The following is a 115,136-nucleotide window of genomic DNA, read 5'->3' as shown; positions in this document are numbered from 1 at the left end:
GCTTCGTGTCCTCAGGGAAAAGGAGATTGAGAAAGGCTGGGAGAGAACAAAGGAAAAGCGGAATTTTCCATTTCAAGGAAATAATTCCCGGATCATTCCCTGGAAATCTGAGCGCGGATCCCTCTTCCCTTCGCTTCCCTCTTTTCCCCCTGATTTTTGTCCTAAAATGAGGGAAAAGCCTCAAAACTCCTCGATCCAACCTTTCCCTGAGGGGAAAATTTTCCAGCCAGTCGCAGCTCCCTGCCTGAGGAATCCAAGCCGAGTTTTCCCAGATTTTGTCCCAAATATGTGGATAAATAAAATCCCCAATTTCTCCTTTTTCCCCCCAAATTTTCCGGGCTGGTTTTGGTCTTTTTTAGGGATAAAAAAGCGACTCCGCCTCGTCCGAGCTGAATTAATTCCTCTGGCCAAGCCTGAGCCTCAGTTTTGCCTCAGCCATTCCAGGAAAATCTTGGGAAAAGAAGATTAAATCCTATTTTGTTCCCCTGGACGCGCCTCATCCCAAAAAAAACCCACTAAAAATCCAATTTTCCCCTCAATTCCTTTTCCTGATGTTTTTCCCCTCCCGACGTGTCCCATTCCCAGAACCTTTCCCCAGCTCCCCCTCCAGTCCCTTTTTCCCAGATTTTTTCCTGCTTTTTGGATTTGAATTCCCAGCCCGGCTCGGGGAGGGGTTGATCCCTAAATTTGGAGAATTCGGGGTTTTTTTCCTCCTTGGATTTCCCTTCATTTTTTTCTGGAGAATCCATGGAATTCCATCCAGGGACCCATCCACGGGGAAGGTCATTCCCGGATTTTCTGGGGATAAATCCATGGGAACTTCCCGGGGTGGGATCAGCCCCGGGGAATTCCCGAACCTCCCCAATTCCAGTTCCCGATTTCTCCCGATTGATCCGGGATCAATTTCCGTCAATCCAAACCTGCTCTGGGAGCTTTCCCGGCTCTTCCCAAATCCCGCAGCCTCTTCTCCCTCTTCTTCTTCCTCTTCCTCCTCTTCTCCCACCGGCGCCGCTTTTTGGAGGCAAAAAATTGCTTGGATTCCCTTTTTTCCCTTTTAATTCCTTTTTCCCCCTTTAATTTTCCCTTTTCATTCCTTTATTTTCCCCTTTTCTCCCTTTCCATTCCCTTTTTCTCCCCTTTTTTTCCCCTCTCCATTCCCTTTTTATTCCCTTTTTTCCCCCCTTCCCACTCCCTTTTTTCCCTTTTTTCCCTTTTATTCCCTTTTTTCCCCCGTTCCCCGTTCCCAGCCCCAGCTCGGGGCCGCTCCCGCGTTAATTATTGTTATTATTGTTATTCGTTAATTATTGTTATTATTGTCCTGATTGCCAGAATTCCCCGGGATTCTCCCCGGCTCAGCCGAATTCCAGACAAAGAAAATTCCAGCGGCGATCCCGGGGCCCGCCGGGAAGTCCAAGTTCAATTCCAAGTTAAAACAGGAACAAGCCGGGGCCGTTTGGTCACTTCGGCACCGGGAATTCGGCCTTGGAATTCTCCTTTTCCCTGGAAATTCCAGCGGGGGAGGCTCGGGCTGGGCTGGAGTTTTTATTCCCCTTGAAATGGGATTTATTCCTTATTTCATTGGGGTTTATTCCTTATTTCAATGGGATTTATTCCTTATTTCATTGGGGTTTATTCCTTATTTCAATGGGATTTATTCCTTATTTCAATTGGGGTTTATTCCTTATTTTAGCTGGGATTTATTCCTTATTTAAATTTGGTTTATTCCTTATTTAAATTTGGGATTTATTCCCTGTTTCAATGGGATTTATTCCTTATTTAAATTTGGTTTATTCCTTATTTAAATTTGGGATTTATTCCCTGTTTCAATGGGATTTATTTCTTATTTCATTGGGGTTTATTCCTTATTTCAATTTGGGATTTATTATCAGTTCCTGAAGGGGAATTCGTTCCCTCCTGGGGATTTTTGGGATGGATCCACCCCGGGAATGTTTTCTCCTCCTCCTCCTCCTCCTCCTCCCGTTTTGGGCAGGGATTGATTCCAGACCAGCGGCCGAAAATTCCATTTTTTCCCCCCAAAAAAATCGGATCCGAGAGACCGGAATATTCCAGGAGGTTTCTCCCTAAAAAATTCCCATTTTCCTCCCCTCGATGCCCGAAGGTTTCAGCCCTTGGGGGGAATTTTCCCAATTCCTTCCCGTTTTTTGGGGAAAAACGCCGAAAATTCGAATTTCCAGGGCGGAGGGTGAAGGGAAATGATCCCGAATTTCCCGATTTGTTCGGTGTTTTTTAAATATGAAATAAATAAAAAATGAAGAAGGGGCAGCACACCCTCGATTTCCAGGGATTCCTTCCCCGGAGAGTCGGAATTTTCCATGGAAAACCTGGGAAGTTTTAGGCATTAGCAAGAAAATAAAGAATTTAAAATAACCCCAAAACCTCGACGTTTATCCCCCCCCCCAAAAAAAAAACCCACTTTAAATCCAAGGAAAACATTCCCAAATTCTCTGGGCTGGAATTTTTATGGAATAAAATCCCTGGGAATGATCCCGGCTCGGCAGAGAGGCTGAAATCGGAGTTTTCTCCCAAACTGGAGCCGTCCGGGGGGATTTTTTGAGGAATAAATTGGATTTTTTGGGGCTCTGCCTCCACCTCTGGCGTGGGATTTTATCATTAATTAATCACCGATGATAAATCAATAATTAGAGCTTGTCCGAAATGCCGAAATTCCCGATAAAATTCCCTTTTTCTCCGGGCTGAGACGGAATTTTTTTATGGAAAAAATGGGATTGGAATTTTTCCAGCATTCCCTGAATCTCCGGGAGCGTCACCGGGAATTTCCAGCTCCTCCTTCGGGGGGAAAAGGCTGGAAAAAAGCGAATTTTGCTCCATTTTTGTCCAAATAAAAGGGATTTTGTCCAGGTCCGGTGTCCCGCGCGTGAGCGGGGAGCTTTTCCCGCCCCAAAAAAAGTGGGAAAAGGAAAGTTCCCGGCGTTTTTTACGGGATTTTCCTCCCTGAGGATGTGGCGGGAAAGGGGAAAAAAGGGGGAAAAGCGGGATCCGAGTGGGGATTTTGGGATCCGGGCGGGGATTTTGGGATCCGGGCGGGGATTTTTGGGATTTTTGGGATTTTTGGGATTTTTGGTGTTAAGGGACGAGTTTGGGAAGAGGAGCCACCCTTGGGGACAGGAACATCCCAGGAACATCCCAAGGTTTTCCCGCTAAAATCCCTTTTTCCCCCATTAAAAATTTTCCCTTTTTTAAGCGATTCCTCCCCAGATCCCACCCCGAGAATTCCCGGGAATTTCCAGCCCCTCTCGGGGCTCTCCGGGAATTCCAAAGGGATTTTTCCTCAAGGAAAAGCTCCCGGCATGGGAAGGTTTGGGGGATTTTTCTTTAAGGAGAAATTGCCCAGAAATGAAGATTTTGGACCCAAATTCCCCCCGCGGTCCCGCCGGGAATGATTCCCGTGCTGGGAATGCGGAATTCCATGGAGAATTTCCCCTCTTTTCCTGCTCTGGGAATTTTTGGGGTAGCAGGAACTTTTCCCGTCTGGATTTTCCTGGATTTGGGAATTCTGGGGAGGATTTTGAGCTCAGGGAAGGGGGGAAAAAAAACCCCAAAATTCCCATTTTTTCCCTGACCCAAAACCCTGGAAAAGCGTGGGGAGCAGGGGGAAAAAAAGCCTCCAAAATGAGGAATTCCCGCTTAAAAATCCCTGGAAAAGCCCGGAAATTGTGGAATTCCGACTTTAACTCCGAATTCCTCCTCGCTTTTCTTTCCCAGGGCGGATTTTCCAGCGGGAATTCCAGTTTGGGATCCCGAGCGAGCTCCGCCAATTCCCAATGAAAATCCCAATTAACTGCAGGAATTCCTCTCCTTCCCCGCTTGGAGCAGGGATCATTTATTTAGGGATAATCCAATTTATTTCGGGCTAATTGAATTTTTCCGGGATATTTTCTTTAGGGATAATTGGTTTTAGGGATAATTTAATTTCTTTGGGGATAATTTATTTTGGGATTATTTATTTTGGGGTTATTTATTTAGGGATGATTTATTTTGGGATAATTTATTTAGGGAAGGGAATTTTCCCCTCCAGGCTTCATTCTGATTTTCCATTCCCATTCCCAGCTTTTCCCTTCCCCAGGCTTTTTAAATCCAGGTTTTTTTTCTCTTTTTTTTCGGGAAGAGCCGATCCCGGATCCTCCCGGGGCTTTCCAAGGAGGGAAAAGCGGGATCAGAATCCAAAAACAACGGGAAAAAATCGGGATAAAGGGGCAGGAGAAGAGCGCGGGGCGGCTGGGAATGGGAAGAGTTTCCCAGGATAATTCCGGCGCCTGAACTCGGAGCATTCCCGGGAAAGCCGAAATTCCTCCTTTTCCCTGGAAAAAAAAGCCGCGTTTTGGTTGTTGGGACACCCCGGGATCCTTCGCTCCCTCCCTCCCCAATTCCCGGTTTTTTTCTTCCCGGTTTTCCCTCTCCCCGCTTTTGACGGGAAAATTTAGGAGGGACCGAAGCCTTTTTTCCTTAAAAAAACCGGGAATAATCCCAAAATCCCCTCCGAGATTCCCGCTCGGGGCCGTTCGCCTTTCCCGGCTTTTGGAATTTCTTTAACTCCAAAATTTGGGTTGATCCGGGTGCGGCTTTTCCCTGGATTCCCAAAAATTCCGTCCCCGCTTCGCAGGGAGCTGGAATTGCCGCGGCCTCCATCCCCGAGCTCTGCGGGAATTCCCGGGGGATCTTCCCGGGATAAACCCTCGGGATCTGCTGGAATTTCTCCTCACGGGGCTTTTGGAATCTCGGGCGCTCTTCCCAAGATCCGGAGCCTGCAGTGGAAAACTGGGAATACGGAGGGGAAGGACGGGAAGATCCCTCGGGATGGAGGGAGCAGCTCCATCCTGCTCCTGCTCTCCCAATCCCTGGAATATTTCCCGCTCTCTTTCCCAGGTTTTCCATCGTTTTCCCAGGATTTTTATCCCCGTCTCGGGATCTCCCCGGGATTTTCCAGGAATCCCGACCCATTCCAGGATCTCCAGGGACTCCTCCGGCCTCGCTCCCCTGGAATTCCGCTGCCTCCAGGGATTCCATCCCTTTCCCTGCTCCCTTTTCCCTCCCCAGGACCCTCCAGGCCAATCCCGGGAATTCCTGCAGGAATTCCGGACTCGGGAATTCCAGCCCCATCCCAGCGGGGCGAGGAGAAGGACACTCGGATCAATCCCTCATTCCCGAATTTTCCCCTCCGGGAGGTCCCGATCCCATCCTGGAATCCCAGAGCGCTTCCTCCGGGAGAATTCCCGAATTCCCATTTCCCAGGGCCGGCTCTGGACTGAGGCCTGGATTCGGGATCCGGCCTGGGATCATTCCCAGCTCCCGGAGAGGCTCCGGAACCGGTCCGGCCGCTCCCGGGATTTGGGCCACGCTTGGCTTCGGGATTCCTGGAGCCACCCAGGAGCGTCGGGAGCGCTGGAATTCCGGGGTGACGAATCCATGGATTCCTTCTCCTCACCCCCCTTTGCCCACACTCGGCTCCAGGAAAAGGGACGGGAAAAAATGGAATTCCTGGGTGGGAAAAATGGGAATCCTGGGTGGGAAAAAATGGGAATCCTGGGTGGGAAAAAATGGGAATCCTGGGTGGGAAATAATGGGAATCCTGGGTGGGAAATAATGGGATTCCTGGGAACTCAGCGCCGTTGGGGAGGCAAAGCTGGAATTCTGGGGTGATGAATCCATGGAAAAGGATGGACAATAGGATTCCTGGGAGCTCCAGCAGCTCTGGGAAGACAAACCCGGCTCCCTCATCCCGAATTTTCCGCCCGGGCGCCGCCCTGGTTCCATGACTCAGCTCCCGGGATGAGCCATTCCCTGTTTTCCTGCTGCCAAATCCCCGGGATCGTCCCGAGGGCGTCCCACAAACCCCGAGCCCGGGAAGGGCCTCGGGAACCTTCGCTTCTTCCCAAAAAATTCCCGAGATTCCCAAGAATTCGGGAATTCCTGAACCCCCCCGGATCCGGCCTCTCCCGGGGCAGCCCCGGCTGGGGGAGCAAAGCGGCTTCCAGAGGGATCCCAAAAATCATCCCAGAGCGATCCCAAAGTGATCCCAAAAATCATCCCAGAGCGATCCCAAAAATCATCCCAGGGCGATCCCAGAGTGATCCCAACAATTATCCCAGAGTGATCCCAAAAAATATCCCAAAGTGATCCCAAAAATCATCCCAGAGCGATCCCAGAGCAATCCCAAAAATCATCCCAGGGCGATCCCAAAAATCATCCCAGAGGGATCCCAAAAATCATCCCAGGGCGATCCCAGAGTGATCCCAACAATTATCCCAAAGTGATCCCAAAAATCATCCCAGAGCGATCCCAGAGTGATCCCAAAAAATATCCCAAAGTGATCCCAAAAATCATCCCAGAGGGATCCCAAAAATCATCCCAGAGGGATCCCAAAAATCATCCCAGGGCGATCCCAGAGTGATCCCAACAATTATCCCAAAGTGATCCCAAAAATCATCCCAGAGCGATCCCAGAGTGATCCCAAAAAATATCCCAAAGTGATCCCAAAAATCATCCCAGAGGGATCCCAAAAATCATCCCAGGGCGATCCCAAAGTGATCCCAGCGGAAAATTTGGAATTTCCGCCTCGCGGACACCTCGGGACGATTCCTTTGGCAAATCCCGGCTCATCCCTGGGCTCGGGAGGGATTTTGGGGATTTCGGGGGCGAATCCCGGCCTGGAGAGCGCGAGGAGAATCCCAGGACTGGGAAGAGCGGCCGCGCATTCCCAAATCCAGCCGGGATTCCCCCCCCTTTTCCCAAATCCCGGGGAGCAGAGGGTGACGTGCCCGGGTTTTCCTTATAAAACAGCTTTTCCCTGGCTCTGCAGGATTGCTGGAAAATTCTGCTGGATGCGAATTCCCTTGATTATGGGCTGGGTAATTACAGCCGCTGCGCCCGGGGGGGAAAATCCCTTTTTCTGTTCGGATTTTTTTTTGTTTTTCCCTGATTTTTGGAGCCTGTCTGGGAGCGAATCTTAAACCTTTCAACAGGCGAGGGGCGGGGGGACTTTGCCGGGAGTAAATCATTCCCAGGGAATCGTAAATCCATCTTTTCCAGCCCCGCAGCTCCCGCTCGGCCGCGCAGGGAAAATTATCCCGAAAAAAAAAAAAAAAATTAAAAAAAATTAGGGAAGGAGTTTGGAGAGCGCTCGGAGCGGGACGGGGAACAGCGGGAATGTGGGGATGGAAATTCGGGAAGGGATTTGGGAGCTGGGATTTGGGAGCTGGGATTTGGGAGCTGGGATTCGGGGGGATCCAGCTGGGAGCGCCGTCCCCTCCGGACCCCAAATCCCTGGAGCGGCGAAACCCGGAGGATTTGGGATTCCGGGGGGATCCGGGGTGGAGGAGGATCGGGGGGGTCGGGAATTCCGCATGGATTCCCCATTCCCGCCGGGATCAGCCGCAGCTCCCGGGGGGGCTTGGAAAGGAAAACCGGGACAGGCCAGGGCCTAAATCCGCCTGGAAAATGGGAAAAATGGGATCGGGAGGTCCCGGAGCTCGGCTGGGCCGTGTGACGTCATCGGGGGGTGATGGGAATGGATCCCGATTTCCTGCCGTGCCTCAGTTTCCCCGCACCATCCCGGCTCAAGGAATGTTCTGGGAATCCTGGGATTTGGGGTTACTCGCGTGCCAGGATCCCGGCAGGGCTTTTTTCCCTTTCCCGAGCGACATTTCCCGTGGAATTTCCTTGGCTTTTCACCTCCCGGGACAGAACTTTTCGGGAAAGGCCCCGCGCCGCTCCAGGCTCCCTCCCCTGGGAACGGCAGCGCCGCTCCCGCCGCTCCCCGGTGGCGTTCGGGGGCAGCCACGCGGCCCCAGACGCCTTTAATTCCTTAATATCCCCTTTTTTCGGGAGCATCCCGGCCGGGCTGCGCCCCGGAGCCGCATCAAAGGCCCCGCGCAGCCTCAGGAATCCCGGGAGAAGTTTGGATGCTCGTAAAACCGGGATTAACCCGGCTGGGCTCGGCCAACGCCCCCGGGGGACCCCCGGGGTCTCTCCAAGGGCTTTTCCCCCGTCCCAGCCCCTCCGCGCCGGGATCGGGGAGCGCCGATCCCCCCGCAGCCGCCGGGATTTGGGGATTATCCCGGGATTTGCCGGGCCCAGGGTGGCACCGGGACGTGTCGGGATGAGCAGGGCCCGGGGCTGACTCAGCCGCGCCGGGAGCTGATCCAGGCCTCTCCCGGACCTTCTCCCAAACTTTGGCAAACTCCGGGATGCCCCGGGGGGAGCCGGAGCCACATCTCTCCCTTCCCTTCCCGAATTCCTCATGCGGGAATTTCCTTCCCCCTTTCCTTCCCTTTTATTTCCTCTCCCTTCCCCCTTTTTCCCCATTTCCCTCATTTTTAATAAAGTTTTTTTCGCTATTTTTTGTTGTTGGATTCGAGCCCATTCCCCAGAGTCCCTCCAGGACCTCCTGGAACGCCCTGGATCCATCCCGGGATCCCCGGGATCCATCCCCGCTCCGGGAGCAGATCCCGGGAATTTGGGGTGACTCAGCCGGAGCTGCCGGGCCGGGACCTGCCCGAGCACGCAGGGGAGGGTCCGGGGGATGAGGATTCCCGGGAATGGCCTCTGGAAGCGGCCGGGATGAGCAGGATGCTCCCGAGGCCGGGATTGTCACCTCGGGTGTCACCGAGCGCCGCCTCAGCCGCTGGCCCGGGGACGGACACGAAATTCCAGCCCCTCCCTGCGTGTCCCAACCCTCGGAGATCCCAGAAAACCCGGGATCCCTCAAATATCCCAGAAAATCCCGGCCCCGGGATCCCGGGAGCGGCGTCCTGGAGCAGAGGGAGCTTTGGGGACTTTGGAGGGTTTGGGGGTGCCCTGGGCTGGGAGGGAGATCCCGGGATTCCTGGGAAAGCTCTCCCGGGATTCCTGGGAAAGCTCTCCCGGGATTCCCGGCAGGGGCTCCGGCGGGGCCATTCCCGGCTGGAAATCTCTGGAAAAATGAGGGGCACAAACCCGGAGCGCGGCCCTGCCCTCGCTGGGAGCGGGGCATCAGCGAGGAAGGAAAAGGGGAAGGAAAGGAGCCAAGAAAAGCTCGGGAATTGCCAGCGGGAGCCTCTGGAGCTGCAATCGGGCGGTGCCGGGGCGTGGGGCGGGCACCGGGCAGCGCTCGCACGCCACCAGCGCCCGAAAACCTCCCGAGAGCTCCCAAAAACCTCCCGAGAGCTCCCCAAAACCCTCCCGAGATCTCCCCAAAAAACCTCCCGAGAGCTCCCCAAAAAACCTCCCGAGAGCTCCCCAAAAAACCTCCCGAGAGCTCCCCAAAAAACCTCCCGAGAGCTCCCCAAAAACACTCCCGAGAGCTCCCCAAAAAAACTCCCGAGAGCTCCCCAAAAACCCTCCCCAAAAGCTGTGGAAAGCTCTGGAAAAGCTCCCGAAGGGGCTCGGGGGCGCCGGGGCCGCTCCGTTCCCCCCTCGAGGGCATCGGGAGGAGGAGGAGGGAGGAAAAAAGAGGGAAAAGCGCCTGGCTCGGCCCCGGCGCCTCTCCCAAGAAATCGCAGGGTGGAAAGCGTCGCGCGGAAAGGCGGGGCCGGCGCGGCCGCGGCGCTAATTAACCCTAATTAAAGTCCCCGCATGAACGCGGAGCGCGCCGCTCGGCGCTGGGCCGGAGCCGCCGCTCCACAAAGGGAAGCTTGTCTGGGATTTGGGATGATGAAAGCTCCGGGCGAGCCCCGGCGCGCCCGGCTCGGGGGAGGCGCTGGGATCACCCCGGTGGGGATGGAAAAGGGAAAATTGCAGGAGAGGAGGCTGGGGAGAAACGGGGAGAGGCCACGGCCTGGGGGGGCGCGGGGGACAGGCCCCCAAACCCGGCTGGGACATCTGGGAATGGCCCCGGATCCAGAGGGGAGATCCAGGAGCGATCCCAGATCCAGAGGGGAGACTTGGGAATGCTGCGAGCTCCCCCAGGCCGGGCCCGGCTCAATCCCCCGGGAAGGACGGGAATGGGAGCGGGAAGCGGTGGGGTCCCACACTGGGGTCACTCCTGCATCCCCATCCCCGCCCCGCAGCCAATCCCCCTCTGCCAGCTCCTCTCCCGAGCAATCCCGCGCTGCCACCTCACGGCTCTTCCCAGCGATCCCGCCAATCCCTGCATCCCATAAATCCCCCCGATCCCACCAATCCCAGCGATCCCTGCATCCCATAAATCCCCCCCGCATCCCACCCATCCCGCACTCCCACCCCAAACCCATCCCGAGCCCTCCCCCGCAGCCGCTGCTGCTCCCTGGGGATTTGGGGGGGCCGGGAGTGGGATTTTTGGGGGGACCGGGAGTGGGATTTTTGGGGGGACCGGGAGTGGGATTTTTGGGGGGCCGGGAGTGGGATTTTTGGGGGGCCGGGAGTGGGATTTTTGGGGGGCCGGGAGTGGGATTTTTGGGGGGCCGGGAGTGGGATTTTTGGGGGGCCGGGAGTGGGATTTTTGGGGGGCCGGGAATGGGATTTTTGGTCGGCGCCCCCCGCGCTGCCCTCCCCGCCCCACACCAATCCCAGTTCCTCATCCACGTCCGAGCTCATTAGGGCCCGGCACTAATGAACCTTTCTGGGCCCGGGGGCTCATTAACGCCCAGCCGGTGCCAGGGCCGTGCCCCCCAATTAAAACTGCAATTAAACCGCAGCTCATTTGCATACGGGCCCTTCCCCATCCCTCCCCATCCCGGATTTCTCCCCCCTTGATTCCTTCCCGCGGGAATGCGACATTCCCGTTGCCATGGCAACGGCCGGGATGCCCCCAGGTGCGGCTGGAGCTGCGCAGGAACAAAGAGGAAGCGGCGGAAAATTCCCAAATTTCTGCGGCCTCGCAGAGTTCACAAATTAACACATTAATTAATTAATGAGGAAGCGCCGGGTTTGGGGCGTCGCTGCCGCTGGAGGTGCCCCAAAAGTGCCCAAATTCCCTTAAAAAGGGGCTGGGGGGGATGGGGAGGGGGCTCGGTGCCCGCACCCCAAAACACCCCGGGCTTCCCAAGAGCCCCGCGGGTTCTTCCAGCCGGGAAAATCCTTGGAATCTCCCGGGGGGGCCGCGCCGCTTCCAGCCGGGAAATCCTGGGAATCGCTAATCCCGGGAAAGCCGCCGGGGTCGCTCCATAAACCCCGAGCAGCCTGGGAGAGGCTCCGGGGCTTCTCCTGAATCCGGCCCGGCCAAAAATCCTTCCCCGAAGTCCCCGGGAAGAGGGAGAGGAAGGGAGCAGGGGAGGGGGAAACTGAGGCAGGGGAGGTAAAGCCAGGAGGCTCCCAGAGAGGAGGAGGAGGAAGAGTTCGGCTCCATTTGTATCTCTCCAGGGGCTGAGGGGGTCCCTGGCAGCTCCAAGGCTTCCATTCCCCAGGATTTGGGAATTTTCCCATTCCGGAACCACAAAAATCCCGCCTGGAATGGGCAAAGCTCGGCATTCCCCGGCAGAGCTCCAGGCCTGGCGCTGCCCCCTCCCGGGGAGGTTTTTGGGGATATTTGGGTCGATTTCTCCGTTCTCACCGCGGGTTTGTCCCTGGCTCCCATTTTCCACGCTCGGAGGCCGCGCCGGGAATTATCATTCAGCACCTCGGTTTGCATGGAGCGACCACGGGTCAATTTATTCCCGAATCCCGGTTTTTTTATGGCTCTATTGAACTATTTGCCACATTATTTATACGTTAATGCGCCGAGTCCCCGCGGAGATCGCTCTGGCTAATAAATAACGGGACAAATCATTAAGCAGGGCGATAAAATCAAGCCATTTAAAAATACATCAACCTGTGTTGCTTTCGTGTAAAAGGAAGCTCCAGGGGCCCATCAGGAGGAGAGAGAAACACATGGAAAAAAAAAAAAAACCAGGGAAAAACACCTGCTTTCCCTGGAAAATGAGGGGTGCGGGCTGAGGGTGGGAAAAGGGGATTTGTCCCAAATGCCAGCGGGTCCGAGGCTGGCACTGCCCTGGGAGAAGGTTCTGGTCCCGCGGATTCTCCAGAGGAGCCGAATCCCAAATCCTGGGCGCGCCCCGAACGGGAGCCGGGCTGGATGGGATGGGAATTTTCTGGGATTTTCTCTGGAATTGCAGCCAAAATCCATCCCGGGGTGAGGGAGGCGATGGAGAATCGGGGATCCCCCTCAGCCCCACGGGATCCCCAAATCCCCGTCCCGGGGGGCGAATCCAGCGCCCGGCCCTGGGCAGCGGCTCGGCCCGGTTCATTTGTGCGGCAGTCATCAGCCTAATTAGCAGCAGCCAATTACCGCAATGACAGCGGCCCGGCTCCGGGGGACTCGGGGAACACCAGCTTTGTTTATTTGGGACTTTAAAAGCTTGGGGTTAAGAACGCGCCCCAGCCGTGGGGAAGGACGAGCGGCGGTCCCGGGGGCCGGAGGTCATCGGGAGCTCCGGGAATTCCTCATCCCAAAAATCCCGGCGGGGCAGGGACGGGGAAAACGTGCGGGATGGCCGGGAAATCCACTCCAGCGGCATTTCCCGAGGGATGCGCGGCGGAGGGAGGGAAGCGTTCCCCAGCTCCTGGAGCCGTTCCCGAGGGATCGGGGCTGAGCAGGAGCTCCGGCAGCAGCAGCCGGGATTTATGGCAGGATAATGACAGCGCTTAGAAATCTGCTTTGTTTCGCTCTCCACCCACGCCCTTGGCGCGCAGGGAAATTCTCCGGAGGCTCCTCGGGACTGGGAAGGGCTCAGCTCCTCCTGCAGGGCGCTTAGGCCGGGTTTAAAGCCAGGGCTGGGCCGGGCAGAGCTTTGGAGCTGCCGCTCCTCGTCCCCGAGGGCCCCGCTCGGGATGGAAAACTTCAGGAACGGCCTCGGCCCCGTCCCCGACCCCAAAACTCCCCCTCGGCCCCGTCCCCGACCCCACAACTCCCCCTCGGCCCCGTCCCCGACCCCACAACTCCCCCTCGGCCCCGTCCCCGACCCCAAAACTCCCCCTCGGCCCCGTCCCCGACCCCAAAACTCCCCCTCGGCCCTGCCTCGATCCCAGCCCGGCTCTGTGGGGTGTCCCCTCACGTTCCCTGAAATCCCAAACCCCTCCAGGCCCTGCCCTGATCCGGAGCCTTTTCCGCTCCTGGAAACGTCCCCGGGGCCGGGCCTTGGGGTTTTGAGAAGGATCCTTGGAAAATCCCGCCTTGGGAGCGTTTTCCCCTGGCTGGGAAGGGAAATGGGAATGACTCGGGCTGGGAGCGGCCTCGGGCCGGGATCCCCGCGATCCTCCCGGCCCGGGAAGCGCCGGGAATGATCCAGAAACGATCCCGGGCTCCCCGGGATTCAGTCCGGGAAAACAGCCCGGGAGAGGATCCGAGCCGCAACTCTGAGCTCCCGGATCCAAAACAATTCCTGGGATGGTCCCGGATCCAAAACAATTCCTGAGATGGTCCCGGATCCAAAACAATTCCTGGGATGGTCCCGGCCTGGCTCCGGGTGAAATTCCGGCCGCTCGTCCCAAAATCCCGTGGGATGCAGCAGGGAGGAGAAAGGGGAACCTCGGGAAGGGGCGGCCCGGATGGACCAAAACTCGGGAATTTCTGAGCCTCCAGCCCCGATTCCGGCCTGGGATGAGCCTGAGGAGGCCCCGGGCTCCTCCTCCCATCCCCAATTCCCGAATGACCCAGGGACGGCGCGGGGGGAGCGAAGCCGGCCCCAAATCCGTGACGGGATGAGGATCCCGCTGCCCCCAGGGGCCGGGCTGGACCCCGAGGGGTCGGGATTCCCTTCCAGGGAGGGGAATTTTCCCTGCGGAAAAGCGGGAGGAGCGGCTGGAAGGGGCTGTGGGTGCAGGCCGAGCTCTGCTGATTTTTCCACAATTTGCTCCTCGCTCGCTTTCGCCTCATGGGAATTTTTTCCTCCTCTTCCCTCCCCCTCTCTCCCCTTCCCAGGGATAACTCCAGGGAAAACCCGCCCCCAGCCCCACCCCAGGACCCAAACCCGCCTTCAAATGTGGAGGGGAGGGAAAAACCCGCGACCCCCAAAGCCACGGCCCCACAGAATCCCCCAAAGGCGCCTCCTGCCCATCCCAGTCCCCCCAGTTCGGCTGGGCTGCTCGGGCCGGGGGCGGCAGCGCCAAGATTTGGGTTTTTAAGGGAAAAAAAAACCCCGGATTTTTCCCTCTCCGGGGCTGCTTTTGTGATGTAAAGAGGAGGAATTCGCAGGAAGGGGCTGAAGGGTGGGAAAGCTCCGTCCGCGGGGTGCCCGGGACAGGGAAGGGATGTGGGGCTGGAAATGGGGCTGGGGGGGTTTGGGGACACCTGGAGGGTCCCCGGAGCCGCAGAGGGGGGAAGGGGCCCGGCAGTTTTTCTCCCAAAACAAACACCGGGACCCAGCCCCTGGGCAGGGGGGGAGTTAAAAAAACCTCATTTTCTGTCCGGACATAATTCCTCCTTGTCAGCCCCGCCAGGAGCCGCATTCCAGCGCCGCAAAGCTTCCCAAAATATCCCTTTCCCGAGGAGTTACGGCCTCGGGGCTTCCTCCCCTCGCCCCCTCCCGGGCCAGCGGGGAACCCAAAGCGGCGGATTTTGCCCCAGATTTCTGCGCTTCCAGCCAAGAGCAGCCGGGCCTGGCCCCGCTCCAGCTCCCATCAATGCGAGCTTTGGAAACCAGGCCCGGGTTTGTTTTGTTTTTTTTTTATTTTGAGGGATTCTGGCAGAGCAGCGGGAGGGATGAGGAATTGGGGATTTTTGGTTTTACTATTTTTTTTAAATTTTTTGTGCTTTTTAAGGGGCGTCTCTGCTTGTTTTAGAAGGAAGAAAAGGGGGAAACAAGGGGTGGAAAATGGGGTTTTCACACCCTTTTTGCTTTTTCTTTGTGGCGTCTCTCAAAATGCTCCAAGCTGGAGGCCAGGAATGATCCCGAACCTCCGGAGTTGCAGGGATTCAGCAGAGGAAAAGGCCGAGCAGCCGCAGGAGCCCGGAGCCCATCGCAGCCTCCTCCTCCTCCTCAGCCGGGACTTTTCCCTTTTTTCCCGGGATCTGCCCTGGCCCGATTCCCCCGGGACTGAGCCCAAATCGGTTCCGTGCGGGTCCGCCCGGGCCGGGGCCGCCAGCGCCGCAATTTGCGCTCACGCGCTCCCAATTAAAGCCTCCCGCGTCAGCCCTTGCGAAAGGAGGTGAAATGGGAGCCCAAATATCAAATTATCCGCGCTAATTGCCGGGCGCGAGGGCGGCCGGACGGGGCCGCTTTGATCCGCGCAAACTCCCAGGTTTTTCCCTTTTTTTGGGATTTGCGGCTCCGGGCGAGAACCGCGGACAAAAAACTGCGAGAAAAAGCCCCGGGGTCTCTGCCGGGCCTCCGTCCTTATCAGCGACCGTTATCGGTGATCGATTCTTGTTATTGATCCTTATCAGCGACCGTTATCAGCGACTGATCCTTATCAGAGATCGTTGTCAGTGATTGATCCTTGTCATTGATCCTTATCAGCGATCCCTATCATTATCGTTATCAGTGATCCTGATCACTGATCCTTGTTATTGATCCTGATCATTGATCCTCGTCATTGATCCTGATCAGCGACGTCTCCCTGCCCCCTCTCCCCATGGGACATCCCCGGATCTCTCCCGGTGGGACATCCCCGGATCTCTCCCCGTGGGACATCCCCGGATCTCTCCCGGTGGGACATCCCTGGATCTCTCCCCATGGGACATCCCCGGATCTCTCCCCGTGGGACATCCCTGGATCTCTCCCTGTCCGCGTTTCCCTCCCGCCCCCCGGGCCGCTCTCCCGCGGGCTCCGGAGCGTTTCCAGCCGGAATTCCCTCTCCAGGGATCCGGGAGCGGCCCCGCTCCCTTTTATTGCCCTTTTATTGCGGCTCCCGGAGCCGCCGCCGGCGGCCGCTCCTTCCCCGCCGGCCGCGGCTCCCGGGGGCTTCTCGGGCCGCGTTCCCGGCTGGAATTGCGGCTGGAACGGGGCTGGAATTGAGCCTGGAATTGAGCCTGGGATGGGGCTGGAATTGCGGCTGGAATTGAGCCTGGAACTGCGGCTGGAATTGCGGCTCCGCCGTTGCCATTTCCCCATCTAGCGCCCGCTCCGCGCGTAGCAGCTGCGGCTCCTCGGGATCCTCCCGAACCCTTCCCGGCCCAATTCCCGCTCCTGGTTCCGTTCCGGTCTCTCAGCGCTGCCCCCGAACCGGGCCAGCTCCGGTTGGGTTTTACCGGGTTCGGTTTGGCCCCGGTCGGGTTCTCCCGGGTTTGGTTTGGCCCCGGTTCGGTTCCGGTTCGGTTCTCCCCGGTTCCCGGTGGTTCGGAGCCCCCGCGGTCCCGTCGGGAGACACAAAAGGGAATTTTTTGGGATTATTTTGGGGGTGGTTTTGTTTTTCCTCTTTTTTTGTTTTTTCTTCTTTAATTTATTGCTGCTTTTCTTGGCTCGAAAGAGCGAGAAAGGAGAGAAAAAATAAACAAAACCCCAAACAAAACAAGAATTATTTATTTTTTTGTGGGGATTGTTTGGGATTCCTCAGGGTCATTTGGGGTTTGGCTCGGGGCTGCTCTGGGGCTGCCGCTGGATCCCGGGGGGGCAGCAGGGCCTGGGGCTGACCCTGAGCACCCCAAAAACCGGGAGGGCCCCGATTTGAGGCTCTTTCACCCCAAATTTTCCCCGTTCAGGACGATCTGGGGGAAGCGCGACCTTTTCTGTTTGGGCTCGGTCGGTCCTGACCCAGCCCCGGGGCCCGAACCCCAAAACCCCTTTGTGCCCCCCAAACCCCTTTGTGCCCCCCAAACCCCCTTTGTGCCCCCAAACCCCCTTTGTGCCCCCCAAACCCCTTTGTGCCCCCCAAACCCACCCCGGCCTCTCTTCCCAGACCAATCCCAAGCTCCCCGGGCTGTGGGAATGCCCGGGGGCGCAGAACAAAGCCAAGGGTCCCCCTGGGAGTTGGGAATGCGCGGTTTGGGAATGTGGGATTCCAGCCCGTCCTGGGATGTTCCCCCACGCCAAAACCCGGGAGCGCTCCCGCGCTGCCAGAGGAATTCCCGGGAATTTCCTGCGCTTCAAACCCGGGAGGGAAATCCGGGAATCCCAGGAGAGGACCCCAAATCCCCCGGGAGTTTCCCCCGGTGCCATTCCCGGGTTCCCAACCCCGGGAAGGAGCTCCAGGGCCCCGGGAATGGCCCGGGACCCGCAGGGAGCCCAAAATCGCCCCGGGAGAGGCCGAACCCGCCCGGGTGGAACCAAACACCCCCAAAATCCCTCCTGGGGACCCCAAACCCTCCCAGACGGACCCAACCCCTCCCCAAATCCCTCCGGGGGACCCCAAACCCCCCCGACAATCCCAATCCCACCCCAAATCCCTCCTGGGGACCCCAAACCCTCCCAGACGGACCCAACCCCACCCCAAATCCCTCCGGGGGACCCCAAACAGACCCAACCCCACCCCAAATCCCTCCTGGGGACCCCAAACCCCCCCGACAAACCCAACTCCACCCCAAATCCCTCCTGGGGACCCCAAACCCCCCCGACAATCCCAACCCCGCTCTCCCTGCTCCCCCCGGCCGCCGCCGCTCGTTTTCCTCCGGATCAGCAAATAAAACATAATTAGTTGGGATTTTTTTCCCTGCTCCCTTTCCTTTTTATTTTTGATTTCCACGCTGTCAGCACCGAGCCCGGCTGGGTGATTTCCATCTTTTTAATTTCTCTTCCTCCCTCCCCCGCTCCCGTTCTCGCCCTTTCTCCACCCAAAACGGGCGGCGCTGCGAGCCGAGCGCGATTTGGGGCAGTTTTGCCTCAAAACCACCCCACATTTTCATTTTTTTTGTATTTTTCCCCCGTTTTGGGGAGAGGCCGGACCCGGGGAATGGGAATCAAATCCCGAGCTGGGAAAGGGAATCAAATCCATTTAATTGGATGAAAACGGCGCCTTTTGGGGCCGTTTCCCCTCCAGTACGGGATCCTCACATCCGCATTTCACCTTTCATTGCTTTTTTGGCCCCAAAACCTCGGCTGCCAGTCCCCTTTTCCCAGCCCCGGCGGGATAACGACGCTTCCCGCCGCGTTATTCCCGAATTTCCCCAATTTCCCGCAGGATCCGCCGGGATTGATCCACCTGAGGCCCTGAGATTCACAGGGAAAGGGCGAAAACCCCAGAAAACCCCAGAAAACCCCAGAAAACCCCAGAAAACCCCAGAAAACCCCAGAAAACCCCAGAAAACCCCAGAAAACCCGGGAGATCTGTGGGCTGCTCCTGGGCAAAGGTGAATTTGCCCCAAAAAGGGTGAATTTGCCCCAAAAAGGGTGAATTTGCCCCAAAAGGGCACCCAGTGAGCAGCGGCCGAGCCCGCGTTGAGAATGACCCCAAAAGGGGCTCAAAAAGGGGCAATTCCCGGGGATTTTGGGAATATCCCAGGGATCCAGGGGCCGGAAGCGCTGGGATGCGTTTGTGCTTTAATTACCCCTCCCCCAATTTACTGAGGGGCAGAAAACCCCACAAAATGGGGCAAAACCCGGGGGTTTGGGGCAAAAGGAGACGGAGCAGCGCGGGAGCCGCTGGGGGTGCCAGAGCGGGAGGAAAAAGGGAGAAAATGGGATTTTTCCCCATCATTTATTCTGAATTTTATGGATTTTTTCCCCCCAAGGCAGCGGATTTCCAGCAGCCAGCGCCGGCTCCTCCCGGGAGGGATAAATAAAGCGGGATGAAACCTGAGGGAAGGAACATTTCCTGACCTTTTCAAAGACAATTAAAATCCCGCTGGAAAAGGGGTTTTTGAGGAGAAGAATCCAGGCTTTGCATGGAAAAAACGGAGGGAAAAAAAAAATCAGATTTTTATTTTAATTTTTTTATTTGTTTTTCCTTTCTCCAGCCCCAGTTTACGGTGGAATAAACGGGATTTTGGGGGTGTCTGCACCTGCCGCTGGGGGCTGGGGGAGGCAGAATTTCCCCCTGGCGGTTTTGAGGCAATAAAGGGGTTTTTGGGGTGGTTTTTTCCTCGCCGTCCCCGCAGCCCTGCTCGGGTTTATGGAGCCTCTCTGCGGTGCTCATTACCGGCGCTGCTTTTGGGTTGGTTCAGCTCCGATTTTTTATTTTATTGTTGCGTTTTATGACTTTTTTTTTTTCTCCTTCTCCTTTTTTTTTTTTTCCTTTCCGAGGTTATACCGAAAAGAAAAAAAAATATAAAAAGGGGAAAAAAAAAAAGGGGAAAAAACGAGGAAGAAATCGCATCCCGCAGCCCCCTTCGCCTGGAGGGATCCGATATAAAATAGGGAACAATTTGTCAGTTACAACAGGAAATAAAAATGATGGATTGGAGGGCCAGGGCCAAGCTCGGCGGCGGCTTCACCTCCTCCGCTCGGGAATGGGGAAAGGATGGGAGAAATCGCAGTGTCGGGGGTGGCTGGGGGTTTGGGGGGGATTGTTGGGGTTTTGGGGGGGATTGTTGGGGTTTTGGGGGTGGATTTTTCGGGCTTGGGGTGGGGGTTTTTTGGGAAGGAAGGAAAAGAGGAAAAAGGGGGGGAAAGGGGAAAAAAGGGGGAAGAAGAGAGGAAAAAAAAGGGGGAAAAAAAAGGTGTTTCTGCCTCCTTGGGAAATGCCCTTCCTCCCTGGGCCGCTTCCTCTCCCCCTTGGCCTCTCAGTGCCCCCATCCCCACCCTAAATAACCCCGCTCCTCCTCCTCCTCTTCCTCCTCCTCCTGTCCCCCACTTTGGGGTTTCTGCTCGCTCACAAAGGCTCCCCGAGCCCCGCTCCAGCCCCGCCGCCGCTTTGCTTTTTGCTGGGGTTTTTTTTTAAATATTTTTAAATTTTTTTCCCCCTCCCGTTGCCATGGAAACCTTCCCGGGGCTGCGGCTCCAGCTCCGGGGGCTGCCGGGGACAGCGGCGACACTTGGGGACAGCCCCGAGCCCGCGGGGGGCACTGGGGGGGTTTCGGGGCACTGGGGGGGGGTTTGGGGGGCACTGGGGGTGTCCCTCCAGTGTCCCCCCAGTGTCCCCCAGTCCCTCCCAGAGGCCCCAGGTCCCTCCCAGTCCCCTGGGAGAGAGTGGGACACACTGGGATCGGCTGGGGGGGCACTGGGAGAGAGAGGAGAGGAGCGGGGGGGCACTGGGGGGCACTGGGGGGCACTGGGGGGCACTGGGGGGCACTGGGGAGCACTGGGGGGCACTGGGGGGCACTGGGGGAGCACTGGGAATGGACTGGGGGGCACTGGGGAGCACTGGGGGGCACTGGGGGGGCACTGGGAATGGACTGGGGGGCACTGGGGAGCACTGGGGGGCACTGGGGGGGCACTGGGAATGGACTGGGGGGCACTGGAAGAGACGGGAGTGGATTTGGGGGTCGGGAATTGTCCCCGCAGGAGCGGGTGACCTTTCCCGCTGTCCCCCCCCCGTTCCCGCCTCGCTCCCGGGTTTTATTCCCATTTTCTTCGTGTTTCCCTGCTCGCCGCTGCGGGATTTGAATTTCCCGTCGCAGTGCGGGGAGGGGGGAGCGCCGAGTCCTGTCCCTGTCCCTGTCCCTGTCCCTGTCCCTGTCCCTGTCCCTGTCCCTGTCCCTGTCCCTGTCCCTGTCCCTGTCCTGTCCCCTGTCCCTGTCCTGTCCCTGTCCCTGTCCCTGTCCTGTCCCCTGTCCCTGTCCCTGTCCCTGTCCCCTGTCCCTGTCCCTGTCCCTGTCCCCTGTCCTGTCCCCATCCCTGTCCCCAGGGTGAGGAGCTGTCCCCAAGGACTGTCCCCAGGGTGAGGAGCTGTCCCCAAGGACTGTCCCCAAGGACTGTCCCCATCTGCAGGACGGTCCCTCCCCCGCCCCCAGACCCCGCCCCAGCCCTGGCGCTGTCCCCGGGTCCCACCCCCGTGTCCGAGTCGCTGTCCCTTGTCCCAGGACCTGTCCCCAGCTCCGGGTCACCAGCCCGGCTCTGTCTTTGTCCCCAAAGCCCCGAGATTGTCACAGCTGCGAGCCCCGAGCGCTGCTGTGTCCCCAAACCCCAGCGAGGAGCTGCAGGGTGACCCAAAACCCCGAAAATCTCATTTCCAGCCCCAAAACTCCCGCAGAGGGCGGCGGGGGCGGCTCAGCCTCGCCCCTGCCGCTGGAAAATCCTGGTGGGATCAGCCCGGCTTTTGTCCCTCCTGGGGGGACCAGAACAGGCCCAGAATTCCCAAAAATCGCTGTCCAGGAGGAGCCGCAATCCCGCGGCGCTGTCGGAGTAAATCTCCCGGCTCCTCCAGCGCCGCCAGACCCCAATAAATATCTCCATTTCCCCTGTCCTGGAGGGAAGATCTGATCAGCTTTTAAATGTCAAACGTAAAGTAAAGTTTGTCATAAAAGAGCGTGTAAAAAAAAAAAAAAAAAAAAAAAAATAAAGGGAAAAATAACCCCAAAAAACCAACGGGAAGGGAAAATCCCGCGCCGAGGGTGCCGGAGCTGAGCCGAAAACCGGCGGCACAGAACCCGATCCTGGGGGGAGAAATCCCCAAATCCTGGGGGGAGAGACCCCGAATCCCAGGGATCGGAACCCCCATCCCAGGGATCGCTGCCGCCTTTTTGGGGCCGTTTCTCTCCATTTTCACAGCTCGGTGCTGCTGCCCCTTCCCTTTCCCCGCGGACAAAGCCCCCCGAGCCCCCCCGAGCCCCCCCGAGCCCCCCCGAGCCCCCCGAGCCGCCCGAGCCCCCTCCCCTCCCGGCTCTCCAGCCGCGGCTCCCGGCGCTCCCGGCTCCCGTGACGCCATCCCCGGTTGAATCATGTCGCCTGGCGCTCCGTGTCCCCTCCGGCCGCGATTTACGGCCCGTCCCGGGGGGCCGCGACACCCGCGGGGCGCCCCGAGCTCCCGGGGGTCCCCTCGGGCCCGCGGTGGCCACGCGGGGCCAGCGCGGGGGGGGAGCGGCCCCTCCGAACTGGAGACGGGGGTTGGGGGGACTCGGGGGCTGCTGGGGGTCCCTCTTGTCCCCATCCCTGTCCCCATCCCTGTCCCCTCCTGTCCTGGGCCGGGACTGGAATCGGGATTGGGATCCAGACCGGGATTGGGACCTGGATCTGGACCGGGATGGATGGGGCAGCCCCCCCGCCCCCAAAACCCCATCCCGGGCCCCCCCATCCCCTCAGGAGCCCCCCAAGCCCCCCGGGCCCCCCAAAGGCGGGGCTGGATTTTCATCCCAACGTTCAGGGCAGCGAGCGGAGCCGCGGCCGGAGCGGGGAATGAAACAATAAAATGGGAAAAAGGGAAAAAAGATGGGAAAGGGGGAGGGGAAAGGGGGGGAGCGGGAGGGGGGGCTGCGGGGGCTTGGGGGGATTTGGGGCTGAGGTTCGGGGGGATGGAAGGTTCGGGGGGACGGGAGGGGGCGGGGGAGGGGCGCGGCTCCCCCGTGGTTTGGGGGCTCCCCCCCTCTGCCGGAGCCCCCCAGTCCCGGCTCCTCGTTATTGATTTCCCGTTAATGGCAATTAATTATCGCTATGATTTAATTAACGGCCGAGACGGCTCCCGCAGCAGCAGCGCTGCCCAGAAAGCCGCGGCCGGGGGGGGACACGGGACCCGGGGGGTGACAGTGTACCGGGGGGTGACAATGTACCCGGGGGTGACAGTGTACCGGGGGGGTGACAGTGTACCGGGGCGTGACAATGTACCGGGGGGTGACAGTGTACCGGGGCGTGACAGTGTACCAGGGGGTGGCAATGGCCCCACGGGGACACAGTGGGGACACACTGGGGACACAGTGGGGACACACATGCGCACACTCACACTGGCGCGCGCTGCCGCTCGCGTGCGCGCTCACGTGCTCGCCCCAGGCGCGCGGAGCTGCGGCCCCGCTTTTTCCCGCCAGAGGGCGCGCGGGGCTTCGCCCCGCCTAATGCCCCGCCCAATGCCCCGCCCAAAGCTCCGCCTAATGCCCCGCCCAATGCCCCGCCTAAATCCCCGCCCCAAGCCCCGCCCCCCGGTCGCTCCCGCTCCTCCCGCTCGGTAGGGGGCGCCGCGAGCGGCCTCGCTGCTTCCCCGGACGCGCTTCCGGACGCGCCTGCGCACAAGGAGCGGCCGCGACCTGCCCGGCGGAGCCCGGTGAGAGGGGGACAGAGCCCGGGGGGACCGGACAGAGCCCGGGGGGACAGAGCCCGGGGGAGGAGAGAGACCCAGGGGACACTGAGAGCCCCGGGGCGGACAGAGCCCTTCGGGACCGGAGGCGAGCGGAGCCCCCGCGCTGTGGCTGGGGACACGGCCGGTGCCGCCCCCTCAGGACCCGGTTTGGGGGGGACGTTCCCTCACGCGGCCTCTTGGGGTTCCCGGCCCAGTCCCCACGTCCTCTGCCAGGGCTGGGGATCCCCAGGCCGTGCCCGAGACCCCCAGGGCCCGTCTCGGCCCTGCCTGTGACACCCTCAGCGGCTCCTCCATCCCTGACCCCAAAGTGCCACCACGGTGCCCTGCCGGGAGCGACACGTCCTGCCCCTCCCGTGTGTCCCCATGTCCCCGTGTGCCCCCCCGGAGCCGGGGCCAGCCGTGGGGCCGGACACCCCGCGCCTCAGCCCTTCCTGCCCCTGTCCCCTCCAGCCGTGTCCCGCGTGTGTCCCTCGGCCGTGTCCTGCACGTGTCCCTCCGTCCTCGCCATGTTCACCTGTGCAAAGTTCGTCTCCACTCCTGTGCTTGTGAGTAGTGACAGCGTGTCCCTGCAGTGGGACAGGGCTGGGGTGATCTGTGACCTGTGAGGACACAGGGCTGGGGTGACATGTGTCCCCTAGATCTTGGGGCTGGGGTGACATGTGTCCCTGCAGTGGGACAGAGCTGGGGTGACATGTGTCCCCTAGATCTCGGGGCTGGGGTGACGTGTGTCCCCCAGGTGAGCTCCCTGTGTTCCCTGCAGGTGTGGAGGAGCTCGAGGGTGCTGGGCCAGCCCCTGTCGGCCGCAGCGCTGAGCAGCCCCGAGGCCCGGCCAGAGCAGGTAACGCACCTGGGTGGGGGTCAGCGTGCTGGGCAGTGCCCCCCGCGGGGGAAACTGATGCCCAGGAGGGGCCGGGGTGAGCTCAACCCCACCTGCCCCCCAAACTGTCCTCCAGGTGTGGCCGGGAGCCGCCCGGGCCCTGCGGACGAGCGCTGCCCAGCGGGACATCGACACGGCCGCCAAGTTCATCGGTGCCGGCGCTGCCACCGTGGGGGTGGCCGGCTCCGGGGCCGGCATCGGCACCGTGTTTGGGAGCCTCATCATCGGCTATGCCAGGTCAGGGCAGGGGGGACGGGGGGGCTCTGGGGGGGACAGGGGTGGCCGTGCCCCCTGACCCAGCCCCGCTCCCCACAGGAACCCCTCGCTCAAGCAGCAGCTCTTCTCCTACGCCATCCTGGGCTTCGCACTCTCCGAGGCCATGGGGCTCTTCTGCCTCATGGTGGCCTTCCTCATCCTCTTCGCCATGTGAGGAGCAGGCAGCGGTGACAGCGGCGGTGACAGTGACGGAGCTGTGCCCGGGGCCGGTGGCCCCGTGCCCAGCCGGGAATGCCGGGGGCAGGGAATAAAGACGGTTTGGTGACAGTCTGAGCTTCTTGTGTCTCCTTGGTGGCCCTGGCCAGTGTCACCTCTCTGCAGATGGATCTGTCCCCACAGGGTCACCCCAGGGAGGTGGCAGTGTCCCCTCTGGGCTGAGCCTGGCTGCCACTCTCGGCCATGTCCCTGAGGGGACACTGATGCCCGAGAGCACCTGGGCTGTCACCTGCATCCATCCCTGCGGGACACCTCAGCCGGGAGGGGCTGCGGGGCTGGCATGTCCGTGTCTCGGGGTGCCCTGGGGGTCCCGGGGTGTCCCAGGTGTGTCCCAGGATGTCCCAGGTGTGTCCCAGGGTGTCCCAGGTGTATCCCGGGGTGTCCCAGGTGTATCCCGGGGTGTCCCAGGTGTGTCCCGGGGGTGTCCCAGGTGTATCCCGGGGTGTCCCAGGTGTATCCCGGGGTGTCCCAGGTGTATCCCGGGGTGTCCCAGGTGTGTCCCGGGGGTGTCCCAGGTGTGTCCCCACTCCGCACATGTCGCGGTTGCCGCAGCGCGCGGGACCTCGTGGGCGGGGTCTGTATATGACCACGCCCACTGGGCGTAACGCACACGCCCCTTCGGAGCCGAGGCCCCGCCCCCGGTGCATCTCATTGGCCTCCGCGCCGTTCCCTCCCCGCGGGTCTCGCGAGAGCCTCGCGCGCGGGGCGGGGGGGGGCGGCGGGAGCCCCAGCGCGAGCGGCGCCAGCGTGAGGACCCGGCCCGGCTCCCTCAGGTAACGGCGGCTCGGGCACGGCGGGGGCGCGGCCGCCCCGAGAGGTTCCGCGGTGGCCGCGGGGCAGCTCCGGCGGAGCCGGGAGCCCCGGCCGGCCCCTCCCCCCACAACTCTCCCTGAGTTTTCGTGAGGCAGCGGCTCCGCCCGCCTCGGCCCCGTGCTGAGTGACAGCGCGCCCTGACCAATCGCATCGCGCGCAGCCCCTGAGCGGCGGGCGCGGCAGCCAATGGCGGGCGAGGGGGCGCCGCTCTGTGGCCAAGCCCCACCCCGGGGGCGGGGCCGAGGGGCTGTGAGGGGCCCGGGCGGTGCCTGGGGGAGCGCGGGGGGCCCGGGGGGGGGGCCCGGAATGGGGCTGGGGGCGCTCAGGGCTGAGGGGAACCCCGGAATGGGGCTGGGGAGACACGGGGGGAGCCCCGGAATGGGGCTGGGAGCGCCCGGGGGGAGCCCCGGAATTTTGGGGACAGTCAGCGGGACTGGGGGGTCTGCAGGGACCTTAAGGGTGGGGGCTCTTGGGGGATATGAGGGGTGCGGACAGGGGGCAGTGACCGTGGGGGTTTGCAGATGTGCGGGGATTTAAAGGGAGAAGGATTCTGGGGTGAACCCTGGAGAGGCAGGAGGAGCCCTGGGGGGCTCGGGTGAGGCTTAGGATGATGAGGGGGAATTTGGGGGTGGGGGACACCCCTCAGTGCCCTAAGGAGATGTGGGGTGGCAGGTACGGGACCTCAGAGCTGGGGGTCCCGGGGCTGCAGGAGCCCCTGGGCTGCGTTTGGGGAGCTGGGGGTGGGTTACTGCCCTGGCCCTGGCTGAAGGGAGCAGCAGGAAGGTGCACACATCAGGAACTGGAGTGGAAGGAGTTTGTTCTCAAGTCAGGGGTTAATTCCCACCGGGAATTGAGGGCTGACTGAGCTGGTGGAAGTGGGGAGGGCTCACCTGCACCTGCTCACCTTTCCTGGCACTGGCGATCCCACTGATCCGCCTCGGAGCTGTTCCGGCTCCAGGAGCCCCCAGCCCTGCTGAGGGAAGGGATTACCTAGCTCAGGTGTGAGCACACAAGCTCCTTGTTCATGCTCAGGTCTCCCTGTTTCATTCCTCCTGCCCCTTTCTTTGCCACTCTTCCCATATTCTGCTGCTTTTCGCAGTCCCACTGTTGTCCCTGTGGAGGTGCCGCCTCCTTCCCCATCCAGGTCCCTCTAAGGACTCCCTTCCAGGTTATTCATGTCAAAGTGTCACCGACTGCAGCGAGTTCCCTTCTTTATTCTGCCTCTTGGGACTTTGTTCCCCTGGGGATGATCTGGAGGGGTTCTTCAGTTCTTGGCTCCACGAGTAACTGTCCTCAAGCAGCTCTGGATCAGAATCCAGCAGCAATTCCTGCTTGGCTGGGGGCTTTTCTCAGCAGGGACGGAGAACAACTGCAGTGTTTGGAGATGGGGGAGACAGGTGGAGCCAAGAACTGTCAGATGGACATCCCCTGTCAGAGGATGGACATCCCCTGTCAGAGGATGGACATCCCCTGTCAGAGGATGGACATCCCCTCTCGGGGAGGGTCGGCTCACACCCAGCTCCTGCGGCAGGACTGGGGTGAGCCCTGCGCCGGCTCCGATCCTGCCTGGTCTGGGGAGGGTGTGGAACAGCTCTCAGGAAAGGGTTTTGATCCTGGTCCTGAGAGCTGGTTGGGATTTGAGCTGGGAGTTGGTTTCCCATAGGCCTGTCTGCTTTGGGAACCTGAAACCAGCCCTTTTCTGAGGGGAAAGTTCCTGGTTTTGTGTGCCAGCCCTTGGTGGTCCTGAGCTGTGGGACACTGGACACTTCCCCGGTGAGCCCCCAGGGGTTGTGTCCACCCTCCTCACCGCTCCACGTGCAGGAATTTCAGTCTTTTCCCGGGATCCCGTGTCCCGTGTCCCTTCCGAGCTGCTGGCATCCCTGTGGCACTGAGCAGCTCGGGCTGGACGGGGTTTGCAGCAGAGCCCTGAGATCCGGGTTCCTTCCCGGATCCTTCCCTCTGCTCGGAGCAGGAAAAGGCTTCACACAAACTTTGGGAATGTGTTAAACCTCCCTCTGGAGATTCCTCTTTCACTCTGACTCAGCCCTGCTGTGCCCAGGGCTCGTCTCTGCCGTGGATTTCTGTTTTATTTCTGCTTTCTCGATGTTCCTTATTCCCCAGTGTTGTCCAGCGCTTCCCAGCAGGTCCCAGTGGTGCCAGGGGTTGTTGGGGTTGAGCTGCAGGTGCACACGGAGGTGCTGCCCCACCTGGGCAGGTGCAGGAGCCCTCCCTGCTCGGGGCAGCTCTGGAAGGACCCTGGGACAGCTGGGAAGCGTGGAAGGACATGGCAAAACCAATTCCAGCTTCTCATCCTTGTCTCTATTCCCATTTCTTCTGAAATCCCTCTGAGCCCAGCCGGAGCATGGATTAAAGGGGGATTTGGGATGGGAATCCCCCTGGTTTTGGAAAATGAGGAAGTTGTAGAGAGGACGCAGCAGCGGGGCTGGGGGACAGGCAGGGCTGTGGGGTGGGGTCCGGCTGACCTTTACTGTCCATCCCGTGAAGGGAATCCTCCCTCCCCGCTCCTTGGAGCTGCTCTCAGCATCCCAGGGACGAGGCAGGGAGGGCTGGGAGCTGCTCCGTGCTGGAGCCGTGCTTGGAAGGGCTCCCTGGAGCAGGCTCCGTGCCCACGGGCTGGTTTTGTGTGGCGGGGAAGGAGCTCTGGTTTGGATTTGGCTTTGGACTCCTTTTCTGCTGCATCCCACGTGATGCTGCCCTGCCTCTGTTTGGATTTATTTATCCTTCGGACTTTCTTGGGGCCTTCTTTTTCTTTGCCGTCTTTATTTTATTATTTTATCTTTTTTCCTCCTTCTCTTTTTCCTCCTTTTTTTTTCTATTCCTGTTCCTGGCACTGGGAATCGAGGCCAGGTTTCCCAAACTGCTCTTCCCCCCTCGTTCAGCACCGAGCTGTGCTGCAGCCAGGGATGGAACGCTGCCAGAAAAGAACCTTTTGGTGAGAGGCCTTCAGCACCGGGGACCTGTTGCTTCCTGGAATTCATCAATTATTTTCTCCCCATTCCAGTCGACCTTGGAATTCACAGTTTTGGCTTTAAGGGGTTTGTGGGATCGGGGTGAGAAGGGTGGGGTCACCCAGCGGCTTCCCTGAGGAACCAGAGGTGGTTTCTCTTTGGGCTGGAGGTGTGTGAGAAGTGGAGAGACTAAAACTGGGTTCAGTCAGCTCTCCCAGCACAGCATTCCCAGCTTTTGTCTGGGTTCCTGCTTGGAATCCTCAGTGGATCTCCGGGTCCTGCTCTCCACTCTCCGCTTCTTCAAATCCGCTTGGCCCAGACCCGGAAAGTTCTGGCCTCACCCAGGTCCTGGCCAAGTTTAACCCAAATTCTGTCCACTTAAACCACACTGCAGCACCTGGGGTTTCTCTGCAAACCTTCTCCTGGAATATTCCTGGCTGCTCTTGGGTTTTTATGCTCATGCATCAAACAACGGCGCCGCCAAAGAGCGCGAACCTCCGAGAGCTGAGTAAAGGGAGGTGCCTGGGCGGGATGGAATGGTAACAGGTGGGACAGAGTATTTTTATTTTATGGGGAGAGCAGTGCGGGGCCTCCCTGTCCTGCCCTGGCTCCGCTGCTTGGATTCTCGGGCAGGGTTTTATCCGTAGGTGCTCCTTTGCCTCCCAGGCTCTCCCGCTCCTCGCTCCGGGCAGCCCTGACTTTGCTCTTCCCTTCAAAGCATCCACGCGCATTGGCAGGGGAAATATGTTCCAGCTCAGCTCAGGGCTCTCATGCCTCGTTTGCAGCAGCTTTCATTGAAACAAGGGCTCTGAAGTGGTGAAATAATTTCAGGAAATGGGACTCCAGCTTCTGGGTCACTCAGGCATTTCCGAGGTAAAATACTGCGCTCTCCGAGGCCGCCGTGGCTTCCTTGTAATTACCCGGGCTGGGTGAGGAGCGGTGGCTCTCCGAGGCCTTTCCTTCCTCCCGTAAAGCTGAATTATTTCCCTGTGCCGCCGTAGATCTCCGGCACAGCCCGAGATGGATCGCCCTGATGCCGGCACAGAGGCCACCCCGGATCCTGCGGAGCCTGGCGGCCTCTGCCTCTGGAATTGCTGCTGGGGGAGGCTGGGAGGAGGAGGGAGAGCCTTTTCCTGCAGCTCCTGGGGGCAGTTTGGGTTTGCTTTTTCCTGGGGGCAGGCTCAGGTCGTGCCCTTGGGGCAGCTGGAGCTCCTGGAGGCTGCTCCGACCTTTCCTGGAGCCGCCGAGTGCCACGGAGCGATGTCCAAACTCGCTGCTGTGTTTTGTGGGAGCTCCCAAATTCCCTGTCCAGGTGCTGCGGCCGAGGTCAGGGTGCTGCAGTGACCCTGTGAGGTCCCTGTGTCCCTTCCCAACAGGTTTGACCCTTTTCCCAAACCCTTTTTGGAATTTCTCTGCGGTCCGTCTGCTCCTGGGAGGGCTTTGGGAGTCACCCCGAGTCACTTTTGGGCCAGGTGTGAGGTTCTGACAGGAATGGTGCCGCTCCAAGGCTGTTTTAAGGCACTTCCAAGCGAGAAATGAGGGTTTTGCACATCTCCGACACCCCCGAGGCGATGAGGTCCTGGCTTGGTGAGGATCCTCTCCCTGAACGCCCAGAAAGGCCCAGCCCCGAGGGAAATGCTTGGACTTGGCTGAGGTTTCTCTGCAAACGACTCGTTAAACACTCTGTGGCTGGGGGGGATTTGTTTCCAGCGAATTCCCTGCCAATATTCCAGTTTATACAGTTGGGTTTGCTTTGCTTAACCAAGCCCACGAAGCGTGAGGCCGTTGTGCCTCCAAAGCAGCTTTTACAGCCCAGGCTCTTGGCCTCCTTTCCCACAGGACAATTTTCAGCTCTCGCAGCTTTTTGGTTACAAAGCAAACACCCTCCCTCCTTCCCTCACACCCCAAAATAACTTGAAAGTCGGAGTTTGGGCCCAAGGGGGCCTCTCCCTGCAAAACTGAAAGTCTTTCGCAATTTCCATGGGTGGATCCCAGCTGGGAGAGGCAGGGAGAGCTCCGGGCACCCCGAGGGGCAGGAGCAGCTCCGTGCCCGGTGTCTCCAGCTTCGCCGGTGGGAGCGCGGGGCCAGGCTGGCTCTTGGAGGGCTTGAGCTGCTGTTCTTGCCTCCTCTGAGGATGGCTCACGGTGCTGCCAGCCGTGCCCGGCTGGCACAGGGAGGGCACAGCCAGCCTGGCCAGGACAGGGCTCTGTCCCTGCGCTCTTTGGGTGACCCCGCTGCCCCCAGCCCGTCCCGAGTGCCGAACGTTCATCCCGAGGCTCAGGAAGCTCGGGGCTGGCCAGGACTGCCCTCAGCAAAACAAGGAGCCTTTCCTGGCCCAGCCTCAGCACTCTGCTTCCTTCCTCGCATTTTCAGTGGGAAATCTCGGGCTGTTCAGCAGAGCCTGGGGGCAGAGCCTGCTGCTTCCTCCTGGGCTGGAGATGGCAGTGGGGGCTGCCTCCCCTCTCCTGGAGCGCGCTGGGGTTGGCACTGCCACCGGCTGCCAGGGGTTTGTGTATTCTCCTGGGAGCCAGAGGCTTCTCCAGCCCAGATCTGCAGCCATCCATAATAATCTCGTTTATTGTGGCTTTCTCTGCTCTCCCCCTGCCCGCGCTCGGGGCTGGGCCGGTGCCTGGAGCAGCGCCTGTGTTTGAATGGGTTTGTTTGTGCTGGGCTGGGGTTGCTGGAGCCGCTCCTGGCGCGGCTCCCGGGGCTCGGCAGAGTCACCCAGACGGAGCTGGGGTGGCCTGGCCACTCCTTGGGCTCTGAGAATTAATCCCACAGAGCTCAGGCTCATCCCGAGTTTAACTCCTGCCTCGCTTGTGCCTTTTCCTGGTACAGGCACCTCACCTTCAGCTGCACCTTCGCTTGGGCTTGTTCCTGCAGGCCTGGGGGCAGCGGGGATTGTGTCTGAGCACTCATCCCATCTGGGGTGTGTGTGACCATTCCCGGTGCCATTCCTGGTGCATTCCCACCTGCCCTGCAGTGCCCAGATGCAGTGGGGCACCAGCATTCCTGCCACACGAGTCACGTGCCAGGACAACAATAGAACCTTATTTTTAGAGTGTTTTCCAGCCCAACCCTATCCCCAGCATCCAGAGCTGAGGTCCAGGGAGTTGCTTCCAGAAGAGACTCAGATTCCCAAATCCTGTCTTGAGATACTTCCAGCCTCAGCTCTCCTCTATCCCATCTGGGACAGCCCCGTGGGAGCTTCCCCAGCACAAAGCCCGATCCCAAAACGTGTGAGGGCAGGCGGGGCTGGGGGGGCAGCCCAGAGTGTCCCACACATCACCCGTGTCCCACACGGCACCTCCTGCGGCTGGGGCCAGGCACGCGTGGAGCACCTTGGAGGAAAAGCTCCAGAAGTGCCAAGGGGGCTTTGGAAACGTCACCCTTGTGCTGCCCCTTCCTGCCAGGGTGTTTGCAGGCAGAGCTCTGGGCCGGCTGCCAGGAGGTGCCAGCGGGGAACAGCCCGTTCGGGAAGGCTGCGCTGTGATCGCTGGCCTCGAGCGTGGAACGGGGCTGATTCCTTCCCAGGGTCTGCAGCATTCCCCCCTGGAATGTCTGGCCCGGGATAACGGGCTCTGCTGCTGTTGATGGCTTCGGGAACACGGCTTGGGACCACTCGGGGTTTATGGGCCGAGGCAGCATGGGGACAGCAGCAGCTGGGCTGGCAGCATTCCGCGGGAAAGGAGCGGGAATTTGGGAGATGGGGGGGAGAAGCCGGCTCAGCCCAGCGTGAACAGGGGCTCTGGGGGGCGGCAGGGGAAGGGAATGTTCTGGTTTTCCTTGGATCCTGGGCAGCCCTTGTGGGTCTGTAAAACTCAGACTTTGATTTCAGAGAAGCTGCTGCTTTGGGGAGGAGTTAAAGCTGCTGCAGCTGAAGGTGGGAAGGGGATCCAGAGGGATCAGGAGATCCTGTGGGAGTCTGGAACCACAGCAAGTGCTCAGCTCTGGCTCTGGAGCAGGGCCCGCAGGGAGGGGGCTCTGAGGGGGCTGGACACGCTCTGGGTGTCACTTCCAGCCAGCCCAGGTGGTTTGTGTGGGTCAGGAGGGGAGGAACCAGTGGGATCAGGTGCCTCGGGATGGAGGGGATCCCCATGCCCTCAGCAGCACTGGGGCAGCGTTTGGGATCCCCGAGTTCCCAGTTTGGGGTGTCCTGGCTGTGTCCCCATCCAGAGTTTTGTTGTCACCTCAAGGCTTGGGCAGGATTTGCCCTTCCCGCTGTCCCGAGCTGCTGCTGTGCCCTGCTCCGCCGCCTCCTGTGTCACTTCTGGGAATTTCTGGGGCCATCCCTGATGTCTGGGTGCCTTTGTTCCCCCATTCCTGTCGGTGCCAGGTTCGTTTATCCCCGTTCCTGCGTGCACAGTCCCCGGAGTTCGGCTCCATAAATCCAGACCCAGCCCAGCGCCGGGCATCTCTGCCTCCTGTTTTTGTGGGATCACAGCTCCCCTCTCGTCAGCCTTCCGGTCTTGCTGCCATGGCTGAGGGCAGGGAATTCACCTCCTGAAGCAGAAGAATCACCAGATTTGCTCATTTTAAGCAGCTCATTGATTCCTTTCCTGGGGAGCAGAAGGGGCCGCTCCTGCCCAGCTGCATTCTTGGAGCTCCTTCTCACACAGTTCCTAAAAATACCAACCCTCAGGGCTGCAAGTGCAAAACCCTTCTCCCCCCAGTTCTGGCTCCCTTCCTGGCATTCCAGCATCTCCCAGCTCGGAGCAGGAGGTGCTGGAAGCCCCCTGGAGCAGCCCCGAGCGTGTTCCCACAGCAGCTTCCCGAGGAGAGAGCATTTGCTTTATTCCAGCTTTTTAAAATCCTGCTGTAAAAATATCACTGGGTGGAGGGAACCGTTATTTCTCGAGTTTGAGACTGGGGGGGAGGGTTTTTCTTTATTTACTCTTATTTTTTATTAATGAGAACAGCTTCACTTGTAGCATAATAGGAGTGAGTGTTTTGTTATCCTTGGCTGTAATCCGTGATAAACTGCCCCTGCCATCAGCCTTGTAGTTTACCCACTGGGGAGCCCGATTATTGCCTTGTAAAACGGAGCACCACTCCTATAATCCCTTAATTAATTAAATGACAAATTTTAGTTCTCTCCCATTGAAAATATAACCGGTGCAGAGAGAGGCCTTGGATTTATTTGATGGCTGCTCGCTCGCACTTTGTTTTCCTGTGGATTGCCACTGTCCCTGCTGGTTTGTTTGCATGGGGGCGGTTCTTGGGTTCGTCCAGGGCTGCCTTTGATGATCCCTGTGGATCCCAGGATATTCCCTGATCCCATAAATGCCGAGGGAGGGCGGATCGGGCCGCGCTGGGGGGGTTTTGCTGCTGCCCCTCCGCAGGGCTGAGCGTGGTCCCCACCTTACAGGAGGTGACACCGAGCCTCAGGAGCTCCTCTGGGGGATGGTGAAACCCTGGGAAGCTCCCACACCTTTCCAGGTTCCCTTCCAGCTGTAAAACCCCACCCAGCCCCTCCCAAATCCCAAACCCCGGCTGCAATAACTCCCATCCCCTGGTGAACAATGTCCCAGCAGAGGGGCAGCTCCTGCTGGTGCTTGGGGGATTTTTGGGGCCATTTAAGGATTTCTGTCCCTTCTCTGCTCTGCAGGCTGCTGAAGGATGGGTGACGACCGGCCCTTCGTGTGCAGCGCCCCGGGCTGCGGACAGGTACGAGCTGCTTTGGGGTTTAACGGGGTTTAACGGGGTTGGGGCTGGTTTATGCCGGAGCCAGAGCGCTCCAGGGGAATCCAGGAGGAAAGCAGAGCTGGGATCTGCAGGGCTCCAGTCCAGCTGTGAGCTCTCAGCTCACAGCAGAGCCCCCCGGGCTGGGGTTGTGCTGCCCCGGCCTCCCCTCGTTCCGCTCCCAGAGATGAACCCTCAACCCTCCAGGGCCAGGAGGCTCCCGAGTTCCTCCTCTGGAGCAGCTGGGAATGTGACAGGTGATGGGCTGTGGTAAATGGTCCCCAAAATGCTATTTTGGGATGGGCTTTTTTCCGTGCCCATGGGGAATTTCTGCTCCCTGGAGCTGCCGCGGAGTTTCCCAGGATGAGTGCGGTGGAGGAGGCCCATCCTCCTCCAGTCACACCTTCCCATCCCGTTTTCCTTCCATTTCCAGGGTAAATGGGGCTCCAGTCTGGCACTCGGTACTGGGAGGAACAGAGGGATGATGGAATTCATTAGTGGGATCTGCTGGAAGCTGGGGGATGATGGAATTGCTGCTGATTCAGTGGGATCTGCTGGAAGCTGGGGCTGCCCTGGAAGTGCAGCCTGGGCCCAGCCCAGCAGGGTTTGGGGTTGTCTGTTCTGGAGCACTGGGAACTCCGAGTTTCTTGTTTTGGGAGTTGTGGCTCTGAGTCAGCTGTCAGGGGACGTGCTCACCGAGTCTCCCTGGCTGTGCTTGGCTTCCCCCGCTGGGATTGGGAAGGGTTTGGGAATGATAACCCATCCCAAGGACCCTGTGTGTGTGTCCAGTTCCTCAGTTTGTTCAACACCTTCCTGCCTCCCGTGGGGCTTTAAATCAAATTGAGCTGAGCTCTGCCTGCCCAGAGAGCCTCCTCTGCGGGATCTGCGCTGTTGTTTCTTTTTGGAGCACACAAATGGGTCCAACCCCTCACCTGGCAACTCCTGGGGACTTTAAAAACGCATATTTGGGGTTTCCCATCTTTCTGGGCATCGTGGCACGAGCCTCACCCAGATCCTTCCTCCTTCCCTTGCAGGTGAACTTCCTCCTTTTGCCTTTTCTTCTTTTTTCTTTCTTTCTTTCTTTCTTTCTTTCTTTCTTTTTTTTTTTTTTTGGGAGGCTGCTTTTTATCTGAAACTTCTCTGCCTGTGAAATTGTGCAGGCCATTTATAAAATGTATTAGCTGTGTTTGAGCACTTAATGGTGTGAGCCCTTCAATCACACGGCCTTAAAATCGGCTTCAAACAAGCAATTAAGGCAAACAACAATGTATTTAAATTTAATCTCCCACAATCTCCCACAAATGACATATAAAGGTGGCTGCTTCCTCCTCTCGCTGTTCCAGCCTGCTGCTTATGGGTAATTCCGACAATTCTTCATGTTAATATGGAAATGCTGGAATCCTGGTAATTCCGAGCGGGATGATTCATGGGGATCCAGCCTGACCTCGTGCGCGCTTTTCCCAGAACGTCCTTCAGGGCTGGGGCGTGAGGATCCAGCCCCGCTCCACGGGAAGCGCTTCCAGGCACGGGCAGCCCCAGCAGCGGGGGAAGCGGGGCTGAATTCCAGGCCAGCCGGGTTTGTAGGGCAGAGGATCCTCCCTGTGGAATTCCGGGCATCCCATCAAACCCCACTCCAGAGCTCCCGCTGTAAATCCCGGTGCTCTCCCTGGGCTTTTGCACCTGAGCCTGGCACGGAGCCTTGCCAAGCCCTGCTCGGCCTTCAGCCCCTGTCCTGAGCCAGTCCTGGCTGGGCTGAGCTTTGCTGGGCCAGGGAGCACAGTGGGATCCTTGGGATGAGCATGGAGGATCCTTGGGATGAGCACGGAGGATCCAGGAGAAGCTGCTGAGGGCAGCGAGGAGGGCACCCAGAACAGCCGAGCAGCGCGGCCGGGGCGTGCAGAGGGCTGTAAACATGTTTGGGGTTGCCAGGGCTGCAGGGGGGGTTATTTTGGGATTCTCCCAGCTCCCAGCAGCCGGCCGGGGTGGCACAGCTGACCCGGAATGTGCCGCGGATGCTGCCGGTAGAAGAGCCCGGCCAAGGTCGAGCGTCCGGAGCCTGCCCGCAGGGACAGGTGCTGAATGTCCCCTTGGCGGCTCCGAGCGAGGGAATGGGGCTGTTCCTGCCCCTGGAAGGGCAGCAGGGAGCTGGAGCAGGCCCCTGCCTCCGGAATGCCCCTGGAAAGCGGAGAGGGATGCCTGGAGCCTGGGTTTCCTGCTGAAAAGGATCGGGGTGGTGTGTGCTGCTAATCACCCTCCCAAGCTCCGAATTCCAGCCGCTCCAGGGCTGGGACAGGCAGTGGGACAGCTCCACCTCGTTAATTAGGGAATTAAACCTTCCGTTGGCTCATTAAGGTACCTGTAGCACAGCTCCAGAGCCGGGGGGGCTTCGGCTTCTGCTTCAGGAGCCGCAGGGAAGTTTCTCCGTGTCTGGATCCACCTTCCCCCTTGGAAAACAGCCCCAAACCCCCTCAAGGCCCCAGCAGATGCCAGCCCTGGGCTGCTCCAGGCTCTCCAGAGCATCCTTGTGGAGGAATATCCTCGTTAATGAAACGGTTTGGCTGCTCCTGCTGCCCAAGCCAGCGGCAGGACCGTGGTACTGAATATGTTTAACGGGGAGCACGACTTCCCCAGCCCTGCCCTCCCTCCCTGCGCAGCGTTTCCCTTTTACAAGGCACACAAATCATCCCTCCGGCCCTAATTCCAGAGCTCCAGTTATCCAGGCCATTTCCTCAGACAATCGTTTGCTTTTTAAACCCCCCCTTAATTTACCAATTTATTCCCCCTAAACCCTTGCTCGGAGGTGCTGCTTTGTGCAGCGTCCAGGAAACGCCGAGCCCAGAACTTTTCACGAGGCCAGAAAATGATTTTTTTTTTTTCCCCCCCCCTCTTCTCACTGGTTTATTGTATCCTCTTATCTTGTCATATAATAGAAATAATGTTTATGGCGTCGAGGCCTCAGCATCACTTGGCATTTAACCAACCTCAAAAGCAGTTTATTGCTTTGTATACTCTGCTGCCATGGCCATTATCCCTTAAATCTCTATTGCCCAGTAATGGATGAGCTCCTGCCATTGGCTGAGCTGGGCTTTGGGGCTGGTATAATCCAAACCAATGTGGATTATTCCCTTTACAGGGTGTGCAGAGGGGGAAAATGGGCCTTTTCCCCTTGGCTGTCACCGCTCCAGCTGTGGGGTGGCACCGTGTCCCCCTGGCGTTTCCAGCTGTGGCACCTGAGCCGTGCCTGCTCCTGGCACAGCTTCACCCCACGGCCAGCAAGGGAGGGGCTCCCCAGCGCCGTCCTGGCCCTGGGAGCAGCTCCTGGGCAGGAAAAAGGCAGGAACAGAGGGAAGCGGGAGTGGGCAGGGAGGAGGGGACACAGTGACCAGGTGAGCAGGACACCACAGTGACCAGGACACCACGGTGACCAGGACACCACAGTGACCAGGACACCACGGTGACCAGGACGCCGCGGGGCTGGGTGCTCGGTGTCACCAGGGCTGGGTGTCCCGGGGAGCGGCTCCCATGCCACCTTCAGCCCTGCAGGTGCCCCGGCCGTGCCAGCCCTCCCCCCACAGCCCCTCCCGGGCGCTGCTGCTGCCCCTCCCTGCACAGAAATGACGGAATTTAGCTGGGAGCAGGGGTGGAATGCCCCTGTGCTGGCCTGGCTGCCCCTCAGCCGCCCTTGGCACGTGGGGACGGTCGGAGCCGTGTCCCTGCAGCCCCAGCTGGCTCTGAAACCTCAGGGAACTCCGGATTCCTGCGCTCAGGAATTGCAGCCGCCCGCCTGCAGCCCCTTCCCAGCGGCAGCTTTTAGTGGGGAGCCTCAGCGGGGAGCCCTGACGAGGAGCATCTCCCAGAGCTGCATCCCTGCTTTCCCAGCCATGCAGCTTTCCAACAATGCAGGTTTCCCAGCAATGCAGCTTTCCCAGCCATGCAGCTTTCCCAGCAATGCAGCTTTCCCAGCCATGCAGCTTTCCCAGCCATGCAGCTTTCCCAGCCGTGCAGCTTTCCCAGCCGTGCAGCTTTCCCAGCAATGCAGCTTTCCCAGCAATGCAGCTTTCCCAGCCGTGCAGCTTTCCCAGCCATGCAGCTTTCCCAGCCATGCAGCTTTCCCAGCCACGCAGCTTTCCCAGCCGTGCAGCTTTCCCAGCCATGCAGCTTTCCCAGCCGTGCAGCTTTCCCAGCCGTGCAGCTTTCCAGCGAGTTGTGCTGGCAGCCAGGGCCGCTGCAGCCCCTGCACGAGCCGCAGCCTCGCAGGGCTGGGATCAGGGCGGCCTCCAGGAGCTCCTGGGCTCTTGGCAGGAAAAGGAGGGAATTAATTTGAGCCGTAACTCCTGGATTGTCAGCAGAGCCCGATGCTCTCCCCCACCTCTCGCCGAAGGTATTTTTGGAGGTGGGGAGGGGGAAGGCTAATTTTGAATAATAATAAGCTCGAGAAGGCATCTGAAACCAGTAAACGTTTATTTTTTACACTCCTATAACTTAAAAACGGCCAAACCAATTTAAACCAAATTGGATAATAAAAAATATTGCTCCTAGGCTGAGCCCCTGTTTGCCAAGTTCCAGCCTAGAATGAATTTTTATGGCCAAATTATAAACCCCCTAGAAATGAAGGTTTAAAATGGAAATGTTGACAGACCTTTAACTACAAAAGCACCGTAATAGAACTTCTTTTTTTCTAAAATGGCCGGTTTAAAATATAATTAAGACTTAAATATTATTTAATAGCAGCATTTCCTGTAAGTTAAAATCTTTATCATTCCTCTGGCTGGGATTCCTTGGCAGTCGTTGGAACCGCTCTGCAGCGGGAGCGTGTCTGTGGCTGGAACCAGGGCTGGAACCGGGGCTGGAACCGGGGCTGGAACCAGGGCAGGAACCGGGGCAGGAACCGGGGCTGGAACCGGGGCTGGAACCGGGGCTGGAACCGGGGCTGGAACCGGGGCTGGAGCCGGGGCTGGAACCGGGGCTGGAGCCGGGGCTGGAACCGGGGCTGGAGCCGGGGCTGGAGCCGGGGCAGGAACCGGGGCAGGAACCGGGGCAGGAACCGGGGCTGGAACCGGGGCAGGACTGCGCTCCCGGTTCCAGCCCGGAGCCGTTCCCTGCAGGAGGGGATGGGGATGGGGAGCCTGGGCTGGCTGCCCTGGTGTTCCCAGCGCTGCCCCAGCCCTCCCGGGGACCCCGGGATGAGCTGGGAATGAGCTGGGAATGAGCCGGGATGAGCCCGGATGAGCCTGGAAGCTCCGTGGAAAGCTCCGTGCCGCAGTGTCCTTGCAGGAAAGGCTTTTCTGCTGCAGAGCCCTGCTCAGGCTTCTCCTGCTCCCTTCCCAGGGGTGCCCGGCTCCTCCCGGCCGCGGACAGGGCGGCACTGGGGCGGCACTGGTCCCAGGATGGCTCTGGGGTGGCACTGGGGTGTCGCTGACCCCAGGATGGCTCTGGGGTGTCGCTGACCCCAGGATGGCTCTGGGGTGGCACTGGGGTGTCGCTGACCCCAGGATGGCTCTGGGGTGTCGCTGACCCCAGGATGGCCCTATCCCAGCAACTCCCCTAAAGGAGCTCGGCCGTGCCCTCACCGGGACGGCTCCTCCTCATTTGGATTTAGCGACTTTCACACCCACAGAGCTTCTGATCTGGGCACCGGGAGCTGGGCCAGGCCCACACCTGGAAATGTGTGCCAGAAATGGAAACTGTGCTGCCAGGAGCCGGGCTGAGCCGGGCTGGGCTGGGCCGGGCTGGGCTGAGCTGGGCTGAGCTGAGCCAGGCCAGGCTGAGCCGGGCTGGGGCATTTCTGGGGCTCGGGGGAGCAGAAGGCAGCTCTGGAGCAGAGCCTGGCTCTGGAGCCTGAGCAGGCTCGGAGCTGGGCCCAGGCTGGATTTGCCCAGAACCACAAAAGTTGCTGTTTGTGCTAAGCCCGGGCCGTGCAGGGCTGGGAGGTGGCGAGGGAGGGAGGGAGGGAGGGAGGGAAGGAGGGGTCTCAAAGCCAAAGCTGCCAAAGCCTCGGGGGCTGAGCTTTTCCTCCCTCCTCTGAGCTCGGAGTGTTTTCCTGGCAAGTGCAATATTTCCCGGTGTTAAACCCAGTATTTTGAAGTCAAGGCTGTTTGGTTTTGGAGCTTCGCTCACTCCCTGCCTGCTGCTCTGAGACAATTGTAAATCCTTTTTATTTTACTATGAGAACAAATCACTTATTCCTCGGAGCAGCAGCTCTGACAAAGACCTCGTTATCAGCATCATGGATATCCCAGAATCAGCATCGCAGCAGGGACGGGGCTGGGGAGGAAAAGGATTTATCCAGCCCTCAGAAAGGTGCCTGAGTTTGCAGGATTTTCTGTAAACTTCTTGTCTAAAATCCAGCCAAGCTGTCACTTCAGTAAAAAACCACCAAGCGGGAGGTGGGGGAATGTGCCCGGGGCTTTTTCCCTTCCCGGCGGTGTCAGGGGTTCTGTGGGGTGGAGAGGGACCGCAGGGTTTCCCTTTGGACCCTGCCCTGTGCCCTGCTTTTATTTAAACACCCAGATAACGGTGTTTAAATAAAAAAAAAAGGATTAAATAAAAATAGCAATAAAGTTTAAATAAAAAATGCCGATCCAGCCGCGGCTCGGCTCCTGAAATCCTCCCTTTCCTCCCAAGGATGCTTTGTTGGCTGCGGCGGCCGCTCCGCCCCTCTGCGGCACCGCGGGATCCATGCGGCTCCGGCAGCGGGAATACCGGGAATGAATGCCGGGAATACCGGGAATGAATGCCGGGAATACCGGGAATAATACCGGGAATACCGGGAATGAATGCCGGGAATACCGGGAATAATACCGGGAATACCGGGAATGAATACTGGGAATGCCGGGAATACCGGGAATAAATACCGGGAATGAATGGCGGGAATACCGGGAATAAATACCGGGAATACTGGGAATAAATACCGGGAATACTGGGAATACCGGGAATGCGCGGGCAAACAGGACACAGCGTGTCCTCAGCTCCAGAGGGCCAGCAGTGTTTGGAGCAGGGTGAAAAGCCGCCTTTAATTCCCGTGTTTCTGGAGGAGAGTGGGATTTTCACTCGGGCGGTTTCTTTTGGGCTTTGGGGTTTTGGCGGAGGTTTTCCCCTCGGTTCCCGGTGTCTCGGTGTGGGAGCCTCTCTCGGGCTGGGCGCTCCGGGGGCTCGGCGGAGCCAACAGAACCCCCCGGGATTTCTCTGGAACCCCTCGGGCTCAAAGCCCGGGGCAAGCAGAAGCCAAGGCCGGGCAGGGGAGGCTGAGCCCGGCTCCTCCCGCTCCCCAGAGCTCGGAGCGTGTTCAACACCTGCTGGAGCACCGCGGCTCCCGAGCTCGGCCCAGCTGTTGTGCTCAAGCGATGCTTTTTCTTTTTTTATTATTTTTTATATGCCGGATTACAACAATGAAAACATTAAAGTCCTAAAATTCCCCCTGGGAGCGAAGATGCAGACAATAAAGAATTGCGCGAGCAGGGGCTGGGCAGGGGGGGCTTTGTGCTCACCGGGATGGAGATGGATCAGGAATTGTGGCAGCCCCGGAGCGGCCCCGGCGGGCCCGGCTGGAGGGGGACCCCAGCCCGGGGGGGCTTTTCCCTCCCCTTCCCTTGTGAGGCTCCTGCCCCTCCCCGCTGCTGCCAGCGGGACCCGCAGAGCCCCGGGGAGCTGTTCCCGGGCCAGGAGCTCGCTCTGAGCCCTTCTCGATGCCCTGCAGTGCCCGGGATTCGGGAATGAGCCCTTCCCGGGGCTCTGCAGTGCCCGGGATTCGGGAATGAGCCCTTCCCGGGGCTCTGCAGTGCCCGGGATTCGGGAATGAGCCTTTCCCGATGCCCTGCAGTGCCCGGGATTCGGGAATGAGCCCTTCCCGATGCCCTGCAGTGCCCGGGATTCGGGAATGAGCCCTTCCCGGGGCCCTGCAGTGCCCGGGATTCGGGATGAGCCCTTCCCGATGCCCTGCAGTGCCCGGGATTCGGGAATGAGCCCTTCCCGGGGCCCTGCAGTGCCCTGGACTCGGGAATGAGCCCTTCCCGATGCCCTGCAGTGCCCGGGATTCGGGAATGAGCCCTTCCCGGGGCCCTGCAGTGCCCTGGACTCGGGAATGAGCCCTTCTCGATGCCCTGCAGTGCCCGGGATTCGGGAATGAGCCCTTCCCGATGCCCTGCAGTGCCCGGGATTCGGGAATGAGCCCTTCTCGATGCCCTGCAGTGCCCTGGACTCGGGAATGAGCCCTTCTCGATGCCCTGCAGTGCCCGGGATTCGGGAATGAGCCCTTCCTGATGCCCTGCAGTGCCCGGGATTTGGGAATGAGCCCTTCCCGGGGCTCTGCAGTGCCCGGGATTCGGGAATGAGCCCTTCCCGGGGCCCTGCAGTGCCCTGGACTCGGGATGAGCCCTTCCCGATGCCCTGCAGTGCCCGGGATTTGGGAATGAGCCCTTCCCGATGCCCTGCAGTGCCCGGGATTCGGGAGTGACCTCTCCCCGCCCAGCAGCACCACTGCAGTTCCCCTCTCCCTGCTCCCAAGCCATCCTGCTCATTCCCCACTCCTGGAATTGGGGAATTCTCCCCAGCTCGTGGTTTGGGGTTAAAGCCGTGTCCCTTGCCAGAGGCGCTGGGTGTTTGCTGCAGAGCCGCGACGTCTGCAGAGCTCCAGAGGAGAATTCCAATGGCTCCGTGTGAGATTTTATTACCTGCAGAAACGCGGGCAGGAAAAACGGTCCCGGCTCCTTAAGGAGGGGTTTTGGTGACCTTGGCTTTGTGTTTCCACATCACTGAATCAGCAGCTCGCCGTGGGATGTGGGGGAAGCTGCTGGGAAAGGTTTTCCAGGCACTTCAGGGTTTCACCCGCTCGGTTTTGTCAGGGGCTGCAGGTGGGAGGCTTTGGGGTGGCCAGGACGTGATTTGGGAGCAAAGTGCTGCTGGGAGGCTCCAGCTTTTGCTGGGAATTTTGTCGGGATCAGGAATGTTTGCTCGCTGAGCCTGATCCCATCACGGGGTGGGCTCAAACCTCCCTCCCCTCATGGAAAAAAATGGGATAAAGGCGAGGAGCCTCTGCCACAAAAACCTGACCCCACTGGCTGGGAAAACCGAGCACCTTTGGAAAACCGACCGCAGACGATTTTGGGGGAAGAAAGAGGCATCCAGGGGCTGCAGGATGGAGTCAGGCATGGGAGTGTGCTGGGAGAAATCATAAATCTCCGGGGAGAAGAGGGTCACTGAGAACCTCATCAGGGTGGGAGCAGCAGCTCCACGTTAATGTGCCCATAAATCCCCGTTCCGAGAAAACAGGTGGCTCTTCCGAGAGGCGAGAAGAGGCAAACGCCGATTTTTTTCTGCTGCTGCTGCTGCTGCTCTCCTTTTTTAAAAGCTTTAATTACCGCAGTGCTGCCGGCTCGGCGCAGGCAGGAGTCGGGAATGCGGCTGGATGTGGGAAGCAGGAGCAGGGAAAGAGGGAAGGGAGCTGCAGGTTGGCCAAAATCTCCAGGGAAAGGCGTGGGGAGGCACAAAAATGAGTTTTTATGCAGGGATTGAGGATGAGGTGGAAAATGTCTGGTGCTGGGAATGAGCAGGATAAAGGGAACTGCAGGGTGGGAAGCTGGGAGAAGGTGTGGGAGCTCCATGAAGAGGGATGGGTGAGGATGGACTCATCCCATGGGACACGTTCCGCTGTCCCAGCCTGGCCTGGGGCACATCCCCGGCTCCCAAAGTGTCCCTGTTGTTCCCGAGGATCCACAAATCTCAGGCTGCCCCTCCCGCTTTGTCCCTCTCCCCACGATGGTCTCCCACCCTTCAGGAATTCCTTCTCCCCGTTTTTGGGTTGTTTTTAACCCCGGGCACCTCCGCACTTCCCTGCAGCCTCTTCCCTCCGTGCCGCCACTGGAGGGGACAAACCCCAAACCTGCGAGCGACTTGAATTCCCTTTGCATTTGACCTGCTGCCCTTCCCAGGCAGCTGCTGCCGCTGGAGCTTCCCCAGGAGATAAATCCACAAAAAACCCCTTTCCAGGCGATAAAGCCATCAGCAGAGGCTGCGCTCGGTGAATGGGCGGGCACATTCCCAATACTGCGCTGAATTGAAGGAAATCTCCATTCCAGGGCCTTCAAAAGCTGAATGGGGCCGTGGCATCCTCTGGGTGATTGTGGTGCCGCTCCAAGGTCAGCGCTGAGCCACGGCGGCGCTTCCAGCCCGGGCTGTGGGACTTGGTGTGGGATTTGTTAAAGGATTTGTTACAGGATTTGCTGTAGGATTTGTTTTTCTGGAGCTCTGGGATGGCTGGGGTGTGCAGTGGGGCCTCTCCCGAGGGGACAGGCACCAAGGAGCCTCCCCTGCACCAGGAGCGGGGTTGGGAAGGGCTGGGCCGGAGCCGAGGGAGCGGCCGGGGTCCTTTTGCCCAGCTCGGATTCCCCGGGGCTCTTCCCGGGGTGGGTTTGGGAAGGAGCCGCTCCCAGAGTTCCATCCGAGCCCTTTGTCCTGTCACACTGCTCTGGGTGTCCCAAATCCACGGGAGCCATCCCCAGTGCAGCCTCTGGCTCCCTTCTGCCTCAGTTTCCCTTTCCGCAGGGCCCCGTGGGCTGCAGGGCTCTGCCCTCACCCCGAATTCCCACGGAATTCCGGGAGCTGGGACGGGGTCAGGCCTGGCAGGGATTGGAGCAGCTCATCCCAGGTCCCACCTGCTGCCAGAGCCTCTCCCGGCCTTGGCCCCTCTCCAGAGGCTTTTCCGATCCCTCCGCAGCCTCCCGGGGCACGCAGACGCCGCAAATTAATCGGGATTTAATTGTTTTTACACTTCCATTCTTGTTTCTGGGCAGGGACCGAGTTTCCTGTTATGCTTTTGCTTGCACTCCATAAATCCTCCCCTGTTTGTTTGTTTGTTTGCTGGGGGAGAGAACTTTGGGTTGTTCCTGCAGGATCTGTCGCGTCCAGGACAGGAGGGCGCAGGGGAGGCCGGAGGAGCTGCAGCCCTGCAGGGGGATTTGATTTCATTGTTATTTCCTTCTCTTTCCTTCACCCTTTCTATTCCACCAGAGGCTCACGGTTCTCTCTCCACAAGAGCAGAATTCCCAAGAATTCCTAATTTTCCTCCGGCTCGGCCACTCTTTGCCTTGGGGCAGGAATTCCGCTCATCCCTTCCTGTCGGTGCCGGGAGAGCTCCGAGCTCCCGACAGAGGGGAAGGACCAAAGTGCCTTTGTTAACGCTCACTGCATTATAGAATATATACATAATAATATATATCTAGAAATAATATCTTATTAGAGTGTATTATATGTATATATCATATATGCATAGCATAATAACGAATATATTAATTATTATAAATAGTATATTATTACATTTTAATATATGCATTATAATAATTAATATATTATCATATAGTATAATATTGTAATATGTGCATATATAATTATGTGTATAGGTTGTGCACTAATGTATATTAATTATTACACGTGTTAATGTACTGTAATGTGTGTCTATATAATAATGCACACACGTTGTGTACTAATTGATCTATCAGTTCTCAATAGCGGAGGCGCTGCCCGGGCTCCATGGCTCGCCGAGGTCACTCGGCTGCCGGGCCCGACATTCCCGTCCCGGGGGATGCTCTGGAGCCGCTCCAGCCCCCCGCTCACCCCGGTAATTACCGCGGGGCCCCCCCTCGGCTCCGCGGCTGCGGTAATTAACACCCGGCCTTTAATCACCCCCGCTCGGATGGCAGCGAACCGGGATTTCAGAATGCTCCACCGTGTGGAGCTCGGGCACCGCCGCATTCCCGACACCGGCACCGCTCGGGCTTTGTCCCGTGGATGGATCCGTCCGTGGGATCCGCTCCGTGGGGTTTGGGATCCGCTCCGTGGGGTTTGGGATCCGTCCCGAGGGGTTTGGGATCCGTCCCGAGGGGTTTGGGATCCGCTCCTTGGGACGGATCCGTCCGTGGGATCTCCTCTTTGGGACGGATCCGTCCTGCGGTGTTTGGGATCCGCTCCTAACCCTAACCCTAGCCCCGAGCCGTGTGGGAGCCGTGGGAAATCCTCGCTGCTGTCCCGCGGTGCGGATTTGGGAGCTGGGGTTGTTTCCCCGTCATTCCCGAGGGAAATGGGGCTGGGATTGCAGCCGGGGGCGGCCGGCTCCATAACCCCGCTCCTGCAGCCGCTCCTTCCCGGAGCTCGGGACATTCCTTGGAGCCGGTGGTGAGAGGGGCCCAGGGGTTAAATCCCAGCGGGATAACCCCGAGCCTGGCGTTTCCAGCTCTGCTCCCACCTCCGGGGACATCTCACTGAAATTCAAGGGGAAAATGAGAAAAAGGGACGTGGAATGCGGAGTTTGTGGAGGATTTTGCCCGGGACGTCCTTGGCTCCTGGCGTACTCAGCCAGATGGTTCCTGCCCCCCCTGCCCGACACCTGCATTCCAGGGGGGGCCGTGCCTGAGAAGCCCTTTGGGATAAACGGAGCCATAGAAATGTAAATTAAATTATTTACCTACTCCCGGATAAATGCTCTGCCCTTCTGGCCAAGGAGGATTGCGATGGGATGGATGGGGTGGGCTCCAGAACCCGCTCAGCTCTTTGTGTAAATGGCACAAAAAAAAAATAAATATTCTCTGAGCAAACAAAAAAGGGGGAAAACGCCACTTTTGGTGCTTTGCACAATGTTCTGTGGGGCTGCTGGGCCGGGGATTCCTCACCCAGCGCTGCCCAGAGTTTGATTATTATTATTCTTCTTCCCTTTTTTTCTTTTTTTTAACCACAAGGAAGGACCCGGAATCAATCACGGGGCAGGAGGGAGCAGCATTTTAAAGGGAAAGGCAGAGACACAGGGTCCCTGGCATTGCCTGAGCCAAAACCAACATTTCAGGGCTTAAATCTCGCTGCAGTTTGAGCTGGGGGCGGCTGCAGGGGGGAAACGGATCCGAACGCGCCCAGGGCTCCTTCCCGGAGCCAGCGGGAATCGGCTTTTCGGGAAAGGCTCGGGGGGCTCGGGGTTTTACATCCCGGGGTGGAGCGGGGTCCGGCCCCGCTGCGGCACGGCGGGGAAGGGAGGGGGGGTCACCTCTCCCAGCTTTCCCCTCTCCTCCAGCTTCTCCCTGGATTGTGGAGCCCGAGCTCTCCAAGCGCAGTTCCCGGTCCGGTTTTCCTTCCTGAGCCGCTCCTTCCAAACCTTTCCCCCGTGTCCTTCATCCCCCGTCAGTCGGGTCGGGAGCGGCTCCCCGGGGGTCGCTGGGCACCGCCGGGGCCGCTCCGGCTCCCGAACTCTGCCTCTCGTCCCCCGGGACAACTCGCCCGGCTCCTGGAATTCTCTCCCGAGCCACCAGGTCCTCGCGGCGCTCCCCCCTCATCCCGACGCCTCCTTTGCCATGGAAATGGGCCTCGGATAATTGCCGTGGTCCCCCCGGCCTTCCCAGCCATGAATCACTCCCGATCGGGGCACTTTAGGCACATTAGCGAATTAATCCGTGCAGCCGGGGAGGGAATGAACCCGGCATTGCTCAGCTGGGAGATGGAGCCCGGCCCCGAGCCGGCAGCGGGGGCACATCGCTCACCCCGGGACCGCCAGCCTGGGGTCCCCCCGGCCGCGGGGACACCCCGAGCCCGCCTGAGCCACCCTGCCCTGCGGGACCGGCTCTGCGGGCTGGGAACGGGCTGGGAACGGGCTGGGAACGGGCTGGGAATGGGCTGGGACCGGCTCTGCAGCGCCTGCTGTTCCCTGCTGTGTCCCCGTGCTCAGGTGTGTCCCTGAGGCCCCGGTGGCTCCAGCCTTGTGGCCACGGTGGCTCCAGGGCCGAGTTAGGTCGGAGCAGGGCTCGGCTGCTGACAGCTCGTTAATTCCGCTCGTTAATTCGCCGTGCCGAGCGTGGGGAGGCAGCGCTGGCTCTCAGCCCCCCCGGCCGGGAGCCGCAGCTACGCCCCGGCTGCTCCGCGGGGAATTGTGGCCGGGGGAGTGGCTCGCTGGTGGGCTCCGAGCGGGATTGGCAAGGTTAAAATCCACCGGGAGAGCTCCTGCTCCGGGATCCCCCGGCCTGGGGACCTGCGGCCGCTCCGGCCTGACCCCACCCCGCACCAAAAATGGGGAGAAGCCCTGAGCTCTGGACACCCCCGTTCCTCACGCTGTGCTCCTGGAACCGCAGCAGAAATGCCCAGCCCGGGGCCGGGCTCAGGGCGCGCCCCAGGAGCGAGCACATCCATCCGTGGGGCCCCGGAACATCCATCCGTGGGGCCCCGGAACATCCATCCGTGGGGCCCCGGAACATCCATCCGTGGGGCCCCGGAACATCCATCCGTGGGGCTGGCACAGCCCGTGGGGCCCCAGAGAGCTGCGACACCCCGGGCTCAGCCAGCCCAGCCCCGAACACGAGGAAAAAACCCCAAATTTGGGGTCACAGGGGCAGCTGCAGCCCGGGGAAAGCCCGAGGGCGGCTGGCAGCGCTCACCCTGCTCCTGTCCCTCGCCCCAAAGGCTTTACAGCCAACATCTTCTTTTTAATTCCGACACCCGCAAAATAGCAGCTGAAATAACCCTGCTGTATGTCAGCTGCTGATGGAAGGAGATTAAATATTAAAGCCAGTGCTGTGGCTTTAACTCATTCCATTTTTTTCCCTTCTCTTCCCCCGCTCCTCTCCCCCCTCTGCTTCCCCTCTCTGTGTAAAATGACATGATTTAGAACCCAAGTGCCAGACTCAGCCTCTGGCTTTCGGCGTTTGGAAATGTGTGCAGAAAGATATATTGTGTCTGTGAGCGTTTGTGCGCAGGGAAGGAGAGAGCTCCCGAGCTGTGAGCCCACATAAAGATGTTAAATAGAGCTGTAACGCGCCCGACGCACGGAAAGTGCCGGGGAAAAAAAAAAAAAAAAAATAGGGGAAAAAAAAAATCCGGCAATGAAGGAAAATGAAAGATTAAAATAAACCTGGCGTTGGCGAGGCTGGGCTGGGGCTGGTGGGAGAGGCACGACCCTGCTCTGCACCTCTGGCTCTTCCCTCCCTGACCTAAAAATCCCATTTCTTTAGCACAAAACGGAGCGGGAGAGCTGGGAATTTTCTTCTTTTTCATTTTTATCCTCTCTCCGTCTCAGGTGTTCAGATTTCCGACACCGCCCGCCTGCTAAATATTCATCCCAGCCCCGCCGCTCCGCACAAAACCCGGGGTCATTTCCCATCCCAGCAGGGTCCCGCCACAGCCGGCGGAATTCCACAAAACCCGGGGATTTGGGGGCCAAAGCCATGGAGAAATGTGGGCGTCCCTTCCCTGGCAGGGCCGGCGCTTTCCGGGGCGCTGCGGAACCGGCGCCGCCGCTTCTCCCTCGCTCGCTCTTCCTTTGTTCGGGAGCGTCTCGGGGTCGGCAAAAGCTCCGTGGACAGAAAGGGTTCGTGGCCAGGCTGGAGCCAAGGCAGGAAAAACAGCCCAGATCAGGCAGATTTTGGGCAAACTGTCGAGAAATTTTATTTTGGGTTTATTTAAGGTTTAGTTACGGAGCGGAGCTGGTGGGGACGGGGCTCAGTCTGGAGTTCCACGGGCAAAAACCTCTTGGCTTTTCTCCCAGCAGCTCTGGTTTCTCCAAATCCGAGCCCAAACCACCCGGACACCTTGTGAGCAAGGAAGGGCTCTGTGCACAACCCCCTTGTCCTTGAGCCGAGGGGTGCACGGGCCCCATGTCTTGATGTCCCCTGACAGCCCTGGAGTGTCCCCTGCCACTGGGGACTGTCCCCCGCCACCCCAGGAGTGTCCCCCGCCACCCCGGGACTGTCCCCCGCCACCCCAGGAGTGTCCCCCACCACCCCGGGAGTGTCCCCCACCACCCCGGGACTGTCCCCCGCCACCCCGGGACTGTCCCCCGCCACCCCAGGAGTGTCCCCCGCCACCCCGGGACTGTCCCCCGCCACCCCAGGAGTGTCCCCCGCCCCCGCTCAGCTCAGCAAATGCAGATTTATTTGCTCAAACTGCAGAGCCGTAAATCAAGCCGAGGAAAGGCCCGAAGTGGGTGCCAGCCCCACAGGAACAGGTGGCTCGGGTGGCTTTGGGTTGGGATATTTGGGAAGGGGAGGGAAGGAAGGGGGAGAGGGCAGGAATGCGCTGCTGCTCCGCTGCTGCTCCGCTGCTGCTGCAGCGTTTTTGTGGAAGCAGCCGGTGCTGCTGGAAGGATGCATCAAAGCGCTGCGGTGCCGTGCCCCGGCCCCGTTTGTCGCAGTCTATTAGGAGAGACGCAATCCATCCTGGGCTTTATGGGGCTGTGCTTTAACCCCGTCCCTGCCTCGCTCCCCTCTCTCAGCGCTCCCTGCCTGCCTTTGTCTGCCTCTCCCAGCCCCGCAGCTCCGCGGGGTTTTGCCCTCGCTCAGGGATGGGGCTGACCCCGCCGTTCTCCCCGCAGGTGGAATTTTGGCTGGGGGGGTGGGTGATGCTCCCCCTCCCACGCGGGATCGGCTCCCTCCTCACTCCATAAAAACTCAGGGGCTGAATCTCCAGCGGGGCCAGCTCTGCCTCACCCCACACGGGAAGAGTTGCCCCAGGAGCGCCCGATTCCCTTTTCCTCCACCAGGAACAAAGTGGGAATTTCGGGAGGGGAGAATTTCCGTGCGTTCCCATCAGCTCCTGTTTATCTCCAGCCCAAATCCGATTATTCCAGCCCTTGTCCCCAGTGTCCAGACCCCACCAGGGCCGTTCCCCGTGTCCCCCTGTCCCCCTGTCCCCCTGTCCCCCCTGTCCCCCTGTCCCCCTATCCCAGCCCTGGCGGCCGCTGCAGCCGCGCTCCCCCCGCAGCCGCCGCAGGACGGGCCCGTAAAACACAAAGCGCGTTTATTCCCCATTTTCTAAATTGTTTCATTTCAGAGGTTCACAAATGAGGACCACCTGGCGGTTCATAAACACAAGCATGAGATGACATTGAAATTCGGCCCCGCTCGCACCGACTCCGTCATCATCGCAGGTATGTGCCCGGCCAGCGCCCGGCAAGATTGATGCCAGGGACCAGATGCACTGCAAAACCCATAAAACCTCCTGTGATCTGCATTTAATCAGGGGGAAAGGAAAGCCAGAGGCTTCCAAGTTTTTTCTTTTTTTCTTTTTTTTTTTTTATGGCAGTATCAGGTTTTGTGGGGTTTGGGGGTTTTTTTTTAAATTTTTTTTTTAATATTTTTTTTTAAGCTCTTGCCCTTTTTTATTAAAGGCTGGAGGATTTATGGCCAGAAGGGCTTTCACGTCTCTGCGTGTGCTTTGAGGACGATGAACCAAACCTGACAAAGCAGCTTCCCCTCTCAGCCCAGGTGTCGATTTTCCCGAGCTTTTAGGAAGCTGCAGTTAATAAATCCAATCCCCACCGAGCGCAGCCGGGCTGCAGAGCCCAGCCAGGAGCTCCAGCAGCACCTGGGCACTGCAGCCCCTGAAAACCGGGGCCAAACCCCAACCCCACACATCTCTGGGCAGGTCCCAGAGCCCCTCCTGGCCCTTTGGTGAAGGGGCCGTTCCTGACGCGCTTCCCGGGGCGTTCCTGGGGGAAAACGAAGCTGCTGCAGGAGCCTGGCACCTTCTCCCCACTTATCTCCAGCCCAAATCCGTGCTGAGGCAGGGAATGGGAATTCAGCTGGTTTTGAGAGAGCTGTGGGATGGAAGCTGCTCCCAGGGAGAGGAAACATTCCCAGTGGGATCATTCCAGAACTGGGGGGATGAAACACCTCAGGAGCACGAGGAACAAGGTCACCCCTGGCACTTGGGGGGCTGCTCTGGGGTAAAACACAAAACCCCCCAAACGAACTCAATTTATCCGTGGCCAGTTCAGGACCAGCTAAACCCCCCCGAACCCAAATTTATTTATTTTGTCCCAGTTTCTGGACCAGCTAAACCCGCCCAGAGCAGTGCGTGTCGGACACAGACGGGGGGTGCGGGCTGTAAAACCCCGCTGGCTTTGAGCAGTGGGGGCTGCCTGGAATTCCATCCATCCCGGGGTTTTTCCAGCCACCATTCTGTCCCTGGGATTTCTCCCTGCCTCCCCAGGCCCTGTGTCGGGAGCAGGACCCGGCTGAGCCAGGGAGGGAGCGGGGTTTCGATGGGATGGGGAAGGACGGGAGCTCCCAGGCTTTGTTTGTGGAAATCTCTGCAGCTCGGGAATGCTAAACACGGAGCGATCCCAAAAGAGCCCTGAGAGCTGTTAAAGCCCTGGAAAAACAACCTCCTGCGGAGAGATTTGGTTGATGAAGTTCCTGGATTTTATGGATTGGGATCTGGGGGGAAGCAAAGGGTGCCCAGAGGGGGATTTTGCATCAGTGGCAAACCCAGCAGAGGGAGGGTTTGGAGTCGGGGCTGAATCATCCCCGGGACGCTCTTTGTGCTGGAAAATCCCGGTGTTTGTCTGCGGGCTGGATCCATCAGTGGGATTCCCAGTGGAGCTGGAGGCTCCTTGTGCTTTTATGGGCTGGGCCACGGCCAGAGAGAGGCCTGGAGGTGCTCTGGGATTGGGAGCTGGCACCGGGAGCATTCCCAGGGAATCCCTGTGGGATTGGGAGCTGGCACCGGGAGCATTCCCAGGGAATCGCTCCGGGATTGGGAGCTGGCACCGGGAGCATTCCCAGGGAATCGCTCCGGGATTGGGAGCTGGGATTGGGCTCTGCCCGGCCCTGGGGCCGCTCCCTTCAGCTGCTCTCCCCTCTCCCTGTGTCGATGATTTCAGGGAGATCAAGCTCCCGGTGTTCCCTCCTTGTCCCGCTGAGGATGGGGCAGAACCCCGGGGTGGGAGGGATGGGAATTCCACAGCCGGGAATTCACAGGAATCCTCTTGCTCCAAAGGTTGTTCCTTTAAACGCCAGAGAAACAAAACCAGCAAGAAGTGATTGTCCCTTTTCCAGAGTGTCCCTTGCTGTCCCCAGGGCACCACCTGCATTCTGAAGGGCTGGGACGGGTAAAATGGGATTTTTTTGGCCTCTCCCTGACCAATTCCCGGTGTTCCAACCCAAACCAGACCAGACTCCGACCCCGACTCGGTTCCTGAAGAACTGTGAGGAGGTGGGACTCTTCAACGAGCTGGCCAGCTCCTTCGAGCACGAGTTCAAGAAAGCTGCTGAGGATGATGAGAAAAAGGCAAGAGGCTGTGACTGCGCTGGGAGGGCGGGGAGGGCCCGGCACTGCCCCTGACACGGGCACAGCACCTCGGGAAGAATTTGCTGGCGTGTGCGGGGTCTTATTTTTGTGACTCGGGTGCCTTTGGCTGCTTTTCCCACTGATCCGAGGCCCGCGGAGAGCAGATTTAATGCTTTGTTACTCCTTTGGCTTTTCACTTGGAAAAAAAGGGGGGGAAATGGAGAGGGGGAGTACCCGAAACACCTCAGAGCTCGGAAGGAGCCGCGGGACGGGAGCAAAATCCTCCTTGGGGCCGGGGTTGCGGCTCGGAGGGGCCGGCACGGGGCCGGGAGCGGAGCTCTCATTCCCGGCGTGTGGAGCGAGCGGCTCTCCCGAACAAAGAGCTCTCTGCTCCGCCAGCGCCATCGATCCAGGCTGCCCCCGCAGCCCGGCGAGCGCCAGCGGCTGAAGGACAACGGGATCTCATCAGAAAGCAGCTAATTAAGGACATTTCCAGCCCCCCGCCCCTCCCCTGCCTCGCCGGGCTCGGAGCAGCAGCAGATGCGTGCCGGGCTCTCAGCCTGGCACATACATTTACTAAATTGATGTATGTCCGTACATACGCTCGCAGTCAGCGGCGCTGCTCGGAAATAAACTGCGGGAGCCGAGCCGCGTAAATCTTCCCGAGATGGGGAACGGAGGAATTCAGAATTAAAACTGAAACCTGGCTTCCCACCCGCTCCCCCCCTCGCCAATAACAGGCTCTTTAAACCGAAATTGATCTCTCTCATTGGTATGCGGCTGCTGCAGAGGCTCCTGCCCTTTGTTCTGCAAGGCAGCGAGCGGGGAAGGAGCGGCCGGGATTGGCGCAGATGGAACGGCCGAGCAGGAGACCCCAGCCCGGGGAGACCACCCGGCCGTGCCGGCCCCCGGCCCCGGGCTGTGCTCCGGGCATCGCCTTTAGGCTGCCCCAGCCCCAATATTCCTCAACAATTAATCCCAAATATCCTAAATATCCTAAATATCGGGGGCTGTCGGCTCTTAGGGAAAGGATTGTCCCTGCTCGGAGCCGCTGTCCGGGCGAGGTCAGCTGGTCACTCAGTGCCCGGCGCTGGCCGGAGCTGCGCTTCCAGCGTCCACTTTGGTGTTTGTCCTCCCTTTTTGCCAGGGTGGTCTCGCACCAGCGCCGTTAATTAAAAACACAGGCGCAGCGGGAGCTTCCCCGGGGGCGTTTTAAGCGGTTTGAAACTTTGCTGCATGTTAATCTGGCTCCTCTGGAATTCCCGCAGCAGCCCTGAAAGGGCAGGGAAATGGTTATTGCTGCACCTTCCGCAGCAGCGCCGCCCGCCCAGGGAGGGCAGGGAGGGCACGGAGCTGCAGCCGCATCCCCCTCTGGAACCCCCAGCTGTGGGGCAGCATCCCCCTCTGGAACCCCCAGCTGTGGGGCTGCATCCCCCTCTGGAACCCCCAGCTGTGGGGCTGCATCCCCCTCTGGAACCCCAAACCCAGGGGCTGGAGCCTCACTCTGCTCTAAACCATCCACATTTACCCTTTTACTGCTGGGATGGATGGAGCAGGGATGGATGGATGGAGGGATGGACAGATGGATGGAGCAGGGATGGATGGATGGATGGATGGATGGAGCAGGGATGGATGGATGGATGGATGGAGGGATGGACAGATGGATGGAGCAGGGATGGATGGATGGATGGATGGACAGATGGATGGAGCAGGGATGGATGGATGGATGGATGGATGATGGATGGATGGATGGATGGATGGATGGATGGAGGGATGGATGGATGGATGGATGATGGATGGATGGATGGAGGGATGGATGGATGGATGGATGGATGGATGGATGATGGATGGATGGATGGATGGATGGATGGATGGAGGGATGGATGGATGGATGGATGATGGATGGATGGATGGAGGGATGGATGGATGGATGGATGGATGGATGGAGCAGGGATGGATGGATGGATGGATGGATGGATGGATGAATGGATGGACAGATGGATGGAGCAGGGATGGATGGATGGATGGATGGATGGACAGATGGATGGAGCAGGGATGGATGGATGGATGGATGGATGGACAGATGGATGGAGCAGGGATGGATGGATGGATGGATGGATGGATGGATGGAGGGATGGATGGATGGATGGATGGATGGACAGATGGATGGAGCAGGGATGGATGGATGGATGGATGGATGGATGGATAGACCAGGTGATGTGCAGGGTCTGGAGCATCATCCTTGCTGTGCCTCCCTCCCTGCTCTCCCTCCAGGTGTGGCATGGGGACACTTTCGCTTGTCCCCCTCATTCCACTTGTCCCCCTGCCCCTTCCGGTCCCCACACGTCGTTAACTGGTTCCACTGGGCCACGTGGCCCTGCTGGATCCCAGGGTGGTGGCAAGTGGCCAAGTCCAGGCATATGGTTGGGTTTTATTTTAATGGGGCGCTCATAGATATTTAATAACTTGCATGGCTCTTTGTTTGCTTTTGATAATCGGGTAATAAAATAATTCAGGCTGATTTATACAATGTTTTACAGCTCTTCTGTGAGTGAAAGTGCCTCCTGTAACTCGCAGGCATTTGGCTTGGGTACCTGTTCTCCTTAGCAGGGCCCTTTTTATACCAAAAAATCATAACAACAACCCGTGGAGAAGCCGTGTGTGTTACTGAGAACCCACAAACTGCTGCCATCTGGGGCTGCCTCTCCTTCCTGGGCCTCCGTCTCCGTTTGGCCAGCGCTGGAGCAGCCCTGCTCTCTGCCTCGGGCTCCCAGATGCTGCTTCAGTACAAATAAATAAAAATAATTTGGCAAGAGCTGGGAGCCGGAGCCGCTTCCTCGGGGAGCAGCTGAACGTTCTGCAAACAATGCGAGCCGATTGTCCTTTCTGGAGCTGATTGTCCTTTCTGGAGCTGATTGTCCTTTCAGATCTGATTGTCCTTTCCCTCCTGCAGGGCTCGGGGGCCCTGGACATGTCCCTGCCCTCCACGCCGGACATCAGGATCAAGGAGGAGGAGCCGGTGGAGGTGGACTCGTCCCCGCCGGACAGCCCCGCGTCACGGCCACGCTCGCCCCAGCACAAGGACAAGGTGGGGCCGTCCCCACATCCCCATGGTCCCTTTGCATGTGGGGCCAGGGCCTGAGCTGGGCTTTTCTGGGGCCTGACTTGGGCTCCTTGAGACCTGAGCTGGAGCTTCCCCTCCCTCTGAAACACCCTGAGCCGAGGGGCAGGAGCGCCTCCCCTCCTCACCGTGTGCCGTGTGCTCCCCTCAGTTCCTGGGTTTTTGGAGGCTGCAGGATTTAAAGGCTGCAGGAATTTGGAGGCTGCAGGATTTGAAGGCTGGCCGTCAGCAGCCCCTGTTGTGTGTTCTGCCCTGCAGGAACTGCCCTCCAAGCCACTGATGCTCTCCACACCCACGCCCACCATCGTGCGGCCGGGCTCGCTGCCGCTGCACCTGGGCTACGACCCCCTGCACCCCACGCTGCCGTCCCCCACCTCCGTCATCACCCAGGCCCCCCCCTCCAACAGACAGCTGGGGTGAGTACGGACAGCGTGTCCTGGGGCAGGAGTGCGGATCCTGAACGAACTCCTGGAGCTCCAGAGCCGCTCCAGGGGCTGCTCACGGTTCCTCACGGTTCCTCACGGCTGCTCACGGCTGCAGCGGTGCTGGGATGGGAGTGCAGGAAGCAGGAACTGATTGTCCTGGAGTGAGGGAACGAGGCAGAGCTCAGTGAAGCAAGACAAAACTCGCCGTGGGGAGAGATGAAAGCACTCCCTGAGCTCAGCACGGCGGTGCCCGGTGGTGGGGAACGGTCTGGAGCTGGAATGGCTCAGGGATTGTCTGGAGCTGGAATGGCTCAGGGATTGTCTGGAGCTGGAATGGCTCAGGGATTGTCTGGAGCTGGATTTCTCAGGGATTGTCTGGCCCTGGAGGCCCTGGAGGCTGCAGCTCCGGGCTTGGCAGGGCCTGCTCGGGAAGGAAGGATCCTGGGGGTGCAGGGATGGCCCTGAGCCCTCGGGACAGGCACAGACCTGGAACACGATGCGGGAATTGTTTGTTTCTGCAGGTCTCCCACCGGCTCCCTCCCGCTCGTGGTGCAGCTCGCCAACGGCCAGGCCATGCCCGTGCTGCCCGGCCCCCCCGTGCAGATGCCGTCTGTCATTTCGGTGAGAGAAACTTCCAGAACTCCCTGGCCGGAGCAGGGAACGGGCCCGGCCCTGCCAAGCGCTGCCGGTCACGAGCGCTCGGATCTCTGTCCGTGCGAGGCTGCGGGAGGAGGAGGAGGAGGAGGAGGAGGAGGAGAGGAGGGGCAGCTCTGGCAGGGCAGCAGTAACGTGGGGATCACACCAGAGGGCAATAAGTTTGGAAAAATCCAAATCCGTGCCCGGACAGATGGCTGGCGCCGCCGGGCCGGGGCTGGGAGCCGCAGGATCCCTGATTAGCTGCTTCCATTTGGAACAGCCTGCTCCGAGGGCAGCCGAGCTTGCAGGGAACACGTCCGGCTGTGCCGGCCCCGGAATGTCACCTCCAGCCCGGGCTGGGCTCTGCACACGGAGCTGCCCGAGCGCTGCCGAGCCTCCTCACCCCTTCCCTCACAATTCTGAGCCCTTTGGGGGGCTAAAAGCGTTTCCAAATCCTCCACATTCTGCTTTCTTTCCCTTTTTTTGAGGGAGAAAGCTCAAAGAGGAGGCACAGTGGCAGCTTTGCCACGGAACCAGAGCGGATTTGGTGCCTCTCCCCTGATCCTTGCACTGCTGGGGAGGGAAGGGAGGGATGGGATGGAGTTGAGGCATTTGTCAGCATTTACAGACCTGCTGCTCCTCTCCCCAACCCTGCTGTCCCCGCTCCCCTCGCAGCTGGCCCGGCCGGTGGCCATGGTGCCCAACATCCCTGGCATTCCCGGGCCCCCCATCAACAGCAGCGGGTCCATCTCGCCCTCGGGACTCCCGGCACAGTCCGAAGCCAAAATGGTGAGTGGTGGGGAGGGGGTCACGGGCCTGTTCCTCAGCCTGCTCAGTCCCTGGGCATCCCTGGAGCCCGGGCTGGACACTGCTGGGCTGGGCTGGGCTGGGCTGGGCTGGACACTGCTGTCCCTTCGGGCAGCCCAGCTGGGGACTTGAGTCAGTCACGGTGCCCTTTGCCAGCGGGGCGGCTGCGGGGTGGCAGGAGCTGCTGAGGACCCTGAGAGCTCCCCTGATGTTCATTTTGCTTCCCTGGCAGAGGCTGAAGGCCAGCCTGGCAGCATCATCCTCGCTGAACGGCGGCAGCCTGGTGGTGGGCTCGGCCAGCAGCATGGTGAGCGCGCGGCCGGAGCAGAGCCAGCTCCTGGTGCAGCACCCCGACGCCCCGTCCCCGGCCCAGCCACAGGTCTGTGCTGCTGCTGCTGCCGCTGCCCCGGGCTGGGCTGCATCACCTGCAGCTCCCAGGGCTTGGGAAAACCTCCCAGAGTCCTTCCCGCTTTGCAGAACGGGTTAAAACCTCGCACTGAGGCACTCCCGGCCCACAGGCACGAGCTCCAGCCCTGCTCATCTGCCTGACGAGCTCTGGGGTTGGGAAGGAGCATTTCCCCTCTCTTCTCCCACTCAATTACGGGGGTTAAGCGCTCCCCGCTTGGGCCATCAGCTCGGCTGGCTCCTGCCAGCCCGCCACATGCCAGCCTTCCATCAGCGTGGCCACCTGCTCCGGGCTCGCCTGGCTTCCAGGAGCTTAATCTCCATATGCTGTCCAAGAGCAAGGGCAGGAGTGGGGCTGTGCCCCTGCTGTGGGGCTGTGCCCCCGCTGTGGGGCTGTGCCCTCGCTGTGGGGCTGTGCCCCTGCCATGGGGCTGTGCCCCTGCCGTAGGGCTGTGCCCCCGCTGTGGGGCTGTGCCCCTGCTGTGGGGCTGTGCCCTCGCTGTGGGGTTGTGCCCCTGCCGTGGGGCTGTGCCCCTGCTGTGGGGCTGTGCCCCTGCCATGGGGCTGTGCCCCCGCTGTGGGGCTGTGCCCTCGCTGTGGGGCTGTGCCCCTGCTGTGGGGCTGTGCCCTCACTGTGGGGCTGTGCCCCTGCTGTGGGGCTGTGTCCCCGCTGTGGGGCTGTGCCCCTGCCATGGGGCTGTGCCCCTGCCGTGGGGCTGTGCCCCTGCCATGGGGCTGTGCCCCCGCTGTGGGGCTGTGCCCCTGCCATGGGGCTGTGCCCTCGCTGTGGGGCTGTGCCCCCGCTGTGGGGCTGTGCCCCTGCCATGGGGCTGTGCCCCTGCTGTGGGGCTGTGCCCCTGCCGTGGGGCTGTGCCCCTGCCATGGGGCTGTGCCCCTGCTGTGGGGCTGTGCCCCCGCCGTGGGGCTGTGCCCCCGCTGTGGGGCTGTGCCCCTGCCGTGGGGCTGGCATTGCCCCCTCTCCCCTGCCAGCCCTCGCTGCTTCTCTTTGTTCTCCCGAATAGAACCGGGAGATTTGTGGCCCTGCAGAATCCGTGTTCCCGTCACCTGCAAGGGCTTGTTTGGCTGAAGGTTTTGAGGGGAAAATTCATTTTTAAAGCAAATTACCCGTTTAAAAAGCGGGCTTTGCTGCCAGCCCGAGCAGGACCGAGCTCTGCTCTGCTCTGCTCTGCGGTGCCACCACCGTGTCCTGCCTGCCCCAGGCTGCTGCTGAGCCTGTCCCCTGTCCCCTGTCCCCTGTCCCCTGTCCCCTGTCCCCTGCCCAGGTGTCCCCTGCCCAGCCCACGCCCAGCACGGGCGGGCGCCGCAAGCGGGCGGTGGACGAGGACCCGGACGAGCGGCGGCAGCGATTCCTGGAGCGGAACCGCGCGGCCGCCTCGCGCTGCCGCCAGAAGCGCAAGCTCTGGGTGTCCTCCCTGGAGAAGAAAGCGGAGGAGCTCACGAGCCAGAACATCCAGCTGAGCGTGAGTATGTAACTGGGGCCGGGCCCTGGCACGGCGCTCTCCCCGGAGCTGCTCCCTGCCCGCGCCTCGCTCCTGCCTTCCCGTCCCTGGGGCTTCACCAGTGCTGCGTCCTCGCTGTTCCCCAGCGGGATTTCCTCGCCCCGTGCCCTTCCCTGGCTGGGGGAGAGGGAGGCTCTGTGCCTGCTCTGCTTTTCCTGCGTTTCCCCGGCTCTCTGTGCCCAGGAGTGCGCAGGAAACGCAGATTTTCCACTCGTGGTTTTCCCCGAATGCTCCCAGCACTGCCCAGGGCCGAGCTGGGCTGGTTCCAGGTGATCCCTGCTGGAACCCCACCCTGGTGGTTTTGTTCCCTCCCGAGAGAATTCCAGAAACGGTTTCCTTGGGCACTTTTGGGATGCAGTTGTCTGGGTTTCAGCTGCTTCCCCACACACGTCAGGGGGATAATCCAGTGGGTTTTGGGAGCAGACCTGGCTCACAGCCGCTCTCCGGGTGAGGAGGGGCTGGGATGTCCCCACCGGGCGCTGCCGAGTCCCAGCAGAGCCAGAGGCGCTCCAGGTGTCCCCAGGCTGGTGGCAGCAGCTCGGGGACAGTGACAGGGACACTGCTGTGGGTGGAGGTGCCTGGGCCAGGGGCAGCTCAGCCCTGGCAGCTGGCACAGGTGACAGCCACAGGTGACAGCCACAGGTGACAGCCACAGGTGTCTGTGCCCTCAGAACGAGGTGACGCTGCTGAGGAACGAGGTGGCTCAGCTGAAGCAGCTGCTGCTGGCCCACAAGGACTGTCCTGTCACGGCCCTGCAGAAGAAGACTCAGGGCTACCTGGGTGAGTGAGTGATGGCTGTGCCACTCCCTGCAGAGGGCTGTGCCTGTCACCTCCCTGTCACCTCCCTGCCACCTCCTCCCTGCCACCTCCTCCCTGTCACCTCCCTGTCACCTCCCTGTCACCTCCCTGCCACTTCTGGGTGCTGCTGGGCAGGGCTGTCACAGTGCAGGGACAGTGCAGGGACAGGGCAGGGACAGGGCAGGGACTGCGCCCCCCTGGGCTGGGAGGGACCCCCGTGGCCCCTCGCAGGACACCCCCAGCCCCCCATTTCTGCCCGTCTCCGGCTCTGGGGGTCCCTTGGACCTCGGGGTGGCTCCTGCCCAGGGCTGTGCCTGTCCAGGCTGGGGGTTTGGTGTGGATCCAGCTCTCCCTGCTCCCGGCAGCGAGCCAAGCCCTCCATAATCCATTTGAAATCCAAAATTCGCTGCTGCACAGCAGAGGCAGAGTCGGGAAAGGCCAGACTCTCCCCATGACATCATGGAGCTCCATTGCTCTGCATTCCCATCCAGCTGGCTCCGCTTGGAAGTGGAAAAAAAAAAAAAAAAAGCTCTTTTTTATCTCCTTTTCTTCCCTTCATTTTTTTTTTTAATGCTGCCTATTTCATTATAACCAACCCGGGAGCTAAACACGATCTGGGTCCTCCTGCCCTCCCTGCAATACCAATTCCAGGCTGCTGTCAGGCTTTGGGAGGACGCTGGAGTCCTCTAGTGTTCCTTGGAAAAATGGGAGGAGAGGCAGGGATGGATGAGCTGAGAGAATGGAATGGGAAACTGCAAAAAACGAGGGAGAAAAAGAAAAAAAGATTATTTAAAAAAAAAAATTTCAATTCTGTGTCCTTGGGGGCTGTGCCTTGGTCCCATCTCGGGAATGGTGTGCTGCCCGGTGAGGCACAGGGACGTGCTGGCACGGCCGCTGTCACCCCCGCAGTGGCTGTCCCCACCCCACAGAGGGGTCCCTGGGCTCCTCTCCCCGCTCCCCACGGCAGCAGGAGTTCATCAGGAATCTGAACATGAGAGCCACCCCTCCCCTCTGCCCCTTTTTATGGCCCAGATTTGTGGCCAGGCAGGCCCCGGAACAAAGCCGCGGGTCCCTGATGGAATTGCAGCAGCCTCTGGACCCTCGGGGGCTTTATCTGCAGTGCCTTGTAAATCTCCTGCCTTTTGGGGTGCCAGGGCAGGGTATTGCTCTGTCCACCTTCTCCGAGCCCAGGCCAAGGTTGTTCCAGAAGGAAATCCGAGCCCACTCCCCCGTGCCCCCTGAGGTGTGCTGAACCCCAAACCTGATTTTTCCCCATTATTGGGGGTTTTACGTGGCAGAAACATCCCAGCTCCTGCCTTTGTTTGCTCTCCCAATCAAACCTTTCCATTCAAATTCCATCCCTCTGGAATTTGCTCCTGCTCTGTGGGTGCAGAGAGCTCCGGAGCCGGGGCTCACCGGGAGCGAGGGCTCTGCCCCTCCCGGCGCCGCGAGTTCCCAAAAACCGCAGCAGGCAGAGGCTGGAGATGGGCTCTGATGGATCACAGTGTCTCGGGGAGCAATAAAGAGCAGAGCAGGTGATTGAGGTAAAAAATGCCCCCAGAAGCCGAGCTCTTGGCCCTGCTGAGGGGATCCCGCTCCCCCTGGCAGGTGGGGAAGGGGCTGCTCAGCCTCGGGCTCCGGAACCTGAGGGGAAATTAATTCCTTTTACGAGGAATGAATGGTTGGGAAGGAGCGCTGGGGATGAAGGTTGTGCCAGTGCTGCCCTCCTCGGGAAGCTGTGCTGCTTCCTGCCTGGAATTCCAGAGGGTTCCACGGCCTGGAATTCTGGAAGGTTCCAGCCTGCTTCTCCAAGGGATGGGGCCGGCCATCCCCAGCAGGAGGGGAGGATTCTTATCTCCCAGTTCTGTCCAGTCCTGCCAGAAGGGAGAGGGTTCCATATTCCATAGGGCTGGCTTCTTGCTCCAGGCTGGAATGGTCAGTGTGCAGCCAGTGCCCGACAGTCCCTGATCCCTCTCTGGCCCAGCAGCGTTCCCACCCCAAACCAGCCCCATTCCCACCCCAAACCAGCCCCATTCCCACCCCAAACCAGCCCCATTCCCATCCCACCCCAGCCCCATTCCCACCCCAAACCAGCCCCATTCCCACCCCAAACCAGCCCCATTCCCACCCCACCCCAGCCCCATTCCCACCCCAGCCCCATTCCCATCCCAAACCAGCCCCATTCCCACCCCAAACCGGCCCCATTCCCATTCCCACCCCAGCCCCATTCCCACCCCAAACCAGCCCCATTCCCATCCCAAACCAGCCCCATTCCCACCCCACCCCAGCCCCATTCCCATTCCCACCCCAGCCCCATTCCCACCCCAAACCAGCCCCATTCCCATCCCAAACCAGCCCCATTCCCACCCCAAACCAGCCCCATTCCCATCCCAAACCAGCCCCGTTCCCAGCCCAGCCCCGTTCCCAGCCCAGCCCCGTTCCCAGCCCACCCCAGCAGCTCCAAGCCCTGACGTTTTCCTCTCTCGGTTGCCGTTTCCCGGAGCAGAGAGCCCGAAGGAGAGCTCGGAGCCCACGGGCTCCCCCGCGCCCGTCATCCAGCACAGCTCGGCCTCGGCCGCGCCCAACGGGCTCAGCGCGGCGCGCTCGGCCGCCGAGGCCGTGGCCACCTCGGTGCTGGCCCAGATGGCCGGGCAAAGGACAGAGCTGGCCGTGCCCGTGGCCTCGCACGTCATCATGGCCCCACAGTCGCAGTCTGCCGGCAGATGATGGCCCCGGGCCCGAGGAGTGCCCGCTGCGGCCGCACGGACTGACCACAGCCCCGGCGCTGACCGGCGGCGGCCCGCCGGGATTTTTCTTTTTTGGGGTTTTATTCTTTTTTTTGTTGTTGTTGTTTTGTTTTGAGTTAAGGGCAGCTCTGGCGCTTTCCCCGCTGCGCAGCCCCCGCAGAGCCCCCGGGCAGGGCGGATCCGGGATCGCGGGGTTAACACTAAACTCGGAGCTGCCCTGGGCAGGACGCTGTGACACTCCGAGCTGTCCCCGTCTGCTCCCAGCCCCGTCCCCGGGCCGCTGCACCTTCACCAGGAGCCGCCCGGAGCTCTGAGCTCCCTCCCCCAGCCCAGCCGTGGATTTTGGACACGAGGGGAAGCGGGACTGCCCCGGCTTTGTGCCCTGGGACACGGGGACAGCGTGGGGCTGGGGACGGACGCGTCCCCGGGCTGCCGGGGGCTGCTCCCAGGCAGGGGCTGGGGAAGGTACGGCCTGGCCGGGGCTGCTCCCGCGTTCCCGATGGAAATGGGGTCAGGACACGGGGCAGAGCCCAGCCGGCAGCGACACCGTGAGACCCCAGACCCGGCACCGGCTGCGCCCGCCCATCCCGCACCGCCGGGATCGCCTCCCGCCCACGGCTCCTCGCTAACGGTGGCCTTAAATCATGGAATTGTTGCCCGTTCCGAGGGGAGGGAGCCGGGAACGGGGTCGGGCTCTGCTCCGACGGCAGCCTTTGGTCACCGAGCCTCCGTCGCTCCCCAGCCGGAGCAGCCAAAGGATCCCGGGCAGGTCAGATCCCAAATCCGGTCCCTTCTCCTGCACGCTGGAGGATTGCCTCTCCTGCGGCCGGCGGTGCCTCCCGAGGAACCGCAGCCAGCAGCCGCGGAGTGGGAAGGGCTCCCGCGTGCTTTTGGGATTTGGAAGGAATCTTGTCCCGGTCCGTGGAACTGCTCCAGCCCTTGGAATTCCTGCCCCTCACAGGTCCCTCCTCAGCCAAGCCCCCCCTCAGGTCGCACTTCGCCACTTTGGAGCCAGGTTGGTTTGTCCAGGTGATTCTGTTTGGTTTCCCCACACTTGGAAGGTTCCCAGGGACAGCAAAACCCAAAGCAAAGGCTGAGCAGGAGCCTGGGGTCCCGGCACGGGCGGGAAAGCCCTGAGGTTTGGGGTTTTTCCGGCAATGGGATCCGGCTTCTCCCCCTCCCTCTTTGCCGTTCTTCCTCAGCCGGGGTCGGGGCTGGGGTCGGGGCTGGGGTCGGGGCTGGGATCGGGGCTGGGATCGGGGCTGGGCTGGGTTTGTGTTGCAGCTCCCGCGCTCCCCTTTCCCCCTGCTCATCCCAGCTCCTCTCTGTGCCCGGGGTCTCACCCACCCCGGGGTTCTCGCGTTCCCCATCGCCAGTGCCTTGAGAACTCCGCAGATCCTGGAAAGGTCGGTGGGAAAGCTCCAAACGTGGTCAGGGACAAGGAGGGAATGAGCTGGAGACTGGCTGGGCTGTAGCTGGGTCTGTTGTTGCTTCACTCACAGGCCTGGAGCTTCCCGTGCCCATTCCAGGCCTCTTTTACCCCAAAAGCAGCCGCTCCTCACTTTGTGACCAGTTTTGGGGCGAACCCCTGCTGATTTCTGCCCCGTGGTGATTCCTCCCGTTTTCCCGAGGCTCCCGGGGCTGGCAGCCCCTGGCCCCGCTCGGCAGTGCCGGGCACCTGCACTTTGCCAGCCCCGGGGGTCCCGAGTCCCCTCCTGTCCCCTCCCCGACCCCATCCCCGGAGCCGGGGGACATCAGGGGCTGCTCTCGGCAGCTCAGCGGGGCTGAACGGGCTCCGTTAGGGCCGGGCCGGGGGAACACGGGGAGCGGGATCAGCTGGTGGGATTCGGGGTTTCCGCATTTTATCAGAACTGTGACTTTGAATAGGAACAAACGGCTGCGAACCGGGGGAGCCCCACGATGGGGGAGCTCCTGCTCCTTCCCTCCTCTTCCTCCCTTTTCAGCCTCCAAATCCCCCAGGATTGGGCGGGGTGGGAAGACTCGGTGCCTCTTTCCCCCCAGTCTGGTCTTTTGCCCGGAATTCTTGGCTCAGGTGGGAATTGTGTCACTTCGGGACTCGTGGACCCGTTCCTGCTCCCCCCGTCCCCCAGAACGAGCCTGGAGGTGCCGACGGGACACGGGAGGGGTCCCGGGCGTGCCCCCCACCCGCAGCTGCTTTGTGCCACGAGCTTTGACGATCAATAATGGAAGAAGCCAAAAAGGACCCCCCAGTACCTGTGTAGTATTTTATCAGTCCATAGCGACGCGTATACGCTCCCATATAGCGCAGATCGGCCGCCCGGGCCTGGCCCGAGCCCCGCAGCCCCCCAGGGACCCCCGGCCCCGCCCGGCTCCTGTGAGCGGGTCCTCACAGCCCCCGCGGGGGCCCGGGGCCGCGGGGGGACCCGGGGGACACGTCCCAGCCCCCCCAGCCCTCGGCCGTGTCATACCAAACATGTAACGTGCCTTTTATTTATGCTGCAGGTATCACATTAAAATATTACCCAGGAGCCGCCGGCTGCTGCCCTTTGCTGGGGGGTGCGGGCTGGGGACACCCCGGTGTCACCGTGTCCCACGGACTCCCCTGGGTGTCCCCGGGGGCTCACGGTGGCACTGGACGGAGGGTGACACCCTGCCCCGGGGAGCCGCTTGTGGGGGCACCGCAGTGGCCCGGGGCACCCTCGGGGGCGTTTTTTGGGGCGATTTCGGCTGTTTTGGGGTCGGGGGGAACTGCAGGAGCGCGGAGCGGCCACCGGATGGCGACAGCGAAACGCGACCGGGGGGGGGGCGGGCTGGGGACAGCGCAGGGTCCCGGTGTCGGGAGTGGGGGGCGGGCTGGGGACAGCCAGGGTCCCGGTGTCGGGAGTGGGGGGCGGGCTGGGGACAGCGCAGGGTCCCGGTGTCGGGAGTGGGGGGCGGGCTGGGAACAGGGAGGGTCCCGGTGTCGGGAGTGGGGGGTCCGGTCTGTGCGGGAATGCTCGGGGCTGGGCTCGGGGGGTCGCACCCCGGTTCCCGCACTGCTGTGACCTCCCGTCCCCCCCCGCCTCAGGCCGCCACCAGCGGCTCCGTCCGTCCGTCCGTCCACAAAGAGCTCACCCCAGCCCCGAGCCCCCGCTCTGCTCTCGCCCCCGGGGGGGATGTGGGTCCTGCCCCTCTTCTGCCCCCCAAGCCCCCCCGGCCCCAAGCAGACGCCGACACGGGGAGTACAAACCCCCCCAGCTTTATTCCTGGGGGGCCGATGGCACCCGGGGACCCTCCAGAGCGGGGCGGGGGCCAGGCCGGAGGGAGGCCCCGAGGTCCGTGTGTCCATCCCCCGCAGCGGGGTCAGCACGGCAGCCGCGGCCCGCGGTCCGGGCAGGGCTCACTTGCCCCCGGCCATGATGCGCAGGTACTGCAGGGCGTTGCGGGCGGCCTGGGCGCGGGCGCCGTCGCGGGACGGCCCGGTGCCGTGGCACACCGTGGTCGGCTGCGTCGACAGCTCCACCAGGCACTGGTGCAGCCCGCTGAGGCTCAGCGCGTCTGGGGGGGCACAGCGCGGTCACCCCGGGGCGGCTGCGGCACCCGGGGTGCCCGGGGCGGGGCCGGGGGCGCTCACCGATGTCCAGGTAGCTGATGGCGAAGCTCTGCTCCTCCGAGAGCTCCTGCAGGAGCGCGCAGGCCCCGCCGGGCGCGGGGGCCGCTCCCCGGCTCCGCAGCTGGCCCAGCTTCTCGCCCGCCGAGTTGCGCAGCGAGTCCCAGGTGCAGCCGGGGGCGCGGCCCCGCAGCCCCTCCAGCCGCGGGCACGTCTGGGGAGGGGGCACGGGGCGCTCGGGGACCGTCCCGAGCCCCCCGAGGTGTGGGAACTCCCCCGGGAACAGGGAACGGCGGGACACCCACCCACAACCCCGAAGCCATCCCCCATGCGCCCTGGGGCAGGGGTGCAGAGCGGCGCTCTGGGGTGGCCACGTCCCTCCCAGTGTCCCCAGTGTCCCCAGTGTCCCCAGTGTCCCCGGTGTCCCCAGTACCATGTTGAACTGGTCCTCCTCGCCCTCGGCCTCGCTGCCGTCCCGCGGCTCCATGGGCACGTTGTGGATCCGCACCAACATCTTGGCGGCCGCGTTGCGCTTGGCCAGCTTCTTGGAGGTGCCGCTGCCTGGGGAGGGGGCTCGGCGTGAGCCGGGACCCCCCGGCAGCGCCCCCGAGACCCCCGGGGGGCCCCGTCCCCCTCACCGATCTCCACGAATCTCTCCACGCGGCACGTCATGGTGAACTCCTTGCGGTGCGCCGGCCCCGACTCCTGCGTCACCGTGTACTCGGGCAGGCGCCAGCCCTTCTGCACCACCAGCTCCTGGGGACAGCGACAGGGCCACCCCGCGTGGGGACAGGGCCACCCCAGCGCGGGGACAGCCCCACAGAGGCCCCAAAAGGCGGGCAGCGGGCTCCAAAACGGAGGTAACCAGCCCAAAATGGATAACCAGCCCCAAAAGGAAGATGACTGTCCCCAGAAGGGGGATAACCCGCTCCAAAATGGGGATAATGGCCCCAAAATGGGGATAATTGTTCTCAGTGTGGGGATAACCACCCCCAAAAGCCACGTAACTGTCCCCAAAACGGAGATAACCAGCCCAAAGCAGGGATTATGGTCCCTAAATGGGGAGAAGCAGCCCCAAAATGGAGTAACTGTCCCCAAAAGGAGGAAGAGCCCCCAAATGCCTTCGTGTTTCCCCCAAAAATGGGCAAAGTCACCCCCCCAAAGGCCGTGTCCCCCCCACCCAGGCCAGGTCATCACCCCCAAAATGGGAATGGGTCCCAAACCGGGGCAGGGGCTGATTGTTGTCCCCTCGTGTCCCCCGCAGTGTCACCCACCTGCAGAGCCCCCACAGGGTTACACTCGGACTGGGGGGGGGACACCGGCGGCTTCATCTCCAAGGGGGGGGCCCTGTGGGGGCAGGGGGCTCAGGGGGGCACCCGCGGCCCCCTTGGGGGGCACAGAGGGGTGGGGGGGTTGGGATGGGGCACGGGGACCCCCTTACCTGGGCGAGGGGGGGGGCGCGGCGGGGGCCGGGGGGGGCGCGGTGGGGCCGGGCTGTGCCGGGGGCTCCGGGGGGAACGGAGAGCTGGGGGCAGGGGGACGTGTCAGAGCCACCCCCCCAGGCCTTATGGGGACCCCTGACCCCCCTGGGAACTCCCAGGTACTCTCGGGGACTCCCAGACCCCCCAGACCCCTTTGGGGACCCCCAGACCCCCTCGGAGACCCCCAGACCCCCTCAAACCCCCCACAGCTCACCAGACCCCTTGAATCCCACAGGACCCCAAAGCCCCCTTTGGGTACCCCAAACTCCTCTGGCTGCCCCCCCGGCCCGGGAGCCCCCCCGGCCCCACCTGTGCTCCAGGGGCTCCAGCATGGCCCCCCCCCCTCTCAGCAGCCTCAGGGCCACCTCGGCCGCCTTGTGCTTCGCCGCCTTCTTGCTGGGACCCTGCCCTGGGGGACACCGCGCGTCAGGGGACACCCCGGGGACACCCCGGGACCCCTGCCCACCTCCCGCGGGCCCCAGGGACCCCCCCAGCAGCACCCAGCTTCTTGGGGATCCCCCTCCGTGTCCCCGTCCCAAAGCACGGGGGAGACCCTCGGGAGCAGAGGGGGGGTCCCAGCCGGGGGACAGGGGTTTGGGGTCCCAGCAGCGCAGGGGGTGTCCCCGAGGGGACAGGAGGAACAGGGCTGGCCCAGGCTGGATGTGGGGGGTCCCCGGGGGTCCCACCGGTGCAGCTGATGTCCCCGAGGGTGACGCGGAAGGTGAAGTTGGGCTGGTGGGCCTGGCCCTCGGCCTTGAGCAGGTCGTAGCCGGGGGTGCGTCCTAAGCGTGTCCCATACTCCTGCAGGAGGCTGATGGGCGTCTTCCCGGGGCTGGCGGCCACCATCTGCTCCAGGCTGGGGACAGGGGACACGGCTGTCACCCCCCTGCGGCACGGCGGGGACACCGAGGTGCGGGGACACGGCTGTCACCACGGGGCTGGCACCTGCTCCAGGCTGGGGCAGGGCTGTCACCAGGGCGCCGAGGGGACACGGGGCACTGGGACGTGAGCACGGGGGTGGCACCACTGGGGACACAGACAAGGGGTGGCACTGCCACGGAGTGCGGGGACACGGGCTGGCATTTGTGTGTGACGCGGTGACACGGGGACAGGGATGGAGCCCCTGCGCTGTGTGGGGACTGCCACGCGTGCGGGGACAGGGGGACACTGGGGGACACGGGTGGCACTGGGGGACACGGGGACACGAGTGGCACCACCGGGGATGCGGGCACAGGGATGCCACCGCCACACGCCACAGGGACAGCCCTGTCCCCCTCCCCCGCCCCTCACGGGGCCATCCCCGGGTCCCTCCGCCCCGTCTCGCGCCCCCCGCGCCGCGGCCCGGCCTAGGCCGCCCCCTCCCCCTGCCCGCCACGGCCGCGGCGCGGGGGGACTGCGGCGGTGCCGGGGCAGCCCCGGGCGGTGCCGGGGGGCGCCGGGCGGTGCCGAGGGGCGCCGGGGGTCCCGGTACCTGGGGAAGGCGCCGCCGCTCCGCCGGGCCCCGCCCGCCCCCTCCTCGCTCATCCCCGCCGCTCCGGCCGCCGCCCGCGCCGCCAGGGGGCGCGCGGCATCACGGGAGCGCCGCGCGGGGCAGGGGACTCTGGGAAATGTAGTCCGCCCTGCGCGGCCCACAGCGCGCGCAGCCGCCGTCAAACCCTGCGGCGGACTACGCTTCCCACAACCCCCCGCGCCAAAAAAGGGGGCGGGTAGGTGGTGGAGGCGGCATGCGGGGTCACGTGGTGCTGGAGGAGGGGGGTGGTCCTGCCTCAGTTTCCCCCCGAGGGGGGGGATGGGGGACAATGGGGACAATGGGGACGGGGCAGAGGTGGCGCTGGTCAGAGTGGGAGCGTTGGGATCACACCGGGAGCACTGGGGACGGAGGGACACCCGTACTGGGAACACTGGAATAAGACTGGGAGCCCTGGGCTCGAAGGGACACCCGTACTGGGAGCACTGGGACCGCACTGGTGCCCCGTGTGCCGCTGGGCCGGGCGGGCCCGGTGCCACCGGGGCCATGGGGGCACCGACGGGGCCGGTGCTGGAGGTCCCGGTGGTGGTGCCGGGAGGTCCCGGTCCCGGTCCCGGTCCTGGTCCCGGTGCAGGTCCGGGAGGTCCCGGTCCCGGTCCCGGTGCAGGTCCGGGAGGGGTCCCGGTATCAGAGGGCTCCTGGTGCCCATGCCGGTATCTCCGGTACCGGGGGCGGTCCCGGTGCAGCATCGGGGTCCTGCTGCAGAATCGGGGCCCCGGGGCGGAACCAGGGCGGTCCCGGTGCCTGTGCTGGTCTCCCCCGGTGCCGGATCGGAGTCCCGGTGCGGTATCGGGGGTCTCGGTGCCGGGGGAGGGGTCACGGTGTCATTCCGTGGTGCCGGTGTCGTGTCGCGGTCCCGGTGCAGGATCTGGGTCCCGGTCCCGGTCTCTGCGGTGCGGCGGTTCCCGGTGCGGTACCGGGGTTCCAGTGCGGTACCGGGGAGGTCCCGGTGCGGTACCGGGGGTGTCTCGGTGCGGTAGCGGGGTCCCGGAGCGCTGCCGGGGGGGTTTCGGTGCCCGTGCCGGTCTCTCCGGTGCGCGGGGCGGGGCCGGGGCGGGGCCGTTCCCGTCGGGCGGGGCCGTTCTCGCCGCTCGCCCCGACCGCGGCCCCGGCCCCGGTACCGGCCCCGCCCGCCGGGCCCAGCCCCACCAGCACCGGCACCGCCGGGACCCCCCCGGCACCGGAACCCCCCCGGCATCACCCGCATCCCCGGGCGAGGGGCCCGGAGCCCTCTCAGGTACCGGCACCGGCGCGGGGAGAGCGGGGGGATGCGCCGGGATGGGGGGGCGGGGGCAGCACCGGGGATGCGGCGGGGGGGGCAGGACCGGGATGGGGGGGGCAGGACCGGGATGGGGGGGGCAGGACCGGGATGGGGGGGGGGCAGGACCGGGATGGGGGGGGCAGGACCGGGATGGGGGGGGGTAGGACCGGGATGGGGGGGGCAGGACCGGGATGCGGCCCCGGGGCGCTCTCGGCCCCCCCTCCATGGCCGGGTCCCCCCCAGGCCCGGGGGGGCTTCTCACGCCCCTCCCCCCCCTCAGCCGCGGGGTCCCCGCGGGGGGGGCGGGGGGGGGAGGGGACACGCGCGGCCTCTTGCGCGCTCGCGTGCACGCGCGTGACCCCCCCAGCCCCCCCCGGCCGTGCTCGCGCCCCGTGCGCGCGCTCGTGACCTCTCACGCGCGGGCGGGCGGCGGCGGGTGCGAGCGCGCGCGACCTCCCCGCCCCCGCCCGCTCCCCATGTCGCGACAGGGCGCCGTGTCCCGACATGACGCGCCGGCGGGGGCGCTGTTTCGCCCCCGCTCCCCTCCTCCCGCACTGCGCTGTCGCGACACGGGGCCGGCGCTGTCGCATGTCGCAAATGACGCCCTGCCCCCGCTTTGTCCCGAGCCCCCCCGGCCCCCCCCGGGTCGCTGCTCCCCCGCTCCTGCCTCAGTTTCCCTGGGGGCTGGGGAGGGGGGGAGGCTCCATCCCTTACCGGGATGACGTCACCGTGTGACGTGATGTCACCACGGGGGGACACACGCGACACCTGGAGGGGCGGGTCGTGTCCCCCTCCCCCGCGGGTCCCTCGGGGTGACGTTCGGCCCCTCCCCCGCCACCACCGTGACTCAAGGCCCCCCAGTTTTAGTGATGACATCATCGCCGGGCGCGCTGTTGCCGTGGCAACTCCCCCCCCTCCCCGGGGACCCCTCGTGCCTCAGTTTACCCAGAGAGGTTTGCGCGTGGCTGAGGGTGACCTGGCACGCGCCCTCGCGGCACTTTGGGGGGCACACGGTGGGGAGGAGCGGGCGCAAAGGGGTCACAGCTCTCCCGGAGGTCCGGGGGGGCTCAGCCCATGGTCAGGGGCTCCCGGGGGTGCTGCAGGGCTCGCCCCCGCTCCGGGGTGCCCGGCCCCGCTGTCCCCAGGCTCCGGTCCCGCTGTCCCAGCCCCGGCCCCGCTGTCCCAGCCCCGGTCCCGCTGTCCCCAGGCTCCGGCCCCGCTGTCCCAGCCCCGGTCCCGCTGTCCCCAGGCTCCGGCCATGGCCTGCCTGCACGAGACCCGCACTCCGTCGCCGTCGCTGGCGCTGCCGTCGGACGGGACCCCCGAGCAGGAGCTGACCCCCACCCAGTGCGTCCTGCGCGATGTCCTGCCCGCCCCCAGCGCCCCCCCCGAGGCCTGGCCCCGCCGGGGGGGGACCCGGCCCCCCGAGCTCGGCCCCGAGGCCGCGGGGCCGCTGGCGGCCGATGCCGCCCACCTGCGCTGCCAGGCCGGGGGAGGATTCCTGGAGGGGCTCTTCGGGTGCCTGAAGCCCGTGTGGACCATGATCGGCAAAGCCTACGCGGCCGAGCACAAACACCCACCCGAGGGTCAGCGGGGACGGGGACAGGGACACGGGAGAGGGGACAGGGGACAAACACCCACCCGAGGGTCAGCGGGGACGGGGACAGGGACACGGGAGAGGGGACAGGGGGAGAGGCTGAGGGGGTCAAGGGGGCAGAAGGGATAAAGGGGGAGTGAGGGGTAAAGAATGGGGTGAAGGGGTAAAGGGGGAGGTAAAAGGTTCAAAGGAGGGTCCAAGGGGGTAAAAGAGGGGGTGAGAGGAGAAAAGAGGGGGTGAAGGAGGGGTGTGGGGTGGGGGTGCCACGGCTGGGGGTGCACCAGGGCTGCCAGGGGGATGGGGGTGCACTGGGGGTGCCCTGGGTGCTGCTGGGGTGGGGGTGCCAGGGCTGGGGGTCCCGCTGGGGTGGGGGTGCCATGGCCCTGGGTGCCCACAGACCCCTGGGAGGTGCCGTTCGAGGAGATCCTGGACCTGCAGTGGGTGGGCAGCGGGGCGCAGGGCGCCGTGTTCCTGGGCCGCTTCCACGGCGAGGAGGTGGCCGTGAAGAAGGTGCGGGACCTCAAGGAGACCGACATCAAACACCTGCGCAAGCTCAAGCACCCCAACATCATCACCTTCAAGTGAGCGGGGGGACACCGTGGGCATGGGGACACTGCAGGAGTGGGGCACAGGCGTGGCATGGGGCACGGAGCGCGCTGGAACACGGACGTGGCGTGGGCATGGCATGGGCACAGCTTGGCATGGAATGGACACAGCATGGATGCAGCATGGACATAGCATGGGCATGGCATGGCATGGCATGGCATGGAATGGAATGGAATGGACACGGCATGAACACAGCATGGACATGGCACGGGCACGGCCACAGAGGTCATGGACACACCACGGGCACGGGGACCGGCAGCATGGCACGGCCAAGGCGGGCAGGACACGGCGAGGATCCGGGCATGGACGCTCAGGGCAGCCTGGTGGGGTGTCCTGGATGGAGCGGTGGCCCCGGGGGCCCGCGGCGGGCGCTGAGGTGTCGCTGTGCCCGCAGGGGCGTGTGCACCCAGGCCCCCTGTTACTGCATCATCATGGAGTTCTGCGCCCAGGGGCAGCTCTACGAGGTGCTGCGCGCCGGCCGCAAGGTCACCCCCTCCCTGCTGGTCGACTGGTCCATGGGCATTGCCGGCGGCATGAACTACCTGCACCTGCACAAGATCATCCACCGGGACCTCAAGTCGCCCAAGTGAGCCGGGGACGGGGCTCGGAGCGCCCCTGGGTGCCCCCGGGCACGGGGACGAGCACGGGGTGGGTGCGCGGGCACGGCGGGGCCGTGGCAGTGGCGTGGCGCTGAGCGCGTGTCCCCAGCATGCTCATCACCTACGACGACGTGGTGAAGATCTCGGACTTCGGCACCTCCAAGGAACTCATCGACAAGAGCACCAAGATGTCGTTCGCCGGCACCGTGGCCTGGATGGCCCCCGAGGTCATCCGCAACGAGCCCGTCTCCGAGAAGGTGGACATCTGGTGAGGCTGCACGGCCGCCGGGGACACCGGGCAGCTCTGGTGGCACTGGGGACACAGCAGTGGCGGGCAGTGGGGACGGGAGGCGTTGTGGAGACACCAAGGGCACGGGGGGACACCAGAGATCAGGACCCTGGGGACACTGGAAGCGACATTGCAGGGCCAGGGGACATCAGGGACCAAGGAGCGGGGGACGTGGGGCAGCAGGAGGCCACTGTGGGTGACGGGGGCCGCGGGTGCCCACAGGTCCTTCGGGGTGGTGCTGTGGGAGCTGCTGACAGGCGAGATCCCCTACAAGGACGTGGACTCCTCGGCCATAATCTGGGGCGTGGGCAGCAACAGCCTCCACCTGCCCGTCCCCTCCAGCTGCCCTGATGGCTTCAAGGTGCTGCTGCGCCAGTGCTGGTGAGTGCCCAGGGGACACGTGGGGACACCCTGGGGACGCTCCATGGGCACCCGTGCCATGGGGGACCCCACCACAGGCAGGGCCTTGGGGCCAGCACAAAGGACCTGCCCCGTGCAGGGCCGGGGAGATCCCCTGCTTGTAGCGCTGTCCCCCCCTGGGTCCTGTGCACTCTGTCCCTGGTCCCCAGAACATGCTGGACCCCCCAGAACCCTCCTGAGACCTCCCAGACCCCCCCAGCACCTCCAGGACTCTCCCAGCCCATCCTCAGAGCCGTGTCCATCCCCCAGGAACAGCAAACCCCGGAACCGGCCGTCCTTCCGCCAGATCCTGCTGCACCTCGACATCGCCTCGGCCGATGTCCTCTCCACCCCGCAGGAAACCTACTTCAAATCCCAGGTACCCGATCCCGGCACCCCAGAGCCCGATCTTCCAGCCCCACGGGGCCCCAGCACCCACGGCTGCAGCGTCCAGAGCGTCCGAGCCCGGGGCGGTGACAGCGCTGTCCCTGTGCCGCAGGCCGAGTGGCGAGAGGAGGTGAAGCTGCACTTCGAGAAGATCAAATCGGAGGGGACGTGTCTGCACCGGCTGGAGGAGGAGCTGATCAACCGCCGGCGAGAGGAGCTGCGGTGGGGCCGTGCTGGGGGCTCTGCGGGGGGACGGGGGGCGCAGGGAGGGCCGCGGGTCACTGTCCCTGCTGCGGGACCACCCTGTCCCTGTGCCCGGGCCCCGCGTGGTGACACCGCGCGTGTCCCCAGGCACGCGCTGGACATCCGGGAGCACTACGAACGGAAACTGGAGCGCGCCAACAACCTCTACATGGAGCTCAGCGCTCTCATGCTGCAGCTGGAGCTCAAGGAGAAGGAGCTGCTCAGGTGGGTGGGCAGCACCCCCCAAATGACACCCAAATACCGCCCCCAAACAGCACCCCCAAACAGCGCCCCCGGCGCGCATCCCAAGGCCAGTCCCTTTCTCCACCCCGTGCTTTCCCCTTTCCCCGTGGCCGCTCCCCCCCGGCCGTGGCCGCTGCCCAGGCCCCGCTTGCCCGGGCCGGGGGCGCGGGTGCCCACGCGTGGCCCGTGGCAGGCGGGAGCAGGCGCTGGAGAAGCGCTATCCCGGGCTCTTCAAGCCGCGGGTGCCGCGGGGGCTCCTGCACGGCAACGCCGTCGAGACCCTCATCAAGAAGCGCAACGTCCCGCAGAAGCTCTCGCCCCACGGCAAGCGGTGAGCGGGGGCTCCCGGGGGGGCTCCCGGGGGGGCACCTTGGGGCGTTTGCGGTGGGGGGAGATGGGGGGGAAATGGCGGTCTGGGGACCTGGGGTCGTTTAGGGGACTGGGAGGACCGCGTTCTTTGGGGTGGGGGTGTCTGGGCTATTTGGAGAGGGGAGAGATGCTCCGGGTGTGCCTGGGGACCTCGGAGTGGGGCCTGGGGTCCTTTGGGGGAGTTCCGGGGCTGCGGACGCCGGTGTTCCTCGGAGGGAGGGAGGTTCTTTGGGGCTGTGGATATCCAGGGGTCCCGGATCCCCACCCACAGCCCTTCCCTGTGTCCCTCCCTGTGTCCAGCCCCGACATCCTGAAGCCGGAGGTGCTGCTGCCCAAGCTGGACGCGGCCATGGCGCAGGTGGCCCTGCCGGGGTGTCCCAAGGGCCCCCCGTCCCCCGGGCGCAGCCGCCGGACCAAGGGTCGCCACCGCAAAGCGGGGCCCCGGGGGGGCTGCGGGGAGCCGGGACCCGAGGCCGGCACCCCCCGGGGTCCCCCCGCCACCGCCGCCAGCCCCGACATCCTCGGGGGCACCTTGGAGGCCTCAGGGGCCCCCCCGGCCACGGCACCTGATGCGGGGCCCGAGGGGGCCACGGGCACCCAAGGGTCGCCCCCGCCGCAGCCCCCCACTCCCGGGGAGCCGGAACGGGAGAGCGGCGCCGGCCGGGGGGGGAAAGGGGGGCCCGGGCAGCACCTCACCCCCGCGGCTCTGCTGTACCGGGCGGCCGTCACCCGCGGCCAGGTGAGACCCCCGGACCCCCGCGTCCCTTTGTGGGGGCGAGGACGAGCGGGGAGACCCCAGGACCATCCCCGAAGTGGGAGGGGGGTGGATTCCCTCCGGGGAGGGGGTGCAGGGACTCCCGGGTCCTTCGCAGGGTGGGGGGGAGCAGGTCAGGACCGAGGGTCCTTCCCGAGGGGCATCAGGAGGACCCCAGGACCCCTCCCTGTGCCCCCAGAAACGGGGGGTCTCGTCGGAGGAGGAGGAGGGCGAAGTGGACAGCGAGGTGGAGCTGCCGCTGCGGCAGAGGTGGGTGCTGCCCCCCCCGCGGGGGTCTGGGGCTGCTCGGACCCCCGTGTCCTCACCCCGCGCCCCCCTCGCCCCCTCCCCAGGTGGCCCCCGGGGATGAGCAAGCGCCAGTCGCTGTCGACCTTCAGCTCGGAGAACTTCTCAGACGGGGACGGTGACGAGGGCCACACGAGCGAGCCGTCGCACAGTGCCACCCCCGACGTGGGCAGCACCAACACGGACGAGCGGCCCGACGACCGCTCCGAGGACCTGCTGTCCCAGGGCTCCGAGATCCCGCTGGACGCGGCCCCCCCCGAGGGGCCCGGCCGCCGGCACGGGGGGCTCAGCCCCACCAAGGTGATGCTTCCCCCCAGGGGCGCCCCCGGGCCCGGTCACCGTGGGGTGGGGAGGGTCGCCTGGGCTCCCCAGGAATGGTCACCGTGGGGTGGGGGGTCCCCTGAGCCCCCCAGGTGGGGTTGGCTCCCCCAGGCCGGTCCCCATGGGGAGGGGGCGATGTCCCAGCCCCGTCTGTCCCCCAGGTCTCCGAGGACTCGGACTGTGACAGCGCGGAGCTGGACCACTCAGGCAGCGGCGAGGGGCCCCCCCGGCCCACAGCCCCCCCGGGCCTGTGACCTGCGTGCCCCCCACACCCCCACCCTGCACTCCCTCACTTGTACAGCCCCAAATATTTATATAAATATCTATGGCTCTCTACTGCTGCTGCTGCCTTGGGGGGCTCTGGGGTGAAGGACGGGGAGGGAGGGGGCGTTCCTGGCCCCCCTTCCATGTGCGGCTCCTGCTGGAAGCGCTCCCGGGGCTGCCCCCCAAACTCAGCCCGGGGGTAACGGGGGAGCTCAAGGGGCTGAGCCCTCCCTGCGGCACCGGGAGGGGCTGGGGGCACCAGCCCGGGACTGGGAGGGGCTTTTGTCACTCCTGGGGGGCCCAGGGGATTTGGGGAGAGCAGAGAGGGAACAGAACCAACAGCAGGTTACCGTTTAAAACCAGTTTGAAGGAAAATGGGAAAGATCTCCCAAAAATTCAATTCTCTGAGCCTGGTCAAAGTTCCCTCCCCAGGACTGGTTCGTGCCATTCCAGGGGGACTTCAACTGGGCCATACTGGGAGCACTGGGTTGGTTCTCCACCCTCTGGAAGGATCCCAAACACCAGCTGGGGTGGTTCATTCCTCTCCAGAACTGAACTGGGCCATACTGGGAGCACTGGGAAGGGCCAGGGAGGGTTTCAAATAAAGACTGAGACAGGCAGATCCATTAACCAAAATATCCTGCAGGTTCTATTCACAAGGAAAAGCTCCAGTCCATCTTTTTATTCAGTTTTTTTTTGAAAAATTTCCTGACGTTACAGAACTAAACTGAAATGTTTTTTTTTTTGTTTTTTTTTTCTTTTTTTTCATTTTTCTTCCACTCTTACAACTCATGACAAAAACAGAAACTTCATGAGCCGAAAAAACGGGGACAGGGGAGAAGGTGCCGGGGGGGTGGGGAGAGGAGAGAGAAGCTTTATAAAACTAAGATTTGGGGTTCAGCAATTTTAAGAGCTGAACAAAGGAATTAAAATGCTTTTAATTTGAGAGGGAAAAAAAAAATATAACCCCGAAAAACAGAACAAAAACAAAAAAACCAAAAAAAAAAATTTGAAACAAACTGAACCTGGTGAGTGGCGCGAGGCTGGAGGAACCGAAAATGTACAAACTAGTTTAAAACCTGGGTCGGTGCTAAGGGGCCGCAGATGGATGGCGAGGCGGGGGGGTCCGGGGCCCCCCTAACTGCTGCCCATGCCCCCGGTCTCCGAGGAGAGCCTGCAACGAGAAAAGGGCGTCAGAGGGAGCCCCGGCAGGAACGGCGGCCCCGGGAGCGCGGCCCTCGCTCGGGGCAGGACGGCGGCCCCAGGGGGGGCTGCAGAAGCGGCCGGGGAAGGGACGGGGGGCTCTGGGCTGGGCCGGGGGGCTCTGCCCCAGGCACTGGGGGGACCCCCGGGCGGGGTGGGGAGGAGGGGGCAGCTCCAGCGGGGACCCCGGGGTGCAGGGGACACACGGACACCACAGAGGGTCCCTGAGCCAGCAGGGACCCCCGGGACAGCCCACCCTCCCCGGGCTGGGCAGAGGGAGGTGCGGGTGGGGGGGCTGAGGCAGGGGGGACCCCCGGGCCGGGCCCGCTGCGGCACACATCTACCAGAGCAGATTCTCACCGTGGCAACTTTATTACAGGTACAGACAGTTAGAGAGGACAGGAGAGGCCCCCGGGGCACCGGGGATGCAGTTCCCCCTCCCCAAAAAAAAGTCACAGAGTCCCTTCCCTCCCTCCACCCCCTATCCCACCCCAAACCCCACAACTGCACCCACACTACTCAAAAAAAAATTTAAAAAAAGGGAAAAGGAGGAGAAATGGAAAAAAAAAATTAACAAGCAACAACTAGAGGCAGGCAGAGAAGGAATCGTGACCGATCGATCACAGGACACAGGGACACAGTCTCTCGGCCGGCAAGAACAGCTCTGCTGCTGCAAGGGCAACATGAGCTCAGTAAAAAGGAAAATTTAAAAAACCAAAAATAAAAAAAAAAAAAAAAGGAAAATAATAGAGAAAAAAAAATTGCTGTTCCAAGTCTCCTCTCCGGGGTCCCGGTGCTGCCACCCCCTGGAGCAGCCTCAGTACGGGGAGAACCTCTGCTTCTCCGCTTTGAGTTTGTTAGTGACACAGGGCACGGCGGGCGCCGCGGCGCCTTTGGCCGCAGACACGACATTTAGCGCCAGGAGAGGGACAGGTTTCATGCCAAGCAGACTGGAGACACAAGGGGCGGTCGGAAGAGGGTTGGGGAGGCTGGAGGGTGCGTCGGAGGCCCCCGCGGTGGCGAGCGAGGGGGTGGTGGTGGAGGAGGAAGAAGAAGAAGGGGTGGAGGGTTGAGAGAGGTTGATGCTGAGGTGGTCAGGGATCGTGACGGAGGCTGCCTGGGAGGAGGGTTTAGCGCTTTCTAAACTGTAACAGAGGAGAAAAGGAAAACAACAACAAAAAAAGAAAAAAAAAAGAAAAAAGAAAAAAAAGAAAAAAAACACGGGTGTGGGTGGGAGGGAAGGAACAGCACAAAATGCGAAAAAAAAGCACAGGACAAACAGCGAAAACTGCGCAGGAACTGGGGGAGGAGGAGAAGGGAAGGAGGGAGGGAGGGAAGGGAGGGAGGGAGGGGAGGGAGGGATGGTGCTGCCAGGCCTGGCCCGGCTGCACAAGGGACCCCCACAACCCCCAGAGGAGCCCAGCTCGGCCCCAGGGTTCCCCCGTGCACCAGGAAGGAGCCAAATCCAGAGAAAACCAGGAGCAGCTGCTGCTCCGCAGGAGCAGGGACACAGCCCAGGGACCCCAGCCCCTCTCAGGCAGGGATGCCCAGCTCCAGGCAGGGTGCAGGGGACACGGGGACAGCAACGGGGACCAGGCCCCCACGGCCCCAGCGCAGAGCCGGGCGCTGCCAGCAGCACCTGCAGCTCTCTGGGACGGCAGCGTCCCACCGGGACACTCAGGATCCCCGGGACAGGGCTGGGCAGCCCCTCCCGTCACCCCTCAGGGCGGCACAGCAGAGCCACCACGAGGTTCCGCAGGCTCCCCCCAGCCCCATCCTCACCCTGCAGCATCCCTGGAGTGGTGGCAGCAGGGACGGGGGACAGCAGGCACGGGAAGGGGACGCGGGAGAGAGGAAACCCCTTCCCTCATGCGGGGCGCGGCGAGGGAGAGCACCCCAGGGGAGGGCAGCCCGCGCCACCAGCAGGGACTCACCTGACATTAATTAGATACTGGGCCAGGCTGATGCTCGCTGCAGATCCAGTTATGGTCACCTGCCGGTCAGTGGAGCCCTCCACGGGGTTGGCAATCTTGATCTGAGCCCCGGACATCTGGCGGATCTCGTTGATCTTGGCGCCCTGACGCCCGATGATGCAGCCAATCAGCTGGGGAGGGAAACGGGGTCAGCTCTGCGTCACCTCGCGGGGGGACACCGGGAAAGTCCTTCAGGGAAAGGGCTGTCCCACAGGGGAGGACACCGTCCCTGGAGGCGTCCAAACTGGTGCAGATGTGGCCCTTGGGGACACAGCTCCGTGGTGGGGGGACAGTTGGACTTGGTGGCCTTAAAGGCCTTTTCCAACCTTAACAGTTCCATGATTATGGAACTCCTGGGAGTGGAGAGTTAAGGAGCTGGAAAAGGGGGGTTTAAGGGATTGAGAAAAGGCGTTTTTTGCCCCTGGGGACCCTGAGAGCCGAGGGGCAGCCACCCCCCACACCTCCAAGCCCCCCGGGATACTCACATCGTTTGGAATGGTGAGTTCATGGGAGGTGGTTTGGGCAGAGGCATCCAAACCTGCTCGGAGACAGAGAGGGGGCCCAGGTGAGGGTGGGGGCAGCCGGGGGGTGCAGCACCCCAAGTGCTGCCAGGTTCAGGCTGCCTGGGAGGGCTCTGAGCGGGCGGGGAGGGCGCAGCAGCCTGGGCGGTGACTCCGAACCCCGCTGCTCCCCAGCCCTGCCTCCCTGCTTCCCCTCTCCTCGCTCACCCCTGCGCTCACCCCTGGAGCTCTCCCCTCCCCGTCTGGATTCTCCATCGAGGTGGGACAATCCCGGAGCAGGGGGCTGGCACTGGGGGGCTCCAGCCGGGCACTCTGCTCCACTCCCACTCTGGGTCCGGCTTTCAATGGCCACAGTACCCCTCCTCCTCCTGCTCCTCCTCCTGCTCCTCCTCCTGCTCCTCCCTGAGCCCCGCAGGGCCGTGCTACGCCGGCGGGCACTGGGAGGCTGCTCACACCCCACACAGGGCTGAGCTCGTGTGACTCGGGCGTTTTGCAGACATTTTTCCACTTTTCCCGTTCCCCAGCTCACTCCCTGCAAGAGGGAGCGGCAGCGGCCCCGAGGCCTCGCGCCGGGGCAGTTCTAGGGGGACACAACAGGTGACACCCGGCGCTGTCCCCGCAGCTCCTGACAGCTCCAGCACCTCCTTGGCCAGGGGCTGCTCCCCTCTCTGTGTTTTTTGGGTGGGGGGGTTAAAGCTCGGGGCCCACAGCTCGCTGGGACAGCCGAGCCTCCACCCAGTCCTGCTGCTCTTCACTATCCAGCTGCGCTCCAGGGCCCAGCCAGCCGAGCCAGGCTGCACCTCCAGCCCTTCTGGGGCTCCCCTCAACCCCCTTTCCCCCCCAGTCCAGGCAGCATCTATCAGGGAGAACGAGACCCCGGGCAGCATCAATACACAACCGAGTAACTACAGATCGTGTGTTTGGATCATTACCCCAATAGCCTTTCACCTCTGGAGAGCTGGAGTCAACGCCTGTTAAGATACAAGTCACAATGAGTTTGGCTGTCTCAAGTTTAGAGCCACAAATGGGTAATTTTTTTCTTTCTTTTTTTTTTTTTTTTTATGTGGTTTGGTTCTTTTTAGCCATCTTAGCAAATCTGCAGCAAATTTGGTACAACTTGGCAGTCGCCGGCATTAGGCCTGGAGTAGCCGGAGGGGAGAGCGGGTGCTGCGGGCCGGGGGTCCCCAGAGCACTGGCAGAGCTGCGAGGACACGAGGGAGGGCGGGCAGCAGCGGGGATGGGTGGAGGCCGTGCCCCTGTGGCCCCAGACACGTCCCAACAGCAGAGGTTACCTGGCCAGCCCGGGGCAATGTTTGGGTTTAGGTTTTTGTGAGCACGGCCCCAGCGCCGGAGCCGGGAGCGGCCCGGGCCGCGCACGAACGCACACGGAGAGAAGGAGTTTCCATACCACTGAATCCAGTGTTGCCATGAGACATTGGAAAGTGTGACTGTTGCATTGCCAATTGGTGCAGCTTGGTCAGCTAGAGGAGAGAGAAGGGAGAGGGGGAGAGGGAGAGAGAGAGAGAGAGAGAGAGAGAGAGAGAGAGGGAGAGAGAGGCTGGCGTTAGCCATTTCCCGAGGCCAGGGGCCAGGACTCGCCGCGCGCACCCGCACAGACGCGGCCCCGCCGCCCGCCCCGGCCCTCCGCGCTGCCCCGGCCACGGCGGGCGGGGGGCTCTGCCCACCCCCTGGTGCAGCGAGGGCCGGAGGAGCGCAGGAACAGAAGCAGAGAGGAGTGGGAGGAGGGAGCAGGTGCCGGTGGCACCGCGGGGAGCACGGGGACCGGGCACGGAGCACGCTCGGCTCTGTGGTGCCAGCCCGGCTGCCTCAGAGCCCCGTCAGACCCCCTCGCTGCCCTACGGGTGCCAGGAGCAGAGATCAGCCCCTACGGGATGAGGATGGGTGCCAGAGGATGGAGGTGTCCGACAGCGCCGGCCGCTGCCGGGATGGTCCCTCCGCTCCCGCCGGGCTGGGCCGGGTCCAACCCCCTCCCCGACTGCCACCTGCGCCCGCTCGCTGGGCCAGCTGTCCCCTGCCCCGGGAGAGCCACTGTGACACAGCCACCGTGTGCTGGCTGGGGGGGTCTCGTGCCAAATTCAGGGGGGCGGGGGGGGGGGCAAAGGAAAAGCCAGAGCTGGTGTGAAATGCCAAGCCAGGGAGAGGTGGGTTTGGAAAAAAAAATATAACAAGGAGGAGGGAAGTGTCAGGAGGCAGGGGAGGATCCAAGGAGAGATCTGAGGCCGGCTGAAGCTGGCTGCAGGAGGGCCAGCTGGGGGGGGCGAGGTTTGTTTGTGGGGACGGGAGGTGCTGGGGAGCTCAGATCAGATCGAGTATTCAGCCCCAAGCTGAGCCAGCTCAAGTGGAGAAAGCATGGAGAAAATTTTTGGAAGGTGGGGGAGGAAAAGGGTGGATTTCAAGACAAGAAGTTGTAAATAAAAACTTACATCTGGCTGTGGAATGGCATACTGTCCTTGAATGGTATAGGCCTACAAAAGGAGGAAAACAGTCCTATTAACAACCATCGGACAGCCACCCAGGGACAGACAGATTTCAACTAGCCAGGAAGTCAGAGAGCCAAGGTGGAGAGTTCTCCGGGGCGAGGGAAGTGGGGCAGGAGAGGCGGGGACGGATAAATGCTGTCACAAGCAGTTTCTAGGCTGGCGGTTACTCGAATTGGCCTGACGTGGCGGGTACGGGGAGGGGGTGGGCAGAATCCGTGCCATCCCCCCCCCAAAAAAAAGGTGGCAGACAAAAAAATAAGGAAAAAAAAAAAAGGAAAAAAAACCAAAAAGAAAAAAAAAAAACCACCAAAAACGAAAAACCAAAAAAACCAACAAGAGAACGGCTGGGATCTTGATGAAGATGTTATGGTGTGGTGAGTCCGACAATGCTGCTATCCCTGCGCCCCCGCGCAGGCAGGGAGGCTCCAACGCCCCCGCCGGCCCTGCTGCTGCTCCTGGCCCCTCTCTGCCCCGGCCCGGCAGCTCCCCCGCCTCCCCTCCCACCCACAAAAAAAAAGTTTGCCCCGTTCCGAGTCCTCTCGTCACTCCACACCCTAGGACAACGTCGCCGGGCAAGCTACAGGTCAGTGCTGGCGCTGGCTACCACTGCTCGACACGGCCCAGTGCTCGGAGGGGAACGAGGCGAGGGCCTGACCTGCCATAACTCCATGTCCCCGAGGTTACAAGGGACAGCCACAGACTTCAGATTCCTCCTGAAGCTACCCAGAAAGGGCGAGGCACTGGCTGGGGCCTGGCTGGCTAAGGTTTGGGGAGGTCTGGGGGGGCCGGGCAGGTGGGGGCGGGTGGGAGAGGAAGGGGAGAGGGGGGTACACAGCCTCACTTCCAGGTCACCGGAAGAACTGCAGCCCAGGCTGGAATTGGCCCAAGTTCGTTGCCATGCAGTGGCTGCCGGGTGGCCTGCGTGAGGAGAGGTTGGTGGGCTCAGAGTCCAGTTCCCAGTGGACAGGAGTCCACAGCACAAAAAGCCACCGTTGTCGGTTTTGGGGGACGGGGACAGGGGTGCCACCCTTGTTGGCAGTCTCAGAGAGGCCAAGGATTGAACGGGCCGTGGAGACTGAACTCCCCTCTCACCTCCTGAGGTGGTCCCTCCAAGTCAGAGTTGAGGCACATGGATGGGGCGGTGTGGGGGTAGCTCGCACTGCCGCTGCTGTACCTGTCCTGTGGATAAATTAGAGGACTTCAGTCTCCAGGGCTGTCAATCCGAAACCTTTCGCTAACACCAAACTCAACATCCACATTAGCTCAGTGCTGATCGAGGGCTCGCCCTGCTCTACGCACGACTCTGAGCTGCGAAGACAGAGAGCGCAAGGCCCACCGGGAGCGGGGCCCGGGCGGCTGCTGCGGGCCTGGGCCGGGGACGGGGGCGGAAAGAAGGAAGGGGGAGACGAGGGGCAAGGGGAGGGAAGAGATGCGTGGCTGTGGGAAGCCTGCTCCTCACTGCTCTAACGGGGAAGGCGGCCGGCTCCCGCCCCGGGGGTCCGCACGCTGCGGCCCCGCCGCTGGCCAGGGGCGCGGGGGCTTCCCCCGGGGTGCAGAGCGGCGGGAGAAGCTGCTGGGGAGGCGGGAGGACGGGGCTGACCGGGTTCAGGTGGGGAGGAAGAGGCAGGGAGAGGGGCACGGGTGGGGAGGAAGGGGACGGCGGCAGGTCCGTCCCCAAGACAAGCGTGGCAGGGTTGGGAAAGGGGAGAGCGGAGTCAGGCCTGGCTCTCGGGGAGGCCGGCGGCAGCTGCACCCCTTCCCTGACCCCCTTCCCTGCCTACTGAGGCCCCCACTGACAAAGCCAGGCCCTGCCCACCCCGAGGGCTCTCCCTGGCAGCAGGAAGGCAGCGGATGCGTTGTCACTGTGGTTTCTCCGAGCGCTGGGGCAGCCCTGGGGGCCGCAGGGTGGGAGCAGCTGACCCGCACCTGGGCCCCACCTCCTGCCGGCCCTGGGGTTCCGGGCGGTCCAGGATCCCAAGGGACACCTGTCCAGTCCCCTGCAGGGTGGCTCAGGGCAGGGCTCGGGCCACTCCCCAGCTCAGCGCAGGAGGGCTTAAAGCCCCATCCCCTGATGCTACTCCTATCTGACACCCTCCCCCCTCCTGCAAGACAAAACCTCTGCACATCCCAACCCTACCCACGGCACAGGCTGAGCCTCTGCACCCCGAGAACCAGCGGCAGAGAGCGGAGATCCCTCAACCTCCGGGCCAGTCACCCACAGGAGGTCACAGCGAGTCCTTGGAGCCAGCCCGAGGCAAAGGGCAGAGCCTGGGTTAGGCAGCTCGGCCCAATTCAAACCCCGACTGCCGCCACCAGGCTGGCAAACGTTTTTTTGGCTGGTTAATTCCAGGAGTGTTTTCCAGCACCCTCTCCTCCCAGATCGACCCTTTTCCCTGCTGCCATCCCTGAGCAGGGACGGCTGGAGCTGGCTCTGGGGGACCGAGGGCACAGCATGGGTGACGGGCACGCGGAGCAGCTCCGTACGACCCCCGCCCCTCCCCACCCCGCACCCCAGGAGCCCAGGAGAGGCCTTACCTGGCCGCCTGCAAAGATGACAGGAGAGCTGGATGGCTTGGGTCGGTACGGGATGGTGACACCCTTCGGGGGAGACTGGATGACAGCAGAGAGGCCAGGTCAGACACCGAGCGCGGCTGTGCCAGCCCCCTCCCCGCAGCCCGCCCCCCCAGCTGCCCCTTGGGGAGTCGGGGCACTGCCACTTCCCATCCTGGGCTCGGGGCCGAGGGAGGGCACCTGGGAGCACGGCAGGGCCGTGGGTGACACCACGAGCTGCCCTCGAGGCCCCGCTCAACCCCGGTTCTAAGCAGCTCCAAGCCTCACCTGGATGAGGCTGTAATCCCCAGCTATCCCTTTATCCCCCAGCATCTCTTTCCTTCTCCCCCCTCAGCATTTCCAGCCCTCCAAGGGCAGCGGGATCCCCCGCAGCAACAGCAGCCCAGGGACGGGCCCGAGGAGGGGCCCTACCTCAAGCATGACGACGCAGATCTGTTTGACGCACTCGATGATGGACTGTGGGATCCCAGCAATGGTGATGGCTCGCTCAGTCGAGTTGGGCAGCATGTCTCCTGCCACCTGGACCTGTGCCCCCGTGCTCTGCCAAGTCCAGGGTTAAAAATAGCCCGTCAGACCCCGGGCAGGGCTGAGACCTCAACGACGAACCCCGCGCGTGGTTATACATAGCCACAACTGCCCCCCCAGCTCCTCCTGTCCCCCAAAATAAAGTCCTTTAATCCCAGCTGGATACAATTCGGTCACCGGGGGCCTGAGGTGGCAGAGGAGACCTGGCCTCAGCCTGTCCCTGTAACTCAAGCCAGTTCTCACACCAGCAGGGTTAATCCAACAGCACCCAGTGCTAAACGGGATGGCCAAAGCAGTGCTGGCCTGGATCACATCTCCCTCTCCAAAATCTGGGAGAAGGCTGGGGAGGAGGCAGTCAGGTGCCATGGGAATGGTGGGGTTAGAACCCAGGCATCCATCCAGCTGTGAGGGAAACCCCGGGCAGAGAAGGGTCTGCCTCGAGTCCCAGCTTGCCAAGCACTAAAAATACAAGGAGCTCCAAAAACTCCCAGTGATGCCACATCCCTGGGGTGGGGACAACGCAGGGATTTGCCCTTGGGGACAGCTGATCCCCCCCGAGCCGGGCACCACACACCTCTCGGATCTCCTTGATCTTGCAGCCTCCTTTGCCAATGAGGGACCCGCACTGGCTGGCAGGGACCACAAGCCGGAGGGTGACCGGAGGCCGGCTGGCAGCTGTGCTGTTGGTCATAGAGCTGCTGATGTCCTGCGAGGAAGAGGAGGTGTTGAGGGCTCAGCCCTGAAGAATGGCACGCGCTGGGGACGTGCCTGGCACAGGGACAGGGAGGTGACGCTGGCACCAGCGGCCCAGGCCAAGGTGACCTCGGGGCTTTCCCAGTCCCACTTCCCAGGACTTCCTCGGCAGCCCACAGAAAACAGATGTATTTTGGGGAAGCAGAGGCCAAATTCTGTCTAAAAGGAAATGGGTTGAGGCACTGCTCCAGGCTGGATCCCACCTCAGCCAAGCAGGAGCCGGTGCTGGAGGGGGACGGGGGGGCTCAGGGGCTCCACAGCTCCAGGGTCAGCACGGAGCCTCCCGCTGCACCAGGGATCAAGGCAGCAGCTCCGGGAAAAACAATCCCGGCGCCGATTACAACGGTCATGTGCTGGCAGGGGGAGGGGAGGCACAAGGCCAGGGCTCAACTGACCTACTAAAAGCAAAGCTTCAGCTCCAAGGCCGGTGCCCAGGAGCGCTGCAGAGCCGTGCAGCCCTTGGAGGACTCTGGCTCCCTGCATTCGGCACAAACAGCTCCAAGCTCTGCAGCTTTTAAGGCTGCGGTGAGGGCAGCGGGGTTTGGGGACAGAGCTGCCAGCGCAGGGCTGCCTCTCCCTGGGTAGTGTCCCAAATCCAAAGGGCAACTGAATTTGTACCCCCACAGGCAAGGTGAGGGCCACAGAGCTCTGCCCCACTCCAGGCGAGGAGCTCTCCCAACTCCTGCTCCCTCCAACCTGGAGCAAGATGGAAATCTTGACATCACAGTCCTGAGCAGACCCTATCACCTGCAAGATCCAGGTTATCCAGCAATAAAAGCTGCCCTGGAAGTCACCGATTTAACAGGACCAGGGATACAATGCAGCTCCTCCAGCCCCACACAGCTGCAGTGCCAGCTCCTCCCTGGCAGGGCTGGGGACAGAGCTCAGTCCTGGGGGCAAGTGGCACCAGCATGAGCAGAGCTGGGGCAATTCCAAGCCCTGCTTGGTCTCACGCTGTGGGCAGGAAGTCCCTGTGGGGCTCTGGCTCCAGCACTGCCTGGACCTTGCCCCAGCACAGGGCTGGACAAAGATCGGGGGCCCGGCGGGGAAACGCCAGCCGCCCGCGCGGAACAACGGCCCTGGGGCTCGTGCCGGGGTCAGCTCATCCAGAGAGAGGGGATAAACGGGGGCAGTGACTGCAGGGGGCCCAGACACACCTCTTCCAGTTTGTCAATGATCATCGCAAAAGCTTTGAAGATGGCGTTGGTGGGTCCCGCGAGGGTGATGATCCGCTCGGGGCAGTTCCCTTCCGAGATGTTGATGCGAGCTCCGCTCTGCGGGAGGCAAACGCCACCTCAGTGCTCCGGCTGCCCGCCCGCAGCTCCTCGGGATTCCTCTGGATCCCCCGCTGCCGCCGCTGGGGACAGAGCCCTCCCTCCTCCTCCTCCTCCTCCCCTCCCTCGGCTCGGGCAGCCATCTTCTCCTCCTCGGCTTCCTGCCGCGCCTGCCCACACCTCCCGGCATTCCCCGCGCCGCCGCCGCGCTGCCTGCGGAGCCCTGGCCGGGCCGCCATCCCCCTGCTCCCACAGCCCCAGCGCTCACCTCCTCACGCATCTTCTTCACGGACTCCCCTTTCTGTGAGGGACGAGAGAAGGGAGAGAGGCGTCAGCGCGGCTGTGCGGAGGGACGGGTGGGGGGGAACGAGGGGAGAAGGGGAAAGGGAGAGCTAGGCGAGTTTGTTCCTCACTTACCTTCCCAATGATGCTTCCCACCTCCTGGGATGGAAACAAAAGCACCATTAGTCAGCGTTTTAAAAACTCCTGGAGCCCCAAGCCTAAAAACTCAGCTGTTTTCACAGTCAAAACAAGCTCCTGAGCACTTGAGACCTGGCCCTCAGATTACTGAGGTTTATCCCAGTTGTGCTGCTCTTGCTCCCACCTTGGCACCCATCAGGTCATTCCCCTGCCACCCCATAATTATTTTCTTCGCTGGCTGCACCCCAGGATCTGCCTGGGCACCAACAGCACGTTCCCAACCCCATGGCAGCGCCACGAGATCCCACGGCCACGGAAACACGCAGCCCACCCCGTGTGAGGCCAGGGCTCTGCACGGCAGGCTGGACACGAACCTTTCCGTGCATGAGTAGCCGGATGGTGAGTGTGACATTGAGACCCCCTTCGATGACTCCGGTGTCCATGGTGGGCAGTGCGGGGTCGGCTCAGGCTGTGGCAGCGCTCGGGCCTCGGCTGGGGGGAGAGGGGCTGGGTGAGTGAACTTGAGGGGCTGTGCCAATCCCCCCCTGGCCCATCCAGGCAGGATTCCAGCCTCCCTGTGCCGCTGCTCCCCTTGCAAGTGTTGGGCTGATCCACGGCTGGTCTGGCTCCTCCTCTGAATTTGCCCCATCCCAACCTGGATCCAGCAACTCTTGGGGTTACGGGGGTCCCACTCAGCCCCTGCCTCCTCCCAGCCCAGTTCTTTGCAGGGGCTTCCCTGAGGGACAGCTGAATGCTTTAGGGTGACCCCCAGTAGCACAGGGGACACGAAGGGCTGCTGGACACAACCGAGGATCCCGAGAAGACACTGAGGACTAATAGTGGTCCCTATAGGTCCAGGGAAGCTGCCGCTCTCTGTGAGCCCCACACTTTCCACTGCCCAAGTTTTCCTGCGGCTGCCCGATGGGAGCAGGTGCCCCAGTCCTGGAGGTTTGGCCCGCTGGGAAACCGGGATTACGCAGAAAATAAACCCTATCCACTTCCCCGAGCCCTGAGCCTGCGCGGGGCCTCTCGGAGCAGGTTCCGAGGCGATTCCCTCAGACCCAGATAAGGCCACATGAGCGCACGATCAGGTTTCAAACCACCTGAGTCGGGCAGTGGTTGCAAAACAGCCCGGCTGGCCTCAGCCGAGCGTTTCATGGGAATCCGGTAAATAAACTCCCACTTCGGCCACCGCTTCTGCCCCATCAAAGTTTAACCACGGCCGGGGCAGGGCCCGGCTGCGCTGCCTCGCTGGCACCGGAGGGTTGTGCCGCGGCCTCCACGAGTTCAGCCCGACATCGCCCCCGGTTCGGGGAGCAGAGCTGGGATCGGAGCCCCGGCATCGCGGGGAGGGCAGAGCGGGCTCCGAGCCCACCCGCCGGGGGTGCGGCAGGCCCGGGCCGAGCTCCCGCGGAGGTTCTTCCGCAGGGAAACTTCCCCGAGCTGCGGCTCGGCCCCGCGCCGCCCGGGGACCCCGGTCCCACAGCTGAGGACGCGGCTGCCGGGGTTGGGACGTGGCTCCGAGGCGAGCCCGTCCCTGAGGCGGGGACGCGGCTCCGTAGCCAGCTCAGCCCCGCGAGGGGGGAGGAGCGGGGGGAGCCGGGCCGGGGGTCCCGGCTCCGAACCCGGCCAGGGGGAGCGGGACCGGGGCGGCCGTCCCGGAGCGACCCCCGGGGCCGCGATGGAGCCCCCGGATGAGACCCGACCACAAGGCGGGTGAAGGGGACCCCGGGCCGGCGGCTCCGAACGGGACCCGGAGCCTGGCGGGGGGAGCCGGCCGAGTGCTGGGAGAGTGGGGCGACCCCGGGGACTTGGGGTCGTGGGGGGGAAATGGGCCTCTGGCTCCCGGACCGGGCCGGGAGGCACCGGCCCGGGGCTCCGGACGCCCGCGGAACCGGGAATCACCGTTCCGCTCCGGGCAGGCCCGGGGGAAAGATCCCGGATCCAGCGGGGGGGCGGCGGCTCCGCGCGGGCCCGTCCGTGCTCCCCCTTCCCGCTCCGGCGGGGGAAAAACAACAGCGCGGGATGGCGGAAAAACCGGGCCCGGGCGGGAAAAGAAAAACTCCTGGAATAAAAAAAAAAAAAAAAACCAAAAAAAACCCCACAAAAAAAACCCCACAAACAAACAAAAAAAAAACCTAAAAGAAAAAAATAATTTAAATTTAAACTCCAAGAAAACGGAGTAGAGGGAAAGGAAAAAAAATCTCCCCACGCCCCTCGGGGCCCCCCCGCACCCGGCCCGGGCGGGGGGCGGCGGCGCCGTGTGACGCACACGGCGGCCCGAACCCCCCCGGGCCGGTTCCGGCGGGGGGGACAGCGAGGGGGGGCGGCGGGAGGCGGCAGCGGCGGCCCCCGAGGTCCCGGGGCCGTTTCTCCGGCCGGCGGCGGCGCGGGGCGCGCGGGCCGCACAGGCCGCACAGGCCGCGCAGGCCGCGGGCGCCGTGAGGGCGCGGCCGGCGGGGGAGCGGCGGGGGGGCCGCGCGAGGGCCCGGCCGGGGGGGGGATCGGACCCGGATGGCGGCCGGGGGGGCGCGGGGGGGCCCGCGGGGAGGCCCGGGGGGCGGCGGTGGGGGGGCGATGGGGGGGGGGGGGGGGCGAGGGTCGGGCCTACCTGTGTCGGCGCCGGTAACGGCGTTGGGCGAAGGGCGCTCCGGGCGGAGCGGGAGGAGGGAGGGCGGGAGGGAGGGGGGGGGAGGCGGGGAGGGAGCGCGGCGGGCGGGCGCGCGGGATGGCGGCGGCGGCGGCGCGGGCGCGGCTGCTCCGGCTGCGGCGGCCGCGGGTCTGGGAGGGGGCGGCGGGCGCGGCCCGATTTACACCCGCCCCGACCCGGAAACGCACCGCGCGCGCGGGGCGGGACAGAGCGGCCGCCGCCCCGCACAGCGCCCCCCAGCGGCGCGGAGGTCCGGAAGGGTTGCGGGGGCGCTGGGGGGGCGTTGGGAGGAATTGGGGGGCGTTGGGGGGCACTGAGGAACAACGGGGACACTGGGGCAGCTCTGGGGAGAAATGGGGGGAACTGCGGGTAAAGGGGAGCGATTAAAGGTGATTAATTGTGTGTGGGGAGCTATGGGGCAACTGGAGGGCAAAAGGGGGCAATGGGGGGCAATGGGGGGCAATGGGGGGGGCAGTTCCCCCTCCCGAGGAGAACTGGGGGTTAGTGTCCCCCCGGAGCTCAGCCCCCATCGGCGCGAAGGAGACGCTGACACACATGGGGGTGTCCTAGAGCTTTATTGGGGGACAGCGGGGGCACCCCCTGAGACCCCCCGGCACCACGGGAGGGGGGCCCCGGGTGCTCCTGGGGGTCTTGGGGGGTCCCGGGTGGTCACAAGGGTCCAAAGAGGTCCCAGGTGGCTCCTGGTTGTCCTGGGGGGTCCCGATTGGTCCGGGGGTCCTGGGGGGTCCCAGGAGCCTCAGTCGGAGCTGCTGGAGGAGGAGGAGGACGACGACGACGAAGAGCGCTGGGGGGGGACAGCAGAGCCATGAGCGCCCGAGGGGGGCTGGGGGTGACCCCCTGTGTCCCCCCCGGGTCCCCCCCCCCACCTTGTGCCTCTTGTGAGCCTTCTTCATCCTCTTCTTCATCTTCTTCGCCGCCTTCTTGTCCAGCGCGGGGGGGAACGAGGGGAGCGCCCCGGGGTGGGGGAGCACCCCCGGGTGGGGGGGCTGCGGCGGGGGGGGGCCCAAGGGGGCCAGAGGTTGCCCCGGGGGGCACGGGGGAGGCCCGGCGGGGTACGGCGGCTGCCCAGGCCCCCCCAGCGGGTTGGGGGGCGCCGCGGGGGGGGGGTACACGGGGTTGGGGGTTGGGACCTGGGGGGGGTACGTGGGGTTCGGGGGGTACACGGGGTTGGGGGGGGGCGGCTGTCCTGGGGGGGGAAGTGAGGAGATTGAGGGGAGGGGTCTGACCCTGGGGGGGGTCAAGGCAGCCCCCCCAGACCGGGGTGCCCCCCTGTACCTGCACCAGGGTTCCACATGGTGGGAGACTCCAGGACCTGGGGGGGCACAGGGGGTGAGCGGGACCTCCCGAGCTCCCCACCGCTGGCACCCAGAGAAAACTGAGTCACGGAAGCTTTGGGGGGTCCCCCCCGGGACTGTCCCGGGGGAACAATGGGGGACTCGAAGGTTTGGGGGTGCGCAGGGGGATTTTGGGGTGGGGATTTTGGGGTCCTGAGGCTCCGTTCCCACCTTCGCTCCGGCCGCGGCCCCTCCCGGCAGGAAGCGAAGGCGGGGCCGGGCCGTGCCCCTCCCGCCCGGTTCCCGGTTCCTCCCCGCCCGCCCCGTGCCTCAGTTTCCCCGCAAGTCCCCGCTAGGTTCCTCGGCCGCTCCCCGCCCGCCCCGTGCCTCAGTTTCCCCGCACGAACCTGGCGGGGGGCGACCCCCGGGCCGGGGTCCTCCGGGGCCGGTGCGGGCCCCGCGGCCAAGCGCTGGAGCCGCTGCAGAGCCCGCTCGGCCGAGAGCCGCGCCTCGGGGTCCGGGTCCCAGCAATCCTCCAGCAGCTCCGGCAGAGCCCCCCCGGGCTGTGGGACCCCCCCTCCCCGGGCTCAGCGGGGGAAACACCCGGGGATGACACCCCCGAACGGGAACACCCCCCCCGGTACCCCCAGGGTCATCGCCGGGCAGCGGGGAGGGGACCCCTGGGCAGCGACCCCCCCCCAAACACCCCGGGGCACCGTGGCGCGGACCCCCCGGGACCCCCTGCACCCCCCCGGGACCCCCTGGGACCCCCCGGGTCCCGCTGCACCCTCCGGGACCCCCGCGGGCGCCCCCGGCAGCCGCAGCCCCCCGGCCCGGGGTCCCGGGGGTCTGACCTGGGGGGCGCGGTGCCAGGCGGGGGGGATGAGCGGCCGCCGCCTCTCGTCCGCAGCCAAACGCCGCAGCTGAGCCCCGCTGGGGCTGGAGCCCAGCTCGGCCTCGTACGCCAGCCGGAACGGCGGCACCGGGGCTCCTGCGGGGCGGCCGGGGGTCAGCGGGGCCGGGGGGCCGCGGGCAGCGCGGGGGGACCCCGGAGCTCACCGGGGCTCAGGGCCTGGCAGCGGGACAGGATCTCCCAGAGCAGCAGGGACAGCGCGTAGACGTCGGCCTGGCGTAGTGCCCGGCCCCAGGCCCGCAGGTCCAGGCTCTCGTCCAGGATCTCGGGTGCCAGGTACCGCTGGGTGCCCGCCTGCGCCCCACGGGGCCTGAGCTCGGGGCCAGCGGGGCCACCGGGCCCCCCGCGCCGGGGACGGGCTCGAGCGGCACCCACAGCCCTCGCCGCCAGCGACATTTGCGGATCCGTCCCCAACCCAGGGCTGTCCCCTTCCCGAGCCGCTGCCGCCGCCGTCCCACCCCGCCCCGTCACCTTCCGGATGGTCACGGCGTGCCGGGCGCCGGTGCCGTCCTGGGCGCGCGGTGGCAGCGCCAGCGCCAGCCCGAAGTCGCCGATGGCGCAGGTCCCGTCCTCCCGCACCAGCACGTTCTGGCTGCTCAGGTCCCGGTGCACCACGCTGGGCTTGTACAGCCCTGGGGGGCACCGGGGGTCACGGGGGGGACGGGCCCGGGGGAGCCCAGGGCACAGCGGGGACAGGGCCACCCTCACCGTCACGCCACAGCTCCTGGTGCAGGAAGGCCAAGCCGCGGGCCAGGGACAGCGCCAGGCGCACGCTGCCCGCCCAGGTCCCCACGTGCTGCCCCAGAAAGTGGCGCAGGGAGCCCTGGGGACACGCGAGGGAGACGGGTGGGGACGTGCGGCACCCCCCAGTATCTCCCACGCATCTCCCCCCATCCCCACCCCTGTGCTCCCCGACTGTCCCACCGCCTCCCTCCGAGCCTCCTCATCCCCCTGCACACCCCCGAGCCCCCCTGTGCGCCCCTGCCATCCCCCGAGGTGACCCACGGCCGGGTAGAGCTGCAGGACCAGGAGTCCCCCTCGGGCGCGGGGTCCGGCCGCTCTGGTGTCCAGCAGCCTGGCCACGTTCTCGTGCTCCATCAGCGGCAGCGCGTGCACGGCGCGTTCGGCCGCGAACCTCCGGCCGGCCCCGGCCGCGAACGCCTTGATGGCCACGGGCCGCTGGCGCAGCGTCCCCCGCCACACCGCCGAGAAGCGGCCCGACTGCAGCACCTGCCCCGCGGGGACACCGGGGGGGACAGGGGACACAGCTGGCACCGAGTGTCCACAGCCCCCGGCATCCCCCCACGCAGGGACCCTCATATCCGGGAACCTTTTGGAGCTCCCCGGGCACTCTCAGCGCCCTTGTGCCACCCCCGGACTGATGCCCCCTCTGCCGTAGGTGTCCCCACATCCCCTCCCCATATGGGCGCCCCCCCGCCTGTCCCTCGCCCCGAGGGTGCCCCGCACCTGCAGGAAGTGCAGCGCAGGCAGGTCCGGGCTGGGGGGCTCCGGGGGGACCCCGATTCTCCGCCCCCTCCGCGGTGGCTGACCCGTGCGGGCCCTTGTCCGGCGCAGTCCTGGATGGGGGACACCAGGGACACCCCCATCCGGGGACCCCCAGCAGAGGAACGCCCCCGAATCAGGGACACGGACCTGGGGACACCAGGGACCAGCAGCGCCCCCTCACCACGCAGGGGACACGGGGAATGTGGCATCCCGGGATCCCCGGGACACTGGGGACACCCCGCTCGGGACACCCCACCCCAGGGGGTCACTAGGACAGCAGGGACCCCCGCCCCAGGGACAGGGTGACACAACACTTGGGGACCTGCACTCTGGGAACACCACAGATGTGGCGTTTGGGGACACCCGGGGGACATCGGGTAGGGGGTGGCTGTGCCCGGGGGTCCCCCCGTCCCCGCCGTGCCCCTGTCCCTACCGAGGATGCCCAGACAGGTGAGGAGGATGAGGAGGAGGGGGCCGGCACCCCACAGCCACAGGGTCCCCACGGATCGCCCCTGGCCGGCCACTGGGGACAGAGACTGCGGTGACACAGAGTCCCCCGGGCCCCCCAGGTATCCGGGGTGCTGGGGGGGGGGGCACTTTGGGGGATCCTATGGCTTCCCCAGTCGCCCGTGAGTCCCAGGTCCACTCAGTCCCTCCCAATCCCCTCTGGGTCCCACCTTCCCCACCTGGGGGTCCATCCCCCCATGGGTCCCCTGAAGATCTCAGGGTCCCCCGTGGGCCCCCTCTGTGTCCCCATCCCCGAGTGCCCCCCAGAACCCCCCGGCCCCCGCACCTGGGCCCTGCCGGGTTCCCCCCAGCCCCACGGCCGCTGTCCCCGTGGCGTTGCCGTTGCAGAGGTGGCCGTGGCACAGGCACAGGAGCACGGAGCTGCCGGGGTGTCCCGCGGGGCTGGGGGCGCAGGTGGCCGAGGGACAGGCGTCTCCCCGGCCGCCCCAGCAGCCTGGGAACAGCGGCACGGTCACCCCCGGGCGCCGGGGGACAGGGAGGGGGCAGGGGGACAGGTGGGACCCCCTGTGCGGGTCCCCCCCGCAGCCGCTCCTCCCCAGCGCCGCCGCAGCCGCTGCTCAAGGCCAAGGCCGAGCGGAGCCGCTGGGGAGGGACCAAAACCTCCCCAATCCCCCCGGCCAGGATCAGCCCCCGCTCCCTGACCCCGCACAGGATCAGACCCCTTTTTCTTCTCCAAGACCCTCAGGGCAGGACCCAGCCACTCAATCCTGCCCCAAAATTACCACAACCCCTCCATCCTACCCTACCTGCCCCAGCTCCTTCTGCCTTTCCAAAATCCCCCCGGGACAGGATCAAACTCCTCCATCTTACCCAAAAATCCCCCCGGGGCAGGGCCAACCCCTCCATCCTGCCCCAAAATCCCCCCCGGGGCAGGATCAAATCCCTCCATCCTCCCCCAAAATCCCCCCGGGGCAGGGCCAACCCCTCCATCCTGCCCCAAAATCCCCCCGGGGCAGGACCAAGCCGGCCTCCCCCGTCCCCTTCTGCTCCTCCAGACCCCCCGGGCTGGGCTCAAAGCGCAGCCACCCTTTCCCTCTCCCCAAAGCCCCCCGCTCGCGGGGGTCTCACCCTGCACCAGAGCCTGGCTGCGGTTCCAGATGCCGACGCAGCACTGCCCGGGGGGGCAGCGAACGGCGCCGGCCGCCGCCCCCCCCGCGCCCCCCAGCGCCCCCCGCACGCTCGGGTGCTTGTAGGACACGCAGGTCAGGTTGTGGGGGCCTGGCAAGGGACACACACGCACTGGGGGTGCCTTTTAACCCTCTCAAAAATGCCCCCCCAACCCCGGCTGCGCCCCCCAGCACCCACCTGGGCGCCCCATGGGAGCCTCCGCGGGTGGGAAGCGGAGCCGAGCGGGAGCAGGAGCAGGAGCAGGAGGAGGAGGAGGAGGAGAGGAGGAGGAGGAGAAGGTGCTGCCCCCGCACTAGGGAGGAGAGAGCCGGGGTGTCTGGGGGGGGGGACAGCCAGGCCTGGCCCCCCTCCCTGCGTCACCCACATCGCGCTCAGTGTCCCCAGTCCCCTCCTGGTGCCACTCTGGGACCAACTGCAGCCCTGAAACCGGCCCGTGACCCCCCCAAACCGCACTCAGTGTCCCCAGTCCCCCCCACGGTGACACTCTGGGACCGACTGCCATCCCTCAAAAACCGGCTGTGCTCCCACAGAAGGGATCCCCCAGCAGACTTCCAGACAACGCCAGCGACTTGTGTTTATTACAAAAAACTCGTCGTTCCCCATTTACAAAGGAGCCCCCCAAAACTAACAGTTTCATCTAAGTCTTTTTGTACAAAAAAATAGCACTTTGGGACCCCAAAAAAGAAGTCATCCACCACCTCCCCCCCCAAAAAATCTCCTTTGGGGAGGGAGGTTTATGACATCAGCCACCGGATTTGTAAAAACCAACCCCCCCCTTCCCTCCCCTTTCCCAAATTAAAACAGAATAGAGATGGGACGAGATCAAACAGGGAGAGAATTATTGCCAGTTTGGGGGGCTGGACCCCCCAGGACCCCCCGCTGCATAGAGAACCGGCCCCAGCCCCCCCGGAATGAAGGGGTGACAGTGGATTAAAGCTGGGAGATGGGGGCAGCCTGGGGGACAGCCCCCAGAGCCCCCCCAAACTCTCTGCGGGGGGTGGGGAGTGGGAGGGGAGCAGGGGGGGCTCATCCCCAGCCCGTCACCCCTTGTCAAGGCACGTTTGTGTTCTGTGTCCCGGGAATGGCTGGGGGGGTCTGGGGGCTGCTGGGGGGGTTTGGGGCGGGCGGGGACCCCGGTGCCAGCAGAGCCAAAGTGGGGCTGTGGGATCCGGCACTGGGAGCAGCGCTGGTGGTGTGAGCCCCCCAAAATGCTCTGATTCCCCCCCAAGATAATGCTCTGATTTCCCCTAAATGCTCTGATCCCCCCAAAAGCTGCAGGGGAGCAGCCCAGGCTCGGGGAAAGCCCCCCCGGGGGTCCCTGGCTGCCCCCCGCTCCCGGCTGCATTTCCATAGGAAAGCCAAACTCCTCGGGGGCCAGTCCGTGGGGAGGGACACGGGGACATCCCAACACCGGACCCGGGACCGGGTTTGGCACTTGATCCCCGCTGGGGACGGAGCTAGGCTCGGGGGGGGGTTCGGGGTGGGGGCAGAATCATCAAATTGACCATTAAATACAGAACCCTCCTGCTTTTTGTCCCAGTCGTTTGTGGGTTTTGGGCTGGGGGGATTGGGGGTGGGGGAGCTCATAGTGCTTCACAGGGTTATTAAAATACAAATGCTTAAAGTTTCCTATATAAAAATATACAAATGCAAAAATAGATATTGAGAGAGAGAGCCGGGGGGGCTGGGGGGCCGGGCCCTGCGCCCCCTCCCCGGGGAGCTTCTGCTGCCTTTCCTTTTTCTTTGTGTTTTTTTGTCTTTTTTTTTACCAAAAATCCCAAATCAAAACAAGATTCCCGCTTCCCACTGGCTCCTGGAGCTCCCGAGCATGGAAAAGCTCGGGGCTGGAGATGGGGCAGCCGGGCCAGGTCCTATCCAGAGGCTTCCCGAGGGATCCCGGCACCTCGCCAGCGCCTGCCCCGTGGTCTTGGCTCTGCTGGAGCTTCTCCCGGGAAAAGGGGGAGCAGGAAAAGGCTGGGGGGACACCCGGATGGGAAGCACTGGGCGGCGGCATGGGGCAGCGAAAGACGCCCGATTTTCCTGGGCAGGTGGGATCGGTGGGTCAGAGCGATCCCGGGGGCCCAGCCCCGAACCCACAAGCGGAGCAGGGGAGTTCCTGGGCAGCTCCAGGCCCCCACCTGCTCACACCCGGCTGGGCTCACCCCAGAGCTTGGGAACAATCCCGGGTTTCCCCTTTTCGGGGATCCACACCCCGCACCCCACAGCCGCGGTTTGGGATGGAAGCCGTGCGGGCTTTGGGATGCGCCCGGGGCAGGAAGAGGAGGGTGTGGGAGGAAGAACGGAAAGGACCGAGCCCTCCCACGGGAGGAAGAGCAGGATCCTAGAAAACCCTTTCTGGGCTTTTTTTCCCAAGCTGTCCCTATTTCCAACAGCCTTTTTTTTCCTCAGGAGCCACCTCCAGCGGTACCACAAGGAAACCCCTGAGCGTCTCTCGTGTCCCTGTGGTGCTTCCCCCTTGCTCCAGACCGGCTGAGCTCCGTGCATTCTCCTTTTTCCCCGATTATTACTATTAATTCCAACGCTGGCTGTAATAAAAAGAAAACACCAACTTTTCCCCCCTGAGGAGGCTCCGATTTTTCCCCCCAGGGCTGTGTCCCAGCCCCTCTGTCCATGGCCTTCCCATGGAGCAACTCCACTCCCACGGGACAGGGAACCTTGCCAAAAAAATGGCTGGGAAAAAACCAAGATCCAAGAAAAAAATTAAAAAAAACACCTGCCAAGGCAGGGGAGGGCAGTGGGAGTCCCAGGGTGAAAAATCCAGCGGGATCTCTCCCCGAGAATGCCAAAGGAATTACAGAGTCACCTCAAAGCAAAGCGTCTGACAGCCCGGGGAGGGGGAGTTTAGGGATTCTGCTGGAAAATGAGATCCAGGAAGGGGAGGAGAGCTCGGGCATCGTCTGCTGTGGCCCAGAGGGGCCGACCTGCTCCAGGATAAGGCATCAGAGGGACCACGCCATGGTCGCAGCAACATCTCTCCTCTCTCAAACGAACACATTTTATATTTTTATATATATAATAATAATATAGAATCTTTTCTCTTCTTTTTTTTTGTGTTTTTTTTTCTTTTTTGTTTTTTTGGGTTGTTTTTTTTTTGTGTTGTTTTGTTGGTATTTCTGTCATTGGGTTGTTTTTTTGTTGTTGTTGTTGTTTTTTTCTTTTTTTTTTTTTTTGCTAAAAGGACCAGGGCGTGATGACGCCGAGGGACCTCGGGCAGGGAGGCGGGCGGGAGGGGCGGGGAAGAAAAGAGGACAAAAAAAAAGGGACAAAAAAAAAAAAAAAAAAAGAAAAAAAATCAAGCCAAAATTAAAAAATATATATATATATAGCTCTGGCCTTCGAGTGGAGGTGGCGGCGGTGCCGGGCTGGGTTAGTGCTGGAGGTGCCGAGGCCACCGGCTCCGTCGCCTCCCGGCGCTGGCCGCGGGCTCAGAAGCCGTTGCCGCTGATGTTGATGGACTGCAGGTCGGCCACCTGCATGACGTTGATGCCGCTGCTGGCCAGGCGGGCGATGCCCTCGGGGCAGATGGCCTCCATGGCCACCATGTTGGTGGCGATGAGCGCCGAGGGCGTGGCGCCGCCGTTGCCCTCGCCCGAGGCCGCCGTGTCCATGGGGACAGCCGAGACGTTCATGGCCACGTTGGTGGCGCCTCCCTTCTTGTTCTGGTGGGTCTTGATGTGCTTGGAGAGGTGGTCGCTGCGCATGAAGCGTTTGGGGCACTCCGGGCAGGCGAACTTCTTCTCTCCTGGGGGAGAGGAACAGGGGTGTGAGGGACAGTGGGAACATGGGGAGCTGAGGCTGGGGGAAAAGGTTGGGATTTGGGAAGAGGTTCCTGCCCTTGAGGGGGGTCAAAGACATCAAGGCCAATGCTTGAACACGCTGGAAATTTGGGAAAAGTTGGGATCTTGGGAAAAGGTGCCTCCCCCTGACAATGACGGGCTCTGGAGAGGCTCAGCCCTGTACGGGGATCCCTGCGGCTGCACCAGGCGTCGGAGCGGGCGGCCCAAGGGATTCCCAGGATTTCCTGGGCGGCCGGGAGCCCCAGCCCTACCTGTGTGTGTGCGCTTGTGCCGCTGCAGCTCGTCGGAGCGGGTGAAGCGCTTCCCGCACAGCACCCAGGTGCAGATGAAGGGCCTTTCCCCCGTGTGCCACCGCAGGTGCGCCCGCAGGTGCGAGGTCTTCCCGTACACCTTCCCGCAGCCTGGCACGTGGCAGATGTGCTGCTTTTTTTTCCCTGGATCCCCAGAGCTCCTGCAAGAAGGAAGGGTTAAAGCTGAGGGAATTCTAGCAGCCTGGGGGGTGTGGGTCTGCTGGACTGGGATTGGTCGGCCCTGTGGGACTGATGGGTTTGGGGTGAGGTTTGTGTCCTGCCCCTGGCTCACAGCAGCCCCATGGGGCGCTCCAGGCACGGGGGGGAACCAGGGCTGGAAAGCTGGGAAAGGACCTGGGGGTGCCCAGGTGGCCACGTGGATGTGGCACTCGGGGACACGGGTGGCATTGCCAGAGCGGGGGGAACAGCTGGACCTGATGATCCAAGGGACCCTTTCCAACCCAAACAACTCCACAAAACGAGGCACTTTGAGACCTGTGGGCAGCAGCCTCACCTGCCCTCTCCTTCCTTGCAGTAGGGACAGGTGCAGGCTTCCCTCCGTGTTTTCCGGCCCTGCTGGGGCTGGGGGTCGGGGCTGGTCTCCCCCTCCTCCACGGTCGCGCTCTCGTCCCCCAGCCCGTCCCCGCTGCCGCTGTGCAGCCCCAGCTGGGCCCCGTGCTCACCTGCAAGAGAACACGGGAGCTTACGGCACGCTGCTCACCTGGAAAGGAGGGGAGCTGTCTCTGCTGGACGGAGCTGTCAATCCCACCCTTCTCCTTCGGCTCTCCTGACATTCCCCAGCCTCCGGAGCTCCCCCATTTTGGTCTGGGTCTTTCATTTATCTCCAGGGGAGATGGAAGAGCTGCAGCTCTCCCAAGAAACAGCCCCCTGCCAACTACTGCAACTATGTCAGCACAATTCCAGCACAATTCCAGCCCAGGGTAAAGAAAGCAGGCTGGAAGAGCAGCATCCTCCAGTGATACCACATTATCCCCATTACAGAGCAGGATAAAGACACAGAAAGTTGGGAAATCCTCAAGAGCTGCTGTTGGAGGCAGTCCCTGCCTCTGCCCAGGAGCAATTCCCACCTCCCAGGAGCCAGGGAAGCACAGGGACAGCTCCCAGATGAACAGAAACCATCCTGAGGGGGTTGGTGGGGTTGAAGCCTTACCCTGCTCACCACCAGTTCATCCCTCTCATCCCTTCCCCAGTCCCATTCCCACCCTCCTGACTCCACAGTGTCCCCGTGGCAGAACTGGAGCAGGCCTGGGGGTGGCAGGGGCTGAGCAATCCCTTCTCATCTGCCACCAGCAGGTCCTGACAGCTGAGAGAAGGCAGGAGCAGACTGGGAGGTTTGCTGCCCCCGAATCCACAGGGATCCCTGGGAAAAGGCAGTGCTGGCCTGGCGAGGACACCCAGAGCTCCAAGCACTCCCCAGGAGCAGAGCCCGATCCTGTCACAGTGGGGGACGGGGCAGGAGCAGCCAGGATGTCACCGGGGCTGTCACCTGGCACATAACCCAGATCTCCCGAGGATGCTCCTCTCAGCCAGCCTGGCACCGGCCCCTGGGCTCTGCCCCTCACCCTGGAGCACAGGAACGCTGTCCCAGCCAGGCCTGGAGAAGGAAGCTGTCACCGCCAAGGGTGACACCATCTGCAGTCCGGCCCTCGGGGCCACATTCCCGAGCTCCCTGCGAAGTTGAGGATTTCAGGAGCTTCCCTGTTCCTCCCTGCAGCTCCCGTGACGTGTCTGCAGTCACAGCCTCGCACGGGGCGGGGGGGCCTGCAGGGGTTTTTAAGCTTCCTAAGCCAGCGCAGGCAGCTTTGTGCTGCAGCCACGGATTAGAGATTTCCCCGGATGGGAAGAGCTGCTGTGAAAAAAAAACAAAACAAAACAAAAAAAACCGAGAAAAAAAGGGAAAAAAGGGAAGAAAAAAAAAAAAAAAAAAAGCCAGGAGAAAACACAAGTTCTCTCCCCAGAAATACACCAGGGAGGGGGAGAATCCAGCCAGGATGCCTTGGAATGGCTTCGATCCTCCAAGAGGCAAAAGCCTATGCAGAGTTTTCCGGCTTTTTGGTGTGGGGGAACAAACCCAAATCCTGCTGCTGGAAGTCTATGGCCACCTCTCAGCGAGGTATAAATCCAGGGCAGCAGCTCCTAGACCTGCAGGGATCATCCCACCTCAAGCAGCAGCTCTGAAATCTCTGGGATACAACAGGTTCAGGGGAAAAGTGGGCAAGGAGGATAATTCACGTTTGTTATCCCTGCTAAGACTAAAGCTTCCCTGGAAGCTCCACACTCGGGCCGGCAAAGCCCTGGAAAAATATATGATTAATAGAGCAAGAGGAGGTTTGATCCTTAGAAGAAGCCTGGGGAGAAAGAGGGATTTGGGAATGCAGGAGAGGGGAGCTGTCCCTGGCCCTGCTCCACCAGCGACCTCTGAGAGCCCCCAGGAATGGAGCAGTTTCTGGTGTCCCACTAAAAAACCCCAAGGCCTGGAATCTTGGCTTTGGAATTCTCTGCAGACAAGGTGCTCCTTGTGCAGGAAAAAGCTGGGGTTTGTTTGCTTTATTTAGCAAACGACCAGGAGGTGAGAAATGCCCAGCGGGGAGGAGAGAGGAGCTCTCACACCGCCCTGGCCAACCTCAGGCAGGGGAACAGACCCTGTGTTCATTTTTAGGGGAAGAGATTGAAATAAAACCCAAAACCAACAAACCGGGGCTGATTGTGCAAACTCTGTAGCTCTGGCAGCTCTGCCTGGGCAGAGGCAGCAGAGGGTGAGGGGGGAGAGCTGGCACCAGGCACGAGGAAGTTTTCAGGTGAAAAGAAAGAAAAGCAAAACCTGGGGACACGCAGCCCCAAGCTCTCAGGGTGTGCCCCTGAAAATACCTCCAAAATCCACATTTTCTAGCTCACAGCTTGAGTCCTCCCCATTTCCTGCCCAGTTTTTGGGGTCACTGCCCTGCCCAGAACAAACCCCAGCTGCCTAGACACACCAAAGAGCTGCACAAAGGGACAAAGTGGCTTTGGAAGGACGTCCCCTTGGTTTTTTCCCCATCTGATTCCCTCCGATTTGCAAAATGAGTTAATCTGTACCAGGAGCTCATCCATGCAAATGAGCCAAGCTCTGGCTCAGCAATTCCTCAGAGATCAGGGTGGTGGAGAAGGAACCAGGGGATGGGGCAGGCTGGAAGTCTGCAGCCCAGTGAGTAACTGGGCTTTAATTTGGACTCTGATGACTCCAGCAGCCACTCCTTGGGCAGCTCCTGTAATTGCTGGAGGTTTCTGTGTCTCAGGATGAGTGATGGAGAGGGGATAAATTGGGATGGAGCCGATGGAATGAGTGAGGTGGTCTGTAAAAGGGGACAGAGCTGAGGCAGGGAATCACTTCAGCATCCACTTTGCCAGATCCCCGAATGCCCCAGGATTTGCCAAGTGCCTCTGTCATGCTGCAGACCGACAGACAGAGCCCCTTTGCCCTTTAAATTCCTGTCTGAATTGTCACAAAACCGGGATGTAGCCTCTGGTCCTGCCTTGCCTTTGCTGGGGTGGAAGCACCCAGAGCACCTCACCCTGCAGCACAGGCAGGTCCCACCAAAGCACCCCCAACACCCGGGCAGAAATCCCTGTGCGAGGGCTGTGGAAGGAAGGAAACTCCTGGATGAGACAGGGAAGGGCAGCTCCCAAGGTGGGGAGCCCCAGTAGGCATCTCCCAAACCTCTGTGTGCCTCTTGCTCACCACAATCAAGGGTGGATGCTTTCCTGAGCCACAAATCCCATTTTTAGTCTCGAGGAGGAATTGATGCCTGTATCAGCCCCAGGATCTAACCCAGGCGTCCTGGGATGGGCTGGAGGGGCTGAGGAGCCGTCGGGACGGTGCCTGCTGCGGTGGGAGCCACGCGGAAACTCCCCCAGAGCCGGGAGCCAGGACGTGTCTCCTGCGTGGGGTGATAAAGACGGGGCTCCAGCAGGGCTGGGGCTGGCCCAGATAAAAGGGAGAGGCAGATCAGGGCCTGGCAGACGGGTCTGGAGCCAGGACCTCTCCCGGGAGGAGTCATGGGGTGGGTGCCGTGCACCCGACCCGTCCGACCGGCATGGCTGCCAACCCTTCCCAGCCCCACTGAGCCTGGCCCGGAGCAGCAGCAGGCAGAGGAAAACGGGAGGAGCAGGGCTTCCCCATGGAGTCCAGGACCCACAGGGTGAACCCACGGGGACTTTGTGTGGGGCACAACCTCACCCGGCCAAAACTGCGACAACACTTCTCAGCGGGCTCCCTCTCCTCCCAAGCGAACCCTGGGGATTCCTGTCAGGCTCCCAGAGAATGGCATGGGCCAGGTCGGCCGAGGAATCCAGAGGGAACGTAAAGTCCAGCCTGGCTGGGATTTAGAGCAGGAAGTTTCACAATATGCTGGTTTGTGCCGTGATGTCACGGGTGCGGCGAGACAAACAAGGCTGCGCGTCACGGGCGGATCCTGCCGGGGCTCGATTCCCCTTCTCCCCTCCCCACCACACTCGATGCCATGTGGATGCCTCATCCAGGCCCTGCTACAAAGCTGCCCTTAAAAACCAGCAAGCAGGACACAATCAGGGCTTTGTGCCACTGGCCCAACGCTGGGAAGGGCCCTGGAAGGACCAAGGGGGAGCAGGGAGCCGGGAGGGGTTTGCTGAACACGCTGCCAAGGGCTCCAGCACCCACCAGGGCTTCTCCTTTCAGGACAGCCCGGAACCCACTGCTCAATTCCCCCACATCCTCCATCCGAGGAGCTGGAGCCGCCCAGAAAATCCCAATCCCACCCAACAGCTCCATCCAGCCCTGGAATCAAACATCCCGAAAAGAGGGATATCCCTTGAGCGCCCCCAAAACAAGGGGGGTTAATTCCAGTGCTGACCTGTCTGGAGGTCACCAGCACATTCCTTGGCCAGCTAAGGCTGGGACAGGGGCAGGGATGTGGGGACAGCAGGGCTTGGACAGGGACATGAGGACAGAGCCACTATAAGGCTACTGAGCTCAGAACAGTCCCCTTCCTCCTCCTCCCTATGACAAAAGAGGAAGAGAAACACCGACGTGACAAAATCCCTGCCATCACCCCCCTCAGACAGGATGTCCCCTCCCTGGGGCTGAGGTGACTCCGAGGTGGCTCTCAGACCACACAGGGGTGTCGCAGCCCCCAGGTGAGCCACAGACCCCATCCCTCACCGCACAGGTCCCCGGTGCCCGCCCATGTGGGCAGCGCTGGTAGCTGCCCCGGGGGGGTTTTGGGGTGCTGCCAGCTGAGGAAATCCCCCCTTCCTGGCTCTGCAGGGCCCTGGTGGTCTCAGACCTGCCCCTGCCCCTGCTCCTTGCCAGCCCAGCCAGGCAGGGGGAACAAACAGCCTTCAAGCTGTCTCTATTAACATAGAGAGCTGGGCTCTGCGTCACACCTAGCAGCAAAAAAAAATCTGAGTTTTAAAGACCTTTTCAGGTGTTGTTTTCTCCCTGAGAGACCTTTCCCCTGCCAAAAAACTGGAGAAAACCTCATTGGCAATAGACCCGAAGGGCTGGGAGCCACAGCCCCGCTTCCCCGGGGTTCAGGAAGGGACACAGAAGCCCCAGGAGGCCGAGCTGAGCTCTGGAAGGGGCAGGACACGCAGTGCTGCCAGCCCAGGCGGCAGCTGGGGCCACCACACCCCTGGCTGGGCACCTCCTCCTTCCCCACCAGCCCGGAACATGCAGCAGGATCCAAGGAAAACCAGCTACGGTCCCCTCCCCAGATTAACCCCAGGTTCATTTTCCATCTGCCTCCCTCCAGAAGCAGAGGACCTTTCCCTGCTCCAAAAATCCCTCCCAACTCCTTGTCTGGAGCAGAAAGTTCCAGCACACGTGGAGGCTTGGAAAATGTTCAGGGATCTGGGACGTCCTCAAATTCCCACTGGAGAGCTCGGGTCTGGAAGGACGCAGGTCTGGAAGGGCTCAGCCCCCCGGAGAGGGGCTGGTGGTGGCTGGGGGGACAAAGGGACCCATTGCCACGCCTGAGGAACACGGCTTGGAGTCAAATCCTGCCACTGGATTGGTGCCAGAAAGCTCTGTCCTGGCTACAGCTTTCCCCATTTCGTCCCGGGAGCCTCCCGGACCAACCCACAGAACTGGGGCTCCCCAAAAAACCGCTTTGAACCCTGCTTTGGCTTTTCTTTCCAAATGTCCCTGTGTCACAGCGACAGCGTCATGTCCTCGGGGCTGGGGACAGAGCCAGGAGGCCCTGCTGCTGCTGCCGCTGCTCGCGGGGAATTCTTCACCGCGGATCAAGGGCTGAGAGCTGCTGAGCTAAAAAAGAGAGGAGGAGGAGGAGGAGGAGGAGGAGAAAGAAGAGGAGAAGGAGGAGGCGGCTGCTCCGTAGCGTGAGCGTGTTGGGTGGGTGGTCTCTAGAACGTTCCTCCCTGTTCCACCTCCGAGGGCAGAGCCAGGCAGGAATACAGGAACTGGGGCTCGCCCATGCCTTTCTCCAGCGCCTTCAAAACAAGGAAGGAGCCCGGGAGCGCACAAGGAAGGAGCCCCAGCCTTGGCAGGAGCTGCCCCAGGCACATCCCGCGGGTCCAAGAGGCCATGCATGTCCCCCCGGCTGCCAGCCCCGGCTTGTGGGAGCCCCCGCAGGTCCCTGCACTCCGCGAAATCCAAGGATCAGGCTAATCCCGAGGCTAAAGTGACCCGTGGCTTGCCTGCGAGCCAAGCTGCTGTAGCAACAGCCCAAAATAATGCTGCAAAACAAGCCCGGGGCAGCAGCCGCCGCCTCTCGCGAGAGGGAAGCACGGGCTGGATTGAGCAACATTTTCTGCTGCCTCTCAACTGTGACTAAATCCAGCAACAGCCCCTTTTAGTCAGAGCCAGAACACAAAAAACCCCCCAAAAAAAACCCAACAAGGAGAACAGTGGAAAAGCAAGTGGAGAGCGTTCCCAGAATCGATCCCTTCCATGGCAGAAGCTGAGTGGGCTCCAGCTCAGTTCCCACATTCACGTATCCCGCTTTTCCCAGGCTGTGGGAGCCGGCGGGATGGATCCCTGGGGATCTGAGCAGGGTGCCCTGTGCCCACAGGACCGTCTGGACCACGCTGAGGTCACGCTGTCCCGCGCCAGCACCCAGACACTTAATGAGCCCTTTCTTCCGCCCCTGTGAGGAAATTCCCCGCGGCTCCGTGACTGTGTTTGTTTTCATGGGGTTTTCAGCTAATCCCTGTGTTTTATGGCCATGACTCTTTGCAGGTGCAGCCAAGGAGCCGAGCTGGACTTGGGTCCTCACCCCAGCCCTGACCCAGGACTCCTGGGTGGCCACCAGGGCTGGACAGTGGCACAAAACCAGATGTCCCCCTTCTTCTCCACTTCCCCCCCACAGCCACCTCCTCTCTTTCTTTCCAAGACTTAAACTCCCCAAAAAGACCTCTGGTGTATTCTGGTGATCAACACACTCCGTGCCAGGTCCGGCACAAGCCCCACCCCACTCGCCAACACCATTTGGCACCAACCACGCCCAGCCCAGCTCCGGCCCCGCAGGGTCCCAGCGTTTCTCCTTCCCGTGCCTGGCTGCCAAAGGGACCCGAGCACTCACCGGGGGCATTGGCGATGGCCAGGGGCAGCCCCTGCAGCTGGTGCACCTGGATCCCGGACGCTCCCAAGGCACTGAGGTTAATAGTCTGGAGGCCCGGCACGGAGGAGAGCTGGGCGGCGTTGACGGTGACGGTGCCGCTGGGCAGGGAGGCGATGGGGGTCAGCGTGGTGCTGGTGCTGCCCGTCTGGCCCAGTGACACTCCCTGCATGGGGGCCAGCGTGATTGTCTGCGCCTGGGGGTTCTGCACCTGCAGGTTCTGCAGCTGGATGGTCTGCCAGCTCACCTGCCCGTTGGGACCCACCGTGGGCGTGCGGATGATGATGGGGCCGGAGTTGGGCACGGCTTGGAGCTGCAGGTTCTGCAAGGTGTCTTGGGAGATGGCTTGAGTGGCAAAGGTCTGGCCAGACAGAGGGGTGGTCTGGAGGGCTTGGATTGTCTGCCCTCCTTGGACCAGCTGTGGCTGGATCAGAATCTGCTGCTGCTGCTGCTGCTGCGACTGCTGACCCTGATCCCCCTCCTTCTGCTGCCCTGGCTGCAGGGCCACCCCGGACACCGGGGTCTGCAGAGAGTCCGAGCTGGGGACGCTGCTGGCCCTCTGGGGGGTCTGTGCCTGCACGTTGGTGCCCACCGTGGCGCTGGTGGAGAAATTCATGACACCCACGTTACTGGTGGTGGTGGTGGTGGAGTAGCTGTTGGCATTGGTGAAGAAGGCGCCCGAGCTGGCCTGGGACGTGGCTGTGCTGCCCGAGCTGCTGGCAGCCCCCGAGGTGGCTGGCTGGGAGCTGCTGTCCGGCGAGCCCGAGCTGCTCAGGGTGCCTGTCTGGGATGTGGGGGCCAGGCTGGCAGCCACACTGTTGACCGGCAGCAGGGTGATGTTGCCGTTCAGGGCCACGGGCACGTTGGCCACATACTGGGTCTGCCCAGAGAGGCTGTTGTTGGCCAGCCCCACGCCCTGGATGGGCACGGCCTGCTGCAGCAGGTTGGGCATGGCGATGAGGTTGCTGCCGCCCGCGCGGCTCGTGATGATCTGCTGGTTGGAGCCGGGGATGATCTGCAGCTGCCCCGAGGCATCCTGCTGCACGTTCACCTGCGCCGGGGTGGTTGCAAACTGCAGCTGCTGCCCGTCGATGGTCTGGAACTGGGGAATCACCTGGTACTGGATGTTGGGGATGACACCCGGCAGGCCTGTAAGCACCTGCTGGTTCTGCAGGCCGGACGCCGAGGTGACCACGTAGGGCCCGGTGCTGACCGGGCGGCTCTTGGAGGCATCACTGCCGTTGCTGCCATTGCTGCCCGGCTCCTTGGAGCCCGTGGGGGTGCTAGAGCCCGCCGAGATGATCTGCCAGCCGTTGGCCGACTGGGTGAGCTGGGCGGCGGCCGCGTTGAGGTCCAGCTCACCACTCCCGCCCTGCTGGCCCTGGGAGCTGTTGGAGTTCTCATTGGGAGACTCGATGCGGCTGCAGGTGGCTGCCAGCAGAGCCAGTGGGGATGGCTGTGACTCCTGGGGATGAGAGGAGGAGTTACCAGGGTGGAAGGCGGCCCGAGGGGCAGGCCCAGAATGGAAAAAAAACAAATGGGGAAACAACAACAAAAAAACCTTAAAAAAAGAAAATAGGGAGGAGCGTACTTGGAAAAGATAAACACTCCTTCCTGAACAAACCTACCCACAACCGGAAAAATACAACTGCCAGGCACAGGGCTGTCAGGCGGGGACAGCCTGAACCCACAGGGAGGAAAGGGGAGGGAGCCTGCCTGGGAAAGCCAAGAGAGGAGAGAGCTCCTCCACCCCAAAGGCAGGGAATCCCCCTGAAGCACAACAAGCCCCCGGGAAGGAGGGTGGTTCCTGGGCTCCACAAGCTGGAGAGGGGCCAGCGGGGGCCGTGGTGTCACAGGGGAGCTGCGAGTTTTCGAGGAGAGCCGGGGAGGAGGGGAAGCCACGGGTGCTGCTTGGCAGCGCTCACCCTCCTCTTCCTGCCCGCGCTGAAACGCTCGCCTGGGCCCAGCAAACAGCTCGGCCCGGCCCTGGACTTTGCCACGACTTCCCCGGGGCCAGCAGGGCCGGGCGGGGGCCGATTCTTCCCCCACTCACCTGGGCCTCCCCACCGCCGGCACTGCTTGTGCTGCTGGCGTCGCCTTCGCCCTTGTCGGGCTTCACAGCCGACATCTCCTCGGTGCTCTCTTGGTCTGCGCAGGAGGGAAGCGACAGCCCCGGTTAGGGACATTTCGGGGCAGGGCAGCGAAGCGAGGCTCGGGAGGGCCAGGCAAGGCCCTAAAGGGACACGGCAGGCTGGCTCTGGGGGGACCATGTGCTCCTGGCGCAGCCGGGAAGGGGCTGCGAAAAGCAGGGAGCTGCCAAAGGGGAGCTGGCAGCGGGACGGGGAGGGAAGGACCCGGCCGCGCTCCAGGGCCCAGCTCCTCCCCACCAGCTCGGGACACTCCCTGGCCCCCGCCGGGGTCCTCCCCGGGCCTCCCCCTCGCCTTGCCCGCCGGCCGGAGCACACACCTCCCGCCGCGGCCCCGCGGACCCACCCCGGGATTCCCCCGCGTGGGTCTGGCCCGCGGGATCCCCGGCCCGGGCTGCCCCTCCCGCGACCCGCCCAGCGCGGGGGTCCCCGCTCCCACCAAATCCTTCCTCTCCCAGCGCTCAAGAGCCTCCTCGTCCTCCGCCGGCCACCGGGGCTGCGTCCCCCGGTCCTGCCCTCTACCTCAACACCCCTCAGCGGGGTCTGCACTGGGGAGGGGTCGCTGAACGCGCCCCGGCCGCTCTCACCTTCCCACCGCCCTCCCGCACAGCCCCCCCCGCCCTCGGCTCCCGCATCCGCCCCCGCAGGGCGCCTTGCCCGGGAATAGGGGAAAGCCCCCCGGTGCCTGCGCTCGCAGCCGCCCACCCCCACGACCTCCCCCGCCATCTCCGCGCCCGATCCCCCGGGATCTCGCCCACCCCCCCCGCCCCCAGCCCCGATTCCCGGGGCCTCCCCATCACTCCCCGCCGCCCCCTCCTCCGCTCCAGCCCTGCCCGGCGCGGCCGCCGGTCCCTCCCCCGAGGCCTTCCCCCCTCCCCCGGGTCCCTCCCCCGGCAGGTCCCCCCGGCGCGGCGCGGCGAGGCCCGGCCCGGCGGGGCCCGGCCCGGCGGGGCGGGGCCGCCTCTGGCCCCTCCGAGCGGGCGGGCGCCGCCGCCTCTGCGTGTGCCCGGGGCCCCGCGCGGCGCTCGGCCCCGGCCCCGTCCTTACCGCTCATGGTGCCGGGGCCGGGCCGGGCGCGCGGGGCGGGGCGGGGGCGCGGGCGGGCGAGCGGCTGAACCCGCCGGTGCCGCCGAGGGGCTGCCGAGGGAGGGGCCGCGCGCCGCGGCCGCAGCCCCGCGCCCCGCCCCCACCGCCCCCGCAGCCAATGGGAGCCTCCCGCGCCGCGGAGAGACGGACAGTGCGACCAATGGGAAGCGAGGGCGGCGCGGTGCGGGGGGAGAGGCGGGAGGGCGGACCCCGCCCCGTGGGGGAGGGGGAGCGCGGCGGGGCGGTGGCCAATGGGGGCGCGGAAGGGAAGGGGCGGGCGGCGGCACAGCCTATCAGCGCCCGCGCGGGCTCGCAGGGAGACCCCGTATGGGCGCGGCCGCGGCGGCGCGGGCCGCGGCGTGATAAGCGTGCCCGGCGGCCAATGGAGTATGGGAGGCAGGCTGTGGCCGTAATTGGTAGCGCACAGCGCCAACCGGCTGCGATTGCCGCGCCGCGGAGCGGGAGAGGCGCGGATGTTGACGGGAGCGCCGGCTAATCCGAGCGCGGAGGCGGCAGCAGCGGCGCGGCACAGAGCCAATCAGCGCGCCAGTCTGTCTCAAACGGACCAATGGGCACCGCGGAAAGGCGGGGCCAGCGCCCGGGCTGCGCCCTTGGAGGGACGGCGCGGCGAATGGCGGAGCCGGCGCCATGTTGGGTCGGGCTCCCTCAGGCCCGGCCGCGCTCCCCCCGCCCTCGGTACCGCGGGTTACCCGCGGCTCTTCCCTCCCCGAGTCCCTCTTCTATGCCACGAGCCAGCTCGGCCCTGTCGCGACAGCCGCCATGGCCCTGCGACACGTCCTCACGAGCCCGCGGCGCTGTGTGAACACCCCCAGAGCCCTATCACGACATCGCCCAGTCCTGTCACGACACAACGAGCGCCACAGCGGGGAGCCCGTGGGAGCGCCACCCTTGCCCTTGGAACCCGGCTTGGGGAGTTTGGGGGCGTTGTAGGACTTGGGGGCTTGAGGCCAAGATCCTTTATTTTCTAGAAAAATGAGCGGTTTGGGGGCGGGTGGGAGGAGACCGCGGCCGGCGACACACGGAGAACGAACAGCAAAGAACACGGAACGGCTTTGGTTTCGCTTTCCAGCATTAAAACCGCCCCCTCGTCCGTGACCTTCCCATTTCCCGGCGTTTTCGGCCCAATTCCCGGCCCGCGGCCCGGGGAGGCCACGCGGCCTCGCCCCCGCCCTCGCTGGAGCTTGAGGACAACCTGAACCTGGCCCTGTCCCTGCCCTGCACCCCCCAGACCCTTGGGGTGACTCCGTGTCCCCTCGTCACCTGCAGCGCTGGCACCTGGGGGCAAAAGGGCCTGACAGGCCCTGCGCCAGTGCTGGGGGGACACGGGGACTGTCCCCATCCTGTCCCTGGACCTGAGCCCCGGGAGCTGGGGCTGGGCTGGGGGCGTCGAGGGAGCCACGGCAGTACCTGCCCCCCTGAGACCCCCCGAGCCCGTCACTCCCAGTAGGATCCTCATCCCAGTGACCCCCCTCCAGTAACTCCCACCATTCCATTAGGGCCCTGAAAATTACCACTCCATTAGCACCCCATTGTCCCCAAAGCCCCCATTGGGACCCCCCCAATTAACGCCCCCAATTAACCTCTCGTTGCTCTCCACGGGGACCCGTCCCCAACATCAACATTAACCCCTCGTTGTCCCCGGTGTCCCCAAGCGCCCCCCGGTGGTCGCGGCCGGGAGGTGCCACAGGGCGCTGCCGCCTGGCGGGGGCGCCACAGCGGGACCCGGGCACCCACTGTCACCGGCAGTGCCACCGACTGTCACCGGCAGTGCCACCGGCAATGTCCTGTCCTGGGACCAACACTGTCACCAACCCTGTCCTGTTCCCCAACAGTGTCCCCAAAGCTGCCCTATCCTATCCCAAGTAGTGCCCCCAAACGTGCCCTGTCCTGTCCCCGGGGTTCTCACATCAGGGTGCTGTCCTGTCCCGTGTCCCCAAAAGTGTCCCTAACGCTGTCCCTGTCCCCACCTCCCACTGGCTGCATGAGCTCAGGGGACACGGGACAGAGGAACCCTCAGCCTTGGACTGGGGGCAAACTGGGGCGAGCTGGGGTGGGGGAGCGGGGCCAGCCTAGGGTGCCCTACCTCCGCTGCCACCTCCCGATTGTCCCCCTGGGTGCCCCCCCGACAGGTCGCGGCCGCGGAGGAATCAGGGCGACGCCGGGCGACTCCCAGCAATTTTGGGTTGGGAACCGCAGAAATGCAGCGCGGCGCGAGCCAGGGCGGCCCGGCCCGGGGACAGCGACGGGCGGAGGACCGGGGGGCGGGGGGGGATCACAGGGCCGGGGACCCAGGGCACCTTGGGGGGCTTAGGGCTGGGGAGGGATCGCTGGCAGCCTGGGGGGGTCTCAGGGGCGGGGGGAGTCTCTAGCAGCCTGGGGGGGAGGTCCCCAGGACAATTTGCGGTGATCCCAAGGCTTGGGGGGCACGTGGGGTACCCCAGATTTGCACGGGGGGGGGGTCTTTCGCAGGTTGGAGGAGACACCGAGCATGGTGGCAGCTTGGGGGGGTCCGCTCGGCAAGCTGGGGGGGTCCTTTAGCAGCCGGAGGGGGGTCGGGCCCCCGGTGCCGCCCCCGCCGCTGCCACCGCTCTGATGTGGCTTCGGCACCGCAGCGCAATGGGAGCCACATGGCGGGGGGGGGGGCACACGGATAGGGGTGGTGCGGTGCTGGGGGCTGCCGCTGTCCCCCGGCGGTCACCTCTGTCCCCCCAGGGCCACCCCTGTCTCCCCAGGGCACCGCTGTCCCCCCCGGCTGTCCCAGGGTCTGTCCGTCCCAGCTCGGTGCCCGTGTCCCTCCCGCCCCCCCGCGGCCCCCGCAGTTATTTCCAGGGATAATTCCGGGATAATTAAAGGGTGGGAGGAAACACCGGGGCCGTGGGCGCAGCTCAA

The 115,136-nt window shown here is 62.8% G+C and overlaps 7 protein-coding genes and 1 long non-coding RNA gene across 38 annotated transcripts; 4 read left to right on the top strand and 4 right to left on the bottom strand.

Annotated features, from left to right (window-relative positions):
- Positions 1-9,604: 9,604 nt before the first annotated feature.
- LOC147647875 (uncharacterized) lies at positions 9,605-11,746 on the top strand. Its single transcript, XR_015281323.1, has 2 exons — positions 9,605-10,287; positions 10,405-11,746. It is a non-coding gene; the product is annotated as an uncharacterized LOC147647875 (long non-coding RNA).
- Positions 11,747-22,844: 11,098 nt separating this feature from the next.
- Positions 22,845-24,388, top strand: ATP5MC2 (ATP synthase membrane subunit c locus 2). The gene is made up of 5 exons (XM_086870496.1): positions 22,845-22,932; positions 23,419-23,513; positions 23,729-23,806; positions 23,922-24,082; positions 24,161-24,388. The coding sequence occupies exons 2-5, from the start codon at positions 23,475-23,477 to the stop codon at positions 24,273-24,275; spliced, it is 393 nt and encodes a 130-aa protein (XP_086726622.1). The 5' UTR covers positions 22,845-22,932; positions 23,419-23,474; the 3' UTR covers positions 24,276-24,388.
- A 620-nt stretch (positions 24,389-25,008) lies between these two features.
- Positions 25,009-63,530, top strand: LOC111940510 (cyclic AMP-dependent transcription factor ATF-7). 2 transcript variants are annotated; one of them, XM_086870613.1, is made up of 12 exons: positions 25,009-25,110; positions 33,729-33,787; positions 50,594-50,690; positions 52,716-52,834; positions 55,788-55,922; positions 56,214-56,371; positions 56,902-57,001; positions 57,692-57,805; positions 58,056-58,202; positions 59,512-59,709; positions 60,420-60,528; positions 63,053-63,530. In XM_086870613.1, the coding sequence occupies exons 2-12, from the start codon at positions 33,740-33,742 to the stop codon at positions 63,271-63,273; spliced, it is 1,446 nt and encodes a 481-aa protein (XP_086726739.1). In that variant the 5' UTR covers positions 25,009-25,110; positions 33,729-33,739; the 3' UTR covers positions 63,274-63,530. The 2 variants fall into 2 exon arrangements, with proteins under 2 accessions (XP_086726739.1, XP_086726738.1); XM_086870612.1 differs by having other exon boundaries at positions 59,512-59,713.
- Positions 63,531-66,497: 2,967 nt separating this feature from the next.
- TARBP2 (TARBP2 subunit of RISC loading complex) lies at positions 66,498-71,953 on the bottom strand. 3 transcript variants are annotated; one of them, XM_086870637.1, is made up of 9 exons: positions 71,849-71,953; positions 69,032-69,201; positions 68,655-68,754; positions 68,306-68,389; positions 68,139-68,211; positions 67,503-67,620; positions 67,298-67,425; positions 66,889-67,078; positions 66,498-66,812 (listed from the first exon to the last, which is right to left on the bottom strand). In XM_086870637.1, exons 2-9 carry the CDS (start codon positions 69,189-69,191, stop codon positions 66,655-66,657), a joined length of 1,011 nt encoding a protein of 336 aa, XP_086726763.1. In that variant the 5' UTR covers positions 69,192-69,201; positions 71,849-71,953; the 3' UTR covers positions 66,498-66,654. The 3 variants fall into 3 exon arrangements, with proteins under 3 accessions (XP_086726763.1, XP_086726761.1, XP_086726762.1); XM_086870635.1 differs by lacking the exon at positions 71,849-71,953 and adding an exon at positions 69,817-69,911; XM_086870636.1 differs by lacking the exons at positions 68,306-68,389; positions 71,849-71,953 and adding an exon at positions 69,817-69,911.
- MAP3K12 (mitogen-activated protein kinase kinase kinase 12) lies at positions 70,944-77,583 on the top strand. Of its 2 annotated transcripts, none has more exons than XM_086870609.1 (14): positions 70,944-71,110; positions 72,384-72,720; positions 73,129-73,312; positions 73,732-73,923; positions 74,046-74,204; positions 74,448-74,606; positions 74,895-75,003; positions 75,124-75,233; positions 75,363-75,479; positions 75,691-75,828; positions 76,167-76,605; positions 76,820-76,890; positions 76,974-77,226; positions 77,409-77,583. In XM_086870609.1, exons 2-14 carry the CDS (start codon positions 72,393-72,395, stop codon positions 77,499-77,501), a joined length of 2,352 nt encoding a protein of 783 aa, XP_086726735.1. In that variant the 5' UTR covers positions 70,944-71,110; positions 72,384-72,392; the 3' UTR covers positions 77,502-77,583. The 2 variants fall into 2 exon arrangements, with proteins under 2 accessions (XP_086726735.1, XP_086726736.1); XM_086870610.1 differs by having other exon boundaries at positions 72,342-72,720.
- A 595-nt stretch (positions 77,584-78,178) lies between these two features.
- PCBP2 (poly(rC) binding protein 2) lies at positions 78,179-92,114 on the bottom strand. 19 transcript variants are annotated; one of them, XM_086870625.1, is made up of 16 exons: positions 91,864-92,080; positions 89,627-89,744; positions 89,250-89,273; positions 89,101-89,133; positions 88,716-88,832; positions 87,380-87,511; positions 86,692-86,820; positions 86,245-86,319; positions 84,802-84,888; positions 84,562-84,627; positions 83,653-83,694; positions 82,617-82,689; positions 82,141-82,179; positions 81,173-81,225; positions 80,649-80,818; positions 78,179-78,685 (listed from the first exon to the last, which is right to left on the bottom strand). In XM_086870625.1, the coding sequence occupies exons 2-16, from the start codon at positions 89,693-89,695 to the stop codon at positions 78,649-78,651; spliced, it is 1,146 nt and encodes a 381-aa protein (XP_086726751.1). In that variant the 5' UTR covers positions 89,696-89,744; positions 91,864-92,080; the 3' UTR covers positions 78,179-78,648. The 19 variants fall into 19 exon arrangements, with proteins under 19 accessions (XP_086726751.1, XP_086726753.1, XP_086726752.1 ...); XM_086870614.1 differs by lacking the exon at positions 78,179-78,685 and adding an exon at positions 79,068-79,859; XM_086870627.1 differs by lacking the exon at positions 84,562-84,627 and having other exon boundaries at positions 91,864-92,114.
- A 347-nt stretch (positions 92,115-92,461) lies between these two features.
- AMHR2 (anti-Mullerian hormone receptor type 2) lies at positions 92,462-97,560 on the bottom strand. 8 transcript variants are annotated; one of them, XM_086870562.1, is made up of 14 exons: positions 97,450-97,542; positions 97,213-97,362; positions 96,410-96,577; positions 96,050-96,139; positions 95,578-95,687; positions 95,116-95,340; positions 94,819-94,933; positions 94,582-94,742; positions 94,257-94,404; positions 94,052-94,188; positions 93,605-93,760; positions 93,199-93,235; positions 92,790-93,109; positions 92,462-92,707 (listed from the first exon to the last, which is right to left on the bottom strand). In XM_086870562.1, exons 1-14 carry the CDS (start codon positions 97,460-97,462, stop codon positions 92,660-92,662), a joined length of 1,878 nt encoding a protein of 625 aa, XP_086726688.1. In that variant the 5' UTR covers positions 97,463-97,542; the 3' UTR covers positions 92,462-92,659. The 8 variants fall into 8 exon arrangements, with proteins under 8 accessions (XP_086726688.1, XP_086726692.1, XP_086726691.1 ...); XM_086870566.1 differs by lacking the exon at positions 94,257-94,404 and having other exon boundaries at positions 97,450-97,544; XM_086870565.1 differs by lacking the exon at positions 93,605-93,760 and having other exon boundaries at positions 97,450-97,541.
- A 3,036-nt stretch (positions 97,561-100,596) lies between these two features.
- On the bottom strand, positions 100,597-112,301 carry SP1 (Sp1 transcription factor). Of its 2 annotated transcripts, none has more exons than XM_086870451.1 (6): positions 112,188-112,301; positions 111,047-111,141; positions 108,958-110,458; positions 101,895-102,063; positions 101,342-101,541; positions 100,597-101,035 (listed from the first exon to the last, which is right to left on the bottom strand). In XM_086870451.1, exons 1-6 carry the CDS (start codon positions 112,192-112,194, stop codon positions 100,719-100,721), a joined length of 2,289 nt encoding a protein of 762 aa, XP_086726577.1. In that variant the 5' UTR covers positions 112,195-112,301; the 3' UTR covers positions 100,597-100,718. The 2 variants fall into 2 exon arrangements, with proteins under 2 accessions (XP_086726577.1, XP_086726578.1); XM_086870452.1 differs by lacking the exon at positions 112,188-112,301 and adding an exon at positions 111,580-111,744.
- Positions 112,302-115,136: the final 2,835 nt, after the last annotated feature.

Source organism: Cyanistes caeruleus, chromosome 32 (genome assembly GCF_971803275.1).
Source record: "Cyanistes caeruleus chromosome 32, bCyaCae1.hap1.1, whole genome shotgun sequence".
Classification (NCBI taxonomy): domain Eukaryota; kingdom Metazoa; phylum Chordata; class Aves; order Passeriformes; family Paridae; genus Cyanistes; species Cyanistes caeruleus.
Note: the sequence above shows the minus strand (reverse complement) of the source record. Positions and strands in the feature narration are given on the sequence as shown.

Bases quoted from the DNA above. Each gene is read 5' to 3' on its own strand.
- ATP5MC2 (XM_086870496.1), top strand. From the start codon at position 23,475: ATGTTCACCTGTGCAAAGTTCGTCTCCACTCCTGTGCTT. The intron at 23,807-23,921 runs GTAACGCACCTG...ACTGTCCTCCAG, and splicing joins CCGAGGCCCGGCCAGAGCAG to GTGTGGCCGGGAGCCGCCCG. The intron at 24,083-24,160 runs GTCAGGGCAGGG...CGCTCCCCACAG, and splicing joins CTCATCATCGGCTATGCCAG to GAACCCCTCGCTCAAGCAGC.
- LOC111940510 (XM_086870612.1), top strand. From the start codon at position 33,740: ATGGGTGACGACCGGCCCTTCGTGTGCAGCGCCCCGGGCTGCGGACAG. The intron at 57,002-57,691 runs GTGAGAGAAACT...CTCCCCTCGCAG, and splicing joins AGATGCCGTCTGTCATTTCG to CTGGCCCGGCCGGTGGCCAT. The intron at 60,529-63,052 runs GTGAGTGAGTGA...TTCCCGGAGCAG, and splicing joins GAAGACTCAGGGCTACCTGG to AGAGCCCGAAGGAGAGCTCG.
- TARBP2 (XM_086870635.1), bottom strand. From the start codon at position 69,869: ATGAGCGAGGAGGGGGCGGGCGGGGCCCGGCGGAGCGGCGGCGCCTTC. The intron at 67,621-68,138 runs GTGGGTGACACT...CGCTGTCCCCAG, and splicing joins ACCCTGTGGGGGCTCTGCAG to GAGCTGGTGGTGCAGAAGGG. The intron at 67,426-67,502 runs GTGAGGGGGACG...CCCCCTCCCCAG, and splicing joins GGAGAGATTCGTGGAGATCG to GCAGCGGCACCTCCAAGAAG.
- MAP3K12 (XM_086870609.1), top strand. From the start codon at position 72,393: ATGGCCTGCCTGCACGAGACCCGCACTCCGTCGCCGTCGCTGGCGCTG. The intron at 75,004-75,123 runs GTACCCGATCCC...CCTGTGCCGCAG, and splicing joins AAACCTACTTCAAATCCCAG to GCCGAGTGGCGAGAGGAGGT. The intron at 75,829-76,166 runs GTGAGCGGGGGC...CCCTGTGTCCAG, and splicing joins CTCTCGCCCCACGGCAAGCG to CCCCGACATCCTGAAGCCGG.
- PCBP2 (XM_086870614.1), bottom strand. From the start codon at position 89,695: ATGGACACCGGAGTCATCGAAGGGGGTCTCAATGTCACACTCACCATC. The intron at 84,628-84,801 runs GTGAGAGGGGAG...CTCCTCACGCAG, and splicing joins TGGAGGGACCACCTCAGGAG to GCCACCCGGCAGCCACTGCA. The intron at 80,819-81,172 runs GTGAGTATCCCG...TTCCCTCCCCAG, and splicing joins AACTCACCATTCCAAACGAT to CTGATTGGCTGCATCATCGG.
- AMHR2 (XM_086870561.1), bottom strand. The intron at 96,578-97,212 runs GTGAGACCCCCG...CGCTGTTCCCAG, and splicing joins CAGCCAGGCTCTGGTGCAGG to GCTGCTGGGGCGGCCGGGGA. The intron at 95,341-95,577 runs GTGCGGGGCACC...CCCGCGGGGCAG, and splicing joins CTGCGCTGCACTTCCTGCAG to GTGCTGCAGTCGGGCCGCTT.
- SP1 (XM_086870451.1), bottom strand. The intron at 110,459-111,046 runs GTGAGTGGGGGA...TCTCATCCCCAG, and splicing joins CCGGCGGTGGGGAGGCCCAG to GAGTCACAGCCATCCCCACT. The intron at 102,064-108,957 runs GTGAGTGCTCGG...GTTCTCTTGCAG, and splicing joins GGCCATCGCCAATGCCCCCG to GTGAGCACGGGGCCCAGCTG.